General features: G+C 39.1%; 2 protein-coding genes and 2 pseudogenes across 5 annotated transcripts; 2 read left to right on the top strand and 2 right to left on the bottom strand.

The window, feature by feature from the left end:
• Window positions 1-955: 955 nt before the first annotated feature.
• LOC127411691 (molecular chaperone MKKS-like) lies at window positions 956-2,817 on the top strand (annotated as a pseudogene).
• A 2,043-nt stretch (window positions 2,818-4,860) lies between these two features.
• Window positions 4,861-10,461, bottom strand: srd5a2b (steroid-5-alpha-reductase, alpha polypeptide 2b). 4 transcript variants are annotated; one of them, XM_051647704.1, is made up of 5 exons: window positions 10,088-10,461; window positions 9,067-9,230; window positions 7,836-7,916; window positions 6,122-6,272; window positions 4,861-5,909 (listed from the first exon to the last, which is right to left on the bottom strand). In XM_051647704.1, exons 1-5 carry the CDS (start codon window positions 10,360-10,362, stop codon window positions 5,843-5,845), a joined length of 738 nt encoding a protein of 245 aa, XP_051503664.1. In that variant the 5' UTR covers window positions 10,363-10,461; the 3' UTR covers window positions 4,861-5,842. The 4 variants fall into 4 exon arrangements, with proteins under 4 accessions (XP_051503664.1, XP_051503663.1, XP_051503661.1 ...); XM_051647703.1 differs by having other exon boundaries at window positions 6,122-6,146; XM_051647701.1 differs by lacking the exon at window positions 6,122-6,272.
• A 5,680-nt stretch (window positions 10,462-16,141) lies between these two features.
• On the bottom strand, window positions 16,142-41,346 carry LOC127411863 (protein MEMO1-like). The gene is made up of 9 exons (XM_051647700.1): window positions 40,710-41,346; window positions 31,303-31,384; window positions 31,150-31,218; window positions 30,713-30,825; window positions 30,142-30,253; window positions 23,926-24,068; window positions 22,250-22,326; window positions 18,334-18,438; window positions 16,142-17,039 (listed from the first exon to the last, which is right to left on the bottom strand). The coding sequence occupies exons 1-9, from the start codon at window positions 40,987-40,989 to the stop codon at window positions 16,908-16,910; spliced, it is 1,113 nt and encodes a 370-aa protein (XP_051503660.1). The 5' UTR covers window positions 40,990-41,346; the 3' UTR covers window positions 16,142-16,907.
• A 3,381-nt stretch (window positions 41,347-44,727) lies between these two features.
• Window positions 44,728-104,289, top strand: LOC127411690 (WD repeat-containing protein 27-like; annotated as a pseudogene).
• The last annotated feature ends 9,829 nt before the right edge of the window (window positions 104,290-114,118 follow it).

The following is a 114,118-nucleotide window of genomic DNA, read 5'->3' as shown; positions in this document are numbered from 1 at the left end:
GTTCACAGAGTGCTGTATCCAAGCATGTTAACAGAAAGTTGAGTGGAAGGAAAAAGTGTGGAAGAAAAAGATGCACAACAAACTGAGAGAACCACAGCCTTATGAGGATTGTCAAGCAAAATCGATTCAAGAATTTGGGTGAAGGCATCAAGAGCCACCACACACAGACGTGTCAAGGAATTTGGCTACAGTTGTCGTATTCCTCTTGTTAAGCCACTCCTGAACCACAGGCAACTTCAGAGGCATCTAACCTGGGCTAAGGAGAAGAAGAACTGGACTGTTGCCCAATGTTCCAAAGTCCTCTTTTCAGATGAGAGCAAGTTTTGTATTTCATTTGGAAACCAAGGTCCTAGAGTCTGGAGGAAGGGTGGAGAAGCTCATAGCCCAAGTTGCTTGAAGTCCAGTGTTAAGTTTCCACAGTCTGTGATGATTTGGGGTGCAATGTCATCTGCTGGTGTTGGTCCATTGTGTTTTTTGTAACCAAAGTCACTGCACCCGTTTACCAAGAAATTTTGGGGCACTTCATGCTTCCTTCTGCTGACTAGCTTTTTTAAAGATGCTGATTTCATTTTCCAGCAGGATTTGGCACCTGCCAAAAGCACCAAAAGTTGGTTAAATGACCATTGTATTGTCAAGAGGAAAATGAGAAACAAGAGACCAAAAAATGCAGATGAGCTGAAGGCCACTGTCAAAGAAACCTGGGCTTAGTGAATTGGTGGGTTTTTGTTAAATGTGAGCCAAAATCATCACAATTAAAAGAACCAAAGACTTAAACTACTTCAGTCTGTGTGCATTGAATTTATTTAATACACGAGTTTCACAATTTGAGTTGAATTACTGAAATAAATGAACTTTTCCACGACATTCTAATTTATTGAGATGCACCTGTATATGTAAAAACGCTAGACGGATGATCTTTGACCGCTGTGTTTTTCAAAGTGTGTTTTCAGACGCCATGGTACATGATAAGAACGTAAAACATCTTGACACCTGCGTTCTGTTCTGTGCCTTGTGTCTTGATTATTTTAGGGCAAGAGACATACTCAGTACTGGCTATGGGCCTACTGGCAAATTGAAACAAACCCACAACAATGTTGGGGGCCACATGCTGACAACTTCTACCTCCACAGTGTTGCTCAATAGAGCTGTTATGTCTGAGCCACTTCTCAAACTGATCTCAACTGCCGTTCAACATCACACCTTACATTACAGTGACTGTGGGCTGTTTATGGGGATTTTCACTTTCCAACTTATCAAACACACACAGAAATGTGGCCTCAGGACTGTTGCAGCATCCAAAGTATACAAACAGCTTTTGGAAGAATGCAACAGGTATCATAAAGGAGACAGGTGTGGTTGTAAAGTCCAAGTGGACTTCAGTAGTTCTGACTCACTTGTTGCACTGGCCCACAGCATGCTCACCAGCAAACCAGCCTGCATGTTAAATAGAAGGAAGGCGCAGTATATCAGTTCACTAATCGCACAGGCCTTCCTGTATTCCATCTCATGCAACTCTACTGGTGTGACCTGTTTTGTCAGGACGGTCACCCTCGCCATTTAGGGCCAATCAGTGAGCGACTCTGCTGTTTTTCCTGGACTGCTGGTGAATGTGCCTAAGATGCTTCAGCCTGCAGAACATATGAAACTGGGACCTGGTCCTTTCAATGTGCTGCTTTTCAGCACATCTCTTGCAGGTGATTTCTCCGAAGTTGATGTAACTCTGGAGATCCATAGAGGGGTGGACCCAGAGCTTGATCTCCTTCAGCACCTCGTGCAGCTTGGGGAACAAATTGTTAAGGATAATGTGAACTTATTTGCATGTCAGAAAGTAGTGCACCCAGTCCTTCAGCATTATTTGAGGGGAAATGAAGTTGTAGTGATAGAGAGACTTGGTCTTGCCTTAATGGAGCCATTTATCCAAATAACAGGTAAATTGCATTATTGGGATAGTTCAGCCAAAAATTAAAATTCATTGCATTTATTCCCTTTCACTCCTCACTCATCATATCCTGAACACTTGTTCCATTTGTTGGACAGATGACATATCAGAGAGCAGAACATGTGGTGCAACTAACTCTGAGGGAGCCCTACACCCTGCTTGGAGGAGGCTGCACTGAGACACTTCTGGCCTCCCACATTACACACATGGTATTCTATTTCACTTACACATCACATTGAGTTTCATGTGTACTATATTGATTATAAAGTTTCACTTGAACTTGATAGTTTCATTAGTCACAATTTTATGAAATGGTTTATGCGTTAGATGTTCTTTATATCTTCAGGATATTTGAACATGAAAATGATTGTAATTCTCATTCATTTCATTGAATTTACTCCACGGAATCAGTCCACAGCCTCCGAAACAGCTGCAATTCTAGGCGTCTCTTACTCTGAGTAACTCATGGCAGTCGAGGTATTCTGCAGTTCTCTTCACACTGTGGCTCTTTCCTTAGAACATGATGGAACAGTCTCATTGACCTGACATATGCCCACCGCTGGGTCACAGATATAAACTCCCAGACCATTGCTGGGCAAACCTGTTTCTGTGGCCTAGTGAAGGACAGATCCGATCTGGAGAAGACCCCTCTAAATACAACTTACCATGCTTTCTCTCCTGTTTACACTGACAATCAGCCCAGAATATTAGATTCATTCTCTGCCACGTTCAATGCTTTGAATGTTGCCATTGAGATGGCTAATTTTGTTCTAGATGTTAAATACATGATCAGGGATGTAAATTAAGTTTGCTTTGAATGAAGATCTAAGCTGGTACCCCAAAGGTTGTAGGTTCAAACACTGCACAGCAACCTAATCATTGCCATTGTGCCCTTGAGCAAGGCACTTATCCCCAGGTTGCTCTTGCGACTGTGTCCTTGAAATAAGTGAACAGAAAAGGATATACAGTACTTCTTTGGGCATCTGTAGAATGACTATGTTGGAGTATCTACAGGAAATTACTTTTCCCTATTTTGTAGATGTAGTTCTCGTAGATCAACACTAGATGTAGTCTGAGAGACACTATGCAAAAGGTCAAAAATGCTCTTTTGAGCATTTTATGGTGCAATGTCAGTGGGGTAAATTTAAAGGGATAGTTCACCCAAAAATTAAAATTTTCTTGTAATTTACTCACCCTCATGCCATCCCAGATGTATATGACACATTTGAAGAAAAATAGAAAAATATCTCCTCTCAGTAGGTCCTTATAATGGAAGTGGATGGTAACACGATTTCTGATGCTCCGACAATGCACAGACAAACAGCATTAACGATGTCCATAAGACTCCAGTGGTTAAATTAATGTCTTATTAAGCAATGCGATCGCTTTTGGTGCGAAAAATATAAATATTTAAGTACTTTTTAACTATAAATCCTTGCGTCCGGTAAGCAGCAGTATGCGTGTTGACGAGAGGGCTGAGGTCATGCAGTCTTTCCAGCGATGGCATGGCAGCGTTCCATTCATTGCAGCAGATGCTCTCTACCTCTGTTGGCATTGCCTACATGTGCACCACCACATCTCCTGAGCTCTCTGTCTCTCTGAGGCTTGTTCTTGTGCTGCTGTTGCTGCAGCCTCCTCCATCTCCCTGTGCTCCTGGTCAGAGTACTCGGGTTCAAATAAATATGGCTGTGCAAAAACTTGTATCACCTCTTCTCTTAAATTAAAGTCTTCTGACATCTTTGTTTAAATTTTATTCAATTTGTTTACGGCATTCGGTCTGTACAGCATTCCTCCCACTCAGTTGTAAACAGCGCTGCTCTTCCGGGTGTGTCGCACATGCGTCACTTCTTGCGTGAACATGCCAACGCCAATACGTCACATGAGAGACTGCATGTCCTCAGCCTTCTCGTGAACACACATACCGCTGCTTAACGGAAGCGATTATTTATAGTTAAAAAGTACTTAAATATGGATCTTTTTCACACCAAAAGCGATCGTTATAAGACATTCATTTTACCACTGGAGTTGTATAGATGACGTTTAATGCTGATTGTCTGTGCTTTTTGGAGCATCAAAAATCATGTTACCATCCAATTCCATTATAAGGACCAACTGAGCTGAGATATTTTTCTATTTTTCTTCAAATGTGTTCTGCTGAAGACAGGAAGTCATATACATCTGGGATGGCATTTTCATTTTTGGGTAAACTATCTCTTTAAAATAGTTTGCTTTAAAGGAATAGTTCACCCAAAAATGAAAAATTTCTCATCATTTACTCACCCTAATGCCAGATGTTTACTGTATTTATTTATTTCTTCAGCAGAACACAAACAAGTATTTTTTACCATCTTGCCATTGCTGTCTCTAGGCACGATCATGATTTCAAGCTCAATTACACTTCCTAGGGCTTCACGCATACGCAGAGCACTAGATGGCGCTGGGAAGTGTAATCAAGCTTGAAATCATGATCGCCAAGGAGACTGCTGATATCATGATTTATAGTTAAAGGAGTTATTTTTGGTCTGTTCTCATCTGAAACCACCCATCTGATCGCTTCAGAAGACATGGATTGATTAATTAATTTTATGCTGCCTTTATGTGCTTTTTTGAGCTTCAAAGTTTTGGTTACCATTCACTTGCATTGTATGAACCTACAGAGCTGAGATATTCTTATAAAAATCTTTGTGTTCAGCAGAAGAAAGAAAGTTATACACATCTGGGATGGCATGAGGGTGAGTAAATGAGAGAATTTTCATTTTTGGATGAGCTATTCCTTTAATGAGTACAACAAAAGCATTTTGACGGTCTGCTACGGTTACTTTGGCAAGTAGGTTAAAGTCACCATGAAATGTCATTCTCAACTCATTTTACTTAAATAGTTCTTAGTGAAACAGGATATTCAATGAGAATGTAGGGAGGAAATTTATTTTATTCATAGGGTAGGAATAGAGCAAGTTATTAAATTTGTATGAAAAATTGCAAAGGCAAACATTTTTTTTCTTTGCAATAGCATGCACTGATGAATAATGCACATTATTATCTATCTATCTAAACAATAAGAACCTCCGTATCATAATCTCAACATGGGCCAGGTAGACATTTCAGGATCAGATGATAGTGATATCATACTCTTCCTACCCATCTTCTAATTCATTTATGACAATGATTATCTCATTAAAGCCCAGTATTGTTATTCAGATGGACTCCTGCAAATTATATTAGGTGAGAATTTGCATTTGACAAGCTATCCAAATCCACTGATCGTTGTGAAATTAGTATTTTTGAAGATGGATGATTGACAACATTTGACAAAAAAACATTTATTTCACCATTCTTTTCATTACACTCTCTCTTCCCTTTAACAAATATGTACTACCAATTGCGCTAACATACTGATGAAGTATTGTACAGTTTTGCTGTGGACCATTAAAATAAAAATTCAGAGTGCAATAAAGTAGCCTTTTGTTTGTTTAAAAGTATAGTCCACCAGAAAAAACAAATTGTCATCATTTACTCACCCTTATGTCATTCCAACCCTGTATGACTAACTTTCCATGGAACACATTGCATTGAATGGTGACTGAGACTGATAATTCTGCATAACATTTCCTTTTGTGTTTCACGGAAGAGAAAGTCATACAGGTTTTGAAGAATATACATTTTTGAGTAAACTAACCCTTTAGGTCTTGGGCACATGGGAAGGTCAAAAACTTTTACAAACGATCTGGTAACAGTTTCAAGTCATACTGTAAATAGCCGTATCTTTTCTACTGTACGAAAATCAGACAATGAAAACAAACCAAAAGTGCAGGTGTACAGGGCAGGAATTGAGGAGGTTAATTATTTCCTTAGTTGAAATCTGTCAAAACATGAAGTTAAATGCCATTTATATGCCATGGCTCTTCAGAAGATGAATGGTATGAGAGATCTTCTTGATCTGGGGAAATCTTTGAACTTCTCATTATAGAACCTGGAAAACATTAAAGAAACCAAATGTCTTTCTCCAAGACTCATTTCAGCATGTGTTACAGCCTTGTACTGTCAAAACTCACTCTCTGAACCAATGATATACCTTGATATACCTTGAACCAATGATTTTGGCACAGATGTGCAGTTTGACAGCCATGTAAGTAATTTTTGAATCAATAAGATTTTTATTTGATTTTGTGAAGCTCTTTTTACCTGTGATGATGATAAGCTCTACGGCCTATGAAGCAAATGGTGAAAAAAGCAAAAGAACATGTGGGTAAAGACCAGGTAGCAAGAGCATAGCCCAGCCGCTCTACAATTTCTCCAAAGAACTTTGCTGCAGACACATACTCAAATAAGCCACATGCAGTTAAACAAACACATAAATCAGTCCAGGGTTTATTCAGTGAAGCTAATTGCAGTTCACTTACACAGACGGAGATGTGAGGGTAATGGTAGCCAGCTGGTAGATGGCTGTGCAGTGTGTAAACCTCCCTCCCCTGGCCTCAAGAGGCACACTAGTGGCTGATGCTAGAGGCTGCAGCCTTTAGCCTCCTTGTAAGCGTGCCCACCTCCCATGCCGTAGACGCCAGTTCGAATCCTGCTCTGAGTGGGTTGAGCAGGACCTGTTACAGTGGTGTCGTGACCCAGATGGGAGTGAGGTTTAGAGGGGTGAGTATAACAGTAGCCATATGGTAGATAGCTGTGTAGTATGTAAACCTCATTCCCTTGGCCTCAAGATGCACACTAGCGACTGATGCTAGAGGCTGTAGCCTTTAGCCTCCTTGTTAGCGCACCCCCTCCCATGCCGCAGACACCGGTTCGAATCCTACTCTGAGTGGGTCGAGCAGGACCAGTTACATGAGAATTAAAGGGATAGTTCACCCAAAATTGAAAATTGTGTAATTTTCTCACCCTCATGTTGTTCCAAAACCATATAACTTTCTTTTTTCCATGGAACAATAAGACCCTTTTTCCAACTGGTATTGAGATGCATTTCGGGTGATCCGATCACATGTGGTCAGCCCTAAATACAGGTCTAAACGGGGTCTTAAAGGTTTTGTGATAGGGTCACAGAAATCACAAACGAATGTGGTCAAAATCACGTGTCCACATCTCATTTGAGGTGTAAACGCTAATCCATTCTGTATGCGTCCCGGCAACAATGAAAAGCCACCCCTCACCTGTCAATCAGTTGTTGCGCTAAAACAAGAGTTTAAACTTTGCTGTTTACGAGCCGCTTTTAAAGGAAATAACCATTCAATTGGAACATTTTAAAAAGCGGATGCATACACAATCACAAGAGCTTCATGGATCTTCTTTAATGTTTCTGATATCAACACCGATGACAAGCATGTACACCAAGCTCCTTTAATACAGGTAATCCACTAAAATAACGAATAATTCTGCTTGACATGTTGCGTTTGTGCTTAGATGAAATTTCAGCCGCATCTGGGAGAAACAGTGCGTTGTGTTTTTGTGCTTTTTTGTCTTTTCTGACTTTGTTGTGCTTTAATATCATGCAGTAACACACTGACATAGTGATTGATGTACATGTATGTCGTCATGAAATGAGACCCTCCCCTCCAAATCCGAACACAAGTGTTCACAGGAGATGCACTTAAGTGACCAGGTGTAAATAGCAATGTGTCTCACCTGACCACATGTGATCGGATCACCCGAGACGCATCTTAATACCAGGTGGAAACGGGGCCAAAAGGAGAGTCTCAGTCACCATTCACTTTCATTGTGTAGAAAAGAGATGCGATGAATGTGAATAGTGACGGAGACCTCTCCTTTTGTGTTCTACAGAAGAAAGTTGTAATGAGTTTGGACAAACAGAGGGTGAGTAAATGACAGACTTTTCATTTTGTGTGAACTATTTCTTTAAGAGGCTCTCATCAAAAAGATCCTCAAAAATTCATACCTCTTGGGATTTTGTAGGAAATTTCTACAGGTTTTCTTAAGTTCTGAAGAATGTGGTCACTGTGAATATTGATCCCCATTCCTATATGAAAAATATGATTAAACCTAAATATATATATATATATATACGGGGGAAATAATCAAATAACTTAATCATTATCAAACAATATCCCTAAAAATATCCCTTTGCTTCAAATGGTATGCTACAGTGCTCTAGAACTTTGTTATTAACAATACAATTTATTACACGGCTCTCTGGAATACTTAATTCTGATTGATCAGTTTGCAGCTTTCTGCGGTCTAATATATTTTGGTATATTGACCGTTAAAATATGTAATTGACTGTCGCCCCAGGAAACCTATTTCCTACATAGTGCTACTAGTTCACTAGTTTAAAGGAAAATTCCGGGTCAAATACAAGTTAAGCTCATTCAACAGCATTTGTGGCATAATGTTGATAACCACAAAAACTAATATCAACTTGTCCATCCTTAAAAAAAAGCAAAAATCAAGGTTACAGTGCGACACTGGAAGTGAATAGGGACAATTTTTGGAGGATTTAAAGGAGATTATAAAAGCACTTACATTAATTCTTCTATTAAAACTCAAGTATTGAGCTGTAAAGTTGTTTAAATCGTTGTTTTAGGGTTTGTTGACATTACATCATCATGGCAACGAAGTTGTAAAATTGGCTGTAACTTTACACAGAAAAGGTTAGCAAGCAATTTTATCTCCCTAAAATCATGTTAACATGCATTTTGTTTACGTCTTGTGGCTATACTTTTGAAACAGTGAGTATTTTAACATTTACGGCCTTATTCGCTTCCATTGGAAGTGCCTCACTGGAACCCAGATTTTTGCTTTTTTAATGAAAAGGAGGGACCAGTCAAAATTAATTGTAGTAATCAATATTATGCCACAAATGCTGTCAGTTGATCTTAACTTTTATTGAACCCGGAATATTCCTTTAATGCTTAATGTCACTCCACAGTCAACACAAATCAATATTTCAAGCATTTATTTATTTGGCAAATAGCCGTGTAATAATCAGGATAATGTGCAGTCAGCCGGTCATTGTCACAAAATAAACCCCTTCAGGGTGATACAAGTCCTAACCACCCTGTCCGGGTTTATTTTGTGATAACGACCTGCTGACTGTAAGTTAGCCCTTACATAATAAATTGTGTATAATTTGTTATATAATAGTAATTCATTCAGTAATTGAGTTTTACCAGCTAATAAGCGACCATCAGAAATCCAAGTGTTTTGATATGTAGCACAGTGCAGCAGATAGTGTGCCTGCAGGAAGCCATTAATAGAGCAAAACACCATCCCAGACAGCATAATGTTGAATGCAAATGGCCGTCCTTTGGTCAACAGAGAGTAGATGCAGCTCCTGGAAACCAGGATGTAAAAAATACATACAGTAATATTACCATATTTTTTTAGATATACATTGTCACATGGATAAATATGTAGCTTATTACCATATTTGCAAAACTAAGTATATGTGGCAACTTAATTTGAGGTATCTAATAAAATTAATTATCATTGTATTAGATTCATGCCGAGTTCTTTTTACTAGTACCTGCTCTCAGATTTAGCCTGCTACAGTCCATGATTGTAAGGGTTTAGTGACAATACCTGCTCACAAACCTGTTGTGCTTTGTCTAGATCACACTTCTGCTGAACTATTCATGTGCTTATAACTTAATTTACCGGGTTTTGGCCCTGTCATGTGTAATTACAGATCAGTCCTTCTTGAATTTGAACAAATCTCTGGCGTTGCATTTTCTTGGACTTATGGTCAACACAGCATGAAAGTAATTAAAGTAGGAATGTGGAACATTCCAATCAGTCTTTTGTCTTTGGATTTAAAGGAGGGACAAGTCAAAATTCATTTAATGGTAATCAACATTATGCCACAAATGCTGTCGATTGTGCTTAACTTATTGAAATTTGTCCTCATTTGCTTTGTGTAACTTAATACATCCATGTTTTGTGTAATTGCGTAACTTGGGTTCAGTGCATGCCAGCTAAACAAGTGAAGGGTAGCATAAACACTTCAGGAACATACTCCAACAATATGTCAAAGTCAAATACAGAGTTGCAATGCAGGTGGTTCTATATATGTAATAATCTGTTCTGGTCATTCTATTCTAGTTCTCACTAATATTGGCAACTGTAAATTATGAATTCTTTTTTAGCCCTGCCAAAGTTCTCCAACGTTTCCCCACCATGAACGGCACTTACCTTTGAAAGTAGTGCAGGCAAAATGTCAAGAGCATCAAGTGCTTCCTGATGCTGTGGTTCCCATCTGTGGTCAGCAGCAAAAGCAGGGGCAACAGCAGAGCAGGCAACTCCTGGAGGAACCAGGCGAGCCTCACTGGCACCATCACAGAGCTGGTAGAGGTGTCCGCATAGCGGCCATAGGCAGCATGAGACTTCATGAGGCAAACAAAGTGCATAACCCCACCCAGGATCATCCCCAAACTCAGGCCCTGCACCAGAAGGTCCTGACACTGCATAGAGGTCGGCTATATGTCCAATTTCAGACCAGGTTTGTTTCTACTGTCGGATCTCCCATCTTAACCCCTCACCAGAATTCTGCAAACACGCCGTCTCAGAGCAGCTCCTCCCCAAAAACCAGAGGGAGAGCTAAGTCTTAACCATGCTGCAACATGCACCCTGCTGTAATGTGAGAATGCCTTTCTGAAAGAGATTTCCTTTCTGACATTTGACAATTTTTTTCAATAATGAACTGGTGATGAGTTGTGAGCAATGCTCGAGTTAGTTTTTATATAGAATGGTCTAAAAACACAAGCAGGACTGTTTTTTTGGTTTTGTCAGTGGCATTTTGTCAATTTATTTCACCTAGAAGACCTTTTTCCGCTAATGCACTGGTAATGTAACCTGATCTCATTATTATTCATAGCTATTTGTATGCAGTGATGGGTAATTAACTAAAAATTATTACTTCTCTAAAATTGTAATGACATTACTGATAACATCATGGGAAAAGTAATCCCATTGCAAATGACTACTAAGTTACTGTCTTAAACACTTTTTCAAGGAAAAGTTTTTTTCTGCTCAACAAATTCAAAATAATTCCTATATTTCCTCTTTGTTTATTGACTTGTTTGGGGGCACATGCCCTTTGGCTGTCACAGAATCGCAAAAAGATGTACATATTAACATAATTCCTGTTTTAAATGTATTCTACATAAATTATTATTTTAGAAATGTGTAACCCAAGTAATGTACTTAAAAGTACCTTAATTGAGAGTAAGTAACTGTAATGTGATTACAAGAATTTAAAATGTCATGTTACACTACTTTTAGACTTAAATTATTAGATTACAGTAACTAATTACTTTGAAATCAGATTACACTAAACACTGTTTGTACATAACATGGATATACTTTTTTGTTATTGGACACTGTTTGTCATTGTAGAACACTGATTCAGTCCCTCTTTATTTACTAAAAATAAACTTACTTTCATTGACCTGTTTGTTCAAATCAAAACATGAAAAGCTGGGCAAAAGGGGTAATTATTTTAGTCAAGTTAGAAAGATTTCCACAAGACAAATGTTTTTCTTTTGTGTATGTGTTGGCGTACATATTAATACCTTTCAAACTGAATGTCCTCTCAGGCCATGTGTGTTTCCTTAAACACTGGCATGATCATTGTCTATCTTTCGATCAAGTTCATAGAGTTTCCAAATTTGAAGAAACATTTTCAAATCATGCAACCCTGAGGTTATTAATACAACTTAAAAGCATGCATCTACTCTAAAGTTCACAAAAGGTCCGTAAGAGAACATCCACTGAGAGTATAATGCACAAATGGTGTGGAAGTAGGAAACTGTCAAACAGCTGGAAGTATGCCTGAGTGTTTCCCCTCACACCATTTAGCCATAATACCAATAACCTTTGGGTGTTAGTCACCAATATAATGCAGTCACTCAAAAAGTTACTTAAAACAACAGGATACCCAGCAAATCCAGATCTCTCACATTTTGTTTTCAACAAAACACTTAAGAAAACGTTTAACAGCCTGACATCCAAAAGTGAACATTAGCCATTTAATTTTGATGGATGTTGTGTATAAACTCGCAAAAAACTTTATTAGGAACACTTTGGTCCTAATAAAGTGCCCGATGTGGTCTTCTGCTGTTGTAGCCCATCTGCCTCAAGGTTCAACATTTGTCACGGAACATGTCAGGAATGAGGACCCAAATGCAGGAATAAGTGAAAAATCTAATATTTTATTAAAACTGAAAACAAAACAGGCAACACAACTTACAGGGGAGAGAAAACAAATCAAAACATAAAGAGTAAAAATAATAACTAGGACCGACCGGGCACAGGAACAAGACAGGAACAGACTGACTACTAATCAAACTCACAAAACAATCTGACAAATACAAGAGGGTACAATATATAGGCAAAGCACATGAGGAACTGGTGAAGACTATAAGCATGACAAGGACTAAATGAGGGAGAGTGATGAGGGTAATGAGGAGGCAGGGTCAGAGAAGCCAAACACAGACAGCCAATTACACATACACACACAAACAGAAAACAGACAGGGACCGAAGGGCAGACAGAACAGGATCATGATCGTATTGTGCATTCTGAGATGCTATTCTGCTCACTACAGTTGTACAGAGTGGTTATCTGAGTTACCGTAGCCTTTCTGTCAGCTCGAATCAGTCTGGCCATTCTCCATTGACCTCTCTTATCAACAAGGCATCTCCATCCACAGAACTGCCACTCACTGGATGTTTTTTGCTAAATTCTATTTTAAATTTTGAGTAAATTCTAGAGACTGTTGAAAATCCCAGGAGATCAGCAGTTACAGAAATACTCAAACCAGACCATCTGGCACCAACAATCATGCCACGGTCAAAATCACTGAGATCGCATTTTCCCCCATTCTGATGGTTGATGTGAACATTAACTAAAGCTCCTAACCCGTATCTGGATGATTTTATGCATTGCACTGCTGTCACATGATTGGCTGCTTAGATAATCATATGAATAAGTAGGTGTACATGTGTTCCTGATGAAGTGCTCAGTGAGTGTATTTACCTGCTCTGCAAAAAGAAAAACAAAGAAGCAGATTTTTAAAAGGCAAGCTCTCTTTTTTGACTCCTACATTAAAGAGTTGTCTGAGTTTCTTCTGTCTTTTACATTTAAGAGCATGATGTAACCTTGAGACCAACACTGAAGTCATTTTTGGAGAAGAAACATGTGATCACCACAGCTGACACCTGTGTCCAAACCAGCTCTACAATGTCTACCTCTCCCAAACATGTTCAATGCAACACCAAATGGCTCTTGAGACTTTGAAATGCCATCACTGCTAAACTGAGAACATATTAATGAAGTGATATTTGTTCAGTTGGACCAATTAATGGGAATCACTGTCTCCATTTCCCCTTAAAATTTAAATATGCAAACAGTTTAATACAGAATGAAACCAAACCCAAATTTCGATGAGGGATCCAAGAGAAGGCCTGGGAAACACCAAATTAGAATTCAAATAGGAATTCCAAACCATTGCAAAAGGGGGAAAACAACTCTGTTACACAGGGTTCATGTATGATTAAATAACTACGTTTTGCTGCAGTTTGAAGGTACTGTGGTTAAATGAAAGCTTGTGGCACAACACCTTAAAGGCATGGACTGCATCGCTATCGTTTGCCCTGTCAAGCTTTTCCTTCTTATACATGGAAGAAACTGCTTTCTTTAAAAGCGAGGTTTTGCCATGTAATTAGCACTATCAAAGACATTTAACCTTTTTGCCAAATAATTTTACCACAATTTCTATTATAGCATGATTTGGGTTATTACAATATGTATTATTCTGATTTTCTTGAATGGAACGTAAAACAAGTTTTCCATTTCTCAGACACTCTATGCCAAAAACTGAACTTCCTTGAAGGATTATTGTTTATGGAGAACTTTAGAAAATTTTAGTTTGTTTTATGTTCCTTGACTAAAACAGTCTACATTTATCAAAAGAAATAAGCAGATAATCAAGTTCTTTGCAGGCATAGCACAAAGCTAAAATGTAAAATCTTTTAAAAATATATGCATGGTAATGTGAAGATTGTATATATAGTATAAAGGATGGGCAAAGCAGAGCACATGGAAATTGATTTAATATTATCTCTGTCACTATGTTGTGCAGTTGTGTCAGATATTTTTCAAAATTATCTAAGCTAACGCAAAATTCAAATGGTAGCCTTTTCATAAACAGAAGGAAGAATTTCAGTCAGATAACTGATGTACTGTTAACATATTCATAATGACTGTGGATTGCTTTCACTGACCACAAATCTTTCAGACTTAACCTCAAAACTGCACATTTATCTTGTAGTTAATAAACCACTTACTACATAGTAGATTGTGGCATAAACTCACTTGAAAGTCATCATCCATGATTCTGCTAGCCTCCAATTGGAAAAGGTTAACAGAGGCAAATGGGACTACACCGACTCATGTTTTAATATAACGCTGCTGCGTGAAGTTAAATTAATCTTGTTAAAGACTTCTCTCAAACTGCTTGTAAACATGTCACAAAAACTGTAAAGCATCACAAACACAAGAAATAGCAAAAGAAAAACCACAGCGTTGTAACTTTTGTCATTACACTTTATTGTTTCTTTGTAACATCGGCCATGACCCTTTTGTCATATCTGGCGAGAATTTTGTAATGCTTCAATGTAACCTGAGATTCAAAAATGACTCCGCTAAGGAGTGCTTCAATTAATTCTCACATAGGTTTGACAACATGTGACCTGCTATTTTCTATGCAGTAATAGAATAATAATCAACGGCACCAACATAAAAACTGAAACAATTCTAACAGTAGAGGATGAGAATAATTCTCTAGAACAGGTGTTGTGCTGGGCTCTCCGACAATGAACTGGTGAAGCTGACAAGTCCCTTCTACTTTGTACATGTACAGTGAAAACTGAAGACAGACTAAATCAAGTCCGTTTTGACTGTGGGCAGATGAAGGGTGGAAAGCACAGGACAAAAAATAAAACATTTAACACTGACCCAAGGCACATCTGCATGGTATGACATGTTTTGACTTGTTTGAGGATCTGGTTTGAGACAATCAAACATCAGTAGGGATGTACAGGAGCTTTTGCCATTTTCCCTCTAATGGTGACCCAGGTTACTGAGATCTCCTCACTGCATTGTGCTCTTTGGGAGGCCTTGAGTAAATAGGTTAAGAGAAAAGCTAGACAACATGCCTAAGCCATGGGAGAGAGACTCTGCACCTCTGGTGGTTCCTTGATATGGGTGTGCATCACTAACTACTGGTCAGCTATTAAACATGGCTGCTAACTATGGGAAGGTAAAAAGATTGAAGAATAAGATGATTCTGGTGATGTAGAGATGTGTCTATAGGGTATCAAGGGACAGATAGCCCAAAAATGAAAATTCTCTCATTTACTCACCCTCATGCCATCCCAGATGTGTATGACTTTCTTCTGCTGAACACAAATGAAGATTTTCAGAAGAATATCTCAGCTCTGTAGGTCCATACAATGCAAGTGAATGGTGGCCAGAACTTTTAAGCTCCAAAAAGCATATAAAGGCAGCATAAAAGTAATCAATTTCTCAAGAAGTGGTATAAGTGTGGGTAAGAAACAGATAAATATTTAAGTCCTTTTCTACTACAAATCTTCACTTTCTTCTTTTTTTTTTTTTTTTTGGAGATTCACATTATTTGTGCATATCGCCACTTACTGGGCAGGGAGAATTTATAGTAAAAAAGACTTAAATATTGATCTGTTTCTCACCCACACCTATCATATCACTTCAGAAGACATGGATTTAAAAGCTGGAGTCAAATGGGTCACTTTTATGCTGCTTTTATGTGCTTTTTGAACCTTCAAAGTTCTGGCCACCATTCACTTGCATTGTATGGACCAACAGAGCTGAGATATTCTTCTTAAAATCTTAAATCTTAAAATAATTTGTGTTCAGCATAAGAAAGAAAGTTCTTCACATCAGGGATGGCATGAGGGTGAGTAAATGATGAGAACATTTTCATTTTTGGGTTAACTATCCCTTTAACTTGTATTGAACCAGGAACATAGTATTGCAATTTCAGGAGACTGTATACACTCCATTATGCTTCCACACAGTTTATGTCAAACAAAAGCATAATAAAGTTAAAGGTTAAATAACAGTATTTAATGGTATTAAAAAAAATACAAATAAATAAAATAAAATATAGCGGTAACAATAAAGGGAAAAATTAAACAGAACAAAATATAAGAATCAGAGAAAAGACTTTAATTTGACTACAATAAAAGATTAGCTTAACAAAAGAACAAAAATAGAAATTTTTGGTATATCTGGTACAGTGGTGGGTTAGTGGGTATTGTGTAGCCCTTTTGTTAAAAACTACAACAGTAGGCTTATGAAGGACCAATGCAGTAGCTATTACTACAATTCTCAAGGTGTACATAGACATAGCATGTTGCAGTCTGTCACTAAATTCATTTGTCTCATTACTTTATCATTCGGCATGAAACTTTTAATGTAGATTATATATGCAGACTTGCATAAAGGGTGCAATATCATTATAGATTTTTCTTTTACTTTTCAAACGTTGTAAATCGTAAGGTCTTTCTTTTAAATTACACAAGGGCTCGCTGGACACCTAAAATCCTTGGAAGGTCAACAGCAGATTCTAATGCCTCATTAAGACCGCCACATAACAAAGCAAACACAACCAAAAATCTGACCTTGCAACACCCAAAAACTGACTGCACTTCAAGCTATAGCATAATCCAAGTTGCCTCAAATGGAAAAACAGGGTACAGGGAAAGGTAGAAGAGGTTAGTAACTTGTTACATCTGGACTCAAGGTATATATGAGGATCCCAGCTGCGACAAGCTTCTTATGTCCTTTCTATAGAAGAGGCAGGGAGTTAGTGAGATGGGTATGAGAATATACGTTCAAGAACGGGGCAGAGAGGTGGGGCAGGATTCTGGGGTCTTCTAGGAGGCTTCTGTGGTTTCCGGGAGAGTTCACCTCAATGGACGACGAGCGCTCCAGCAGCGTAACTCACTGAGCTGTCCGACCAGTTTCGGCACTGGCTCGACTGCGCATAGTTTAGAAAAGAGAAGTTCATGTCTATGCCACTCTTTTTCAGTTCTGCCACAGCCTGGTGGAGGGAGACGAATCATGGGAGAGTTAGGCAGGCAAAGAGATATTTTAAGACTGATAACACTAATATTAAAGGGATAGTTCACCCAAAAATTTAAATTCTGTTTTCATTTACTCATATGTTATTTTAAACCAATAGGACTTCCCTTATGACTCTGTGAAACACAAAAGGAGATGTTAGGCAGAAAGCAAGCCTATTATGAAAATGACATTTGAAAGTGAATGGTGACTGAGACTTGCATACTACTTAGCATCTCCTTTTGTATTCTATGGGAGAAAGTAATCCCAGGTTGGACTAAATGATATACTAATTTTCTTTTTTGGGTTACCTATCCCTTTTAAAGCTTCATAAAGAAAGTCTGTAAAGTTGGAAAAAATAAGTTTGATAAAAGTGATGGGCATTGCAACAGTTCACTTTCATTTCATTCACCCAAAAATGAAAATTCTCTCATTATTTACTTACCCTGATGCCATTCCAGACATGTATGACTGTTTTTCTTCAGCAGAATACAAATGAAGATTTTTAAAAGATAGAGCTCTGTCAGGTCCTTATAATGGAAGTGCATGGGTGCCAGCACTTTGAAGGTCCAAAAGTCACATTTAGGCAGCATATAATTAATCCATGCGACTCCAGTCGATCAATGAATGTCTTCTGAAGCGAATCATAGGTTTATGTAAGAAACAAGTCAATAATTAAAATGTTTTTAACTTTAAATCGGCACTTCCATCCAGGGCTCTGATGCTGTTTGAAATGGCCGAACTCTCACGTGAGGTTTGTTCTTCTGTTGTATATAAGTGCCACTTCCGAATTCTCGAGTGAACTCGCCGACGCGCTTACGTCATGCTTCATGTCAGCTGCTGGCAGGGAGGGCTTTTTAAAAGTTAATAACATTTTAAATATAGTTATATTTTTTACACAAACATATCGATTTGCTTCAGAAGACATTCACTGATCGACTGGAGTAATTTTATGCTGCCTAAATATGACTTTTGGAACGTCAAATTGCTGGAAAGAGCTCTATCTTCTTCTAAAAATCTTAATTTGTGTTCTGCTGAAGACAGACAGTCATACACATCTGGGATGGCATCAGGGTGAATGAATAATGAGAGAATTTTCATTTTTGGGTGAACTATTCCTTGAAGTGCTAGACTAATTACCATGCTTAAGAACTAGCCATTACTGGAATAATTTATGCCAGTGCCTCTGCTTTATTAAGTCAATAAGAGCTTCCTAAAATGCCTCTAGGGAAATAAGCGAAACCGTTCATATGAATCACTGATTAGGTACTTACATTTAGAAGAACACCGATGGGATGGCGACCACAAATAGTATTATGATATTTCTTCAAATAATTGCTAAAGGAGATGGGGTCCAACTGTTCTATAATGCCCATTCCCTAAAAAGAAAATGAACATATATGTATTTCAAACACACCAACAAAACCTTCCTTTTCTGATCCCCACATCATTACTGACATTAATAGACATTATGTTATACTATATCACTAGGTACAATTTAGCCATGAGGTTCTACATCTTGACATTAGTTAATGCATTATGAACAAGTTTTAACAGAATTCATTCATTTTCGCTAATGTTAATTTATAAATATACTACTGTTCAATGCTAGTTCATACTGCATTAACTAATAGAGACAGACTAGTACATCGGTTTTACAGATTAATCGTGCCGGTAGTTGCTTTTTGGGACTATCGGTTTTCGGCAAAATTCTATTACGATAGTTGCCAATAGTTTTAATATTTCTCTGTGTTCCTCTGTTACCAGTGTTTGAGAATTCTGCAGTTAGAACGACTTGGTTCTACAGTACAACAGCGGACTCTAGAAGTGAAATAAAACCTCACTGACACCTCATGGGAATTTGCTGAATCTTAATCTTTCATCACTGACAAAATTCATCCATATTTTTAACCGCACTTCAATCCATATTTAGTTTTTTTGATTAGATAAGTGTTCTAAATTGAAGCGCATGCAAAGAAAAATGCGATTATATAAAAAAGGTGCCCTGTCAGCACATGCATTTTGTCTCCAACTTCATGTGAATAATAATAAAGAAAACCTCATCTGGTGAAATATATATATATATATATATATATATATATATATATATATATCTCTCTCTCAGAGTTTCCGCTAAGACATTTTGGTGCCGGCCAACGTGTCCGGGAATGACAATGTTTGCCAGACAAATTGGACAAATCTGGTCATTTCATTTCGGTGTTTATTTTGCGCTGTAACCCAATGGACTATGCATAATAATGTGATATAATGACAAAAAATGAACGGTAAAGCAAAAAAACTAAACTAAATTTGCCACGTCCTTTCATTTGCAAAGAAATATTGAAATAACCAAAATCGGTTATGTCTAGGGCTGTGCGATATGAATAATATGCTTCTTATCAGACATATGCATCTGCGCTTCGTGAGTGTTGTGTGCGCTTTCTCTGTATCATGCAAGTGTGGGTGAGTCCAGCAGGCTTTCCGAAATTTACAGGAAAGCCAGAGCAGCATCACTTCACGCTATGTTCCATTGCTTTGGGAAGACCTTGAATTTCTTGAGGAAAGTTTTTAATAATAATATCAGACTGAAATGTGGCATAATGTGAAATTTAGCATTATGGTAATGATTTATAACCAAGTTGAGTGTTTATTTATTTTTTTTACTTTTTTTTTTTTTTTCAAATAAAGAGAAAATTATATAGAAGTATTTAATTCACTGACTGAATTATCCAAAAATAGGCATAACAATATGGTTATTTAATATATAAAACCAATTTTAATTGATTTAAAAAAAGAAATACTATACTGTGAAATCATTATCGTGATAAAATTACTCATAAGTGATGTAAGATTTTGGACATATCGCCCACCCCTGTCATATAATCTCTTACTCTTGACTCTTTATTTTTATGACTATTTTCCTCAGATTTACATAGCATAAAAGCTCCTCTAGAAGATGCAAGGCCATTCTAATGTGATTCTGAAGAAGCTTCTCACTACGGGCACATGAGACAGGAATAACGCAGACTGCTTTTGTCAGTGTATGTTATAAAACCTGATGTGGTCGCGTAATTAGGACTCCGCTTTGGGAAAGTAAACCTCTGTGTCAGCGAAGTGCTGTAATCATTGGGATGGTGTCACACTGTGCATTTGTGGCATCAACAAAAGGGGTTGCTGATGCTTCATGTTAATATATTTACCGGACATTGTGTCTGACCATGTTTGAATTTGTCTGACATTAGGACATTTTAACGGTCAAAAACCGGTAATTCCGGCTAACGGAAACCCTGATATATATCTGTATATACACACACACACACACACACACACACACACACACACACTACCGGTCAAAAGTTTTGAAACACTTGACTGAAATGTTTCTCATGATCTTAAAAATCTTTTGATCTGAAGGTGTATGCTTAAATGTTTGAAATTAGTTTTGTAGACAAAAATATAATTGTGCCACCATATTAATTTATTTCATTATAAAGCTAAAATGTAATAAAAAAAAAATATATGTTTTTGAAATTGATGACTTGGACCAAATAATAAAGAAAAGCAGCCAATTGTCACGTATTGTGGTAGTGATGATGATAAAGAGGCGATGGATCAATTTGCAGGCTTTAATGAAGAAGATGATGAAGATAACAAACAACGTGGAGTAAACAAAGAACCAAACAAACTACACACTAACATCAGGGTTACACGGATGAGAACTGACAATCAATGAACAAAACTGGAGGGTATTGAACCGGAACTAATGAAGGAATGGAAGACAGGTGAGGATGATGAGGAACAGATGGAAGTGAAGAGGGCAGTGAATCATGGGAGATGTAGTCCAGGGTAAAACTTCAAAATAAGAGTCCTTGGAAAACATAAGGGAGAGAGACTGTGACACCAATAAGTGCCCAACATAGATGGGAACTCCTTCAATACTGTTTAAAAAGCATCCCTGCTTTTGTCAGGAGTACATGTCTGCAAATTCTAGGCAAAGGGTGACTACTTTGACGATGCTAAAATATAACACAGTTTTGATTTATTTTGGATTTTGTTTAGTCACAACATAATTCCCATAGTTCCATTTATGCTATTCCATAGTATTGATGACTTTACTATTATTTTAAATGTGAAAAAAAAAAAAAAAACATTATAATAAAGAATGAGTAAGTGTTTCAAAACTTTTGACCGGTAGTGTGTGTGTATATATATATATATATATATATATATATAAAATCCTTCATCTGGTGAATATGTTGGCTATAAAAAGCTTAATTTGGTAAAAACTTTGTAATGGAGCCAAGTCTCCGTCATTTCAAAATAAGAGTCCCCGATAAATTTTGGGCTTGTTTATGGTTAAAAGTCCTGCATATGTGTCAAATCTTAATTTTGGTTGCACAATAAACTTCAATTGGGATTTTATTCAATTTGCACTCTTGTAGCATCTATATCTGTTCCTGTCATAGTAAGGAAAGACTAAGAAATTTTTGCAACATTCTATAAATCGATTTTAAAATCTATTGTCCGATTAATCTGTTATCTGCCTTTTTTGCCACCTTAGTGATTTGTATCGGCAAAATCCACTATTGACCTCTATTAACTAATGTTAACTTACACAACTTTTCATGTTAAAAAGGTACTAGTTTATGTATCATTAACCACCATAAATAAATGCTGTAAATGTATTGTTCATTGTTACTTTGTGTTAACGACTGCATTAATTAATGTAAACATATACAATCTTATTGTAAAGTGCTACCAAATAATACTTTAAAAAAACATCATTACATAGTTTAAATAATACATGAATGTTTCCTAATAAGAGTTTCAGATCAAACTTGATTCTTGTCCAGTGTTATAAATGACCGTACAGAGGCAAAAGTACTTGGCCCAGCTGGTAAGCCTTTAACGAGGTTGGGTTGCTCAGAACATCTGCTATTTTACAAACTGTCTTGGGTGGAAAGTATTAAAGTCTGTTTTTGAATCAAAGGCTTTGACGTCAAAGTAACCATAACAAGGACTCTCTAGCTTGGAGAAAAATCACCTTTTTTCCCCCCTAGCATCACCAATAGAATTAGCGATGGCAAATGGCACAGCATTGCAAATCCAAACCCATAATGGGCAACTTGCATGTAAACCTCATATGCCAAACCTCAATTACCAAAGAAAAGGGCACATAAACAGGTTTACCATTTTGTCAAGGTGCTCGATAGATCTGTAGATCTCTCCTTGACCTTCATCGTAGTAGGTGTAACGAAAACGTTGACCTGCAGAAGATACACAACAGACTTTCAGAATGAGAAAAAAGCAGAATATTCCCACAAAAATCCTAAAATGCATAATTTAAGCAGATCACAGCTTCAGCCCTGATAAATTCTAAAAGCTCTGTCACTCAGTATGTGCAGGGTTGGGAAGGTTACTTCTGAAATGTATTCCACTACAGATTACAGAATACATGCTGTAAAATGTCATTTGTAACATATTTCGATTACTCAAGGTAAGTAATGTTTTTTTAAATACTTTGGATTACTTCTTCAGCACTGGTAGATTTTTCAATTGTTTTGACTATAAAAACTCTGCAAGTACAGCAAGACAAATACACGTTAAAAACACATTCTGTGAAAAACCTAAATATCATATGCAGTGTTGTTTCTAAAACAAGTTAAATCAAATTGATCTTGTTTTAAGAATTTTTAGATATTTTTGCAGGAAAACAATACAAAAATTATTATCAAGAATATGATTTTAATCCCTTATATCAAAGGTCTTACTAGAAAATAAGAAATTATAATCTAATGTGAATGTTCTTCACATGTGCATGTAAAATGGCTAGAAATAGCATTTTAGCTTAGCGTAAAGTTGACAGTTTACACAAGGTTTATTTCTATTTCTTCTGCTCCAAACGTACTTCTCTGTCTGCTCGTATGAATGTAACACATCATAAGAAAGTGTTTCACTGCTGTTCAAATGCACTTTGGATCACATCATTTATATGTATAAATGTTTTCCATCTGAAAGGACTAAATATTAAATGAAACAAATGACAATAAAATGCAAAGTAATCTCTTCAGTAATCAAAATACTTTTTGTATGTAACTGTATCCTAATTACCAATGATTTAAATTGTAACTGTAGTGGAATACAGTTACTTATATTTTTTGTATTTTAAATACATAATCCCGTTGCATGTATTCCGTTACTCCCCAACCCTGAGTATGTGCAAATGTCAGTGAATTTACTGCTGTTAAGAGGTGTGGATCTCATTTTATCTCAATGGGTGACAAGGTTAGGGAGTAACTAACTAGAAATAGCGATGCGACTAAATTAACTAAATTGTTCAGTGATTTCAGTAATGAGCAGTGGCGTAACGTGACAAAATACTATGTTGCTGGTTTTAAAGTCACACTGTATTACACACAGCTCTACAGCTTGATGTAAACATCACATTCTCTCCTAAAATGTCTTACGAAAACGTGATCTCCTAAAATGTCCTCTTTCTCTCTCATATGTAGCAATGTGAAATCTGATTTATTTAGTGAATCTGTAAATAAGTCATGCAAAGAAAGTTAAATGTTGTCACCCTAATTGAGATCCTTCTTGCATGATAAATAAAGCTCTGATTGCAAATATACTAGCTAGCAACTATTCACTTTTTTCAAAAGGGCTTGACTGCAGTTTATCTAATTTAAATATGTGTAGCTTGTAGCTTGACAATCTACAGTTTCAAAGTAGCTTCGCCAACACAGGTGGGTGATAAACAGGAAATTAATACTGACTGATTGAATAAATACTTATTGTAATATTGACAATTTGCTGTATTCCCAAATTTGGGGTATAAAATTCAAAGTGTGTGAGCCATTACAAACCCCAGTGGCAGAAGTCAGAGGAGATGATGAAGAGATTGGAAGGGTCAGCCAGGTATTTGCTTAGCAGCTTGCCGTATTCCTGCTCTTTAGACTCACTCAGAGCTCCCACTAGCACAGGGACGATGCTGAACTCATCTTTATGGCTGACATTGAGAAACGAAAGACGAAATAGTTTTCCAAATCATTAAAACCAGAACAATATATTAAACAAAAGAACTAAACAAATACTTCTGAACTGAAATAACTGAAAAATCTGTTATTAAATCAGACATAGCTCCATCAGGTAACATAACTCAAAATCCATCTGAATTTAGATCATATTACTCACATTTCTATACTATTGACCAAAATGCATGGTTAGAAGTAGAATTATATCTGAGGAATGTCTCGTACCTAAAGTATCAAAAACGCAGCCAGATTTTTTGGAAAAACTTTTATCCATGCAGGAAATCACCAAAGCACTTGCACTTGCATGCCAAATAACAAATCACCTGGCCCAGATGGTTATCCAGCAGAGTTCTACAGACAGTGTTGGCCTCTGCTTTCTACCCTATTCTCTAAAGTAATTTGTGAAATTAATGAAGCAAGTAACATCCCTCATCATACGAATACTGATTATATCTCTCTTATCCCAAAACCAAAAAAATATTTTACTCAATGCTCCAACTTCCATCGGATATCATTAATCAATGTAGATTTAAAAATCATAAGCAAAGGTGGCCTGGGTAGCTTAGCGAGTATTGACGCTGAGTTTGAATCCAGGGCATGCTAAGTGACTCCAGCCAGGTCTCCTAAGCAACCAAATTGGCCCGGTTGCCAGGGAGGGTAGATTCACATGGGATAAACTCCTCGTGGTCGCTATAATGTGTGGCTCTCGTTCTCGGTGGGGCACGTGGTGAGTAGTGCGTGGATGCCGCAGAGAATAGCGTGGGCCTCCACACACGCTACGTCTCCGTGGTAACGCGCTCAACAAGCCACATGATAAGATGCATGGATTGACGGTCTCAGATGCGGAGGCAACTAAGATTTTTCCTCCGCCACCCGGATTGAGGCGGATCACTACGCCATCTTGAAGATTTAGAGCACATTGGGAATTGGGCATTCCAAATTGGGGAGAAAAGGGGAGAAAATAAATAAAATAAAAAAATCATAAGCAAAGACTGGAATCTATAATCACAAATCTTATTCACGCAGATCAAATTGGTTTCATTAAAAGGGAGACAGTCCTCAAAAATCACTAAAAGGTTAGTCAATACAGTTAATTATTATAACAACACCAATACAAACAAACCACCATCTATAGTTGTATCTCTTGATGCAGAAAAGGCCTTTGACAAGGTTGAATGGTCCTTTCTATTCACAACACTCTGCCACTTTGGTTTTAAATCATACGTTATCAACTGGATTAAAACATACCCATTATCCCCTTTATTATTTGCACTTTTCATTTAACCCCTGGCAGCTGCAATTAGACAATGTTATAATATTTCTGGAATCCAATCTAAATCACACCATCATAAAATCAGTTTATATCCTGATGATATTTTAATATACATCACAAATCCACTGCCATCACTTCAATCAGTCCATAATCTATCAGTGACTTGAGCAGAGTGTCAGGCTACTCCATCAGCTGCAAGAAATCCAAGATTCTACTATTAACCAAACTGAGCTGGTATGCTGAGGTACAGACCCATTTAAACATATAGCCAAAACCATAAAATCCTTCTGAATCCATATTTCTTCTAAAATATGGGATCTGTTTAAGCTCAACCATGCCCCCCTACTACAATACAAAACACCTTGGAAAGATGGAATAAATTACCCATATCTCTAATAGGCTGTATATATCACCTATAAAAGTGAGCATACTCCCTAAATTCAATTAACATTTTTCTAAGATCCCCATCACCCCACCTCCAGACTGGTTCTCCTCTTTAAATATTACAATATCTAGGTTTTATTGGAAGAATAAAAAGCCCTGAATAAAATTACCAACTCTCCAGAAGCCCAAACAATTCAGGGAACTTGGAGCCCCAAACGTCTCTCTATACTTTTATTTCTAAACAGCTAATTTACATCACTGAATCCATAACTCAAACCTTCCCAGGTTAGATATCGAAAATGATTCAACAATTAGACATTAAAGCATCTCCCATTTATAGACAAATCCATAAAAACTTCCCCTAGTTATAAAGACAATATTGCCATTAATACCACCTTAAATGCTAGGTGGAAGACACACAGCACATTACATTTCAGTCTGGAACCATCAAACCACACCAATATGGCTCAACCCAATGTTTTTAATCAACAATAAAACCATCATTTTTCAACATGGAGTCAACAGAGAGTAGCAACCAGCCTGGGGTATCTATACAATGATGGCCTGTTCATGACCTTTGACCTTATTCTGTCAAAAAAACAACATACTCAGTCAAGCTTATTTTAAATATATACATTTAAAAAGAATTTTTAGAAAATCAGTAAACCTTTGGTATATCAAGCCTTTGTATCCTTAAAACCAGAGAAATTACAGTCCCAAATATATAAATTAATAACATCCACAGACAAACACATAGCAGCTCCAATTCAACAATGGATTACTGACATCGATACAGACCATTAATATCAACTGGCAAGCAGTCTTTAACAACATTTATTCCATGTCCTGCAATAGCTAAATTCAACTGATCCAATACAAGATTATCCCCAGAACACACATCACAATGTACAAACTTCACTGCATGGACTACACACAAAATAACATCTGTTAACATTGTCCAACCTCGACCAATGGTTATTTTCATGCGCTTTGACCTTTTCCACATATACAACACTTTTGATCGGAGGTCATAAGCAGGCTTTCAGAGATTCTTGGCCTCAGCATCCCAGTGTGTCCCATAATAGCGTTACTTTGAGACGTGTCTACATTAAACATTTCTAAACATCTCAATCCATCTCATTGACTGTTGAAAAAAAAAAAAATAAAAAAAAAAAAAACATTTACTCAACTGGAAAGACAGAACAAAACTTTCAATAAATCACTGGATCCATTTGTTATCAATGCACTCCAGTCTGGAAATATTAACTGAATCAATACAAAATAACAATGAATGCTTCATACAGACCTGGTCCCCATTTTTTCAGTACTTAGAGAACTGATTCCTCCACCTCATATCATGATAAGCCCATGATTACAACTATGCTGAGTTCCCTTATATTAATTAAAATACAGTGTGTCAGCATATGTAGCTTATTTTGGTAAACCACATTCACTTTTTGCGGTTGTTCTTTTTCTCTCTCCTCTTTCTTTTTGTCTCTCTATACTGTAATTGTCTTTGTTCATTTTGTTGTATTGACCTGTTCATTATACCATGTTATTTCCCCTGTATATTGTATTTAATGTGTTTCCTTCCCCTCTTATTTATCCCAAATAAAAATAAATAAATAAAAATTGTTGCCATGCCTAATTTAATCTCTCTCTTAGTGTTTGAGAGCTGAGGTATGATAGTCTAATGTATCTAAATTAAATAATAAAAAGCCCTTCGAATATTAGTTGCTCGGCAACTGATCGAAGTGTTTGGGAAAAATTACAAAATATCTAATCAAACAGGTTTAGGGGACATTAACTTTCCTATGCCACATACTCAAATGTTTTAATGGAATAAAAGAAGCGGCTGGTGGTTGCTGCATTACTAACTTCAAAAATCACAGAACATCCATCATGGCAAACTAATTAGAGGCACTGCACTGGGTAAACAGATCCTGACAACAGAGATGAATGAGCATTAGAGTGGGACTGTGGGTCAATAATGCTGCTCTCTGCATAGAGATAAGATGAAACTGTAATCAATTCTATTTATTCGCTGGGCAGATTCAGTCCAACACAAGGCAGTGAATTTCTTATGAAGAGATAGTTCAGCAGGAAGCCAAGAACATTAATAGGTAGGGCTATGACTAATAACTATTTTGAAATACTTATACTTCTGGTCTCGTTCATGAAAAATAAGAACAAATTTTGATGCTAATCCTCCATAAAACCATTCTTACATAATTTGTAATACTGAATTGTTATAATTTACGAAAAAAACTGATTTACGAACAGATCCTCAAAAATCATAAATTGTTGCATTGAAATAAATGTTGCAATGTAAGAAAGTATGGATTTATGAACAAATCCTCAAAAGTCATAAATTGTTGCATTGAATTATACACTCACTTAGCACTTTATTAGGAACATGCTGGTCCTAATAAAGTGCCCAATGTGGTCTTCTCTGCCCTACAAAGTGAAAATGCAGTAACTATGCCAATACTGAACCTGAGAAAATGGCTTCAAAGTTTTTTTGTTGTCCAGCCAAAGGTGGATTCTAAAGTGGTCTCATTACGTTTTCTCTAATTCCACGCATAGCTGAGCCAAGCGCATCTGCCGCAGGACAAGCAAAACAATTTTGGTTTTAACAAAATATGTAGTTACTGCTTTTTGCCTTTGAAGGGCAGTTCTGCTGTTGTAATCCATCCGCCTCAAGGTTCGACGTGTATTCTGAGATGCTATTCTGCTCACTACAATTGTACAGAGTGGTTATCTGAGTTATTGTAGCCTTGAACCAGTCTGGCCATTCTCCGTTGACCTCTCTTATCAACAAGGCATTTCCGTCCGCAGAACTACCGCTCACTGGATGTTTTTTGTTTTTGGCACCATTCTGAGTAAACTCTAGAGACTGATTTGGGTGAAAATCCCAGGAGATCAGCAGTTACAGAAATACTCAAACCAGCCCATCTTGCACCAACCATCATGCCATGGTCGAAATCCTTGATATCACATTTTTTCCTCATTCTGATGGTTGATGTGAACATTAACTGAAATTCCTGACCCGTATCTGCATGATTTTATGCAATGAACTACTTCCACATGATAAGCACATGAATAAGTAGGTGTACAGGAGTTCCTAATAAAGTGCTCAGTGAGTGTGTCACAATTTACAAAAGAATGGATTTTTGCACAATTGTGTGGAAAAAAATAGTTTAATACAGTATATAAAAAGCTTACAGATAATGCAAAAAAAAAAAAAAAAAATTATATATATAAGTAGGGTATACTTTCACTGCTTTCACAGTCTGAAAGCAGCAAAAGGCTTTAAATAAAAAAGTACTCAGCACTGCATCCTGGCCACATATGCTTAAGACCTTTCATGCTTCAGACAAGCGAATGGACTCAGCCAAAAAATAAAAATAAAAATTCTTAAAAGAAAATGATGTCACTAAGAAAGGTTCTGCATGCATAGCAAAAAGACCCTACTTAAAAATAATAAAAATTTGTGTCTACTTTTTATTAGCCGTGTTTCCACTATCGGGGCAAATGAGGGCGTGCTAGAGCATGCCAGAGACAGTTGTGTTCTGACTGTCATTTCCAGGGCTTCGTCATGCCTCCTCGGGGCCAATGGCCAAGCATCTTAGCCCACCAATTACCCTGGGGCCATAGATGGCTAACTGGTTATTGAGGTGTGGTCAATGTCAAAGGTGAAGCTTCGCTGAGTCAGGTCTCACTTTCCACCAATCAAAGACCAAAATAAGCAAATAAACGGCATCTTCAGTCTCCACCATGTTCATTTCAAGGGCTATCTAGTGTCCGGAGTCTGATACTTCAGTTTAAGCTTCCCTCTTGCTTGTGAAATGGGCAGGGTGTGTGATGTTGGCATCAGGGCGGCGTGTTAAGGGCGGGTTTTAGGGCAACGCTGCAGGGCTATTGGCCTGATGATGGGAATGCAGATTGATTTTGGTTTCGCGGCTCAAGATCCGAGGCTATTGGCCCCTGCTGACAGCCCTGGCTTGCACTGGCTTGATAATGGATATGCGGCTATTGATTAGTTGTTGCAGATCTACAAATCAGTCACTTAAGAGTAAATGACTAAGTGTCAATGGCATAAAAGGTTTATGTGAGAATATCATATTTTATATTGTCTGCCTTAACACAAGATTGTGAGACAATGTTAAAAAGCAAAAATGCAAGGGTGTGATTTAAAAAATTTATCGTGGCAAAACTACCATTCTTCATTCCTTGTGATAAACTGCTTGCATTTGTTCTATTCCCCACTCGTAAGTGGCTTTGGATAAATGCATCTGCTATATCTTTATTCAAATGGCTTAAGCATGGAGTCAGTCCAGAATTTGATGTGCTAACTGTCCTGATAATGACATTTAACATCTGGTTTTTACCTCTCCATGGCTTTAGCAGTGTAAGGCAGGTGCATCTCAATGCTGTGTTCATCTTCATCTGCTTGCAGACTCATCCTCTCAAACATGCCCGTTTTCCACAGATCAGCATAAACTGCCGGAGAGTGAAAGATAAGATGGGGGAAGGGGAATGCTGTCATTTTAATCCCTTATGTGTTTTCACATCATTGGTTTGCATTGAGGAGTTACAAACAGAATGAGTAATCCACAAAAACGAAACAAAGCCTCATTAATGTCAATAGCATCAAATAGATTATCTTTCTCATATTTTTATGTTGCTCACTGCACATTTGTCATGTTTGTGGACAATGACAACAGCAATTGGATCACTATCCGTATTGTGAATTCAATCTTGTAATATCAAATATAGTCATATCCGAGGTGCAAATGGGCATACAGCAATCTCTTCTGCAAGGCTCTGTTTGATGGCGAATGAGCCAGAAGCAAAAAGCTATTTGGATGAACACCTTTTGTGCAATGTCATTCAGTCGATGTCTAGTTCTCCACAGGTTTTTGGTTTGTAAGTGGGCAGGTAGGAAATAAGATTGCTTACCCTTCTGGTCGATCCTCAGGTCGTACAGTGGCGTTCTGTAGACCTCGGCGGGGGAGAGGGCACAGCGGGACAGCGGCACATGGTGAGAGGGGCCGAGAATAAACACCCTCCGACTGCAGGGCAAGTACATGCTGAAGTTACCTTTCTACCCACAATAAACATTATGGCTACTTTGGCAAAATTTTTTCCTTTTTAAAAAAAGTTTTAAATCTCTGTAATCTGACACTTTCGCTCAGAGAATAAATTATTCGCTGCTGACTGCGAATAAAGCATTTCTACAATGGCATTGGTAACTGAAAATGTTTGTTTTTGCATAATGCTGCATCCACGCCATTAGGTGTCAGTAAAAGTACAAGATCACTGCCATAATGCCAGTGACACAAACAAAAATTACTAAATGGAACCTTCAAGAGAATTTAAAAAGCAGGCCCACTTACGTTATAGAGGGGTCCACCTGCTTGTAAGCGTGAGCGGCACATGCACCACAATAAGTGTAGCCAGCATGCCTGCAAAAGAAAGCACTTGAAGAACTAAAAAAAACCAACTGAAACAGAGCCAAAAAATGAATGTTATTGTTTAATTTTACATACGGTGCTATTATGGCTCTAGCTGGACCCGCTGTAGATTGTGCTTGAGATAACCAGCCCTCAAGTTGTGCGTTAAGCTGGGATCCTAAATGCAAAGACAGAGACAAATAGCATTATCAGATATGATAGGTACAGACATCATTTGACAACTCTGACACCTCACTGGGAAAGATTATTTGAGCGGCTTCAAAATATAGCTTTTACAGATTTATTCTAAAAATATATTTGGACAAGGCAGTAAAAGAATAGTGTTTAAGTTTATGTAAGATTAGATTTTGCTTTGGTTATGCATAAATGAAATGCTGCTTTAGACCCTCTCTGTCCTGCATTTTGTTTTGGATGCACACAAGAATCAACACACTGACTCTTATTAAATGCAAATAAATGATTAAATATATGCAAGTAAGAAAAAAAAGACTAAATCGCAATTCAGGTCATGATCATGATTTCAAACTCGATCACACCTCCTAGCGCCATCTAGCTCTGCGCATGCAACAAGCACAAGGGAGTGTAATCGAGTTTGAAATCATCATTGTGCCTAGAGACTGCAATTAGTTACGTTTTATCTGTTTTCACCCAAAACCGATTTCATAATTTAAGAAGGCATGTATTAGAAAGTCACGTGATGCCACGTGAGATTCGATACACTCTGTTCCATAAATGTTCTAGGAGGACAATATGTCAAAGAATTCAAAATCCGCGGGCTCTGGAGACGTTAAAAGACACTTACGTGCTCAAGCTGACACTCCCGAAACCCCTGAGCCAGGGAGCCGATTTGGTCGGAGAAATGAGGGAAGTTCGACGAGAAATGTTGAACATGTCGGCAATGCTGACGAAGGTCGTTGCTGACTTGGAGGATCTTGCTGTAATACGTCGATCGATCACTGCCATGGAGACGAAATTCACTGAGGTTGTTACAAGAGTGGGGTATGTCAAGAAACGGATCGAATATCTGGAGTCATTGGAGAGGGAATTATCTGCTAATCCGCTAGCAACCAAGGTGGATTTGGAGCGCGTCTGGGAGAAGTTGGAGGATATGGAGAACCGTAGCCGGCGGAATAACATCCGTATTGTTGGAATTCCTGAGGCCGAAGAGGGTCAGGATATGGTGAAATTCCTGGATGGCCTCTTTCCGATTCTGCTCGACATAACAGGCAATAAGCTGGAAATCAAGCGAGCTCACAGGGTTCCGGCTCGGCGATCCGCCAAAAATTCGCCAAAAATTTGGGAAGATATGGGGTGGACATATGGGGTGGTTTTCTTTAGTGCTGGCTCAAGTAAGAGCAGGGAAGTCATTACACTGATAAGCAAGCATCTACACTTCAAATGTCTCAAACAGATTAAAGATAAATTAGGAAGAGTCATTATTGTTTTAGCAGAAATTCAGGGACAAAGTCTTATTTTGGCTAATATTTACGCACCTAACGTTGATGATCAGGGCTTTTTTTATAGATCTTGAAGGGATGTTGCAAGCCATTGGCACCCCTCATGATATACAGTGCATCCGGAAAGTATACACAGCGCTTCACTTTTTCCATATTTTATGTTACAGCCTTATTCCAAAATGGATTAAATTCATTATTTTCCTCAAAATTCTACAAACAATACCCCACAATGACAACGTGAAAGAAGTTTGTTTGAAATCTTTGCAAATTTATAAAAAATAAATAAATAAAAAAATCACATGTACATAAGTATTCACAGCCTTTGCTCAATACTTTGTTGAAGCACCTTTGGCACCAATTACAGCCTCAAGTCTTTTTGAGTATGATGCTACAAGCTTGGCACACCTATTTTTGGGTAGTTTCTCCCATTCTTCTTTGCAGGACCTCTCAAGCTCCATCAGGTTGGATAGGGAGCATCGGTGCACAGCCATTTTCAGATCTCTCCAGAGATGTTCAATCGAGTTCAAGTCTGGGCTCTGGCTGGGCCACTCAAGGACATTCACAGAGTTGTCCCGGAGCCACTCCTTTGTTATCTTGGCTGTGTGCTTAGGGTCGTTGTCCTGTTGGAAGATGAACCTTCGCCCCAGTCTGAGGTCCAGAGCGCTCTGGAGCAGCTTTTCATCAAGGATGTCTCTGTACATTGCTGCATTCATCTTTCCCTCATTCCTGACTAGTCTCCCAGTTCCTGCCGCTGTAAAAAATCCCCACAGCATGATGCTGCCACCAACATGCTTCACTGTAGGGATGGTATTGGCCAGGTGATGAGCGGTGCCTGGTTTCCTCCAGACATGACGCTTGCCATTCAGGCCAAAGAGTTCAATCTTTGTTTCTCATGGTCTGAGAGTCCTTCAGGTGCTTTTTGGCAAACTCCAGGCAGGCTGTCATGTGCCTTTTACTGAGGAGTGGCTTCCGTCTGGCCACTCTACCATACAGGCCTGATTGGTGGAGTGCTGCAGAGATGGTTGTTCTTCTGGAAGTTTCTCCTCTCTCCACAGAGAAATGCTGGAGCTCTGTCAGACTGAGCATCGGGTTCTTGGTCACCTCCCTGACTAAGGCCCTTCTCCCCCGATCGCTCAGTTTGGCCAGGCGGCCAGCTCTAGGAAGAGTCCTGGTGGTTCCAAACTTCTTCCATTTACGGATGATGGAGGCCACTGTGCTCATTGGGACCTTCAATGCTGCAGAAATTTTTCTGTACCCTTCCCCAGATCTGTGCCTCGATACAATCCTGTCTCGGAGGTCTACAGACAATTCCTTGGACTTCATGGCTTGGTTTGTGCTCTGACATGCACTGTTAACTGTGGGACCTTATATAGACAGGTGTGTGCCTTTACAAATCATGTCCAATCAACTGAATTTACCACAGGTGGACTCCAATCAAGTTGTAGAAACATCTCAAGGATGATCAGTGGAAACAGGATTCACCTGAGCTCAATTTTTTGAGTGTCATGGCAAAGGCTGTGAATACTTATGTACATGTGATTTTTTGCGTTTTTTATTTTTAATACATTTGCAAAGATTTCAAACAAACTTCTTTCACATTGTCATTATGGGGTATTGTTTGTAGAATTTTGAGGAAAATAATAAATTGAATCCATTTTGGAATAAGGCTGTAACATAACAAAATGTGGAAAAAGTGAAGCGCTGTGAATACTTTCTGGATGCACTGTAATACTGGGAGGAGACTTTAATCTTTTGATGGACTCAGTCCTTGATCATAGTGAAGCAAAAGAGTGTAAGCCTCCTAGAGCAACAATGACGCTTCACAGGATGTGTAAAAATCTTGGTGTTACAGATATTTGGAGAAATTGAACCCATCTGGTAGGGACTATACATTTTTCCATCAGTCCATAAGATTTATTCTAGAACAGATTTTTTTATATATATCTAAGTCACTCATTTCATCTGTTGTTGATTGCTCAATTGGAAACATATTAGTCTCAGATCACGCCCTGGTGAGTTTAGAGGTGTTGCCACAGATGGAGAAAAGGAAATCATATAGTTGGCACTTTAATGTATCCCTTTAGCAAAATACTGAATTCCAACATATCCTCTGTGGGCGTGGCTTGGGAGGCACTTAAGGCAGTTCTTAGGGACCGGATCATACAGTATTATGCCTCATTCACCAAAAAGTCCAAAGCATGAGAACTCGTGGAGTTGGAAGGGAATTTTAAACGTGCTGAGGCAGAGCTGAAGCGCCGAATGTCGTTGGATGGCCTCAGAGAATTGATCCGTTTGAAATACAGGTATAATACTATTTTGTCGCAGAAGGTGGAGTTTTCGCTATTCAGGGCAAGACAGTCATACTTTGAGTCGGGGGACAAGGCAGGAAAACTTATGGCTAGATATATAAAACAGAGAGAGTCTTTTTCTACCATTCCCTCAGTGAAATCTGCTGGTGGTGAAATATTTACCTCAGCCTTTGATATTAATAATGCTTTTAAAGAATTCTATCTTGATCTCTATAATTCCATGTTTTCGTCAACAGATGATGATATCAGAAAATTTGTGGAACCATTAGAACTTCCTAAACTGATGGCTGAGCAAAAAAGTTCTCTTGATTCTGAGATAACCTTGGAGGAGCTTGGTGAGGTAATTAAGGCCTTTCCTACAGGCAAGGCTCCGGGGCCAGATGGCTTTGCCGCTGAGTTTTTTAGATCTTATGCTACAGAACTGGCTCCAATTTTGCTAGACGTTTATATGGAATCATTAAAGAATGGAAAGCTTCCACCAACCATGATGCAAGCCCGGATCAGTCTGATTCTTAAAAAGGACAAAGATCCAAGTGAGTGTAAGTGTTAGCATCCAATTTCCCTGATCCAGCTAAATGTTGTCAAACATTTTGGCCAACCGATTAAGTTATGACATCTCTTATACATATAGATCAGGTGGGGTTTATTCAGGGCCATAACTCTTCTGAAATCATTAGGCGTTTCATCAATATCATGTGGTCAGTGGTGCAGATCCGTTCTCTGCCATCTCACTTGATGCCAAAAAGTCATTTGATAAGGTAGAATGGGATTATCTTTTTAAGATTTTGGAAATGTATGGGTTCGGGAATACTTTTATTGGTTGGATTAAGTTACTTTATAGACACCTGGTAGCGGCGGTACAAACGAATGGATTAATTTCAGATTATTTTACTCTGGATAGGGGCACCCGGCAGGGTTGCCCTTTCCCCATTATTGTTCTGTCTTGACCTGGAACCATTAGCAGCCGCGATAAGAAAGGAGGATGAGTTTCTAAGGGTGGTGGCGGGAGGTGTGGCACATAAGTTTTTGCTTTACGCAGATGATATTTTATTATTCGTCTCCGACCCTACTAGATCTTTGCCTTGCCTCCACAGAATTATTAATTCCTTTTCGAAATTCACGGGATACAGAGTTAATTGGTCTAAATCCGAAGTTTTGGCTCTGACAGCGTACTGCCCAGTATAGGCTTTTCAGCTGGTCGCCTTCCAGTGGTCCAAACAGGGCATTAAATATTTGGGTATTTTATTCCCAGCAAATTTGAGTGATTTAGTTAGAGTTAATTTTGGGTGGGCTTCATTACATTTATCTATGATTGGGAAGGTTAATGTTATTAAAATGAATTGTATTCCAAAATTCAACTACCAGCCTATAGAGGTCCTCCTCTCTTATTTCAAGCAATTTGATAGCATAACGAAGTCCTTCATTTGCAATGGTAAACATCCCAGATTACATTGCATAGGCCAATTGACAAAGGTGGGCTAGGCCTGCCCAAGATTTTGTTTTATTATTATGCATTCGGTCTCAGACATTTGGCTCATTGGTCACTTCCACCTGAGAGAGCCCCTCCCTTGTTTTGTATTGAACAGGAAGTTCTTGCCCCTGTTTCGCCATTCCAAAGCCTTTCTATCAAACTAATCGGAGAAGTTACACCCCGTTATCTCGCATTTGCACTCGGTATGGACAAAAGTGTCCAGAGTGTTTAATTCAGACATTTATTTAAATGTTGCCTTGAGCATATGGCTGAACCCGTAATTATGTAATTAATAAGTCCACTTTCTGCTGGTCAGAGTGGATTGTGAGGGAGGTTAATACACTCTGTGACCTATATGAGAGTGGAGTGTTGAGATCCTTTGAAAATATGGTTCAACATTTTGGGATTCCCAGGTCTCAGTTCTTTAGGTATTTGCAGCTGCGCCACCTGCCCTGTACTATATTTGGGAGTGGCATACACCCACCTGGAGTGGCAGATACTCTAAGAGTGGTGATTACTGCTTTTGGAAAAGGTCATGAGGCATCAGTGTATTACTCCCTGCTAATTCAGAGTCTGGGGGACAGAGCTTCAACTTCTCTCAAGAGATTATGGGAGAAAGATTTAAACTTGGTATTGGAGGAGGGAGTGTGGGCTAGGATTCTAAAAAACATAAAGTCTGCATCTAGAGATGCAAGGGTGCGCCTTATGCAATTCAAGATTTTACATCGATTCTACTGGACCCCCTCTAGATTGTACAGGCTTGGTCTTAAAGACACACCCACCTGCTGGAGATGCCAATCAGAAGATGGAGACACAACCCATGTTTTTTGGTGGTGTGTTAAGATCCAAGAATTTTGGTTGAAGGTTCTGAGTTTTGTTTGTGATGTATTGGGCACTCAAATTTCATTTTACCCTAGGCTCTGTACTTTGGGTGATGGGGCGGTCATCAATATAGGGAATAAACACATGGAAAGTTGGGTCCTGACCAGCGTCATGATCAGTAGACAGATCATTCTGAGGGGATGGATGTTGGCTGGTGCGCCCTCATTTCGGGAGTGGTGCACGGAGATGGGCATGGTGGCAGCATCTGGCACCTGAGGAGATGTCAGATAGAAGGCTGGGCAACCTGAGGGTGTTTGATATGAAGTGGGGCAGCTATCTGACCTTTTTGGAGGGCTCTCGGGGAGGGGCAGTGGAGAGGGATTTATAGTTTGAATGTGTGTGATTATTATTATTATTATATTTTTTTTTTATTTATTTATTTTGTGTGTGTGTGATTTGGCTTTGACCACAGAGATGTTTGTTGGGGGTTAGAGTGGGGTTGGGAATTGGGAGGGGGAATAATGGGGGTTAAAAATTGTGCATTCTGTGCATTTATGTTTTGCTTTTTTGTTTCATGTGTTGGAATCAATAAAAAACATTTAACGGAAAAAAGAAGGCATGGATTAAACCACTGGAGTCATATGGATCAATTTTATACTGACTTTATGCCATTTTGGTGCTTCAAAGTTTTGGTCAACATTTACTTGCATTGTATGGACCTACAGAGCTGAGATATTCTTCTAAAGATCTTCGTTTGTGTTTTGAAGAAATAAAGTCTTACACACCTGGGATGGCATGAGGGTGAGTAAATGATTAGACAATTTTCATTTTTGGGTGCACTATTCCTTTAAAGTTCAACATAATATTAAGATTTCCAAATTTAACGTCAATCTTAAATTTCCTTAAAAAGTGTAGCATTTATAAAAACAAAAACAAAAATATAGCACACCTAAGGCTAATATTACAGTTTGTAAATTAAGTGTTTTGTGTTAAATTGACTGCAGAAGTTCATACTTAGGGTTAGGAGTTTAGAAATGACCCCTAACAGAATGTTTAAAGAATATCTACACAGAATAGATAATCTTTTTTCTCTGGAATGGAGATGCTCAATCAACAGAAGTCACACTAGCCTCCCTTGATAACCTAAAACATAACATATGAATTTAGTATTACAAGCTTCCTGCATCCTTGTCCTCCCTTCTCGAAACCCCCTTCAGGCTCTATTGAACATATTTTTCAAATGTCACTTGACCGTATGTAGAGATCCTGTTCACAATTTGGAAGAAACTTTGCCATCTTGGCAAATTCCCTTTATGTATAATAACCCTAATAATCCTCTAGTGATAGCAAACGGTTCCAGACATAGGACAAAAATCTCATCATCAAGCATTCAGTCACCTTACAACCAATGTTCTTATAAATCAAACAAACAAACAATTACTCAATGGGTAAAATGGCTGTGCCTTATCCTTTTCAGCCTCAGACAGTATCATTGTCTCAATTCTAATGACTTTCTTATCAGAGTTTGACAGGAAAAGATAACAGTTCTGAGGACCAGTGGACATAGCAACTTCAGTTGATTATGTAAAATGACACATTTAAACTACAACCAATTTGGTCACATTTTAATATTAATTAATCAAATCTTTAAACAGTAGTGAGAGAAATCATGTCTAAATACTAATGAATATGCTACAGTAGTTATTTATAGTGGTCGACCAACATGGGTTGTTTGTGGGGGATGTCAATTAAGATAAAGCAGAAAAGCAGGGTGGCCAATGGCTAATTGGCATAGTACAATTTAACAATAGCATGTAAGAAGATTGATTTTAATCTTACATTTAAATGACACTTATTTTGTACAGTATTTGATCAAAATTCACTATTCACTACTTAAAAGAAAATTATCAATTGACAAGTCTGTTGGTATAATTTGGAACTGGCACACTTTTGTTAATCTGCCATTCTGGCACAGTTATTTGCAGATCCCGATAATCTCAAAATAGTTAAAAATACGTCTATCACAAGACATTTGATTCAAAGAGTTTTCATGGAAAACATTCTAAATGGCTGGTGAACAATCACCGATATGGTCACGTATGGCAAAGTAAACCTAAGTGAAATAAAATAAATCAACAAAAAAAAAAAAAATCAGGGGTCATGTTCTCTATTGACTTTTTTTTTTTAAAAGATGACAACATAATACATGATGGAAGTAGACCCTCCAAAAACACACATGCAAATACTCAAAAAAAAAAAAAAATAAAATAAAAAAAAATAAAAAAAAAAATCAGTGTTTCAGACAAAACAAGACTAATGCTAATAATAGTATAATGCTGAATGTAGGAGAATATATAGAGAGGCCAGCACCATATACTGTATACTATACAGTGTATGTATGACAGTGTAATACAGTGTTTGTGCTGCACTGGAGAGCTTTTGTCATGCATCCTTTGTTCCTGCATGAGAAAAAACACCACTGGCTCTCTAAAGACACTCGTGCGCTTACTGCATTTACTGGAATGGAACAAGACATATAAAGGTTGATTGATTTTTTTTTTAAAAAGAAAGAAAAAAAATCATGGATTGCCTTAAAAATAAATGAAAAGCATGGTTTTATTCTTCAGGAATACACAGCTGTCATGAACTGCAGAATCATATACTACATCAAATAGAATTAGCAGGGTCAACCCAGCCACTGAAATGTGGCAGAGGCTTATCTGTCTGGATTTACTGATTCACCAAAGTGGGGCAAGAAAACGTTAGTGTGGATGGTATATTAATCTGTGGTGTTAGCTTGTGTAGTGTGTATGTGTATGAGCTAACCGGCTAACTCTTGGCCTGTTTTTGTTCTCAGCTGCTGATAAACACAGAGTAGCTACAAATAACAGAAACGCAAAATACACAACACACAAATCAGAAACTCACAGCCTGATTGAATTAAATCAGCCTCATTGGCCTTTAAATTTAAATGTGGTTATAGTTTACTCAATAAACCCAGAAATAATCTTTCAAAATAACTGCCATCATGACACAATTAACTAATCCATAAAATAATTATCTAAATGCCAGGACAAGGTAAGCTAAATTACATTTTATGATTAATTTTACACTTTTGTTTACTGGTTGTTTGCACGCATTAGTGAGCAGAGTAATCAGAGTAGGTGCTTTTAACAAAATCCACTTAGTATGTTTTAGTTTGCAATGTTAATAAAGCTGAATTGTTTTCAAACCTAGTGAGCTGCCTACCTAGGCAGCATGTCTGGTCATCACAGACGGGTTCATCAAAGACCTATGATGCCCAAAAATGCTGCCTAGGTAGGCAGCTCAGTAGGTTTTAAGCCACAGCCATACGCACTCAGACACTGGTGTGAGCTATAGCCGGACCTCAGACCCGGGCCGTTGTCGGGTCTCTGGTTCTACCTGAGGCCGTGTACCAGCTGCCGGCGTGGCTCGCTTCTCTGCACACCATCCGGTTCGACATCTTGGTGCCCGCTCCGCCTATCTTGGTCCAATGAAACCTTGTCAGTGGGGGAAAGAATGCTAGCACAAAAAAAGTATACGTCTGTACTGAAGCTGTGAGCTCAGGTAAAGAGTATTTTATATAATATTTATATAGATTTGAGGCATATAAGTGAAGAAGCGCAAATATATAAAGAGGTTGATAGTCTGGCTGTGAAGAACAAAGATCCGACCAATTCATCCGCTGGCAGCCAAGTTTGTCTCTGTTATCCGGATGGGCAGGTTTGGCCTAACTCGGTTTCCGTTCCGTCAGGAAAATGGGCGGGGAGAGTTGAGTGACAGATTAAAATGATGGACTGATTGGTCGATGAAGAACAAAGGCGTGTTCGAGGAGACAAAGATGTAAATAAAGCTTTGCTGATTGGAGACCACTGTGTGTTTGGCTGAAACTCATTGGCTGAAGAAAGACGTAGGCGTGGTCTCAAGATATTCTGTTTGTGAAATCATTCGGTGTTTTTGAAACCAGAAATCAGAATGAGCTTTATTGCCAAGTGTTCTTTTTTGGTGATAGGAGAAACAAGTGCACACAGAATATTACAGTGAGGCACAGAATATAAAACAAGGTAAGAGTATAAATAGACATACAAATAATAGGACATATAACATAGAATGGCGTATGTACATGTGCAAGTGGTAATGTATGTGCAAGGTAGGGGTTTGTACAGTTATTTAATTAAATATGTGAATTTACATATGTACATGAGATATGTATTTACATTATTGCACTATGGGGGAGTCCTGAGGCAGTTTAATTGTTCATGTGGAAAATGGCCTGAGGGTAAAAGCAGAGGGGTTTCTCCTGAAGTCCACTATCATCTCCACTGTTTTGATCGTGTTAATCTCAAATGATAGTTTCAGTACAGTTATAAAGTATGAAGGTACTTTTGGTCTTCAAAGAATTTGTGAAATGTTTCATTTAATTTTCTAATGCACATTAATGCTATTAACGAAAATTATAAAATGCCATAGTACATGCTTGTTTGTCTAAAAAATAGAAGTACTAATGTGGCCAAGGAGAAAAGTACACTGTTGGCAACAACCTATTATTTATCTGGTAAATACAAGTCATTTAAAAATAAAATAGATTGAAATATATTTGTTTTTAAAGGATGTAACATTCAAGCCAATTTTGTGACACTTCAGCGTGGCAGAACCTAAGTAACTACTAGTATATTCCTCAAATGACACGTCCGAGTGAACCTTTTCATCTTCGACTCTTTCTTACTTTTTTATGTCGTTTTACTAGAAATAACTAAACTGTAATTCCTTGTGATAGACGTATACTCAAAATTAATCTCAAGGTAAGAAGGTTGACAGATGTTTGCCACCAGAGGGCATTGTTGCCTAGAAGATTATTTAGCTGTATTTTTAGGATAATCCGATGTGTTTCTTTTAAGCTTCTGCAGGTTGGGACAGTTTAAATTCAGTCAGAGGCGACAGATCTGATGCACCCCCGGAAGATATAGATGCATCCAAGTAAAACCATTAATCATCAGTCAAGTGTCGAAGGCTGTCATTATATTAAATAGAATAATTAGCCAGGGAAAGTGTTAATGTCACTCGGCTGAAACAAAACTTCGACAGATAAAATTCAGGGGAAAAAGGTATATTGATAACAAGCCAAAAATGAAATGCAACTAAAATGCACGAACAGACGAGCTTGAGTTAATTTCTTAAATACACATAAATTATAAAAAAAAAAAAAAAAAATTAAAGCTTGAACAGCAGCCTGTTTTACTACCAGGTAAGTGGTGAAGGTGATTTCTTTTACAGCTGATGTCATTAACTGGGCATTTACTGCGAAACATTTAGGCACTGTTTTCTATTCAGATTTTCTGTTAGTCTACTTTTAAAACATCATTGTGTGTTTTACAGGGGACTCCATGGCTGATGTGACCTCACTGCAGTACTTCTCTGTAACTTGCAACACACCAGTGTCCCACCTGTAGCTTGCCTGCTGCCCCTCTCACTGTGCTGTGCCATGGCAGGACAAGAATATAAGGGTTTACACCACCAACAACCCTGAGGTCATTAGTGATGTACTTATATCCATTGAGACTTGTTATTACCCTTAATTATACATTTTGGAAGCCTAGATTCTACTAGAATCACACTAGAGTCAAAATCATTCACTCCAATATCACTCGCATCCTGAAATAAAGACATATACTGTAAGACCACAAGACTCAAGAGTGCTCTTCTGTGGAATAGCAATTTTTCTCTGTCAATCACATTTTTCTTTCAAACATGACATCTGTGTACCAGGTGTAATTACCTCTGGTAGAGTTGTTGGCACATTGCACGGCAGGGTGGTGCATCTGTCACTATGTCCACAGAATGCATAAGTGGCAGCATGCTCAGGTTCCAGGGTGTTTGTATTGAATGCAGAGGTATGAAAAACGATACAAACCATTTTTGTTCGGTGATTTGCAAAACATAACTAAAAAAAAAAAGGAAACAAATATCGTTTTTACTCATCGCCAGATGCAACACAAATATTCAGTATCCCTGCTGTACAAAGCATGCATACAGAACATTCCATTATCCAGACCAGCCCATAAAGATGAGAGATAAGGTTAAAATACATTAAACCAGCCATAAAACAGTGAAAAAAATGTCAGTTTTAGCACATCTATCAATCTATCTATCTATCTATCTACAGTTGTGCTCAAAAGTTTGCATACCCTGGCAGTAATTGTGAAATTTTGGCATTGATTTTGAAAATATGACTGATCATGCAAAAAAATAAAAGTCTTTTATTTAAGGATGGTGATCATATGAAGCCAAACAACATAGTGGCTTTTTAAATTGCAATTAGTGTCTGTGTATAAATAGTCAATGAGTTTGTTAGCTCTCACGTGGATGCACTGAGCAGGCTAGATATTCAATATTTACTGTGCATTATCACATTGAGAATCAATTGATGCATCCAAAAGCTGGAAAATTTTGCTTTCAGAGGCTGTATACGGAGTTAAGATGAAAATAAGGTGCATTTCAAACTATTCTGAGACTAGTGCAGAAGAACAGCACACTGAAGGTTAAGTCATTCACTAAATAGGAAGCAAGGGAGCATCCTAAATCTATCTGTGCAGCTAAGTGCATTCAATCTTCCTATCAAAAGTTCAGTTTCAGGCTGCAGAAGATGTTTGGACCACTCAACATGTTTGGCAGACATGGAACAATGGTAATAAGAAGATTCAGAATTTGTCATGCAAATTTTTATTTTAATAAGTTTGGCAGTGCTGGCCAGTACTTTGAATCAGAAATTTGCATAAATCATTCTGATTCTATGTCTGTCTCAAAAACATGAATAACCTACATTCTTGGAAACATAATAAACAGACTGATTAAAACAATCTGACTTTCTATAGCATGGTATCATTTAAAATTTCACAACTTAGTCCCACTGTCCACATACAGTATGATCAATTTTTAGGAAAACTTTTTGGTCTTAAAAAAAAAAAAAAAGAATTCTGCATGTTTCTTAGGGTCTACTAGTTACAAATCAAAAAGGGGAATGGAAAATCCACACAGCAGTCACGCTCAGGTCTCAGGAGGTTAAGTATCAACATAGTCTCTTAGATGTTTTTCTTAAAATTCCTTAGGAGAACTAAAAATACAAACAAAATGAGACGATTGTTGACATACAGAGCTATAAAATTTATGTGGATGGCATAAGCCAGATAATCTTGGAGGACTTGATGAGAAATGTTTGAGCTCATTTTGAAATCTTTGAGAGAATTTTGATTGGATCTGGCAATCTGAGCACTGCGTGTAACAACCAAATATGTCAATTTGCTCCCTGTTTAATCTCATTGCTGTCAACAATTTAGATTATTATTATTGGGCAATATTTAGTTGGCTAAAGATTTATTTACAAATGAACAATAGTAAATATTACAGTTGTCACTGTAGCAGTATGGTTGTCATGGCATCGCAAAGTTATGGCAGTGAGCAGGGTACACCTGTCTTCATCGCCGTACTAACTGGAACATGGGTTTTTATGTAGTCATCACAGGAAACCTTCACTTAAAGGGTCATTATAGCCGCATTAATGGTCTAGGGCTGTCAAAACAGCAGTTACTGCAATGGCAAGATGTTTGTTAAGAGGTACTGTATACAGTATGTCTCCATGCAGGCAGCTGTAAAGCTCACACCACGTAGACTTGGTTGTGTCATTGTTGTCCTTGACAACAGAACAAATGACTGCTCGTGGTGTGGACAAAACCTGTAAGCTTTCACATGCCATGAAAATTGTGAGAGATGTCAGTTTCTCTTTTCCTCCCTTCTCATTATGGCTGCTGAAATTTGTAATGTCATATGTTAAAGACTGATGTGGAAATTCCTGCAGATCCCAAAAGTATTCAGAGGGAGAGGCAAGGTTAAAGTCACAAAACGATTTTGTTTTCCAAAGCATAAATGCCAGTTACTTTCAACAAAACCTCCTACTCTTACATTTTATTATAATTAAAAGAACATATCAAGTGCCTGCTTTTACGCATTCGGTCTTCAACCCGTCCCATCTGCACTCATGTTTAGTAACTGTGCATGAATGCTTTCACCTTCTCCCAGTGATTCGAAAAGAACGATATGTTGACCCAACAACTCTAGTTTATTGGACAAGAGAGGTGACCCTTGACCCCCTGCCACGATTATTTGCACTCCAATAAGAAAGGTTTAAATGCTCTCCTAAATCAAATCTTTGGGCACATTTTTTTTTTTAAGGTTTTTAGTACACTTCTGTTTTGGAGCAAATTTGTGCGATCTCTAATAATGTATTCTGCCACTGTAATTCCAATGAAAAAAGAACTGTTTCTATTGTCAGTAGTTATGCTCAACTCTAAAAGGGTTCATAATAACATCTACAGATTGATCTTTGTGAGTCAATTTTAAAATTATTTAAAAAAATTATTATCCAATAATCACAAACTACTTATTTGAGTGACGCTGAAAAGCCTTCTTGTGTTTTGAAGTGAAGCAGTACAGCGATTGCTGGTTATGTGTGAATAAAACGGACTCACATGAACTGTGGAAACCGGTTCCCGCTTCCTCCTTCATCTGCCCAACCCGAACCTTTGTTGCATTGGTGCCGAAACCTGGGATAAGGAGGAAGGTACACTGCTATGGAGTCATCTTCACCACTGGAGGAAGTGTTTCGATCCCTCGCCAGCATCCACCAGGCGCAACACCAGGCCCTCATGGATCTGTGGGCAACAGCACTTCGAGGCGCTCCTTCGAGGCCAAGAGGAGGACCGACGGGCGTTGCGGAGCTTGGTACCCCGGGGGGGGCACACGCCGTGAAGCCGGCAGCAGCAAACCCCCATGTGATGCTGGCGTTTATTCCAAACCAAAATCAAGTTTTTGGAGGGCTTGAGAGCCATTAGTTCTCATCCACATTCATTGTATGGAAGAAGCAGCTTGGACATTCTACTAAACTTCACATTCAGCGTTCCACAGCCATATGGGTTTGGAATGAAATGAGAGTGAGAAAATTATGACAGAATTTTCATTTTGGGGTGCACTATACGTGTAAAATCTCCAGGAGCAGGATTGAGCACCTCTTTCATAATGCCCCTGCCCTATGAATCTTCTGAGAGGGACATCTAGGAACATCAGAGGTTTAAGCTGCATTTGATGCCAAAACTGATACATCACCTGCTACAATTTTTTTTCTGCCAATAGGTAACCACAGTTTGAGTGTCTCAATGGCAGGGTCATGGGCCATTTCTCAAGGACATGTGGGCAATGTAAGTACAGGTCTAAATTTTGCATGTCAGTAAAACAATGTCTTTTAGGCTCTCTGTGTAATGTGTATTCTAAAAATACTGTATTCTGTGTCTTTACCTGTTTATAGTAGGTTATTAAAAATAAATAAATAAATAAAGCAAACCCAGATAGCAATTACATACTTTTGAATAGATTTCAGTAATTCTTTTTTGTATTTTTCATTCCAGATAAGAGATGTAAGAATGATTTAAAGCCTCCTTCATAGAGGCTTCTACTTTCTAGTTTTTAATTGTTCATTCCTGTACTGAACCTTGAAAGCTGCTGTAGAGTTCACATGTATGGTACCTTTGGTATTTTTACAGGCCAGCAATTAGCAGTTTATGGTTTCAAAAAGCCAGGATAATTTGAAATGTAAAGCTTTTACAAGGTCTGGCTGTAGGTTGCATTCTGGGATGAAAGTGGGCTTTTCTACTCTGTGTGAGACACAATTGTGTGGTATAGCACAACATATGGGCTACCTTCAGCCTTTCTCTCTTTGACTAGATGTGGTGTTTGGTGACCACTCTGTTTGAGCCTTTAGTCATCCTTTTTGAGATTAATAGTGTTGGACTGGATGAGCTCTGCTTCAGTCAGGTGAAGGACTTCTCTGAGGAAGAGCAACTTTCAGTGGTGCCCAGGTAACAAAACTTCAGCCCCTATGGCTCCAGGTCCACTGGATCAGATGGTGCTTTTTAAGAAGTCTTAAAAATAAAGACAAGACAGGGTATCACTTAGAACACCAGCCAAGAATAATTACTGACTGTTTAGTTTTGGTTTTAGTTAGGGATGTCCCGATACTGGTATCGGAATCAGGTCTGATTCTGCGCTCACGTACATGTAAAAATGCTCCAATACCAAAAACCGATATCGTCTGATGTACGGATGTCATTGTGTAAACATTCAGCACACAAATGAAAATAGGTATATTTCCTAGTGTGATTAATAAACTGCAAAAGCTGCAATTTAATTAAATAAATAGATAGTCTGCATGTGCTGCATGCTTCAAAGTGAATGTGTGAAGCTGCTGCTCATTCACTGAAAACACCACATCATGAGCATCACGCATTCACCTTGAAGTGTGCAGCACATAAAGACTACATATTTATTTAATTAAATCACAGCCTTTTACGGTTTAATAATCACACCAGGTCATAAAGCGACCTGCATTTCCAGAGGTGTGAAGCTGTCATCAAAAACTGAAAGGGATTTACTCGGTTTTCCGCCAAAATAAAAACCCCATTTTAATGGAAAAAAATATGACCGAAATATATAACTACTGTATAGTTATGGAATATTCACTGTTGTAATAATAATAATAACAATAATACATTGTAATAATTGTATTATATCTAAGCAATATCTCACATCTTTGATGCTCTATTGTGCACTTTATTTGACATAAATAACTCCAATGTTGTATGTTGCATTGTGCTGTGAGGATCTGTACAAAAGCGTTTCATTTAATAAATAAAATGTCATGTTATGTTGAAAATTATTTGTTCTATTTTCAGTTGATTAAAGATTTTATGAAATAATTTACTAAGACACCCTTTTGATGATACAATTAAATTAAACTGTCAAATACAAAATTCAGAAAAAACAGAATAAAAAAAAAAAAAGTTTAATTGAGCCCTGCATGTTAACATGCAGAGATGCCTCTGTTCATTTTTTTTTTCTGTGAAATTTGTTTGTGATTTTTGTTAATTTCTGACTGCTAAAATTACTACTTTTTTTGTCTTTTGAGTAACAGTTGCTGAAACATAAAAAACACGCTGTCCTCAAATCATTATTCTAACAGTACTGTATTTGAAAACTGCAACACTACAAAACAAAAACAAATATATATATATATATATATATATATATTTGAAATAGTATTAATTATATTATAGTAATTGCAAAAATGAAGTTAGTTCTGAGAAAAGCTTTACTGTAACATCATTTGTTTGCAGATGCCACTTGGTTGATATTTTGCTATCTAATGCAATGAAACTCATAAATTTTTAAGTGTTCAAAAGTGTCCAAAAACTCTGGCCACTGTGTTAGTTTTTTTTTTTTTTTTTTTTTTTTTTTTTTTTTCTTTCTATTGTACTTTTTTAAACCCATTCTTGAGGAGCTCACAGCACTATCCTAGTGAGTGCTGCTCGGCTGCCGCTATGGAAAATGCTGTATTTTATCATGTCTAATATTGGAACATTATTTGTCATTTTTCCCTATTCTCTTGATTTTCTGCCAATGTTTTCTCTTTAGATTCACCATTTTCAGCTCTCCTCTAATGCCCACGTCTCCTCTGAATGCTGAGTTGACTAAACAAGACCAAAACCTCAGAGAACAACAGGTCAGGGTTCACAAAACCACACACACACTTTTGGTTGCCAAATAAATAAATCACCGCCTTTGGACTAACCAGTGTTTTAGTGTCATTGACACCCCCCTGTAGTAAAATGTATGTCTAATCTTGCTTTCCTGGCAAAAAGTCGGTACCACAATACAGCTTTTCGAAAGAAAGCTGTCATTAGGCACAGAAGCATTCTTTATATACTACAGCTTTGAGAGATTTGGGTTGATTATGAATACTTTTGGAATGCATGGGAACAAAATCATCCAATGAAAATGTCACTCTTCATAAAATGGTCTGATGTCATTTGATGTCTGAGGTCACACCCCTTACACAGCGCTTTGATAACCACAGTAGAAAGAGACGAGCCACAGAGCATGTCACAAAAATCAAATGACAAATTCAACAGGAAATTAAAAATTCACCTTATTTACTTTCTTAATGGACGATCCTGGTCTTATTGTGCTCAATTCATTAGTGCACTTTATTCCACAGAAAAAATCTAAATATTTAAAAAGGAAAGGTATTAGATCAAAATGTAATAACTTGTTCTGCCTCTGAAATGACTTTTCTCCTGTCCTCACCTTGGTAGAAAATAAAGTTAACCAATAGCCAAATAGCTATTAGACTACAGTTGTTAGTTATTGTTGCCTTTCCAGATTCTTATTTTCTTCTTTTCTTTTTCTCCCCAATTTGGAATGGCCAATTCCCAATGCACTCTAAGTCCTCATGGTGGCGTAGGGACTCACCTCAATCCAGGTGGCAGAGGACGAATCTCAGTTGCCTCAGCATCTGAGACCGTCAGTCTGCACATCTTATCACGTGGCTTGTTGAGCACGTTACTGTAGAGACATAGTGTGTTTGAAGGCTTCATGCCATTCTCCACGGCATCCACGCATGACTCACCATGCGCCCCCATTATGGTGACCACGAGGAGGTTACCCCATGTGACTCTACCCTCCCTAGCAACTGGGCCCGTTTTTCTGGAGTCACTCAGCATGCCCTGGATTTGAATTCGTGACTCCAGGGGTGGTAGTCAGTGTCTTTACTCGGTGAGCTACCCAGGCCCCTTTCCAGATTCTTTATGATAGTTAAATGGATAGTTCACCCAAAACTGAAAACTCTCTTATCATTGCCATACCAGATATGTATGACGTTCTTTAAAACACAAACGAAGATGATTAAAACGTGAAAGGTGACAAACTTTGAAGCTCCAAAAAGCACATAAAGGCTGCATAAAAGTAATCCATATGACTCCGGTGGTTTAATCAATGAAGCATTCCAGTCGATTTTGGGTGAGAACAGATCAAAATGTAACTCAGTTTTTCATGATTCCAAGCTCGATTACACTTCCTAGCAACATCTAGCGCTCTGCACATGCGTCAAGCAATAGAAAGTGTAATCAAGCTTGAAATCATTATCTTGTCTAGAGACTGCAATGGCAATTGTACAGTGAAAAAGGAGTTATATTTTGGTCTGTTCTCACCCAAAACAGATTGGATAGTCTCCTGAAAGTACAGTACGTTTACTTTAAAGGAATGTTCCTGGTTCAATACAAGTTAAAGGGATAGTTCACACAAAAATGAAAATGCTCTCATCATTTACTCACCCTAATGCCATCCCAATATGAATTCTCCTCCCTGCCCAATAGGTGGCGATATGTACAAAGATTGCGAATCGCCAAAATGAAAAGTGAAAGTGAAGATTTATAGTAAAAAAGGACTTAAATATTGATCTGTTTCTTACCCCCACATATCATATCACTTTTGAAGATATGGATTTAAGCACTGCAGTCTTATGGATTACTTTTATGCTGCCTTTATGTGATTTTTGGAGCTTCAAAGTTTTGTTCACCATTCACTTGCATTTTAAGGACCTACAGTGCTGAGATATTGTTCTAAAAATCTTTGTTTGTGTTCAGCAGAAGAAAGAAAGTCATACACACCTGGGATGGCATGACGGTGAGTAAATGATGAGAGAATTTTCATTTTTGGGTGGGCTATCCCTTTAACAGTAATTTAAGACCATAAATGTTCATATGATAAAGATATCAGCAATAATAACACATAACAATAGAGAATAAGTCATTTCCATTGGGCTACATTGAGACGCACTCAATGGGAGCTTGACATTCAGCCTTCATATCCTGGTCAAAAAGCCTCTTCAAAAATTGGGTTTGGGCGGGGTTTCAGAAAAGTATTAGTCCTCTAGTTCGGGTATGGAACACCCACTTTTCACAGTCCAATCAATTTCCGATAGATAAAATTAAGTCCCTCCCTAAATATGCTGTTTCCCTCATAAATAAATAACATTACAGGAGTAAATGGGTTACGAATGCCGTTTCATGTTGACTACTGCCAACCAGTAGCCTACCTACCCTCCCCTTCCTCTTCTTAAAATCAAAATTAATAGAAGTTTGAGCTATACGGTAACATGTTCTTTTCTTACTATTCTGGCATCTTTGATTGGCTGTTTTCATTGTATACTGACTGTCTCATGGATGCGAAAGAAATCCATCATCATCATCATCTCTCTCTCTCTCCCTCTCTTTTTTTCTCTCTCTCTCTTTTCCTTAAGGGAGGCTCTTCTTCCTTCTCCAACTGGGCATTATTTCTCTTCCTTTCTAGAGTTACACAACCACAGAGGTTTAAATTCATTCCATAGCTTTTTGGGGGCCTAAGTCAATACCTTAACTAGGACAACTAATTTCTTCATAGCACTGGGTTTTGACGTGCTCTGATAGTCAAGATCCAATAGTTTAAAGCAGGTCATGTCTTTATGATTGATTGTCTGATGCCTTAAAAGCTGATCGCAGAACAGTCTAAAGTCTTCTTGAAGAATGAGATATGTCAGGATGTGGTTTGTAGACAATAAACAAAAAACCAAAAAAACAAACACTCCCTCTCTTTTGTACATCGTTTTAGTACTTTGCTCCAATCTAAACTGAAATAGTTTGGGATGCACAGCAATAAGTATGAGCTACAATTTAATATACAGTATGATTTCTTATTAAACAAACTCTTTACAGGAACCTTTTATGGCCCATAAGGCATCATTTCTTTTTCTTTTCTTTTTTTAAATTTTTAAATTTTTTTTATTAAAAAAATTTGCAATACAGTGATTGTGATTGTAAGCATCACAGCTGCATCGATGGATCTTTTTGCTTTAGTATTATTTGGGTTATTATTTCCAAACAAAGCAAAACCTCAAAGAGAGAACTGAGTTAAAAAAATTATTTGCAATAATTTACATTATTATTATCCAGCTACAGTATTTGTGATATTTTTAGGAAGTAGTTGCATTTATCAGCAGCTTTTCAGAAAATACACTGAGTCTGTGGTGGACAATTGAACTGATTTTTGAAAAGTGTGTATTAGTGTTTATGGAAAAATTGAAAAAATAATGGGGAAAAAAATAGCTCCCTGAAGTGAAGGAAACTTAAATAAGGGCCTGTACTTTAGGTTGTGTCTTGTATTATGTAACATCCTGGTTTAACTGTGATTTTATTTGAATAAGTTCATGTTTGTATACATTTTGCAGCTGATAACTATTTTACGCAAGGGATAATGCAGAGTCAGCAGGTTAATAATGGCTGACTATACATTGTCTTGCTGTACTGTACACAGCTACTTACCAAATACTTAAATGGACATATAATATTGAGTTGAAATTGTTGTATTGTGTGAGAAAAAGAGAGCAAGAGTGATGCAAGAGACATGAAACTGGCCGTATGTTGTATTTCATTTTGCAAAACTTTCGGTTAGGTTTAGGTGTTGGTTTAGGGTAAGGATGTCTGTTTGTTCACCTCTCATTTGTTTTTTTTAAAGCACTGTTGGTTAGGTTTAGGTTAAAGTTTTAGGTTAGGGAGGTACGTTTTACTCATTAAATCCTCAATCTAATATTAACCTTAAAAACCTTGTCTGATTACGACACCAATTCACTCGCTTTTGGCGCCACAGTCACATAATGTTCATGAGACCAGGCTGCAATGGTCAATTATACATTTTATTGGCCATTAAGCAAAAATGTTTGACTGCAGAATGCCACGATTGACCAACCATAATCAAGTATTCCAAAGAGCTGTGTAATAAGCTGAGATATTGAAGTTTACAAATGAGAATTGATTAAAAAAAAAAATGTTTGGTGAATAATGTAACCTATTAACAGCACCTATTATAGTGATAGAGACATAATAGTGTAATGTATAAACTGTTTGTCCTCTAGATGCAAGCTGTCAGAGGAGCGTGAAGGACCAGGCCTTGGTTATTCACACACAAGTGAAGTCATCAGGATACAATGCAGCTCCGCAATAAGTCAGTTGACTGCACAGAGAAATGCACTCAGGGGTCATCAGTCTACAAACTTTATTACATGTTTCAGGCTTTTTGTCAGTTAAAATCATATGACCTCAGATATTTACATAAAGTGCCCCATAAGATTAAGTAATGCCAACCTTTCAATAAATTAATTGAACAACTGAATTTCACAACATCAGGAAATTGCTAAATAATTGTATTTATTAAATTTAATATATTCAAATCTCAAACATTTTTAATAAGATCATGTAAGTGTTCTAATTTAATAGTCTTTATTAGGAACACCTGTACACCTACTTATTTGTGCAATTATCTAATCAGCCAATCGTGTGGCAGCAGTGCAATGCATAAAATCATGCAGATACGGGTCAGGAGCTTCAGTTAATGTTCACATCAACCATCAGAATGGGGAAAAAATGTGAACTTAGTGATTTCGACCATGGCATGATAGTTGGTGCCAGATGGGCTGGTTTGAGTATTTCTGTAACTGCTGATCTCCTGGGATTTTCACACACAACAGTCTCTATACTCAACACGCATGTGGCCCTCGAGCGATCTTTTGCGGCCCGCGTTATGATATAATCATCCGAAATATTTTTATCAGCAGCCTATAAAATCTGTATGAATTGTGAGGTGTCCTTTTCATGAGGATTTACGATAGTTCTCTACATTGTTGAATCACGTTAGAGAGGGAATTCAACTGCAAGCCGATGTTATACAAATAAATAAAAACAACAAATAATATTGTAACAGATGTTCAGATTTGGAACAAGAGGAGGAAGTGGGAGATGGCTTCAGCGAACCACGTGAGTTTATTTACACACTCTGAAACAGGGCCGGCCCGTGGCATAGGTGACATAGGCGGTTGCCTAGGGCGCAAAATGACAGACAGGCGCCTCACCAGAGTTTTTTTTTTTTTTTTTGTCAGAAGTGCGCCCTCTCGTGACGACTGTGCGCCCCTCTATCCACATATTGAGCACTAGCGCTACGTGATTATATTATATATCAGAAGATCAGCAGTTACAGAAATACTCAAACCAGCCCCTTATGTCATGCCATGGTCAAAATCACTGAGATCACATTTTTCCCCATTCTGATGGCTGATGTGAACATTATCTGAAGCTCCTGACCCATATCTGCATGATGTTATGCATTGCACTGCTGCCACACGATTGGTTGATTAGATAATCACATGAATACGTAGGTGTACAGGAGCTCTTCATAAAGTGGTCGGTAAGTGTATATACTGTACATATACCTTTTTCTGCCATTGAATTTTCAAGTTGGGAAACCGGAAAAGCATGAGGTTGTCTACATGAACTTGTGAGCTTTCAAGTTTCCTGTTGAAAACTCCATTTTGAAAATGTTTGAGTCTAATCCCTTCAATGCATGTAAGGGCAGTAAGGAAGAGTTTAAGGCCCTAGAATGCTTCTTGTCAAAGCTTCATTTTAGGAAATCACGTAATATATACAAAGAAGCTCAATCTATAGAAAATGTAAGAAAATCTTTTTGTTCTGGTAGCGTTTAAAGGTGACTTATTGTAAATGTCACTGATTGTGCTTACACATAATATTTTCCAACTGTAGAGTTAAAACACTGTGCTTTCATGTGTTTTAATCTGAGGTCACAAGCATAATAACCCATTCAACACTCAGTTTCCATGGAACTGGCAGTATGGCATTTTTGCCATAAGATAATTTGCTTCCATATTTTGTAGTGATAGTACATTTTCATACAGACCATTAAGAAATTCTATTTTACGTCTATCTTTTTTTCTAGTAGGACAATGTTTAAACCAAAGACCAACATAAAGGAGAAAAGCATTACTCCCTCAAAAACTAGCACAAATAAGTATTCTACTTACTTTTTGGTACACAGAATTGTTGGGCCTGATGTATTCAGACAGAAGACAAAGGCAGGCCTAACACAGTCATAAAACCTAACTCAGGCCCACATACCAAGTCATACATTTTACTGATAAAAATAGAGCCAAAATCAAACAAAGGGAGTCCAAAACAGACAACAAATCCCATGAAGCCTTGCTCACTAAAGGATCGAGCTCTCAACTCCTATTGGATGAGGCACACGACAGAACGCACCTCAACCATGACATCATCAGGAGTAGAAATACCTCAGAAATGCTTCCGGGATTTGCTTCCAGCAACTTTGCTCGCCGTGTGTAGATGCATCGCTGCTCTCAGGTGCAGCCTCGTGGCACAAGGAAGTAACGTCCGAATTGAAACTGTGGCTATACAATCTCCATCTCGCTGGACGAGTTGAGATTACTCTGTGTTCCACCGAACACTCTAACGGATCCGAAGGAGACCACTGTTCAATCCGCATCTTCATCCGTTTGCCTGCAGAAGTGAAGAGATTAAAGATTTCTCTTCCATCTTCAATCAAGTCGACGTCGCCGATTTCTCCGCCAGCCTGCCGAGAATCAGCAGCCATACCGCCCGCTGACAGAGCGAGGAAACGGCCTCCCGTCATCACCCAAGCCTCGAGGAACCGAGTCGGAGTTAAAGGATGGATGAACACACATTCTGCATCCTCATGCGATTAAAGTAAGAGGTTTACGTCTGGGCAGAGAGAGAATATTATAGTGTGTTATTCTTGTGTATCAAGGTTATTGCTTGTACAGTTTACGGACTACCGAGTCCGCTCATTGCGATTATCACTCAGGTTATTAGTTATCACGAATGTGATTTGCTGTATTGTAGTCCAACCACATTGGACTGTTGTGCATTTCCGCCATCGCGGGTGAGACCGACACACTGAGTTTATCCATTAAAGAATCAAAGACCGCGGAACGGTTTACGAGCCGTCCACTGCGTCTCTGAGTGATAAACTAACAGCTGCTTTCCCTCCCACCATCACGAAATCAGCTTTGGGGCCATCACTTTATTCTCTCTCTCTCTCGTACTAACCACACACACACACACACACACACACATGCGACCCCTCACAAACATTCTCGCACATATTTTTGGCTAGTAGATAGCGTCGTGATAAAGCTCAGCTTTGTCCCTAAGCTACCATTGACTGGTTTCTCTCCGCCCACATTCGCGGCCATATTCTCTGGCTGGAAGTTTCACGTGACATACTCTCCACGAGAGTCACGTCCGCCATTTTGTGCGCGTCCCTCCTTACACACACACACACACACACACACACACACACACCCTAATGTATTATAGGATTATTTTGGTTTCCATATCTAATCATATCACTGTTTAGTTTGTAGTTGTAAGTCGGAAGTTTATTGACTGCATTGTATTAATTATTAATTGATATTACTGCATAAATAAACTTTGTTATACTTCAAAGAGAAGTGTTTCGGTTTGTTTTGCATACACCTGTGTCACATGCTGATGGGATGTCAGTGCTTGGATTCAAGCCTTCATTCATTGTTTTTTTTTCCGAAAATCAATATTCTTCGGATGTCGATTTTCCTAAGAAAACAATCTAATATTGAGACTGTTATACTATCTGGTTATTAGTCCCTGATTCCAGGGTGGTGCCCTGTCAATATTAATCCTTATTAATATTCTATTGATTTTTGATAATTAATAATTATCTTTGATGATTGTTGAATTTGAATGATCAATAAGCTAGTGTTAATTTTAATTAATGTTTCATCGATGTTAACAATTAATGATTATCTTTGATAATTGTTGATTTAAAGGATTAGAAAAAGCTAACATTGATTCTCATCAATGTTCTATTGATTTTAATAATTAATAATTATCTTTGATCATTATTAATTATTGCTAATAACCAAACCCGCTCCTAAACGTACTACATTTACTGGAGCCCCATATGAGGTTTTAATGAGTTAGATTCAATTAATTAATTTAAATATTAATTAATAACTAAAGAAATAATTACCAATTATTTCTGATAGTAACACTGATCTAAACAACCAGTAAAACCCTACAGAATGCTGCAGTACTCAATAAAAAAGTCTACATGATTGCTGAAGTCTGTGTGCTGTTCTTCGAAGAAAAGGTCTCTTAAGTGAGTTCCCATCACACTCTGCAGCACCAAGTATGCCTTATACTCATAAGGCTGTTTCCACAACTCCATCCACAATCAGCTCTCTGCAGTACTCAGGTTAGTAAAGGTGTGGTTGTACTAGGCTTTAAACATGCTAAATTGCTACAAATAAGAAAAATATGATATGATATCTATCTCTGTAGGGCTGCTGATTAGAATAAATAATTCAATCTAAAATATAGTTGCAAAAACGATGACAGGCCCAAGCACCATGGGTCCATTTCCACCCGGTGGCTTTCAGAAAACAATGCATGGAGGACACATGCATTTGACATTATTCTTAACAATTTTGAAGCAATATGGGTAAATATAAGAGGGCTATTTTAAAGTCTGGTGTATGAGCCACACTTCCTGCTGCCAGGTGGTGGCGCTATGACCGTGACCCAAAATAGTCACATCCATGTGATTAGCCCCAAGACAAAACATACATCTCAATTTTGATCACACATCACACATTGCACACAGAAGATATGACACTTCCTGTTTCCCATTTTTCAGCATTAATGCTTCACCATTGCAACACTTTTCGATATATCAAAAATCTGTTCACAATTTAGCATCTTCAATGTCTTGGCATAATGTTGTCTAAATGTGGTGACAGTCTTATGAATCCCCTATGAGGAGTATTTAAAAGTTAAGAGACTGCAATATCCAAATAATCCAAAATAGCTGACTTCCTGTTGGGTGGAGCTAATAACTATCATTATGAAAGTTGTCCGACTTGATGAGAACTATAAACTGTGGCCAAAAGTTTGGAATAATGTACAGATTTTGCTCTTATGGAAAGAAATTGGTACTTTGATTCACCAAAGTGGTATACAGCTGATCACAATGTAAAGTCAGGACATTAATAACATGAAAAATTACTATTACAATTTGAAAAAAAATGTTCAGAACTTCTTAAACTAATTCAAAGAGTTCTCATCAAAAAATCCTCCACTATCATCCCCATCCCAAAGAAACCAAAAATCACAGGACTTGATGACTACAGACCTGTCGCCCTGACATCTGTGGTTATGAAATCATTTGAGAGACTGGTGTTGGCCCACCTGAAGAACATCACTGGACCCTTTCTAGATCCCTTTCAATTTGCTTATCAAGCAAACAGGTCTGTGGATGATGCAGTCAACATGGTATTGCATCATATCCTGCAACATCTGGACAGACCAGGGACATATGCAAGGATCCTTTTTGTGGACTTCAGTTCGGCTTTCAACACCATCATCCCAGCTATACTCCAGAATAAATTACACCAAATCTCTGTTCCCATGTCTATCTGTCAGTGGATTACCAGCTTTCTGACGGACAAGCAGCAGCTTGTGAGACGGGGAAACTCACTTCCAGCAACTGTATAATCAGCACTGGTGCCCCCAGGGATGTGTGCTCTCCCCACTACTCTTCTCCCTCTACACCAATGACTGCATTGCCAAGGACTCCTCTGTCAAGCTCCTGAAGTTTGCAGATGAAACCACTGTCATCGGCCTCATCCGAGATGATGATGAGTCTGCATACAGAAGGGAGGTTAAACAGCTGGCTGTCTGGTGCAGTCAAAACAACCTTGAGCTGAACATGCTCAAAACGGTGGAGATGATTGTGGACTTTAGGAGGAACACCCCAACACTGACCCCCCTCACCATTCTAAACAGCACTGTGGCAGCAGTGGAGTCATTCAGGTTCCTGGGCACTACCATCTCACAGGACCTGAAGTGGGAGACCCACATTGACTCCATTGTGAAAAAGGCCCAGCAGAGGTTGTACTTCCTTTGCCAGCTGAGGAAATTCAAGCTGCCACAGGCGCTGCTAATACATTTCTACTCAGCGGTCATTGAGTCTCTCCTCTGCACTTCAATAACTGTCTGGTTTGGTTCAGCTACGAAATCAGACATCAGAAGACTACAAAGGACAGTTCAGACTGCTGTGAGGATTATTGGTTGCCCCCTGCCCCCCTTTCAAGAACTATACACTTCCAGAGTGAGGACAAAGGCTGGAAAAATCACTCTGGACCCCACTCACCCTGCCCACTACCTTTTTGAACTATTGTCTTCTGGCCGACGCTTCAGAGCTCTGAGCACCAGAACAATCAGGCACAGGAACAGTTTTTTCCCTCAGGCTATCCATCTCATGAACAGTTAAATCCATTGAGCAATAACTCTGTGCAATACACAGTTTAGTCTTTCTTATATTTATCCAACACATCCAACCTCTTCTGCCATTTCATTCCTCTGAAAAAAAAACATTTGCACTGTACATAACAGATTTGTATTTACACTGTACATAACAGATTGTATTAGATTTACACTACCCACGTGTATGTTTGTATGTATGTATGTGTGTGTCTGTACGTATGTGTATAATTATTTTTTATTTTTTATTATTATCTATGTCTTGCTGCTATTTTTGTATTGTTTTTATATTGTTGTACACTGGAAGCTCCTGTCACCAAGACAATCCTTGTATGTGTAAGCATGCTTGGCAATAAAGCTCATTCTGATTCTGATTCTGAACCTTTTCTTTTTGTTTTTCTGTTTCAAAAGTGGCTTTTTCTTTGCAATTCTTCCCATAAGGCATGCACCCCTGAGTCTTCTCTTTACTGTTGTACATGAAACTGGTGTTGAGTGGGTAGAATTCAATGAAGCTGTCAGCTGAGGACATGTGAGGCATCTGTTTCTCAAATTAGAGACTCTGATGTACTTATCCTATTGTTTAGTTGTACATCTGGCCTTCCACATCTCTTTCTGTCCTTGTTAGACCCAGTTGTCCTTTGTCTTTGAAGACTGTGGTATACACCTTTGTATGAAATCTTCAGTTTTTTGGCAATTTCAAGCATTGTATATCATTCCTCAAAACAATGATTCACTGACGACCTTCTAGAGAAAGCTGTTTCTTTTTTGCCATTTTTGACCTAATATTGACCTTAAGACATGCCAGTCTATTGCATTCTGTGGAACTCAAAAGCAAACACAAAGACAATGTTAAGCTTCATTTAATGAACCAAATAGCTTTCAACTGTGTTTGATATAATGTCAAGTGATTTTCTAGTACCAAATTAGCAATTTAGCATGATTACTCAAGGATAAGGTGTTGGAGTGATGGCTGCTGGAAATGGGGCCTGTCTAGATTTGATCAAAAATTATTTTTTTCAAATAGTGAGGGTGCTGTTTTTTACATCATTAATGTCCTGACTATACTTTGTGATCAGTTGAATGCCACTTTGGTGAATTAATGTACCAATTTCCTTCCGAAACAGCAAATTCTGTACATTATTCCAAACTTTTGGCCACCAGTGTATATGTACCAATTTTGGTGACTGTAGGTGAAAATGGGGGTGCTACAGAGGCCATCTTAAACACCCACTTTAAAGGGGGTGCTACAGAGCCCCATTACCAAACATACAGCTGAATTTTCATCAAAATCATACAATACACAAGAGAAGATATAAGGAACTTCCTGTTTTACATTTTTGCCCTGAATTTATTGCGTCGCCATGGCAACACCATTCAATATATCAAAAATCCTTTCGCAATTTATCATCTTCAATGTCTTGGTATAATGTTGCCTAAGTTTGGTGCCAGTCACATGAATCCCCTAGGAGGAGTATTCAAAAGTTCATGGCCTGCAATTTTCAAAAAATGCACATTCACTTCCTGTTGGGCGGAGCTAATGACTGTAATTTTATAAGACTGTAAGTTGTCTGGCTTGATGAGAATAATATATATAGCAAGTTTGGTGACCATAGAAGAAACTGACCCCAACACTTTTGTCAAAAGGTGGTGCTACAGAGCTCCCCAGCCACGCCTGTTGTGGTCACACTTGTCCAGGTCTAATGGCTGACAACTCTGATGTGTGTGCAAAATATCATGAAAATTCAAGCATGCCAAGTACCTCAAAAACATATGAATATACATAAACTGGAATAATGACATTTAATGCATTGCCATGGAAATACTGTTTAAGATATCAAGAATCCCTTCAGCATTTTAAATCTGTACTGTCTTGACATTATTCTAAAAATTTTGAAGTAATTCAGGTAAACATAAGAGGGATATTTCAAAGTCTGTTAAATGTGCCACACTACCGCCAGTTGGTGGTGCTATGAACGTGACTCACAATAGCCACATCAATGTGATCAGCCCACAATTCCAAACATTTGGCTCAGTTTTAATGTAAATCACACGATGCACACAGAAGATATGAGACACTTCCTTTTTCCCATTTTCTGACGTTACTTTATCATGTCACCATGGCAACACTGTTCGATATATCAAAAATCAGTTCACAATTTAGCATCGTCAATGTCTTGGCATGATGTTGCCCACATTTGGTACCTGTAACATGAAACCCCTAAGAGGAGTATTTCAAATTCTAGAGCATGCATTTTTCAAGCAATCCAAAACGGCTGACTTCCAGTTTGGTGGAGCTTATGACTGTCAGTGTGAAAGTTGTCTGGCATGATGAGATCTATATATGTACAAAATTTGTTGACGGTAGCTCAAAAGGCATGTGCTACAGAGCCCCCTGAACATGCCCATCTTCTAGGTAGCGCTACAGAACCCCCCCCCCACGCAATTTTGCCCAGCCCTAATAGCCGACAGAGCTAATAGTCCTTAGAAGAACAATAGGGCCTCCGCACTTTCAGTGCTTGGGCCCTAATAACAAATAGTAATACATTCAAAATGTAAAATACATTATCTACACTACTTTTCTGTAACAAAGAAAGCCATAGAGCTTTGGAGTTTATATTCTTTGTATTGAGCCAAAAGGTCAATCTGTGATGTTTAAATCCATTATTGGTCAAATGACTTTTCGCTATACAAATTTAAAGGCCAGAGTTCACTAAATTTGAACTTTTATGCCTCGAAAGACAAAACATCTATGCAAATGCATGCATTCCTGCTCACCTGCGTTTGTATGCATTTGAATAGAAATGAATGTAGTCTGACTTCCCCATAGTATTCTGTAATTTCACTGGCTAAACATCAGCACATTCAGCACTTAATGGCAATGACAGCACTTAAAAACATTTTTTGTTCTCCAAATGTTTCACACAAAGAGATATATTATATCACTAGCAGCAAACCAGGGCAGTCTCCTGGAGTTTAACGCAATAAAGTTGTGGATGCCTGTTTTTAAAAGTGCTGTAGTTGTTATTTTAGGCTTTTGCTTCAGTAGCATAATTTTTCAACTAATTATGCCTTCATTTTTGTCTGTTAACTTTCTATTTTTGTGTCTCTAGGAGATGGAAAGCAGATTGTGTGTGGTCTTGGAGACAGTTCAGTTTTGTTGTATAACTCCTCATTACCGGCAACCCAGCTGTCGACACAGGTAGTGAAAGATTTTTAAATCTGTAGAGTTTATTTTTGACGAATTCCTCTACATGTTACTTATTTTCATTCCGAATGCATGGTACAGACAAAGAGCAAATCAGTATTTACATTTTTATATATCAATCTGACAGCCCTTAGTTAAAGCTTTAGGGATTTCTGAAATTTTGAGGCCCTTCTTGACCCTGCAATAGATGTTCTTTTCATTGGACTAAGGATTGTTATAAACACAGGGTTCCTGCAGATCCTTAAAAGTCTTAAAATGTCTTAAATTCAGTTTGCTAACATTTAAGGTCATAAAAAGTCTTAAATATCTTAAATGATACAACAAAAGTCTTAATTTTCATTTGAAGAGGTCTTAAAGTTAGGGGCGGAAAGAGAGGTGATAGCGTGATATAATTTAATGTGATTAACAGGCTTCAAAAGGATACGATTTAATTAAATAAATGCCTGCGCTGCATCCTTTATAGTGAAAATGCGTCATTGTTGTATTTTCGTCTGCACACAGGGCCTAATATTGTGTAGGTCCACCTGGTGCCACCAAAACAGCCCCGACCTGCTATTCTTCTCACCACAATTGTACAGAGCTGTTATCTGAGTTACCGTAGTCAGTTCAAACCAGTCTGGCCATTCTCGGTTCACCTCTCTCATCAACAAGGCATTTCCATCCACAGAACTGCCACTCACTGGATGAGTTCAGAGTTCATTCTAGAGACTGTTGTTTGTGAAAATCCCAGGAGATCAGCAGTTACAGAAATACTCAAACCAGCCCGTCTGGCACAAACAATCTTGCCACGGTCGAAATCACTGAGATCACATTTTTTCCCCATTCTGATGGTTGATGTGAACATTAACTGAAGCTCGTGACCTGTATCTGTATGATTTTATGCACTGCACTGCTACCACACGATTGGCTGATTATATAATTACATGGATTATTGTTGGTGCCAGACAGGCTGGTTTGAGTATTTCTGTAACTGCTGATCTCCTGGGAATTTCACACACAACAGTCTCTAGAATTTACTCAGAAATTACTTTTGTCAAAAACAAAAAAACATGGACGGAACATTCTGTGGACGGAAATGCCTTGTTGATAAGAGAGGTCAACAGAGAATGACCAGACTGGTTCGAACTGACAAAGTCTACGGTAACTCAGATAACCGCTCTGTACAATTGTGGTGAGAAGAAAAGCATCTCAGAATGCTATTCTGAGATGAGGGTTGGTGCTGTTTTGCCAGCACGAGGAGGACCTACACAATATTAGGCAGGTGTTTATTTTTTATTTTTTTATCCCGTTTTCTCCCCAATTTGGAATGCCCAATTCCCACTACTTAGTAGGTCCTCATGGTGGCGCGGTTACTCACCTCAATCTGGTTGGCGGAGGACAAGTCTCAGTTGCCTCCGCTTCTGAGACAGTCAATCCGCGCATCTTATCACGTGGCTCACTGTGCATGACACCGCGGAGACTTCGCATGTGGAGGCTCATGCTATTCTACGCGATCCACGCACAACTTACCACATGCCCCATTGAGAGCGAGAACCCCTAATCGCGACCACGAGGAGGTTACTCCATGTGACTCTACCCTCCCTAGCAACCGGGCCAATTTGGTTGCTATATATTGTTGTAGATGATTGTAAGGCTACACATTTCCTTGATCTGTATGAATAAGCAGCTGGAAGCGGTGAAGCACATACATTTTATGAATAAGATTCCTCAGTGTATTCATCCTTTTAAAAGTCCTGTGTTATTAATTAAATCTTTGCCCCTGCCTGTTTAAGTAAGAGCCTGTGAAACATGATTAATTTTTGAGATTGTGTGGGTTTATTTTGGTATGAGGGTACGGTATTAATTTTATTTGTTCAGGTCTTGAAAAAGGTCTTAAAAAGTCTTAAATTTTATTTCATAAACTTTGTAACAACCCTGAAACAAGGAAGAGCTTAAAAACAGTCCACATCACTTTTTCCCTCTTAGAATGGAAAAAATAGACCTAAGTGTGTTTGTATTTTCAGTGAAGTATCTTACATTTCATGAGTCAAGTCACAATAAATAGCTGCAGAGCTGTTGGAGTTCTGGCTCTGCTGTAAGTTGACGTGCTCCTGACATGTTAAGTGGTAATCACAGATAGCTAGATTTATAGAGACAGACAGACAGACAGAATCCATCTGCTTAATTATCTAACTACAGGACTCAGTCAGCATGGCACAATGTATTGTTCCTCAGATAGTACTGTTGTTGTGTTTTTGCAGGGCACAGTAAGGCTGTGAACTCTGTGTGCTGAGTCATAGTAAGCAGCGGTTTCTGACTACATCTGAGGCGCCCAGCATGTGCATCTGGACTTCGAGTGCTGCTGAACCTGTTCTGACCATGGTAACTTAACAATAAATACAATCCTCACTGACATTAGCAGCTTATATTTTATATACAGTACAGTAAGTAATGAGCTTTTGCAGTGCCTATAATTATGGTAAAGTCCAGCTCAAAATGAACAAATGAGCAAGTATGTGATTGCACCAATACATTTTAAGATTCAAGAAATTCTCTTGCATTTGTGACCAATGCTTTTGATGTGTTTCTCTTGGCTGTATTCTCTTGGTTTCTCTTGGCTGTATTCTTCTACTGGAACACTGGTCATGTCCAGCACATCAGGACTCTAAACACTTGCAGAGCTCTCTAAACCCCAGTTTCCCACTTTTGACAATCACACTTTCCAAGAACCCCCAACACAACACTGAAGTTTATTTAAATACATTTTCTTTAGTCACATTCAGGCCTACAATTTCTTTCTGGTCTCTTCCCACCTAATGTCCTAGACCCATGTGCATATTTGTATGCTTGGGTCAGCCAGAGGTGACCTCATTATTTAGATAATTTATATTAAAGGAATTTATGGTGTCTACAACTATAAACAGTCCATAGGGATTCACAATATATTGAGCATATTGGTGATCAGCCAATATATTTGTGATTTTTTTATTTTATTTATCAGTATATGTGCATATTGGAGATTTATTGGCTAGTGTTCATTATTTAACTGAGGACTCTCATTTCCATCTATTCAAGATGAGTTAAAGGTGCACTCAGTAATTTTTTCCTCATCAAAAAGTTATTGAATTTTGACACATGCATAAAATCATGACCATTCACATGAGATGAAGACTCCAGTCATACAGTATCAGTAAGCTTATAAAAGCTGTTTTAGTCTACATGGAGAGGGTGCCCTCATGGGGGCGCCCATGTTAGGATCACATGACCAGCCGAATACTACTCGCTTAATCTCAGTAACTGCCCTGTTATTGGACACTTTCACTCGTGGATTAATTTAATCATGGCACACTGTGAATAGTGATTTTCTGCAATGGCATCAGTAACTGAAAACGATTGCTTTAGAATAATGCTGTATCCACGCCACTAGATGGCAGTGTCCAAGTCCAAGACGAAATAAACAAAAACCTACTGAGTGCAAAAACCTTTGCCATATTGTAAAGCTAACTTAAAGTCAAGTTCACCCTAAAATGAAAATTCTCTCATCATTCATTCACCCTCATGCCATCCCAGATGTGAATGAATTTCTTGCTTCTACTGAACACAAACCAAGATTTTTAGAAGAACATTTCAGCTCTGTAGGTCCATACAATGCAAGTGAATGTTTGCTAGAAATTTGAAGCTCCAAAATGCACATAAAGGCAGCATAAAATTAATCCATAAGACTCCAGTCGTTTTATCCATATCTTCAGAAGTGACATGATAGGTGTGGGTGAGAAGCGGATTAAAACAGTAATTTTTTATTATAAATTCTCCTTCCTGCCCAGTAGGTGGCGAAAGTAGAATGGGCCAAAATCGCCAAAAACAAAAACAAAATTTATAGTAAAAAGGAACTTAAATATTGATCTGTTTCACACCCACACCTATCAGATAGCTTCTGAAGATATGAATTTATCTAATGGAGTCATATGGATTACTCTAATGCTGCCTTCATTTGCTTTATGAACCTTTAAAGTTCTGACAACCATTAATTTGCATTGTATGGACCTACAGAGCTGAGATATTTTTCTAAAAATCTTTGTTTGTTTTCAGCAGTACAAAGAAAGTCATACACATCTGGGTTGGCATGAGGGTGCGTAAATGATGAGAGAATTTTCATTTTTGGGTGAACTATCACTTTAACTGAATTAACTGAGTTGTTCTAAAAGTAAATTGTGAATATAATGAATTGTATTCTGCCACATTTCTGAAAGCAACGATGTGAAATCGAGCTTGCATAGCTAAAAGCATCTGTGTTCACGTACTTGCTTAGAGTATGTTTTGGGCCTGATTTACATGAAATCTTAGAATTTGTAACACTACCAAAAGATTCACTCATGCTCTTTATCAGAAATGTGTTCACACATACCACAGTTACACTACGTAGATACTCATATTCCACCAAATTCTCTTTTATTAGTCTCTTATTTTCCAGACAGAAAAAGAAACATTCCTATATATCTCTATCCTCATTTATCGCTTAAAACACTCCACCTTTGGTGAAAAGAGAGAAAAGACAAGAGAGCTTGGTATTTTATGCTGATATGGTCCTGTATTTTATGTGGTGTGATATATGAATGCACTTATTCAAACACTATTAATAAACTGCAATGTCAATGTAACCACTGAATATCTGCTTAGGCACTGTTTGTTTGACTTGATGCTTCTCCATGGAGATGAGCAGTTTGCAAAGTCCATCAGAAGTGCTCAGTTTTATTATCTGGATACGTTTTTACTGCTGATGTCAGGATAAAATCCACTGCTCTACCTTTACCATCTGGACACCACACGAGATGACATCAAGAGGTATTGGATACATACGCAAATAGTTAATGGACAATAAGCAAAATAAAATAAACACAGATGACCTTACAAATGATTGTCTGTTCTGCCAACAAAAAAGGTTCAATTCAAGGGCTGGTAAAAACTGGTAGTATGCCAGCCTATGGAGAACTGTTGAGTTCAAAATTCCACTCTGTTACTATTATGTTATTGCATTAGTCCCTTGCATTGGCCTACTGAAAGATGTTTTAGATAAATATGCCTGTAAAACAAACTACCAATACTTGACCTCCTAAAAACCTTTATATACAGTACTTCAAGACCCCCACACCTTTTTCAAGGAATATACCAGGTTAAATACAAGTTAAGCTCTAAACACAGCATCTGTGTCATGTTGTCAGTTACCACAGACAATAATTTTGACTTGTCCCTCTGTTTGTAAAAACACAAAATTGTGTATAGAAATGCACTTGCAATTGAAGTTGATGGAATAAGGCTTTCCATATTATGCAGCTATTTTGTTAAAGCGCTTCTATAAATTCTTCTGTGCAAAAATTTGATATTTGAATTGTGAAGTTGTCCAAACCATTCTTTTAGCCATGAGACTACATTTCTAGGTGGAAAAATGTCTAGTTCTGCGTTACTGACGTAATTCCTGTGGTTGGAGTTTACGCCATGTAAACAATACTTTGTGAATAGTTACATCCCTTTCTGGTATCATTAGACATATAATGCAAAAGTTACTTTGTTTACTGGCTTTACATGGTCATGACAGGAGATGAAAGTTTGAATATTACTTTGTGAGGCTTTAACACGTAACAAGTCTTTTGGCTATGCTTTCGAAACATATGATATGTTAAAGGGATAGTTGCCCAAAAACGAAAATTCTTTCATCATTTACTCACCTTCATGTCATCCCAGATGTGTATGACTTTCTTCTACTCAACACAAACTAAGATTTTCAGAAAAATATCTCAGCTCTGTAGGTCCATACAATGCAAGTGAATGGTGACCAGAACTCCAAAAGCTCCAAAAAGGAGATAAAGTCAGCATAAAAGTAATCCATAAGAATCCAGTAGTTTAATCAGTCTTCTGAAGTGATTCCGTTGGTTTTGGGTGAGAACAGACCAAAATATAACTACTTTTACACCATACAGCTTGATAGCAGTCTCCTTGGCGATCATGATTTCAAGCTCTATTACACCTCCTATAGCACCATCTAGCGCTCTGCACATGTGTCAAGTGCTAGGGAATGTAATCGAGCTTGAAATCATGATTGTGCCTAGAGAATGGCAAGATGTACAGTAAAAAATTAGTTATATTTTGGTCCTTTCTCACCCAAAACCACCTGGATCGCTTCAGAAGACATTGATGAAACCATTCGAGTCTTATGGATTACTTTTATGCTGTCTTTATCTGCTTTTTGGAGCTTTTGGAGTTCTGGTCACTATTCACTTGTATTATATAGACCAACAGAGTTGAGATATTCTTCTAAACATTTTCATTTGTTTTCAGCAGAAGAAAGTCTTACACATCTGGGATGGCATGTGAGTGAGTAAACGATGAGAGAATTTTCATTTTTGGGTGAACTATCCTTTAATAAATATTCTGGTGCAATGGCAGATCAGGATCATGAGGTGGGTAATGGAGTGGTTAACAAATTTTCTTTCTCATTCATAGAGTAAATCCATTCTTTATCAAGACAACTTCAGAGTAAGTACTCAGATCGTTTCAATTATATGCTTCATTCTACTAGCTGGGATGAACTGATTATTAAGGAGGTTATAGTCTGGTGTGGTATCTATTTCGCATCCAGCAGCCTGAAAAATAAAACATTCCCTGTGTTCTTAAGATTTTTTTTTTTTTTATTATTTTTATTTTTTTTGTCTAATGTGGTCAGCACTGTTTAATATAACAATAACACTCTTAATAAAGCTATATTCTCAGGAAGAAAGCTGAGTAAAATTTCTGTATATATTTTGGCCATGGTGATATATGAATGTCTTGTTCTAGAGGGATGAGCACACCAGAGCATACTCGTCAGTGGATAATAAATTTGTTTTTTGTTTTTTTAAATCTGAAGAATCAAAGCAGTCTTTATACTGTATGTATAAACACAAGTGTCGGGAAATTCCTTGAACAGAGATGTGGAAGACAAGAGCCAGATATCGCACATCATATTCTGTTTATGTAGGAATATGCGATCAAAGCCTTCATCTTTTTTTCCCTCTTACAGAGAATAATTATGTGCACTAGACCTTTTAAACACTGTGTGAATTAGAAGAATATCTCAACATACATTTCTCAGGCTGTGTTTTTTATTTTTTATCATATTTCTTTAAAACGGTCATATTGCAAGCATATTGGATATAGTCATAAATAGTCTTTTGAAACCATACAATAGCTTTCCCCTCTGAAGGCATGATCAACAGAATTTAAAATGTTTTTAATTTGGGTTTTTTGTTCCTGCAATTTAAGGTATAAGCAAAGGAAAACTTAGAGAGAAATTCAGCATGAAGTCAGGAACAGACATCACTGCTGTGTCATCTATCAATGACTTCTCCTGTATCCTAAACTTCTGACTGAGCATTTAGGCTTACATTTTTCTTGGATGCACAATCAAACAAGTAAATACAGCTCACGTTAATGGTGCAAAGGTTTACTCAGAGCATACACTTCTAGGGCTCTGTTTTTGGAAGCGTGCAAAACACAGCACTACATGCAAAGACCGTGAGGGCGCTAATTTTAAGCAAAATTTCCAAAATTTCAAGTGGGCGTGGGTGGGAATGTTTGCGCTATCTGTGGGTGCATGCGTGCAAACTGTGGGTGCATGGTAACGAAGTGGCACAAAGTGCAACTTGCTATTTTCCAGAGAAATAGGTCATTGCGCTAAGATGTTTCAAAAGCACATCTTATCTCAGCGCAAAGTCTAAAGTCAGTTCCTGCATTTGCAGTTTGGAGATTCCACCAGCAGATGGTAATAAAGTTCATGTTATCAAATTATGTCGCTGTCAATAGATGTTTTATGAAACAAAAATGTATTAGATGTGTGTTAAACTATCTAAAGGTCATGGTTTATTTTTCAGTTATTATTATTGTTATGTTTATATTTACAGTTGTGTTTATGATCTGATTTGATTGGTATTTTTTCACCTGTTGTCACAGAGTGATTTTTATGTCACTGCAAAAATGGGCCAGTGGAAGAAGTTGGGCAGAATAAAATCTTTGAATTTGGTATGATTTTTTTGACCACATTATTATTCTGATTATATTTTCATTTCGGTTGAAGTGTAATTTCAATGTAGAAATATTTTTGGTAAAATTTTTACGTGTTTCAATAAATGAATGTAATTTTTCAAAATCAACCGGTAGAAGTGAAGTGCATGCCGATACAATCACTGTTAATACTAGCCGTGATTAGTGTGTCAGTAGATGTAAATGATTAAATACATTCTTTATAATTTTACGGAGCTTCCATCTATATCCTGAACCACATTTTACATGCGTAGAAAAGGAGCGTCACGTTCAACAAGGATGCAATTAAAGGCATAGTTCACCCAAAAATGACTATTTTCTGATAATTTACTCACCCTCATGTCATCTGAGATGTGTATGACTTTCTTTCTTCTGCAAAACACTTAGAAGATTTGTAAAAAAATAAAAAATAAAAATAAAAAGATCCAGGTTCAGCAGGTCCTTAGAATGGGAGTGGATGGTGATTAGATATTTGTAAAAAACACAGATAGTCAGCATAAAAGTAATCCATCCTATCTCCAGCGGTGATATCACTTTGTGTGTGAAAAAGAACAATATCTCGCTTCTGTGATGTAAGCCCATTGGCACGTTCCTTCAACTCATTGGTTGTTTGTCTGTCACGCGTCAGTTCACGTGCCATCGCGCTTACATCACGGGAGCACTTGGGTAAATTCGGCCATTCATCAACGCCTGACTGGAAGCGATCTTTTATAGTTAAAAGTGCTTAAATATCGTTCTTTTTCACACACAAAGTGATCGATTCACTTTAGAAAACTGTGGCATGGGGGGCGTGGTCATGTGTTGGTCCGCGGGAGAGGGAGAGTGGTAAGGCTCGTCACCTGGCTCATAATTGTCTCTAACACCTGTCTGTCATTATAGTGATGGCGGAGGGAGACTTAAAAGGCACGCCAGAGCATCAAAGGAGAGAGAGAGTGGCCAGCGAGTTAAAACACAGAGAGAAAGAGTTTTTGTTATTGTTTCTATTTTGACGGTAACCGTCAACTGTGGACTATTTATTTATTAAAAGGAATTGTCCTTGAACCTGCTTCGTTGTCTCCCGACTCCTCCATTGCCCACAGGCCAAGATCCTTTTACAATGGTGCCGAAACCCGGGATTGGAGGAGTACGCCGTTATGGAGTCCTCACCGCTGGGCGAAGTTTTCAAGACCCTCACCAGTATTCAGCAAACACAACACCAGGCCCTCATGGAGGTATGCCTGGAGCAGAAACAATGCTTCCAAGTCCTGCTCCAGGCACAAGCGGAGGACCGGCAGGTGCTCCAGAGCCTGATCGCCAGGGAGGGGGCTGGCGCTGTGACCTCCCCGGACCCTGCCCGACCTGTGGCCCTAATGAAGATGGGGCTAAACGATTATCCGGAGGTCTTCCTTGACCTATTCAAGAAGACCGCAGAGGTTTGGAGGTGGCCTCCCGATCAGTGGACGGCCCGCCTGTTGCCCCTACTCTCCGGGGAGGCGCAGCTAGCAGCACAACAACTCCCCGCCGCCAGCCTCCTGGACTACAGTCACCTGAAGAAAGCCATCCAGCAACAGGTCAGTCGGACCCCAGAGCAGAGTCGGCAGCTTTTCCGCTCTCTGAGCTTTGGGAAGGATGGCCACCTGTTCGTGTTTGCGCAGCAGCTCCGTAACACCTGCCGGAAGTGGTTGCTGGTGGGGGGAACCCACGGTGTCGATCTGGTGGTACTGGAGCAGTTCGTCTCCCAACTTCCCCGAGGCATGTCCAAGTGGGTCCAGCGCCACCGTTCCCATGAGGCGGCGTTCCCAGGAGGCGGTGAAGCAGTGTTGTCTTCTCTCCCTCCTCTCTCTTCTCTCTCTCCACCCCGTCTCTCATGTTTCCCCTCCCTCCCATCCCCCTCAGTCCCACCCAGTCCCGGCTCCTCGGAGGTGGGGAGAAGCCCCGCCCAAACACCATCCCCAGTGGCGAGACCACCCCCACGAGAGTGGAAGGAAGCCCTGGGCCGGTCTGCTGGAGCTGCGAGGAAACCGTACAAAGCCAGGAGTGGTGTCCAGTGATGGAGGTGGGGACACTGGTCCGGATCCCCGATGCTCCACAGGCTGCCCCCGATCGGGCAGGGGCATATCGGATACCGATAAGTGTAAAAGGGCATACACATCAAGCTTTGGTGGATACAGGCTGTTCTCAAACCTCAATCCACCACCGCTTGGTGCAAGTCGGGGCATTGGATAAAAATAAATGGGTGAGTGTGAGGTGTGTGCACGGTGACATTCACAAGTATCCGGTGGTGTAGGTGCTACTGGTTGTTTAAATCAGTTTTACTATCAGAAATAATCAATAATTAATTGTTACTAATTATGGAATAATTAAATAGCAATTAAATAATGATTAAATAGAATTTAACTCATTAAATTCTATTCTCAGGGCACCACTCTTTGAAAAGAGAAAAATGATAGCAAGTTACTGATTGAGTCTCACAAAAACAAAATCTACCCTGTAGGTTGAGTAGCTTAATTGTTAATCAAAATAATCAAAAATGGAAAAAACTAGTTAAATTATTGCTATACAAATCTAATAGTAATCTAGTTACAGTTAGTTTCTAACACCAATAAAATAACAGTACTCTGAGGTAACTTGGGAGTTCTTGACATGGCAGAGGTTGGCTTCAACACAATATTCAAACAAAAACACACAGGAGTACTTATTATAATATAACAAGATTTATTATAATCAAGCAGTAGTGAACACAGCCAATACTATCTGAATATAATCCAAAAATAAATCAAGGAAATCCTAAACTAACAGTGGAGCTGTATGCTAGTGTGTGTGTGTGTGTATATGAGTGTGTGTGTGTGTCTGTGTGTGTGTGTGTGTGTGTGTGTGTGTGTGTGTGTGTGCCAGATGCGGTAACAAAGGAATCAAAACAGAGGATCAGGTTCAAAATGCAGGGTTAGATCAAAAATGGAGCTGATACCATGTGAGGGTGGAAATGAGCGGACACACAAAGGAACTGACGAAACAGGTGGGAGAATTTGGTTCACCAGCCTGAGTCGAACATAAACTGTGGCACCGCTCACTCAGTGAATATCAGTGAGAGAAAGAGAGAATGAGAGCAAGAGAGAGAGGAAAAGTGCATGCAATTTAATTGAGGGTAACCGCTCGTAACAGCAGGACTGAATTACTAGTTCAGATCACTCAACAAAACAAATGTAACCCTAAAAGATAACTAAATACAAATCTCCCAACTCGAAACAGCAAACAGCGAGCAGAGTTTAACATACAAATATACTCAAAACATCAGCATTTAGAATCAAATATACGATTTAGTTTCACAAGAAAAATCACAGTTTCTAAACTAAATCTGCCCAAATATCAAGCCTTACTTTGGAAATCCTGTGTGATTTCAGTAGGGTTGTCCGTTGGAATTCCTGTTGCATTGAGCGGTCAGGAGAAACGGTCTGGATGGTCCCTTGTCTTACGCTCGTCAGCGAAAAGATGTGTCTCTGCTTTATTCTTCAGATCCAGTGATGGAGAAGAATGCAGAAGGTTGTCAACGTTGAATGAAAAAGAGGGAGAAGGGAAACTGGTCGCCTCTCTGTTTTTCAAAATAAATTCACTGTTGCTTTACAGTGAAACTGAACCGTAGTTATAAGTATACTATAAGACTCGAACAAAGCTAAGTTAATCTTACTCTACCGTGGCCAAATGGTGAGGTTAGAAAAACGTGGTCTCTTTGTTCTCAGTCCAAAACGGAGGGAAAACTCCTTCAGTACGTGCACAGTACAGATGTCCCTTAACAGCCAGCCAGAGCTTAGCACAGAGAGGCCGAACTACATCTGTCCGCTGGTTTTATTGACAAGATGACGTCATCGGTCATAGGCCGCTTTTGACCAATGGCGTTTGAGACTGGGTCCATGGGCAGGACTTCGCATCCAGTTGTGAATTTGTGAAGGATCCTGGGAAACTGAGTTCAATGTCTCTCCTTTGATTATAGAACAAAGGACCATGTGGTCTCTGTGGCCATTTTGAGTGGGCCAAGGCCCTACAGTGGTTACCATTGAGATACGATTCAGGGGAAAAAGGCATAGAGTCGAGGTTGCGGTTAATCCCCGCCTCACCCATCCACTAATTCTGGGAACCAATTGGCTCAGTTTTAAAAATCTATTGAGGGTAATGTGTGTGGATGGGTCCTGCAGAGTACTGGGGCAGGGTGTGGCGTGCGATACTATGACTGGTGAGGCGGTGCCAGGGCCGCCAACATCGGCTCCACATCAGAATGACGCGTGACGAGACCCTCAAGCACGCCTTTGACCAAGTGAAAGTAATTGATGGTCAACAGCTCCAGCCCGGTGTTGCGCTCACATACCCGTACTTTTCTATTATTAAAGAGCGGTTGTATCGAGTGATGCAGGACACTCAAACCAAAGAGAATACAACTCAGCTGTTAGTACCAAAGAGCCGTCGGGAAACACTCTTCCAGGCGGCTCACTATAATCCAATGGCTGGCCACTTAGGTCACGAAAAGACTTTGAACCATATAATGGCCCATTTCTTTTGGCTGGGCATTCACAGGGACATTCGCAAGTGGTGTGCGGCATGCCGTGAATGTCAGTTGGTGAATCCACCGGCCACCCCAAAAGCGCCATTGCGCCTGCTGCCGTTGATCAAGATCCCCTTAGAGAGAATTGCCATGGATCTCGTCGGGCCATTAGAGCGGATTGCACATGGGCATCGCTTTGTATTATTTATGGTGGATTATGCAACGTGATATCCGGAAGCAGTGCCTCTACGCAACATCTCAGCACATAGTGTTGCGGAGGCACTCTACAAAATTATCTCCCGAGTGGGGATTCCAAAGGAAATCCGCACTGATCAAGACACAACATTCATGTCAAGTACACTTCGCAAACTATATGAATTATTAGGCATTAAGTCGATTCATACCAGCGTTTATCACCCGCAAACAGACAGGTTGATCGAACGATTTAATAAGACCTTAAAAAACATGGTTCGTAAGTTCGTATACGAAGATGCTAAAAACTGGGGATAAGTGGCTCGAACCCATGCTGTTTGCAGTATGAGAGGTCCTGCAAGCCTCCACCGGGTTTTCCCCATTTGAGCTACTATATGGGTGCCGGCCGCGCGGCGTGCTTGACGTCATACGGGAAGCTTGGGAGGAAGGACCTTCGAATAGTAAAAAACAAATTCAATACGTTCTTGACTTCGGGGCACTCAACTACGGAAATTCGCACAGGGAGATAAAGTGCTTGTATTGCTGCCCACCTTGAGCTCCAAATTACTTGCCAAGTGGCAAGGACCCTTTGAGGTCACACGACGAGTCGGAGATCTCGATTATGAGGTTAGGCAAACAGAAAGGGGAGGGGCACGTCAAACCTACCACCACAACCTCATCAAACAATGGAGGGAGGCGTTACCTGAAGCCTTGGTGACAGTAGCTCTAGAGAGGGCAGAGCTCGGGCCAGAGGTATCTCCCAAATCAAGTTCATTCATTCCGGTCCCTTGCGGAGACCACTTCTCGCTGTCGCAGCTTACAGATATTGCCAGGTTGCAAGTGGAATTCGTGGATGTGTTTTCACCCCTACCCAGTTACACGAACCTCATAGAGCACCGTATCGAGACCACCCCAGGGGTGGTGGTTCATAGCTGCCCCATCATCTTCCTGAACACAAGAAAAAGGTTGCTCAGGAAGAATTAGAGGCAATGCTCGAAATGGGCATAATACGCACAGCGATTGGGACAGCCCAGTAGTTCTGGTACCGAAGAGCGACGGCTCGGTCCACTTCTGTGTTGACTACCGTAAATTAAACGCGGTCTCCAAATTTGCCTCTTATCCAATGCCGCGAATTGACGAGTTACTAGATCGGTTAGACGCGGCTCAATTTTACTCGATGCTGGACTTAACGAAGGGTTATTGGCAGATCCCTTTAACTCCAATGTCCCAAGAAAAGATGGCTTTTTCCACACCATTCGGATTACACTAATTTGTGACACTTCCGTTCGATTTGTTCGGAGTCCCGGCCACTTTCAGTGCCTTATGGACAAGGTCCTCAGACAGCACACGGCATATACCGCCGCATATTTAGATGACATCATCAACTATAGTAACAATTGGCAGCAGCATATGCAACATCTGAGGGCTGTCCTGAGAGTGCTGAGACAGGCGGGACTCACAGCCAACCCTAAGAAGTGTGCAATTGGGTGGGTGGAAATTAGGTATCTGGGGTTCCACTTGGGTCACGGGCAGGTGCGTCCACAGGTTGCAAAATCGCAGTGATCGCAACCTGCCCAGCGCCCAAGACCAAAAAGGGGGTAAGGCAGTTTTTGGGGCTGGCTGGCTACTACCGAAGGTTTGTGCCTAGTTATTCTGATGTCACCAGCCTGCTGACTGACCTTACTAAAAAGGGGGCTCCCGATCCGGTCCAGTGGACAGAGTCGTGCCAACCACACTTGAGCCGCTTTTACATGCACTTGATTTCTCTCTCCCCTTTATTTTGCAGACTGATGCATCTGACAGGGGGCTGGGCGCGGTGCTCTCGCAGGAGGTGGGGGGGAGGAACGGCCAGTGCTATTTATTAGTCACAAGCTCTTCTTCAGGGAGACAAAATATAGTACCATTGAGAAGGAGTGTCTTGCAATGAAGTGGGGCGGTCCTTCACCCTCTGTTCTGATCACATTCCTCTACAGTGGCTCCACCGCATGAAGGATACTAATGCACGGATCACCCGTTGGTATCTGACTCTCCAGCCCGTTAAGTTCAAGATGATCCACAGACCGGGGGCACAGATGGTTGTGGCTGACTTTCTCTCCAGAAATTGGGGGGGGAGTGGGCAGTCCGGATGTTGCCCCGGCCTGAGTCAGCGATGGGGGCATGTGGCATGTGGGGCTCATCACCTGGCTCATAATTGTCTCTAACACCTGTCTCTCATTACAGTGATGGCGGAGGGAGACTTAAAAGGCACACCAGAGCATCAGAGGAGAGAGTGACCAGCGAGTTAAAACACAGAGAGAAAGAGTTTTTGTTATTTTTTCTGTTTTGATGGTAACCGTCAACTGTGGACTATTTATGTATTAAAAGGAATTAACCTTGAACCTGCTTCGTTGTCTCCCGACTCTTCCATTGCCCACAGACTAAGATCCCTTTACAAAGACATTAATGTGTTTTGCAGAAGAAATAAAGTCATACACATCTCAGATGTCATGAAGGTGAAAAAATTATCAGATCATTTTCAGTTTTGGGTGAACTATCCCTTTAATGTACAAAATAATGTAAGCCCATATCTATTCTAATCTTCTAATTCATTGCATACAGTCCATTTACACTACCAACTTATTATGAATAACACTGTAATAACCAGAGAAGAACCTCTGAATTAAATTGCACTTGACTCAAACCCACATGCGCCTAGACTTAGCGCATGCTTGCACAAAAATACCAAAACTTCATGGCCATGCCCATTGACTTTGCGCTTATGACTTATGGCATAGCGCTGCGCTTAATTCTAGTGTTCTTAAAATAAGGCCCCTAGATTCCAACTTTTTAAACAGCATTGAAAGAGTTCCTGTGTATGCTGGCCACTTTTTGGCTGCTTTTCCTTCACTTTCTGGTCAAACTCTTTAAAAAAAATTTAGTACAGAAATTCATACACATTTTATAATTGTGTACAAAACTAATTTCAAGCATTTAAGCATACGCTTTTAGACCTTAAATCATGAGAAACATAAATTCATTCAAGTGTGTCTGGAATTATTATTGTAAATTATCTAGATCTGTCTAATTTCCAGCTATGTCTTCATTGTTAAACCCTATTAAATGTTTTACAATTTATTTATTAAGCAGTTAATGAACTGAACCCTGCTGTTCGTTTATAACTCCACTTCAGCCTGTCTTTTCATGAGGTAATGTGGCAGACCGTTTTTGGAAATGCATGCAGTGGAACACATCAGCATAATGATAAGATTTTCCCATATAACTTTGTTATAGTTTTCCTTTGGGTACTTTCGATTATGAAATACTGTTCAGAGTGTATTATTATGTTATGGATAGGGTAAACTCATGGCTTCTTTGTTAGTGCTACAAAAGTTATGAACTTCTCAGAAAACTGGTAATTGTATTGACCAGATATTACTAATGGTTTAAGTTTCCAAAGTGGATTTCATTCAAGGTGTCAGGATGCAGGCAGTTCAGTTTATCTCAGAGCTCTTTAACTGCAGTTTGTCAGATATTGTCATGGCTGCTGGTGCTGACCGCACCATCCAGGTGTTTGATATGAACCAGGGCTGTATGGCCACTCTGTATGGTTCCAAGATGCCCACTGTTGAGCTGTCCACCACATCACCCAGAACAAGGTAAGAGAAGAAGACCACATGATGCTGGCCAGTTAACATATTCATAATATGATATATCAGAGTGGCATTATATTCATAAAGTGAATCTTTCTGGAGGAGAATACCTTAATGAGATATTTGAACCTTATCTAACCCTTAAAAATAACTAAATTATTTTAGTTATGGTGAAGTCAGATTGATTTAGTCATATTAAATAAATATCACTGATATATATAGAGTGATAAATATTAATATAATATTTAATATTAATTTTATTATTCAAAAAATTATATTAAATAATTATAATAAAAATGCAAACCATTTAAATTTTGATATTTTTAAAGGCACCTGACAAAACATTTTTATACTGCAGAACAGCATTGTACGTTGATGTTAGCCAACCATTACAGAGGTCATGTACATATAGAAGAAATTACAAATGTATTTGCTGCAAGAAACCTGGACTAAAACTATTGGACTAGTGGCTTCTGGGAAAAGTGTGTAGAATGTGTCCCTTTGAACTGATTGTGTAGCCTCTTCGATTGTAATGAAGAGGTTTGAAAGAAGCTCTGGTGCTGATGGGAATTCATTGAAACTGCATAAGCTCATACAGTAGTTGCTTCACTAAAAACACTTAAGTTAGTATAACAAACCACTAGGTAGGTGGGTAGTTTATGCATTTTTGATTGTGATGCTGTACTGTGCTCTGGGTTACTTGTAAACCTAAAGTAAGGCACTTTGCATCTGACTCACTTTGCACATGGGCTGACCTCGTAGCCATAGCAACCATGATGAAATCATTACAACAAAGAGCCAAATGGCAACAATACCAAGTATATACCGAGTCTACCTCTTAACTATAATTAAGGAAATAAATTTTGTATTTGCAAGTTAATTCCGTGACAGACTATAGATTTGTTCATGAAGCTGTTTGTATGCATTTTGTTTGTTGTGAATGCTGACAACCATGCTGAACAGAACAGCAAAAACCAGCCTAAGCTATTTGGCTGGCTTGTTTAAGAAGCAGGGAAATCAGGTGAATTGGAGCACCCTTACTGCCCATACCCTGATATTAGTTTATTTAGTCCACTTTAAACAGGAGCTCTGTTCAGTCAAGAAGAAGTAGAAGGTTAGATGTTGAATATCCAAGCTTAATCTTAAATTTTATATGTGGCATCCTTGAAGAAGGGAGTCAAAGCTAATGAATGGATTCAGCATCAAACCGACTCGTGTTGGAGCTACTCACCAAACCCAGTGGCGTATCCAGGACTAGTGTGGGATGGCGATACCGGGAGAACCTTTATGAATGGCACATGATCAAAATGTGTAAATATCGCATTGCTTTGCTTCAACATCTACAAATGTCTAATAAATTAATTCTCAAACTCATGTTAGCATTCACTGAATTGTTTGTATTCAATATCAGACTGTTGTTTTGACATTTGACAGTTTTCTATTCCTGTTCTATTTCAACCTATTACAGTTTCTGGGAATCTCTGGTTATTTTAACATAACATCCATTTTTAAATCAGTAATTGTTTAGGAAAAGTCAGTTACACATTTTTAAGAGCTATTCCCATTGTAGAGAATTAATCTGCATATAACATCAGGTATAGTGTATAATCATAAAAAGATACAAGTACAGGTGATAACTGATTGAGGCGCAATTCAATCAATCATTCAATCATTTATTCATTCATTTATTAGCTATAACTGCACTGTCCAGCAGAAATATTGTTAAATTGGGTACAAATCAGTGTGTGAAATTGGCTACGAGGGCTTATAGGTGTCTGTCTGGAAACCCCAAAATTGCAGATTGAGCTCTGAATACAGTAAAAAACCAAACTCTATATACAGTGTCTACTCAGGTTTATTTTCCAGATGTTCTGATAGCTTCAATTACTTTGAATATTACCAAATAAAACAGTTAGTCAAATCATTTGCGGCATTTAAGTGCAATTTGCCCTGCCTCTGCATATTTAAAATGTCAAATAATGTATAAAAACTTTGAAGATTTTATTGGTCTGACTGACCAATAATACACATAAAGAGCTCATAAATAACTCATGTAAAAATTTTAAGTACAGTCACAGCACAAACCCTTCCATTTCACACACAGGTTAGCCATATATATAACTTTAGCTATTGAACATATACATCTGTAAAACGCTTTACACACCTCCGTCATTAAATCAGAAAACATGGCATTTCATATTTCATGTCAATATAAAGACAACATGATGAATGTGGTGTAGGGTCTAGCTTACTCTTTAACCTAGCTACTGTAACAATGAAAAAATGTTTTCACATTCACATGGAAATTCGGGATAAATTAAACGTTAGATTAGATGAACATACCTCTCAAATAACAGCTTTCTTTTTGACCACAAATCGACGTCGTCAACTCATTGGAAGTTGGAGGTAGACGCTAGCTCGTGTCAGCTTCGTACTTCTGACTGACCATTATACTCCAGACCTGGCGCCCGCTGCCCACGACCTGCGGCACCTGCCTGGCCACCCGCGGCCTGCCCCTCCCCCCACTGATCAAAGATTAGCTCACACAGCTTCAGTCCCACCACTACTATAATGGTCAGAAATATAAAACTGACCCTGGGTCAGTGTGGCTCTAAATCAACAAATGACCTGAGATGTCATCTTTGATTGACAGGTGTTTCTATTGGTTCTTCGTTCTTGTGTTGATGAACATGATGAACGACCAATCAGTTCTGGGGTGGCCACAGGGTGGCCAATGAGTTTTCAGGGGTGGCCCAGGCCACCACAGGCCACCCCCTAAAATCGCCACTGACCAAACCCACTTTCCAAATCTCAATGGCTCTGCAGTTTGGCATTCCAATCCTCACATTAAAAAAGGCCTCTCTGAACGTTACACAAGAAATTGTGTCTTCTTCTTTAAAAGATAAAAGTTCAGCTTTTCATTTGGGATGATCCAAACCACAGTTGTGTGAGGTTTTCCAAGGTGGGCCTAAGTTGGAAGTCTCGCATGTCCCATTCATCTTATTGAGTATCTTGGTCTAAATCCCTCTAGCCTACAGATTAAGACAGATACATGAAATAAGTTGAGGGAGGATCTGACTTAAGCCAAGTATGTTGTGTAAGCATATTCCGTCTGTAGAGGCTCATGTTTTATGTATGTCTGCATGCATTCCCTGTACATACTATCTGGCAAATTGTGCTGAACCAACATGGATTTTCTACATGAACTGGCCAGATAGCAAAGACAGAACCCTGCAAAAAATCCCCACCAAAGCAGCTGATTGCAATTTGCCTGGGGCAGTGTCCCATGCTGCAATCCAATTCTGAGTGCTCAGTTGTGGAGGATAAATCAGACTGCTATCTGGTATATATTGTTAGGAATGTAAAGCATCACTCCTCCACTGCAATCCAGGATCCAATCCATATGTTAAAAATACCCTCAACTATACCATGCTTCTGAATAAGTGCCCAGTAATAATGCTTTTCTCCACTTAAAATTGGAGTAACATCCCTTTAAAAGAAAATTTGTGGTGTGTTTTCTTAAAAGGAAATGACTATGACTTAGTTTTAATGGATGCCACAGAGTATTACCAACTCATATAGCACCTGATGAAGTTCGAATAAGGGTGATATATGCAAATACGCAGGGAAATAGCATTTACCAAAGTACCACTGTTTAGTGAATTTGAGAGTTAATGTATCTTTTTTTGTGAAAAATTTATATCTATTACTGCATGAAACCACACTGAATATTAATGAAGTTAATGGACATAAATGGACACATGTGTAGGTTGCATGTCTTTATAAAAGCATAGTGTTTGAATATACACTCATCGAGCACTTTATCAGGAACTATTGTACACCTACTTATTCATGCGATTATCTAATCAGCCAATCATGTGGCAGCAGTGCAATGCATAAAATCATGCAGTTAATGTTCACATCAACCATCAGAATGGGGAAAAGATGTGATCACAGTGATTACGACTGTGGCATGATTGTTGGTGCCAGACGGGCTGGTTTGAGTGTTTATGTAACTGCTGATCTCCTGAGATTTCATGCACAACAGTCTCTGGAGTTTACTCAGAATGGTGCCAAAAACAAAAAACATCCAGTAAGCGGCAGTTCTGCAGACGGAAATGCCTTGTTGATGAGAAAGGTCATCAGAGAATGACCAAACTGGTTTGAGCTGACAGAAAGGCTACAGTAACTCAGATAATCACTCTGTACAATTGTAGTGAGCAAAATAGCATCTCAGAATGCACAACATGTCGAACATTGAGGCGAATGAGCTACAACAGCAGAAGACCATGTCGGGCATTTTATTAGGACTATAGTGTTCCTAGTGAAGTGCTCAGAGAGTGTATATTTGTATATTAAAATACTGAGTACCAGAAAGATTCCGGCTGCTGTCATACTATCAGACACGTGACTAAACGATGACACAAGATTAGGACAGGATTAACTGATCTAACACAGTATAGTGGCTTTAGCTAGCGTGCACTCTCCCATGTTCCCTTACCAGCCACTATCCATACCAACAAACTAGCTTTCAGTCATGCTATACATTGTCTGCTGTACATATGGGTCGACAGTTTTCACAACCTGGCTATTACGTAGATGTAGGATCCTCCACCAAGAAGCGCATGCACCAGAGCTCCAGATGGATTAAGAGAGCTGATCACTAGGAATTCCAGCCAGCTTTAAATAAACTGCAACAAACCTTCCCCTTTCTAAAGCCACATTAGCAAATAATTTGCGGAAACCATGCAGGATGCATAAAACCATCTTTATTTGTGTAAGAGCAGGAGAGAGAAATGGGTTAATTGGTCTTCCACAATGTGTGCCAAACATTTCCATTATGTGGCTTTTTGGTAGAGCTTCAATTCTGGAAAGTCTGCATACTCTCAGAGGGCACATGTGACCTGTTTGCAATGTTCCACATATCTGTTCTTCTTATAGTGCTGGTCAACAGCACTGATAATTAAACTTAACACACAACCAAGGAAAATGCACCATACTCTTTAAGAATGGGAACGAGAGATTGTAGACCAAATATAAAAATTATCTTGTAAAATTAATTGTTTTTGCTTTTGCTCCTAAATAGATTTGCACTCTACAACATTAGGAAGATAAGACCTTTCCTCTCTGAACATGCCACACAACTCTTTGTTCCGTCTATAGTCATATCTAGAGTGGATTACTGCAAATAATCAAGAATGCAGCAGCATGTCTGGTCTTCAACGAACCCAAGAGAGCGCATGTTACATCCCTTCTTGTCTCTCTACACTGGCTGTCGGTTGCTGCACGTATCAAGTTCAAAGCTCTGATACTGGCATAAAGAAGTCACTGGTTCTGCGCCAGTTCACCTATAATTATTTCTGCAAAGCTATGTTCCCATCAGAAGGCTGTGGTCTGCAAATGAGCAGCGTCTTGTGGTACCAACACAAAGAGGCATCAAACCACTTTCCCGGACTTTCGGTTACTGTACCTCGATGGAGGAACGACCTTCCCAACTCCATCCGTGAAGCAGACTCCCTCTCTGTCTTAAAAAACAAACAGCTAAAGACATGACGTTTTCATTAGCACTTGACCCTACACTCATAACATATTTATCTATATAAAATAAATTGTTGCACTCTAATCTGTGTCTTGGCTAGTACTTTTCTAATACAGCTGAAACTTTGTATTGCAGCACTTTTCATGTTACTGTCTCCTTTGGATTAATCCCTTATGTTGTATCCTCCTCATTTTGTAAGTCGCTTTGGATAAAAGCATCTGCTAAATGAATAAATGTAAATAATCCAAAGTCTGTCAAGTATTGGTCTATGGCATTGAACAATCACAGCAATTAGACATGTCGTCACTAGACATGTCACATAATCAGATCAGAAAAACAACACATAAAAAATGTAATGAGAATCGAAATCTCTCTTGTTTGCAAGTACGTGTGGGGTGCAGGAATTTACCTTTGAATTTTTTTTTAAATCTCCATAACACAAAACATTAAAACACAGTTGTGATAAGTACAGTTTGACGTGAACACATAACAATACACAATTTATACAATGGGGTGCATTTTGACTCTTTGATTTATTTTCCTACTGTCAGTTTCCTTTGGTGTGACTCTTTCCTCTTGCCCTTTTATTGCAAGGGTCCCCATTTTGCACACACGCCCCAGAATCATACAATCTCTTCCTGAGTAGCGCTGTAACAGAGGGTCTAAAATTGTGGGACCTACGCTCTGCAAGGTTGGTTTCTCAGTCTCCCTTCCCTAGCTTTTCTGAAACCTTTACTGCCACACAAATCCAAAACACAGTAACTACACATTCTGTCAAAATTGTGACAAAATGCGGTTTTGGTTATAATTTGAGTTATATCCAAAATCAGGTCTCTAAGATTATGAACTGTCTTCTCCAGATTTTGAAGTGTATAATTAGTAGTGAAAAACTACAGCAATAGGTGAATGATTTCAAGTTGTTGGTGTCCTGATCCCAAAGACATCCTTTATGTGATTTTGGTTAACAAAGTGCAGTGTGGTCAAAACCCAGGCTATACATTGGCTTGCTAGATATTACAATTACATAATGCTCTTTAGAACACTAAGAACAACCTGGATTCCCAGGGATTAGGGCCAGACTGACAGGTACATCTATCATTTAAATCAGGAATCCAACATTTCCAAATTCGCTAGAAGCTGATCCTGCTTGTCTTTTACTCTAACCTCAGCCAAAAAGGCCTTGGAAAGAATGCTCTTCCTGTACTTGAACTACTCTGCTTTAGATGGACACTGAGTATGTTTAGCACTGAGTAGTTTTAAATAAAAAGATACAGTAGGTATTAAGAAGAAAGACATTTTTGGGTAAACAACTCCTTTAATAACATTCTGTAAAAGCATCAGGGTGGAAAGAGCATTTTGGACTTGTCTGTCCTCCTATGAAGGAATAAACAAAACTAGCAACATGCTGAAGGTTCCAGACTCTGAACAAATTTCACTCTGAACTTTGAGATATTTCATGTCTTTAGAAATTCTGCACTAGAAGCGCTCCAGTTTGATTCTAGTTTTATTACCCCTAAAAGTGCAGCTGAAGGTATTAAAAGACATCTTGTCCCTCTTATCATTTTCTCACTTTGAGAAATGGTGTGAATTGCTTCTATGCCTTTTCATTCCTCAAACTATTATATTTGGAGATCTTCCCACTCTTACTCGCAAACTCCAGAAAGTTTCAAATCTCTCTTTCTTGCCTTGATAAATTCCAGGTCAAGTTCTGGTCAGGAGCGTTTAACAACCTAGTTCATCCCTGCATAAAAAAGCAGCTTCAGCCTGCATGAATTCGCTAGTGATCCAAGCTGGTGTATGCTGGTTAGTGTCGTTAGGCTTGTGAAGCAACAGGTTATTTGCTGGTTACAGTGGTTGAGCAGCCCAGCTGACTATGGTATGGCTCTTGTAATGAAAAATAATTGGATTTTGTATTATGTAAACATGCTGTAAGTTTCAGAACCAAAAACATCCTCCCCAGTTCATCTATTGGAACTACTCCAAAATGGCTCTTTCCGAATGGGATTCCTGACCTCAGAAAGTTGAACACATGAATCCATGTCCGCCCACATTTAAACAACAACAATGCCAATGTAGTGTAAATTCAGCTCGCCATTCACAGTTAATGTAATGCAGGCTTTCCAAAGAGGCTGTTATTAAAAAAGGGGACAGCTCCAACCACATTGGACCCAGTAGCAAACCTCATTTTAAAAACAAATTCTCATTTCACATGTAAGTAACCAATCATAACAGAGGGTGTTTAAGTAGAAGTCTTAATGGTAAAGTAGCAATAAATGGCCAGTTTAATTCTGGGTCAAAAAGGGTGTGGAAAATGTAAAAATAACTTACGACTGTAATTGACACAAGAAACCTTGACTAACATTATCATTGGACCGCAATGGAAAAAATATGACAATTTTAATGATATGACCCCTTTAAGGAGCCTAGTAGGGGCCAACATGCAGCATAACAGCAGAGTTATTGACAAACATGAACAGTCAAGAAGAATGATGTGAAACAAGTTTACAGGACAAAGATGTGCCTTAGCAATTTTTTACTTCTATGTAGGATTTGTTTCAGTGGAATAGAAAACCATGAAACCATGTAGGACAAAATACTAAAGACAAATGCAGTCCAAACACGGCAAACACAGGAGCATATGTGAGAATTAGTGACATCATTTGCCTGCAGTCACTGAGAAACCACGGTCTGGCAATGAAGTCTTTCTGCCCAAGAATCGGGCCACTTTATGTGTATTTTTCCATTTTTCCATTGGTTGGCTCTTTGACATTTCTCTGACTTCAAGCACATGAAATGGCTTTATCTTCCCCCAGACTTCATTTGAAGCACAAATGACATCATTACAGAGGCCCAGACAAAACCTTTGGCCAAAAGCCAAGCCGCCAAGACTGAGACTTATGGAACATCTTCACTAAACTTTCAATTGGCTTATCACCTTTCTTTTCCTGTTTTGGGACTGCAGAGTATGTTCTGCATATGGCAATTAAAATGCTTCCTTTCGGATCACAATTAGAAAATCGCCCTTCAGACTGAGATGGGAGCAGCTCTGGTCATTTTGAATTATGTGAGAAATACTGGCAACACATCTAGTTCTTTTTAAAGGCTTTTTTCTGAAACATCACCATGTCTTCAGCTGCACAGGAGTTCAGGGTGCCACTGGTGGGACCCTGGTTACTGGTCCTGAAGCTCAATTGGTAAAGCATGGCGCTAGCAATGCCAGGGTCATGGGTTTGATTCCCATGATGCACAAAAATTGAAATAAATAACTTGGATATACTTTATATAAAAGTGTGTGTTTTTTTTTATTTTTTATTTTTTTTATGTTTACTATCCTTAATCATTTCTGGTGACTTGTGAATTGCCTTTACAGCTTTATTTCATTTTTATTATTTTTAATGGACTATCAAGTCAAGTCAGTTCATCCCTAGAAATTGGGTTGTGTCACTTCTTTCAGCATTTTAGGAAAGTAAAAACACATCTTGTGTACAATAAGAGTGTGAATGTACTTTGTAAATCCTGGCTAGCATTCATTAAAAACTGTATTCTTCGAGATCATTGCAAACATTACGTGATACACTTTTTGCAGCAAGAATTAAAGAGAACTTGGGGTATAGATATATACAGTATATCATAACATACAGTACGCATTTCTGTATAATATTCAATTGATTCAAAAATGTTTGAAAAATATTATTTAAGACAAAGAATGTTTCTTTTTATATATAAAAAAAGAAATGTCCAAAGTGATGGTAGGCCTTTTAGGGCCCTATTTTAACAGCTCTAGTGCTAAGCATGGAAAATGTATATGCATGGAAAATGCAGTGTGTATACACATGTGAAATGTGGTGTGTATACGCAAGGAAAATGTTGTTCAGGAGGCTCCGTTAAATTATAGAGAATGAAAGTATTATTATTTATTTTCATCAACGGACACACAAATCATTGCTAGTATAAGAGTTATTGTACCGGCACGCACTTCACTTCTACTGGTGGATTTTGAAGCATGAAAAATTAAACCAAAAATATACCAATACAAATTAGATCATAAATACTACTGTAAATCTAAACATAATAATAATAATAACTGAAAAATTAACCATGACCTACAGATAGTTTAACACAAATGCCATACATTTTTGTTCCCTATCTGTCACTCACTCGACGTTGTATCGATGTAGTGACACTAGGGATCACATTTGGGAGCCCGAAACACCTCTGGTCTTTGATAAAAGGCCAATGAAAATTGGCGAGTGGTATTTGCATACCACTCCCCCGGACATACGGGTATAAAAGGAGCTGGTATGCAACCACTCATTCAGATTTTCTCTTCGGAGCCGAACGGTCAATGCTCACTGAGCTGAATTCCCACGGCTGTTCATTCACCTCTGCTGGATCTGACGGCGCATTTCAGCAGCTTCTCCCCCCTCTGCACTGGTGCACTGCAGAGAATGCCCCTGGGCACTTCGGCAGAAATAAAAGAGTATATTCTAAAAAAGAGTATATTTCTCTAAAAGAGCGGCACACACGGAACGTCTTTTTAAAGAAGCATCTTTTTAAAGATGCCTTTCCATTTGTGTGTTATTCCTGGTTGCGGTCATTATCTCTCGCCTTCTGACGGTCACGATCACTGCCTTTCATGTCTGGGCGCTGCCCACACGGAGACAGTGTTCGTGGATGGGTCATGTACTCATTGCAAGAACATGTCCATGGCAACGATGCGGTCGTGGCTTGCCTTCATAAGAAAGCAAGCCACCCCAGCGGCTCCCCACCTCGGTCCCCCTACCCACGGGTATGAGGCCGGCGCAGCTAGCACTGGGGGCGATTTGGGGACCCCAATGGGACCACCTCCGCCGGGTATCCCCCCACGGACCTCCCATTCTCCAGCACTCTCACCTGCCCCGATCGGGCTTCCGGATGAGTCTGCTGGCTCGTCTCACGGTGAGTTCGACCTCTTATTCAGAGCCCGCAAAGGTGATGAGCTCTCGAGCGCAGCATCGGAGAGCGGGCTCGTCCAGTTGGACGCGGAAGCCTTAGCTGGGCTCCTCCCCTCGGGTGTGGTCGCCCAGTCACAGGCTGATGCAGAGATGATGGACATGCTTTCCCAGGCAACTGCGAGCGTCAGGCTAGAGTGGAACCCTCCGCTCTCCCCTGAACCCTCGCGGCTCGATGATTGGTTCCTGGGCTCGCAGCACAGCTCACAGCCACGCCCTGCCCCAGTTCCTTTCTTCCCGGAAGTGCATGAGGAGCTGACAAGGTCGTGGGAGGCACCTTTTACTGCCTGGTCCGGATCTTTCAGCTCCCCCGCCCTCACTACCCTCAATGGTGGGCTGGCCAAGGACTATTCGGCAATCCCCCCGGTGGATAAGGCGCGGGCGCCCAAAGCTCCCGTCCAAGGCCTGTAGGTTTACGTCATCCCTGACGGCCAAAGCCTATGGTGCCACTGGACAAGCCGCCTCCACCCTGCATGCCATGGCTCTCCTGCAAGTCCACCAAGCCAAGGCGCTAAAGGAACTGCACGAGGGTAGTTCCACCCCGGGATTGATGCAGGAGCTGCGCTTGGCGACCGACCTCGCTCTCTGGGTGACGAAGGTCACGGCGCGGTCTTTCGGGCAGGCGATGTCCACCTTGGTGGTCCAGGAGCACCACCTTTGGCTCAACCTGGTCGAGATGGGAGAGGCCGACAAGGCACGGTTCCTTGGCACCCCCATTTCCCAGGTTGGCCTGTTCGGTGACACCATCGAGGACTTTTCCCAGCAGTTCTCGGCGGTGAAGCAGCAGACGGAGGCTATCCAGCACATCCTGCCCCGGCACGGCTCAAGATCCCGCACCCCATATGCACCGGCTCCGCTGAAGCCCGCCCCTGTGGCCCGGCCCCAGCTTGGAGCCCACTGCAGGAAACAGACGCCACCCGTCTCACGGCCGGCCGCAAAGAACCCGCAAAAGGCTTCATAGCGCCCCTGAGATGAAAACCGGGGACGATGAAACCTGCTGCTCTGGAGCTGGTAAGCAGACCACTCCATCCCCAGGTGGAGGGCCAGGAGGAGAATCTTTTGTTGCCTTTTCATTTAATTTCGCCACATGCCCAAGTGGCTATGGTACCCAAGAGTTCAGCAAGAGCGGTTCCTTGTTCCCTGGGTCACATGCCCAGAGCGCACGGCTGTCATCATGACCACCGTCCACCATTCCATTTTGGCAGGTTTGGCGCTCCAGCGGCGGTCTCCCCGCCCCTGCGTACCCAGCTGTGGCACAAATCCACCTCCGATGTGACGGTCTCCATGGGTCGTGAGGACAGGCCTCTTCCTCCCCCATCCCAGGCTGTTCCGGGGATGGTCACAAGGAGCCAGGTAAGTGCTTCGATGTCCCTGAACTCAGCATGGCCACGACACGGCGTGGCACCTCAGGCTCCGCCCCACCGCGAGGCCCCACCCGCCAGTACGTCTGACGAGATTGCCCCTTGGTCCCCCTCTCCCAGAGCTTGGACGCGTGGCTTGTGCTTTCCAACCCATTGCGATGGCTGGTCCGGACCATCCGACTCGGCTACGTGATTCAGTTTGCCAGGCATCCGCCCAGGTTCAGCAGCGTCCACTTCACCTCGGTGAAGGGCGAGAACACCGCTAGCTTGCGTGCAGAGGTCGCTACCCTCCTACAGAAGGGTGCAATAGAGTCTGTCCCTCTGGCCGAGATGAAGAAGGGGTTTTACAGCCCCTACTTCATTGTTCCGAAGAAAGGCAGTGGGTTGCGGCCAATCTTGGACCTGCGAGTACTGAACCGGGCTTTACACAGACTCCCATTCAAGATGCTGACGCAAAAAACGCATTCTAGCGAGCGTCTGTCATCAAGATTGGTTCGCGGCGGTAGATGGAGAAGGACGCGTACTCCCACGTCTCGATTCTACCTCGACACAGACCCTTCCTGTGGTTTGCAATCGAGGGTCGGGCGTATCAGTACAAGGTACTCCCTTTCGGCCTGTCCTTGTCCCCTCGTGTCGTCACGAAGGTTGCAGAGGCAGCCCTTGTCCCGTTAAGGTCAACTGGGGAAAGACCAAGCTCCTCCCTGTTCAGAGCATCTCTTTTCTCGGCTTGGAGTTGGACTCAGTCTCGTTGACGGCGCGCCTCATGAACGAGCGCACACAGTCGGTGCTGACCTGTTTGAAGGCGTTCAGACAGAAGACAGAGGTTCCATTGAAACTGTTTCAGAGGCTCCTGGGGCATATGGCATCCTCAGCTGTGGCCACTCCGTTCGGGTTGATGCATATGAGACCACTTCAGCACTGGCTCCAGACTCCAGTCCCGAGATGGGCATGGCACCGCGGGATACATCACGTGGCCATCACGCCGGTCTGTCACCGCCTCTTCAGCCCTTGGACCAACCTCACAATTCTACGGGCAGGCGTTCCCCTAGAGCAGGTCTCCAGGCACGTCGTGGTTACGACAGACGCCTCCAAAATGGGCTGGGGCACTGTATGCAACAGGCACGCAGCCGCCGGCTCCTGGACGGGCCCACGGCTACGTTGGCATATCAACTGCCTCGAGTTGCTGGCAATTCTGCTCGCCCTGTGGAGGTTTCAGCCGTTGATCCAGGGCAAGCATGTGTTAGTTCGGACAGACAGGCAAAGGTAGCATATATCAACCACCAAGGTGGTCTATGCTCCCGTTGTATGTCACAACTCGTCCGCCGTCTCCTCTTCTGGAGTCAGCAGCACCTCAAGTTGCTGCGAGCCACTCACATCCCGGGCAACCTCAACACTGCAGCAGATGCGCTGTCACGGCAGGTTACCCTCAGGGGAGAGTGTAGACTTCACCCTCAGTTGGTCCAGCTGATTTGGAGTTGATTCGGGCAGGCACAGGTAGACCTGTTTGCTTCCCAAGAATCCTCTCACTGCCTGCTCTGGTACGCCCTGACTGAGGCACCTCTTGGTATAGATGTGCTGGCACACAGCTGGCCCCCTGGACTTCGCAAATATGCGTTTCCCCCAGTGAGCCTACTTGCACAGACTCTGTGCAAGGTCAGGGAGGACGAGGAGCAGGTCATCCTGGTAGCACCCTACTGGCCCACCCAGACATGGTTCTCGGACCTCAAGCTCCTCACGACAGCCCCCCCTGGCAAATTCCCCTGAGGAAGGACCTTCTTTCTCAGGGACAGGGCACAATCTGGTACCCACGACCAGACCTCTGGAATATCCATGTTTTGCCCCTGGACGGGACGCGGAAGACTTAAGCAGCCTACCACCCGTGGTGGTAGACACGATCACTCAGGCTAGGGCCCCCTCTACGAGGCGCCTGTATGCCTTGAAGTGGCGTCTGTTCGCTAAGTGGTGTTCTTCCTGACGAGAAGACTCCCAGAGATGCGTAGTCGGATCGGTGCTTTCCTTCCAGCAGGAGAGGTTGGAAGGGCGGCTGTCACCCTCCGTCTTGAAGGTATATGTAGTCGCTATAGCGGCACACCACGACACAGTGGACGGTAAGTCCTTAGGGAAGCACGACCTGATCATCAGGTTCCTGAGAGGTGCCAGGAGGTTGAATCCCTTCAGACTGCGCCTCGTTCCCTCATGGGACCTCTCTGTAGTTCTTCAGGGTCTATGGAGAGCCCCCTTTGAGCCCCTGCAATCAGCTGAGCTTAAGGCACTCTCTTTGAAGACTGCCCTCCTGACTGTGCTTACTTCCATCAAGAGGGTAGGAGACCTGCAAGCGTTCTCTGTCAGCAAAACATGCCTGGTGTTCGGTCCGGGCTACTCTAACATGATCCTGAGACCCCGACTGGGCTATGTGCCCAAGGTTCCCACGACCCCTTTTAGAGACCAGGTGGTGAACCTGCAAGCACTGCCCCAGGAGGAGGCAGATCCAGCCCTGACGTTGCTGTGTCCGGTGCGCGCTTTACGCATCTATTTGGATCGCACGAAGAGCTTTAGAGTCTCTGAGCAGCTCTTTGTCTGCTTTGGTGGACAGCGGAAAGGAAGCACTGTCTCCAAGCAGAGGATTGCCCACTGGCTCATTGACGCCATAACAATGGCATATCACACCCAGGATGTGCTGCCCCTGGCAGGGCTACGAGCCCATTCTACCAGGAGTGTAGTGGCCTCCTAGGCCTTGGCTAGTGGCGCCTCTCTAACAGACATCTGCAGAGCAGCTGGCTGGGCAACACCCAACACCTTTGTGAGGTTCTACAATCTCCGGGTGGAACCGGTTTCATCCTGTGTAGTGGCAGGCACAAGCAGGTAAGTCCGGGACAGCTGGCCGGGTGTATCACTTGTGCATAGTGCCTTTCACCTCACCTGAGCTGAAGACGTGCGCTGTTGACTCCCAGTAGTGTTCACAAACTGTGTTCCCTGAGTTTACAGAGAAACTCGCTGCTGGCTCAGTACATGTGCTAACTAAGCCCTGTACTTGGATAGGTGCTCCGCATGTGTTGGTTCCCCATAGGTAACCCCATGCGACGTATATCTTCCGCTAATTCGTTTCCCTGTTGGTAAACTGCGTCTTCCTTGGGCAGAGGCCAAGACATACTTCCGACAAAGCTCGGCAAGACCATGTGATGTATTTCCACTCAAAATCCCCCCCCCCCCCCCCCTCTGGGTGGGGTGTGGTCTCCGCTGTGTCTTCCCCTTGGGAGGGACCTATTTCTCAGGAAAATACCCAATCGTGCTTTGCGCCACTTCATTACCATACAATACACCCACAGTTTACGTGCATACACCAGGAGGTAGAGCAAACATTCCCACCCATGTCCCCTTTCACTTTAACACTGGCACTAAAATTGCGCTTAGAAATTGGAGAAGACGTGGCGCATGGTCTTTGCGTGTAGCGCTGCGCTTTTTCGCACTTACGAAAATAGAGCCCTTAATTGTTTATTTAAGCTGTCATGTGCAAAAAATACACTTTTACATCTAAAATTAACCCAAAAGTAACTAATGGTCCATGACAGAAATTTTACAGTTCAGATCCGTCATTATTTGTAGTGCAACCTTTGATTGGCACACACATTCTGTATCATGCAATGTTTTGCATAACCACGATAACTTAACAATACTCATAAATTTGTACCGGTTGACACATTTCTACAAGTATATCGTTTTAACCGTTATAGCGCCCACCCATAAGGGAACAATATACTCTCTGGAACTTTATCCTTGGCTAATCATAGCTGCATTATGCCATTGCAGTTGTCAACTGAGGACAGCAGGCTGTTTCCGCTCTGGCAGTTGACTAAGTACCAAGAAAATTTGTGGGCTTTAAACAATACATTTGTTTAAACTTTCTCTTAAAAGTATATAATTTTATATTCATAAGGCGAAAGAGCGAATGAGGGGCCTCAGGCAAGCTCTTCCATGATGTTTTGCTGTCAAATTTATTTTGACCTTTATATTAATATCTCTTGAATTGTCTGGTCATGTCTGTGCCAATATTTTTGTATAGACAAAAACAGTGTGCTTTGGCAGTCTAAGCAGTCTCATTAAATAAGTTAATTTATTGTATGGTTGTGCTGCTCCATAAAGGCTGATGATAGCTAGTATTAAAACACTTTATATGGCTATGCCCATTATAAAATTGTTAACATTGTTAATGGAGTAATGTGCTCAGTAGACACATATCTTTCAGGTTTATCTTATAGGTTTATATCTATAAAAAGAATAGGATTAAGCACTAGGGGTAATTCCCTCACTGTGGTTTTTTAAATAGCACTTATTAAATTGTGAGTAAAGACAGTGAATTTGTGTGTGTGTGTTTGTTTAATTCTATTGTTTCATATCACCCAAAGAAGATTCATTCAGTTGTCAGATACCCTAAAAGAATAATGTGTCAAGCACTCTATGCCCTGCTTAAAACTCATTTTAAACCAGAATAAAATGGTTTGCTGGACTAAAAAAGTTTAAGATGGTGTTAGCTGGTTTAAGATGGTCTTCCAGCCTGGCCAAGCTATTATAGCTGGGAGTCAGCTGGTTTCCCATTCTGAGCAGCTAAAATGTACCCAAAACCCTTCTAAAACCAGCCAAAAGACCAGCCTGACCAGACTAGGTGACCAGTAAACAGTGCTGGGTAATCTGGATTATGTAATTAGATAACAAAAATTAGATTAAAGTAAATTTTAAAATACTCAGTCAGATTACAGTTACTTTTTATGGATTACATGATTACATATTAATCCGGCAACTGTGGTAAATTGTTTATAATTTATTGATCCCTATATTTTATTTTTTATTTTTGTTATATTTTCCATTTTTAATTCTTAAACAGCCTATAGCTGAAATACTGAATGTTCAAATACTGAATGTTCAGTAAGTCTTTGAGGGGGAGGAGGGTTTTGGAATTACATATACTGACCTGATAAGAGCCATTAGCCAGGTGGCTATATATTTCACTGAAGAAGTTTTGCGAATTGCTTAAGTACTCTGTTTGAAAAATGTACATGAATGGGCTTTTGGTTTTGTGACAATTTTTAAGACTTTTTTTTTTTTTTTTTTTGACGTTGATTCATGAATATAAATGGTTGGATCTTTTACAACACATGGATGGATGCAAAAATGGCTGGAGTAAGAACATATTAAGTGCCTTTTTTATTTCATGCAGAAACAGGCAAATACGAGTAAACAACACACATACAAAATCATATAAATTCTCATATTTACAACAAGTAAACTTTTTTTTGTAATTAATTTTTTTATTAAATCATATAATAACAAGGAGATACAAAACATATACATATAAAATCAAAATTCTCTATATGACTATCCCCCACATCAATGACCGCCCCATCACCCAGAACACAAAGTCTGGGGCAAAACTAAACCCGAGTGCCTACTACATCAGACATAAAATTCTGAACCTTTAACCAGAATTTCTGGATCTCAGCACACCACCAAAAAACATGGGCCATTTCTCCATCCTCCGATTGGCATCGCCAGCAGATGGGTGTGTCTTTAAGACCAAGCCTATACAATCTAAAGGGGGTCCAATAGAATCTATGCAAAATTTGGAATTGCATAAAACGTACCTTTGCATCTCTAGATGCAGACTTAACATTTTTAAGAATCCTAGCCCACACTCCCTCCTCCAATACCAAGTTGAAAGTAAACTTTTTTTAAGCAAAAGGGTACCATCTTATCCTAATCATATGCATGTTACATTAAATAAACAAGAATGAGGTCAGAAGTAATCCAAAAATAATCTAAAATAAATCAAATTAGATTACTTTAAGAATATAATCCAATAGATTATTTAACTAACTACAATTTTAGTCATGTAATTTGTAATCAGTACCAGATTACAATTCAGAATAATCTACTGTACCTAGCACTGCCAGTAAACCATCTTAGGCTGGCTTAAGCTGTTTTTTTTTTTTCAGCAGGTTAGACTGGGGGATAAAATGCTTTAACTGATGTTAAAATATCTATCAAACTGTTTAAAATACTTAAATTGTTTGAAAATCTGAATATCATTGTGGTGGTGGGGGTGTGGTCGAGCGCTGGTTTGTGAATGGAGAGCGAGATCAGGAGATGAGAACGGCGAGAATTATCACCTGTCAGTGATTATCTCTAATTTAAGAGAGAGCCCGACGCCAGAGAAAGGAGAGAGAATTTACACACACATCGAACGCTGTGCATTTTGTTTGAGGCTGAAAAGCAGTGTTTTTGGTTTCTGCTTATGCTGGAAAGTGATTTCTGTGTGATTTAAATAAAGCTCACGTGGATTGTTGATCCGGTCCCCGCTTCCTCCTCCTTACAACCAATGAACCTGTTACAGTCATCTCATTCTTTAATGGGATAGTTCACCAAAAACAAATAATTCAGTCATTGTTTACTCAACCCTGTGTTGTTATAGCCCTAAATGACTTTCTTTTTCTTAGCACAAAGGGAGAAATTGTGAAAAAAATGTTGTGCTCAGTGATGTCATAGTGGCAGTTTATGGTGACTATACCTCTTCAAGCTTCAAAAGAATGCAAAAGTATAATTCAGAAGTCTAATAAATTATTCCATGAAACTAATGATTGTTATGAAACATTGGTAAGAAACAAACCGAAATATAATGTATAATTTAGTGAAAATGTTCACCGACCCTCCTGTGCACGTTCACGATAGGGCACGAGAGCAACAGTTCACACAGCCCCCACGACATGGTGGGCGATGCCGAAAATAGAAAACATATGATCGATAGAATGTACCATCACTCGTCACATGACGAGTTTAGTAAGATCTACAAACTCCATAACTGCTGTAACACAGTGCTAGTCTTGTGTAATTACAGAAACTCCACCCCCCCCCCCCCTCCCATTTAAATGTTCTAGAAGATTGTGAACCTTATTATGCATCAGTTTGAAAGCAGTCCCAAGCACAGCATCAGTATGATCATTTCACCATTTACCTTGTAAGAGTGTCTTTTTTTTTTTTTTGTAATTGGGTTGATTAGTGGTTGGTTATCATCAAAAATGGTGCCTTTCAGCAAGTTACTTAACCCTGTTGCCCTAGGGAGATTGTTCCTCTGTACTATAAGTTGTTTTAAAGCCAAATGACTACTTACAGTACATACTAGAGGAAGTGATGTCTACAGAGAGAGCAAAAATTAGCTCTGGCAACATAAAGCTGATACTAAACAGATCCACTTTAGGAACTGAAGACCCTGGATTGTCTTTTGTTTTTCATGCCAAAGGCTTGACTTTCCTGAGCAGTTCTTCAGTTCTCACTCAGTTCCTCTGAGTAAATGATCAATTCAAATACGGGATTTGGTAATAGCGGTATAAATGTTATTTAGTCTTGAGAGCAGATGATTATACAGTATGTGCTCTTTTCAGTTGCTTGACAGGCAAAGAAATGGATTCCAGTAGATACATTTTGTGAAATAGATGTGAAATAGAATTTCAAAATTTTCGAAAGAAAATTTGAGCGGTGCTTGCCCATGAAAAACTCAACAAAACGTTGCTAGAGTGGTGTGTGTGGTTGCTACAGTAGGGTGTCTGGGTAGATGCTGGGACTTTGCTAAGTGGTTGCTTACTGGCCCACGTCAAAAAAGCCCATATCGGAAGTCTATAAAATTTCCGAGTTCCTTCCTTCCATTTGAGTAAACAAGAATTTTTTGCCCATTTTATTTTTTTGCTAGGTGAAAATTGAAAGTCTGATTTCTTAGAGAGGTAATAGCACACCTCTCCTCAACAAGTCACACAATTTGAGGTAAGAGTGTTCTTAGCAATGAAGAAGGATGAGTTACGTACGTACCGAAGTTTAAAACTTAGGGTAAGGGTTTATAGAAGGCAACTTTAATTAAAGTCTTTGTCTTTATCTCTTTCAGGTGTGTTTGTTGCTATGAAAGTCACATTAACCGCTGTCACCACTGCACTGCAGCCTTCTCACTCTGCAGACGCTTCATTGTTACTGGCTCAGATGACCATTCTGTGAGTAGATCTTATACATCAGTGAGGGTTGGTATATCACTCAAAATTGAACTGAGAATGTCTATTCAAAACCAGTTCAATTCCACTGACCTCCGAGTTGAGGTAGCAAACAGGATGTAAAATTACTACTCGAATTTAAACTTAAAGGAACATTCTGGGTTCAATACAAGTTAAATGGATATTTCACCCAAAAATACAAATTCTCTCATCATTTATTTAACCTCATGCCAACCCAGATGTGTATGACTTTCTCTCTTCTGCAGAACACAAACAAAGATTTTTAGAATAATATCTCATCTCTGTAGGTCCTTACAGTGCAAGTGAATGGTGACCAGACCTTTGAAGCTCCATAAAGCACATAAAGGCAGCAAAAAAGTAATCCATAAGACTCCAGTGAGTTAATACATGTTTTCTGAAGTGATCCAATCAGTTTTGGGTGAGAACAGACCAAAATGAAACTCCTTTTTCAATGTACATCTTGCCATTGCAGTCCACAGGCATGATTATGATTTCAAGCTCGATAACACTTCCTAGAGCTTGATGCATGCGTAATCAAGTGTAATCAAGCTTGAAATCATGATCGCCAAGGAGACTGCAGATGTCAGATGCAAATATTTGAGAAAAAAGTGTTCTACCAAACAAATTGGCATATTTATTCAAAATTAATAATTTAATTATGTAAATCGTATATATGTCACAAAACATGTTCCAGCTCATAAATTGAAAGGGAGCCAATTCTAAAATTCTTTATTTTGTCTAACCCTAACCCTAAAGACACGGTCACATTAGACTTTGCACTCCATTCACTCCCATTTAAACTCATCTGAATGTGGGAAACCGGAAATAAAAGCTCATGCGAAGAAATTTCACACTACGCTACGGAGGAAAGTTCAAGTTTGGCGAATCTGGTTGACGAGAAGATGTGTGACAAAAAGAAGAAACATCACACATTGAGCTCTTGGCTCGATTCAAAGGATACATATTTCAAAGCTGTGTGTTTTTTATTGTGTCAGGAAAGTGAGTAGATGGTATATTCTAACATTTTGAATATAATATTATTTGTTATTTTAATTGATTATTTATTAAATCCTGAAGCCTCGTGCATGACATCACATCCTGGTCCGTTGTGATAGGCTTTTTTGAGGTGAGCAAGTTCTGTGCAGAACCGATGCATGCTGGTTAGAAATCTGTCCGACTTGCTGTGATGTCATGGCGACATATGTCAAAAATACTCTCACAAAAGTGAGGCGGCCGCAGTTTCTTTCTCCAAGCTGCACAAATTGCAAGTATGACGACACTGCTTTATGCTCATCGGTTTAAACAACAGTGATGTTTTGTTCTCTTCTGAAATGTTTGAATGTCTTCTATCTCATCCTCTCCTTGTGTTTATTGTGACTAGTTCTGTCTGTTTTAGAGGGATGTTCTATGCTGTTTTTATGATGAGAACACAGTGGATTAATAAGACTAATAATTCATAATACCCCTACATTTTTCAGAAGCTTTGTACAGAATGTATAGTCATAAAACCGGTAATCCTGTCCTGGTGCGAGCCTGTGTGTCTTGACTGAGGTACTAAAGCTGCCATTCAGGACTGCTGAGGACCACTTTTCTCACATTGTAACTAATTCTGCATCACTCATCTCCAGTCATTATTTTCAGGAAGTGGGAGTTTCGAGTTGTCTGGAACGGGCAAGGGGTGAAACTATTTGAGGGTTTCTACAAGTCAGCACTCTTAACACAATCCTCTCTTTTTTTAAGTCATCTTGGAGTTAGATTATTATAAAATAAAAAAAATACTGTATGTGTAAAATTTAGACAGTGTTTTACCTCCAGTGCCCAAGTTCGGACAAACGACCAAGGCATTTCAAACATTTCATACAGTGCTATTCACTGCCTACTGTGGTATTGGTAAAGAAACTGCATTAAACTGTGCATTAAATTTATACCACAAAAGCTGGCCTAGAGTAGAGATATGAAGAAGAACCTACAATCATCTCTGTTGTGCTGGACCACTTTTTCCAGTGAACTCTTTAATTATCCCTCTCTTAGTTTGTCTTATCATATCCAGCAGCTGCATCACATTTACTGGTGAGTTTCTCCACATCCTTTGCCAGAAGTGTCAAAACAATTGGCTCTTATAAGAACAACAGTGGGATATCCATACTTTCATGGTGTTCTGTTGTTAAAAGAGCTCTGTTTTTCCACAGAGCCATTCACTAAGCAACCTTCAAAAATAATGTATGTTCCTCAACAATTTCGTGAAGAGAAAATGACCTGAAATAGTGTGTTTTGGCTCATGGGAATGCTAATGAATGACCTACATTTAGGATTTCATAATTCCGAGGCCTGTGCTGAAAGAATCTCAATGATTGTGATGCCAACTGCAGTTGACAAGCTCATTCAACAAGATTCTGAAAATAAAATTTTATATTCAAATACAGGAATCCACTGCAGATGTTAAAGGGATAGTTCACCCAAAAATAAATATGCTCTCATTTATTCACCCTCATGCCATCCCAGATGTGTATGACTTTCTTTCTTCTGCCGAACACAAACAAAGAATTTAAGAAGAATATTTCAGCTCTGTAGGTCCTCACAATGCAAGTGCATGGGTACCAACATTTTGCGGCTCCAAAAAGCACATAAAAGCAGCATGAAAGTAATCCATAAGATACAGGATATTTTTATAATTTTCTAAAATTGCAGTGGGCATAAGCATACATTATACATTTGCTAAGTTGGCTATCAAAAGGTTTTGCAAATATTTAAAACCTCACTTAAACAGTTTAGTCTGAAAAACGGTTGTCATCAGCTTTCAGTTTTACCTGAGCCAATATTATTATAGTAACTGATATTCAGTAGCATACCTGCTTTATCTTCAAATTCCAGTTAAGAGGCTATTTCCATTTTTTACACAAAGTTTTTTTTTATAGAACTCTTCTTATAATTCAAAATTACAATCCGAATTTTGAATTGAATAGTTTTGGGGATTTTTTGTCCTTTTTGAAGCAATCAAATTACTTTTCCATATATTGTACGACTGTGCCACTGGCTCCATCATTGTAGGATGACTGCACTCTGCTCTGTTTGTGTTTGTGTATGTGTGTTTAGTCCTTGCTCAGGTCAGTGGAAAAATATGTGTGTGTTGATGGCTGTTATTAATCGCCAAGACTGGGCAAAGTAGGAGAGTTTTGAGGCAAAGCAGGAGAGTTTAAAGAGGATCTCCATTGAACCACCAGTTTCCAGTGTTTCTTGGAATTTAACAATGAGAACGGTAGTGAGCTACTATGCTGTTATTTGTGGGTGTCTTGAGACTTCCATAAGCCAGATGCATTTGTCGATGTCTTTTATGTTTTACAAGGCAATCACTGAAAAGGAACCCCTCCCCCACCAACAAAAACCTCTAAGATCAAATGGCATTATTTCCAAGCCATAAGACAGCAACAAATTTTAGTACGATCAACAAAAAGTGTTGGATTCTGTGCCACATCTAGGAGTGATGACATGGAAAACATGGTCAATCATGGTATTTTCCTAATCTTTCTACCATCTGTGTTGCCATTACCTATTAGAAACATTTAAGAACAAAAATAAGTTGAGGCAATGTCAATAGGTTTCCCATTGAATACCACTGATGGGTTACATAGTTTTAATAATATTCATCATTTACCCTCATGTCATTCCAAACCCTTATGATTTTCATTCTTTATTTTGTCAGAAATTTAACTTAATGTCTGTTTTCTTTTGTACAATGAAAGTAGATGGGGACCAGAGACTGTCAGGCTCCAAAACTAGCAAACAAACTTCATAAATATAGTCCTACTATATCATAAATAGTATGCTTGTGCACTATATTTTAAGTGTTCTGAAGCCACACTATTGCTTTGTGTGAAGAACAGACCAAAATTTAAGTTGCTATTCACGAAAGCTTTGAAAATCTCACCTGACAGCTGTGATCACCATTAACTTTCATTCTATGGAAAAGAGCAGTTTGGACATTTTGTTGTAAATAACTCCTTTTGTCTCCCACCAAAGAAAGAAAGTTGAGAAAATGACAGTAGATGACAGAATAGACAAAATTTTCATTTGTGGGTGAACGATTCCTTTAAGACGAGCATGTAACTGGCCTGCTTTTACTCTTGAGGACATTATTTCAAACATATGTATATGTCACGACGGCCAGGCTAGTGTTAGACAAATATGTATTGTCATCACCATCTGCTGACCACGACAAATTTGTGAACAAATTTCTTCTAGATAAGAGTGTCTGATTATGCATTTAATGCAAACGTTATTGGATGTTAGCATTCTCTGGCCTCTGTCCTGCACTTAGAACTGTTTCTTCCACAGAACACCTGTATTTCCTAAGAGGCCTGAATAAGAAACATATGGAGGAATCCAACCACTCACTGTTTACTTAGATACATCTTCACGTCTGCTTTTATCTGTGTTAATGGCACATGAGTTATCTTTGCCTCTTCGGCATCTCTCTCATTCTCTGTCATTATTAACCTCTGTTATGGCCAATACTGAAAGTAAATTTGTCCTTAAAGGAATAGTTTACCCCAAAATTAAAATTCTCTCATCATTTACTCACCCTCATGCCATCCCAGATATGTATGACGTTTTTTTCTTCTGCTGTACTCAAATGAAGATTTTTAGTAGAATATTTCAGCTCTGTATGTCCATACAATGCAAGTAAATGGTACTAAAAATTTGAAGCTCCAAAAGCACATAAATGCAGAATAAAAGTAATCCATATGACTCCAGTGGTTACATCCATTTCTTCAGAAATTATATGATAGGTGTGGGTGAGAAACAGATAAATATTTAAGTCCTTTTTTACTATCATTCTCCACTTTCACTTTTACAATCTTTTTTGTTTTGGCGATTCACATTCTTTGTGCATATCGCCACCTACTGGGCAGTAAACGGTATACCTTTGACCCTGCTCAAGAGCTGGGCTGTAAAATGTTGCATAACCTAGTATTAAAAGTGATTTTTATGCTTGGTTAAAAAAAAAAAAAAATAAATAAATATTTAGTGATATTTGATCTTTCTTCTAGGCTTATATATATGACACACAGAGCAGCAACTTTCTCCATAAGCTCCAGAGACAGTCTGAAACAGTCCTAAATGTGGCTTTCAACCCTGCCAATCTAGAGGTAAAACTTTTAAACTTATTAAACACTAACTGTAAAGCAATTATTCTCTTTTTAACAGTTATAAATACCTAATAATTACTGTCTATACTAAATAGGTATTTATAATTGTTAAAAAAAGTATTGGCTGATTTGTGCATGCCTGTTCTTTTGCCTTGTGCACCTCTTTGTTTTTATATTTTTTGCTTCTAACCAGAAAGAATATAAATGAGAGAAAACTTATGTATATTACATGATCTCAAATACTTTATGACATAGATTACAGTAACATACCTTGCTGAAGATATTGAAAGAGAACAATCTCTTCGACTACTGAATGGGTGTCTTTTATTACGGTCTACCTGGTTTAGTGACTGTGAATGTTTTTCACAGTGTGTTTTGTCCCACTGCCTTGCATTGGGACATATAAGGAAGCCCATCTTCCTTTTACTGTTAAATGAATCCACAGAAAAAAAGACTTCCACTGGAGGTTTCAAAGCAGGGAATGAAAGGTTCTGTGGGGAGATCAATGTGAGTAGCAGCACAAGTCTCCACACTCCTCACTTGGTCCAGTGTGTCCTCACCTCAGTCCCTCGTCTCCATCTCAACTCAACACATTGCTCACACACACCTGTAACAAGTATCATACTGCTGTTTTAATAAACAGAGTCCTCATATTGAATGTTAGCCATACTTCATCAGCGCCAACAAATGTCTTTGTTTCATTCTCATGTTCATTTGAACGCTTTCGTCAACTGTGCTAAAGTTGTGTTTTGAAAAAGTGTTTTTTTTTTTTTTTTTTTTGTGAGATTGGACATTAGGCTGTGTGTTCTGTTCTTACAGTAGGTGTATGGAGTGCTGTAAATCAAGTATATGCACTCTGACAACGTTTTTTCTTCATCCTCAAGAGAGCTCTACAAAAGACCTAAATAGAACTTTTGTTTTCATGTTGCGATTAAAGGAATAGTTCACCCAAAAATGAAAATTCTCTCATCATTTACTCACCCTCATGCCATCCCAGAAGTGTATGACTGCTTTCTTATGCTGAACAATAATTAAGATTTTTAGAAAAATATCTCAGCTCTATATAGGTCAATACAATGCAAGTGAATGGCAGCTAGAACTTTCCAGAAAGTTCCAAAAAGCAAATAAATGTAGCATAAAATTAATCCATAAGACTCCAGTGGTTAAATTTATATCTGCAGAAGCAGAATATGAGTGATATGGGTGAGAAATATTTAAGTCCTTTTTACTATAAATCTCCTCTTTCACTTTCACTTCCACATTCTTCTTTTGTTTGAAGTGATGCAAAGCTGTCTGATGGGAGATGATGCTTGTCAGTAACTCAGCAGAATGGGGCCAATGTCAGGGTACTGGAACATTCAGTAACAGCATGTCGACTTCCTGTGTGATCATGTTGACCACAAACATGGCCGCCGAGTGACTGACTTTCCTAGAAGGGACTTCTAGTTTAGAAGTAGCTTCCGTGAAGCTGCTTCCCCAACTACAAATTAGCTATCACACTATAACCGTTTTTTTATCAGTGATGGATATTGCACACGAACGTGGTGTAACCCTAGACAGTGGAATGCAGGGAGAGGCAAGTGGTAATTTACAAGGCTGTAAAAAGTATTCTTTGGTTTAGTGCTACAGGACGTTTTTGCAAGGGAATGTGTGATTCATGAATTGCAAATGTGCAGGATTTATAAAGCATTCTGGAGTGAGCTCAGTTTGTGCTCTCGTCTCTGATTCTCTGGGTGAATGTGATGCTGAGGCCATGAGAGGGAGGCGTGATCTTCCTTGATGGGGAAAGATGCTCGGTCATCATCTGGTCAGTATATCAATGGAAAAGCTGAAGCTGTCTGAAGTTTGAAGAGTGCTTTCCATCAAGGGCTTCAGTGTCTCAAAACCACAGGGCTGTGATATCTTTGGCAAACAAACTCTAGTGATTTAAACAGTCAAATCCAATACTTTACCAACATCTACAGACATATATTGTGTTACACCAACTTTCTTATACAGTATCTGTTTCATTAATGGAAGAACATTTTTCTAATTAATTGTGGAGAAGTTCTTGGATATCTGAGAGTGAAACTTTAGAAAGTATCTCAGACTGCAGAGATGCAGTGTCCCCACAAAATATTTGAGCACCTGAGCCCCAAACAAAAAGTGCATGAATTTCATTGCATGGACAATAAAATATCAAGACTGCAAACAAATGATTTTAGACCTTTTCTCAGAACTAAATGTAAGCGCAGCGTAGTTCTAGCGGGAAGACTAGCAGCTGTACATCATCGCACCATTAGCAAGGTAACTCCTAGCCAATCACATGTAAGCCAATGCTTTATAAGTCTGCTCACAATCTATCACATTGCTGTTTCTGTGTGCTAACACGGCAACCTCCACCACCCCACCACCACAAGTGGAGTCCTGTCCTGCACGGGGGTAGGCTTCTCGCCCCTGCCTCCTATCTCTGGCAGTATATGACGGTTCTGAGTACAACTTCTTCGGACCGCCAGATGGGGCTTACGCCAAAGAGAGACATTACATTTATGTTTTATATTCATCAAATAAATGTAATCTTAAATTTCACTCAAGTCTCCGAGTCTTCCTGATAGAACTAACTTCACTTTTCTTATCACTTGTCTTAGCTGTTACTTTTACAAAACTGATCCCAAGATAATTTTTAGTTGATGTACAGTATGAAGTTAGTTCCCACAGGTGCCTAATAAGATTAACCACAAGAATAATGAAGGGATAGTTCACTCAAAAATGAAAATTCTCTCATTATTTACTCACCCTTATGCCATCCCAGATGTGTATGACTCTTCTTTCTACAGCAGAATATTTCAGCTCTGTAGGTCCTTACAATGCAAGTGAATGGTGATCAGACCTTTGTAGCTCCAAAAATCACATGTAATCCATATGACTCCAGTGGTTAAATCCATATTTTCAGATGCGATTTGATAGGTGTGGGTGAGAAAGTCTTTAAAGTTTAAGTCCTTTTTTTACGCTAAATCTCCACTTTCACTTTCAGATGTGAAAGTAAAACTAAACAGGCACCATGTGTGGCTTTCAGATGTAAAAGTGAAAGTGGAGATTTATAGTAAAAAAGGACTGAAATATTGATCTGTTTCTCACCCACATCTATCATATCACTTCTGAAGATATGGATTTAACCACTGGAGTCTTATGGATTACTTTTATGTTTCCTTTATGTGATTTTTGGAGCTACAAAGATCTGATCACCATTCATTTGCATTGTAAGGACCTACGGAGCTGAAATATTCTTCTAAAAATCTTCATTTGTATTCTGCTGAGGAAAGAAAGTCATACATGTCACGGCATGAGGGTGAGTAAATGATGAGAGAATTTTCATTTTTGAGTGAACTATCCCTTTAAAATGGACATTGTTCCACTAAGTCAACAGCACTTTTACTGATGTGATATTGCTAATTCTTGGTCAAATTTTGTTTAATTGTTTGTAAGGGTCATGGCAGCACCTAATTGTAGATCCTGTGGTTTTTATTGGAAGCATTCCTTACTGCTGAAGACATCAAACCTGAGTTATTGTTTCTGATGTTACCCGCAAACAGGAAAAACAGATCATAGCTGAACATGGGCCCCTTCATGGTTTTGAATGAGATGTATTAGTGGATTTATTGTAAATGATTTAAAAGCCTGTTTTATTAGAGTTGCGGCGTTCCCGGTATGTCTTTCCTGTAAAACTCATTAAAACAGAAAGAAGATCTAAATACAGCAAGATGAGATGCAATGGAGAAAGATAATGAGAAATAAAAAATAAATCTAGTCAAAATCTGGGTCATTGTGAAGAATTAACTTTTGTGGGAAATACATCAATGTGCAACCACACATCAGGCTGACAGGTTCTTAAAAGGTCCTGGACCAACTCAGTTGAATACCTCCATCAATGATTTACAAACACTGTTGTGACCAATTAAAGTCATCTACACAAACTCAATCATGTTTATGAGGAATCTGTAGTGTACATACAACTGTAAACCTTGTGCAAAGCCATATTATATGATCTGTTAGAGAGACCCAATGATCCATCTCAGTTTCACGTTAAAGGGATAGTTCGCCCAAAAAATGAACATTCTGTCATAATTTTCTCACCCTCATGTAGTTTGTTCCAAAACTGTTTGATGGGAGATGATGGGTAGAATGAGAGCCTCAGTCGCCATTCACATTCATAATGGTGAAAAACAGATGCAGTGAAAGGAAATGGTGACTGAGACTAACATTCTGCCATTAATGTTCCATGGAAGAGAGAAAGTCATATGGGTTTGGAACATAATGATTGTGAGTAAATGATGACATAATTTTCATGTTTGGGTAAGCTATAACTTTTAATACATAGAAAATATAAAACTGAATTAAATGCTTTGACAGAGCATGCTCTAATTTATCAATTAAAGCATCTAGTCTGTTGAATCATGCGTGTTTATATTGTGGAGTATGTGTAGCACACATGTAACACTTTAACTGATCAACATAAGAAACATGCAGGATCACATTATATGGAACTGGCCTTGAAAAACTCTTTCACATTTAAGTGTAGGTTTTAGTGTCATGGTTTTGAATTAGCCTTAACAATAGGCAATGTGATGCACCTGCTCTGCATTGGTTGCTCAACATCCGACTATGTCCTACTGCCATACATCTCAATTATGTTTCTTTGTACATAAGAAGGGACATTAAAGGGATAGTTCCCCAAAAGTGAAAATTATGTCATCATTTACTCACCCTCATGTTTTTCCAAACCTGAAAGGTTTTTTTCCTTCTATGGAACACAAAACAAGATGTTAGGCAGAATGTTATTGACTGACAGCTTCAGTCACTATTCACTTTCATTGTATGGGGGAAGAAAAAGATGCAATGAAAGTAAATGGTGACTGAGGCATTCAGTCCCTAACATTCTGCTCTATTGTTTGTTCCATGGAAGAAAAAACAAACAGATTTGGAACAACATACTTTTTGCCTTCATTTTGAACAGTATATTTATTGTTTTATAATTTGAAATCTAACTATTTTCTAATGTTTAGCTTGAAATAAATTTGAAATAAATGCTACTTAGTTTGATATTTTATAATATAAAGCAAAGACATTCATGCATGTTTACGTTTGACACATACGTGTGTCCAAATATTTTTAGGGCCACATTAGATTTTTAACGTAGATTTATATTTAGCATTTTTGGGTTTCTATTGCTTTAAAGCCAGGGCAGTATGTCTATCCTTGCAAGTGACATATCAATATCTTAGCTGCTTTTTTGTGATCAAATCTGGATGTTAGCTGCATGTCAAGATCTTGGCTGTATCTATGCAGTACACAAAGGCTGATCAGAACATTATGGAGATCATGTAGCGTATTTTTCTTTTATAGGACTCTTTGCTTTTAAAGATCGCACAGCAGATGTTCAAGTGCAGCCTGTCTGTTCTTGTGAAGGAAGTGTAATATCCTCTGGATCAGGTCTCCAGCCAGAACTCCAAGCTTAAATTCTGTCATAATTTACTCACGCTCATGTTGTTCCAAACCTGCATGACTATTTTCCTTCTGTAGAACATAAAAAGCGACTTTAGGCAGAATGTTAGCCTCAGTCACAATGAAGTTTAATTGTATGGTTAAAAAAAAATGCATTGAAAGTGAATGGTGACTGAAGTTAGCATACTGTGGCAAGAAAAAGTAGGTGAACCCTTTGGAATTGCCTGCATTTATGTATAAATTTGTCTTAAGATCTGGTTTGATCTTCATCTAAGTTACAATAATGAACAAACACAATCTGTTTAAAATAATGGCACAGATTATTGAATTATTCTTGTACATACTGAATACATCATTCAAACATTCACAGTGTATGTTGGAAAAGTATGTAAAACCCTAGGCTAATGACATCAACAAAAGCTAATTAGAGTCAGGAGTTGGCAAACCTGGCATCCAATTAATGAAACGAGATTGGAGGTGTGGGTTAGAGCTACTTTGACAAATAAAAAGCACTCAAACATTTTGAGTTTCCTATTCACAAAAAGCATCGACCATGCCTCGCAAAAAAAGATCTCAGAATACCTACGATCAAGAATTGTTGCTTTGCATAAAGCTGGAAAGGGTTACAAAGTTATTTCAAAGAGCTTAGATATTCATCTGTCCAGTTAGACAAATTGTCTATAAATTGAGACGATTTAGTACTGTGGCTACTCTCCCTAGAAGTGGCCGTCCAGCCAAGATGACTCAAAGGGCACACTGCAGAATGCTCAATGAGGTAAAAAAGATCCCTAGAGTGACAGCTAAAGACTTGAAGGAATCATTGCAACTGGTTAACATCTTTGTTCATGAGTTTGCTATATGGAAAACATTCAACAGGCATGGTGTCCATGGCAGGACACCACAAATGAAGCCACTGCTTTCCAACAAAAACATTGCTGCGCACCTGAAGTTTTCCATAGACCAACTTGACAATCCACAACGCCACTGGGAAAATTGTGTTGTGGACTAATGAAACTAAGGTTGAATTATTTGGGAAGAACACGCAGCACTACATATGGCGTAAAAAGGGCATCGCATACCAACTTGAAAACATCATCACCCTAAACATTGAAGTAAATCCATTACAGAATGGCTTCAAAAAAAGAAAATCCACCTTTTGGAGTGGGCCAGTCAGAGCCTAGACCTTAACCCAATAGAGTTGCTGTGAAATGATCTCAAGAGAGCTGTTTACACTAGACATCCTAAGAATATTGCTGAGCTGAAGAAGTTCTGTAAGGAAGAATGGTCCAAAATTCCTTCTGAACGTTGGCAGGTCTAATCCGCAGCTACCGGAAATGCTTGGTTGAGGTTATTGCTGTCAAAGGAGCTTATTAAATTCAAAGGTTTACTTACTTTTTCCACAAAGCTGTGAATGTTTAATATGATGTGTTCAATAAAGACATGAAATATTATAATTGTTTGTGTTTTGTTAGCTTAATCACATTGTATTTGTCTATACTTGTGACTTTGATGAAGATGAGATCACATTTTATGATCAAATAATGTAAAAAAAAAAAAAAAAAAAAAAAAACTTATTCCAAAGCGTTCACATACTTTTTCTTGCCACTGTGCTGCTGAATTTATTTTGTGTTCCACAGAAGAAAGCTAGTCATACAAGTTTGGAACAACATGAGTGTGAGTAAATAATGTCAGAATTTTCATTTTTGGGTGAACTATCCCTTTAATCTAGGTGAATTCCATGTTCAGAGTGTGGACACAGTTGTGCTGTTTCTTGGGAAAAATATGGACATATTTGTCTGTCTCAGATACACAAATTGGTTCACTGTTCATTCTCTGTGATGGGTCTAAACACATCCAGTCCTGTATTATTTCTTATACTCTCCAGTGTAAATTCAGTCCTGTTGTTTTGAGTTGGTATTGATATTCACATGGCCTTGAGATTTGCAGGCACAGTTGTGCTCTTTGTTCTGCTCCAAGCTCTTATTCATTCACATTTCCAAGGTTGGAAGTGGAAAGTCTTGTCGCACTGGCTCAGTTACAGAGACCTGTGGAGTTTAAAAACTGAGTTCATAATTCAACATGCATTCACTCTGTCTAATTCAGAGTAATTATTTGGGAAGAGAACATTTTAAAGGGATAGTTGACCCAAAAATGGAAATTCTGTCATATGCGTTTACTCACCCTCATGATGTTCCAAACACATATGACATAAAATTAGATGTCCATACAATGAAAGTGAATTGTGACTGAGGCTAACATTCAACCTAACACTTTTTGTTCTGTAAGTAATTTGGTTTTCTTGGGAACAGCATGAGGGAGTAAATGATGACAGAATTTTAATTTTTGGTTCATCTATTCCTTTTAGATCAGGAATGCAGTTCCTATTTTGTATTAGTATATCAAAATGTACTCTTTCATTCACATTGACAGGCATTGTTTTAACTCATGTAGAATGAGTAAACATTTTCACATTGCAGTACACATTAAGGTTTTTGTTTTTCTTAAGTGACCTTGTTGACTCCCTAGTGATCCCACAACATTTCATTTCTGCTCTAGATTTCCTATACAACATATATTATGTCAGCACATTCATTGGTAATTTTCGTTAAGTTGCAGCACATGGATTTTCCGAGTTATGTGTGAAGAAAAAGAGTTATATCCTTAGGAAGAGAGCAGATTTTATTGCACAAACAGCTGTAGTTGTATCTCTTGGCTGCTTTGTAGTCATAAGTTTGGTCAGATCCAGAGCTAAGGAAGCCATGTTGCATAAAACAGCTATAAAGCCTTGAGGTCATCGTTTTAACTCTGCATCCTTTCCCAGTGCCGTTATAAAACAGCATTTTCTCATGAAATATTTTGCACTCTTACAATAGGCAAGTACTTTCAGTTTGTGAAGAAGAATATGTATGTGCATTTATTCAATATGATTTGCAAATAAGGAAAAGCACAGGCAATTTATCATAAAGGAGCCAACAATATTTGCAGTGTCGCAATACAGAATTTAGTAAACCAGAGTAATACAATAGCTAGGGCAGAACTGTTAAATCTTCAGTCTAGAAACTGATAATAACTTAATTTAGGTGCTTATCAGGTTTAATTGGTGGGTAATTTCTTATTGATGTCTGATAAGAAAATTGACTGTAAACCTTTAACCCATTTATAAACTGTAGCTTTCAAAAAGACATGGTAAATCATGGTTATATTAACAGATGATCTTTGAGTATCAACAAGTAATATTTAGAACCGGGGTTGGTTGGCACACTTTTCATACTTTGTTGAATATCTCTGGTGGAACATATGTTAAGATACCTCAAGTCTCGCATAGTCAGACCTATATCCACACTTTGTTTTAGCCCTGTTCCAGCACTGGAGAGTCAAATATAATATGCAGTCTCAAAGTTTGTAGTAAAACAATCATAACTGTGTAATTTTAATTATGCTACCTCATCTGTCAGCATGATGTCGGTGAATCATGTTCAGGATCACGAGCAACAGGTAGATGGCTGCAGTTCACTTAACGGCCACAGGTGTCATTAATAACAAGGGTTTCTGAATCTTACATACTGCTCCTTTAATATGAGTAATGATTATGTAATTAAAATTATTTTTTAATATGTTTATTATTAGTATATTCAAATTTGCACATGTAATTAATATGAACCATTTTTACTTATATAAACTTGTATAAATATAAAATTTAAACTTGTTTTATATAAATGTAAAACATTTTTAGTAACATGAATGAAAGTAACTAATTGTATCATTGTTTGTTATCTTTACAATGCATCATCATGTTTCAATCCTAAAGTAGAAAACTAGTTAAAACTTGTCATATTTATTTGGCAATTTGAGTAAATTTCATTGGTAAATAAAATAATTAAATTTTAAGTTTTCATTGTTGATTTTGTTGATACATTTGGTAATTTCTTGTTTTTTAAAGTCTGAAGTTCATTTTCTACTCACAATTATCCGTTCATGATAAAAAAAATGTCAGTTAATCGTTACCGTCATCGTTTTTCGTGCACCAAGTGTTGAGGTCTGTATTTTATTTATTTCCTGTGGAAGGCTTTCGTATGTCATTTCATACGGTTTATTTAGTTTATTTAGCTACCATGTATATCCGATTTGTAATTAAAAGTACTGTATTAACTGAAATGTTTAAGTTAAGTTTACTCACTAACTTTAATCAATGTTATGTTATGAAGTGAAAGTTTACATACACCTCAGCCAAATACATTTCAACTCAAATGTTTCACAAGTTCTGACATTTAATCTTAGAAAACATTGCCTGTGTTGGGTCAGTTAGGATCACTACTTTATTTTAAGAATGTGAAATTTCAGAATAATAGTAGAGGGAATGACTTATTTCAGCTTTTATTTCTTTCATCACATTCCCAGTGGGTAAAAAGTTTACATGCACTTTGTTAGTATTCGTTAGCATTGATTTAAATTGTTTAACTTGGGTCAAAAGATTTGGGTAGCCTTCCACAAGCTTCTCACAATTTTTCTAAAGTTGCCAGTACTTTGGCCAATTACTCCAGACAGAACTGGTGTAA

Source organism: Myxocyprinus asiaticus, chromosome 21 (assembly GCF_019703515.2).
Source record: "Myxocyprinus asiaticus isolate MX2 ecotype Aquarium Trade chromosome 21, UBuf_Myxa_2, whole genome shotgun sequence".
Classification (NCBI taxonomy): Eukaryota; Metazoa; Chordata; class Actinopteri; order Cypriniformes; family Catostomidae; genus Myxocyprinus; species Myxocyprinus asiaticus.
This window is presented reverse-complemented; position numbering and strand designations above follow the sequence as displayed.

What these genes read in the sequence shown, in the direction of transcription:
- srd5a2b (XM_051647704.1), bottom strand. Translation starts at nt 10,362, where the DNA reads ATGCAGTGTCAGGACCTTCTGGTGCAGGGCCTGAGTTTGGGGATGATC. An exon ending in TGATGGTCGCTTATTAGCTG is followed by an intron (nt 7,917 to 9,066) that starts GTAAAACTCAAT and finishes TTTTTCATATAG; the next exon opens with GAATGGGGATCAATATTCAC. An exon ending in AGAGCTTATCATCATCACAG is followed by an intron (nt 5,910 to 6,121) that starts GTAAAAAGAGCT and finishes AATGTTTTCCAG; the next exon opens with GTTCTATAATGAGAAGTTCA.
- LOC127411863 (XM_051647700.1), bottom strand. Translation starts at nt 40,989, where the DNA reads ATGAATTGGTCGGATCTTTGTTCTTCACAGCCAGACTATCAACCTCTT. An exon ending in CCTGAGGATCGACCAGAAGG is followed by an intron (nt 30,254 to 30,712) that starts GTAAGCAATCTT and finishes ACTCTCCGGCAG; the next exon opens with TTTATGCTGATCTGTGGAAA. An exon ending in TCGAGCACCTTGACAAAATG is followed by an intron (nt 18,439 to 22,249) that starts GTAAACCTGTTT and finishes TTTTCTTTTTAG; the next exon opens with GGAATGGGCATTATAGAACA.